General features: G+C 45.4%; 1 protein-coding gene and 1 long non-coding RNA gene across 2 annotated transcripts; both read left to right on the top strand.

Moving 5' to 3' along the window:
• The first annotated feature begins 10,794 nt into the window (after positions 1–10,794).
• On the top strand, positions 10,795–16,867 carry LOC140720539 (uncharacterized). The gene is made up of 3 exons (XR_012097212.1): positions 10,795–10,930; positions 12,303–12,632; positions 16,409–16,867. It is a non-coding gene; the product is annotated as an uncharacterized lncRNA (long non-coding RNA).
• Positions 16,868–53,114: 36,247 nt separating this feature from the next.
• LOC140720514 (uncharacterized) lies at positions 53,115–122,793 on the top strand. Its single transcript, XM_073035357.1, has 6 exons — positions 53,115–53,382; positions 57,264–57,362; positions 70,014–70,144; positions 121,595–121,866; positions 121,949–122,003; positions 122,254–122,793. The coding sequence occupies exons 1-6, from the start codon at positions 53,115–53,117 to the stop codon at positions 122,791–122,793; spliced, it is 1,365 nt and encodes a 454-aa protein (XP_072891458.1).
• The last annotated feature ends 21,386 nt before the right edge of the window (positions 122,794–144,179 follow it).

Raw genomic sequence — 144,179 nt, 5'->3', positions numbered from 1 at the left:
GGACAGTGTGGAATAGGCTGATGAATACAGGACTGAAGGTGTTTTTTTAGATTGGGACAAGAAGGGCGGTGTGGGAGCTAAATTCTGAAGGAAGGCAGTTTTTTTAAAAGCTTTGCGTACAAGAACGGCGAGACCGCGCAGGACAGCGCGGAGAGTTTGAAAAGATGACCACCCTATACAACGGGCAGCGGAGTGGGTGGCAGCAGAGTGTAGGGCTTTGGCTCAACGGGCTCAGGCGGTAATGGGAAGAGGCGAGAGCGAGGCACCGACTCTTTTTCTCCCCTTGGCAAATCGGCCCGGACGGACGGGGGAACAGCAGGGCACATTAGCTGATGGTTTAAAAAGTTTGTGTGCTTGGCGAAGTAAGTGGGTGAGTAGACCTATCTTTCTTTGTTTCATTCCTGTAGAATTAGGTAGCATGTCTGCAGGGTTAGTGCTTTGTTCAGGGTGTCAGATGTGGGAATCCTGGGAGACCTCCAGCCTCCCTGATAGCCACATCTGCACCAGGTGAACCGAGATGCTGCTTCTCGGAGACCGTGTTAGGGATCTGGAGCTGAAGCTTGATGACCTACTGCTTATTAGAGAAAATGAAGAGGTGATAGACAGGAGCTACAGGGAGGTAGTCATCCCTAGGCTACAGGGGTCAGAAAACTGGGTGACTGTCAGGAGAGGGAAGGGAAATGCCCGGATAGTGGAGAGCACCCCTGTGGCTGCCCCCCTCAGCGACAAGTATATCGTTTCGGATGCTGTTGAGGGGGATGACCTGACAGGGGACGGCCACGGTGACCGGGACTCTGGCACTGAGCCTGGCGCTGTTGTGCAGGAGGGAAGGAGGGAGAAGAGGAATGCGGTAGTCATAGGGGATTCCATAGTCAGGGGAACAGACAGGAGATTCTGTGAGCCTGGTAGAGATATCCGCATGGTGTGCTGCCTCCCAGGTGCCAGGGTACGGGATGTCTCGAATCGGGACCAGAATATCCTGAAGGGAGAGGGCGAGCCGCCAGCTGTCTTGGTACATGTTGGTACCAATGACATAGAGAGGAAAAGGGAGGAGGTCCTGAAGAGAGATTTCCAGGAGTTAGGAATGAAGCTGAGAAGCAGGACCTCCAGGGTAATAATCTCAGGATTGCTACCTGTGCCACCTGCTAGCGAGGGCAAGAATAGTAGGATCAGGCTGATGAATGCGTGGCGGAGAGACTGGTGCAGGGGCAGGGCTTCAGATTCTTGGATCATTGGGATCTCTTCTGGGGGAAGTATTACCTGTTCAAAAAGGACGGGTTACACCTGAACCATAGCAGGAATGTTTAATAGAGCTGTTAGGGAGGGTTGAAACTAATTTGGCAGGGGGATGGTAAACCGGAATGATAGAGTGGAGGAGGGGGAAAACAGAAATAAATCTAAGATAGTGAGCAGTAAAGATGTCAGGAAGGACAGGCAGGTGATGGGGCAAATTTTGCAGCCACTGGGATGAGTTGCAGTGCAATCAAAAGAAAAAGTATCAAATACTGGACTTAAGGTGTTATACTTAAATACACACAGCATAAGGAACAAGGTGGATGATCTTGTCGTACAGCTACAGATTGGCAGGTATAATTTTGTGGCCATCACTGAGACGTGGCTAAATGATGCATGTCTCTGAGAGCTGAACGTCCAAGGATACACGGTGTATCGGAAGGATAGGCAGGTAGGCAGAGGGGGTGGCATGGAAATGATATTAAATCTTTAGAAAGCGGTGACATAGGATCGGAAGGTGCAGAATCTTTCTGGTTTGAGCTAAGAAATAGCAGGGGTAAAAGGACCCTGATGGCAGTTATATACAGGCCTCCTAATTACAACAGGAAATAGAAAAGGCTTGCCAGAAGGGCAGTGTTCTGATAATTGTGGGGGATTTTAACATGCGAGTGGATTGGGAAAATCAGGTCGACACTGGATCTCAAGAGAGAGAATTTGTAGAATGTCTACGAGATGGCTTTTCAGAACAGCTTGTTGTTGAGCCCACTAGGGGATCAGAGGTACTGGATTGGATATTGTGTAATGAACCAGAGGTGATTAGAGAGATTGAGGTGAAGGAACCGTTAGGAGGCAGTGATCATAACATGATTGAGTTCACTGTGAATTTTGAGAAAGAGAAGTCGAAATCCGATGTGTCGGTATTGCAGTGGAGTAAAGGAAATTACACTGGCTCGAGAGAGGAACTGGCAAAATTCGACTGGAAAGGGCCACTAGCGGGAAGGACGGCAGAGCAGCAGTGGCTGGAGTTTATGCGAGAAGTGAGGAATGTGCAAGACAGATATATTCCAAAAAAGAAGAAATTTTCGAATGGAAAAAGAATGCGACCGTGGCTAACAAGAGAAGTGAAAGCCAAAGTAAAAGCAAAGGAGAGGGCATTCAAGGAAGCAAAAATTAGTGGAAAGACAGAGGATTGGGAAGTTTTTAAAAGCTTACAAAAGGAAACGAAGAAGGCGATTAAGAGGGAAAAGATGAACTATGAAAGGAAGCTAGCAAATAATATCAAAGAAGATACTAAAAGCTTTTTCAAGTATATAAAGAGTGAAAAAACAGGTGAGAGTGGATATAGGACCGATAGAAAATGATGCTGGAGAAATTGTAATGGGAGATAAGGAGATGGCTGAGGAACTGAACGAGTATTTGCATCAGTCCTCACTGAGGAAGATATCAGCGGTATACCGGACACTCAAGGGTGTCAGGGAAGAGAAGTGTGCGCAGTCACAATTACGACAGAGAAAGTACTCAGGAAGCTGAATAGTCTAAGGGTAGATAAATCTCCCGGACCAGATGGAATGCACCCTTGTATTTTGAAGGAAGTAACTGTGGAGATCGTGGAGGCATTAGCAATGATCGTTCAAAAGTCAATAGATTCTGGCATGGTTCCGGAGGAGTGGAAGATTGTAATTGCCACTCTGGTATTTAAGAAAGGGGCAAGGAAGCAAAAAGTAAATTATAGACCTGTTAGCTTGACATTGGTGGTTGGGAAGTTGTTGGAGTCAATTGTCAAGGATGAGGTTACAGAGTACCTGGAGGCATATGACAAGATAGGCCAAACTCAGCATGGTTTCCTTAAAGGAAAATCCTGTCTGACAAACCCATTGAAATTATTTGAGGAGATTACAAGTAGGCTAGACAAGGGAGATGCAGTGGATGTTGTGTATTTGGATTTTCAGAAGGCCTTTGACAAGGTGCCACACATGAGGCTGCTAAACAAGATAAGAGCCCATGGAATTACTGGAAAGTTACATATGTGGATAGAGCGTTGGCTGATTGGCAGGAAACACAGAGAGGGAATAAAGGATCCCATTCTGGTTGTCTGCCGGTTACCAGTGGTGTTCCACAGGGGTCCGTGTTGGGGCCGCTTCTTTTTACGTTGTATATCAACGATTTGGATTATGGAATAGATGGCTTTGTGGCTAAGTTTGCTGATGATACAAAGATAGGTGGAGGGGACGGTACTGCTGAGGAAACAGGGAGTCTGCAGAAAGACGGCTAGATTAGGAGAATGGTCAAAGAAGTGGCAAATGAAATACAATGTTGAAAAGTGTACGGTCATGTACATTGGTAGAAGAAATAAACGGGCAGACTATTATTTAAATGGAGAGAGAATTCAAAGTTCTGAGATGCAATGGGACTTGGGAGTGCTCGTACAGGATACCCTTAAGGTTAACCTCCAGGTTGAGTCGGTGGTGAAGAAGGCAAATGCAATGTTGGCATTCATTTCTAGAGGAATAGAGTATAGGAACAGGGATGTGATGTTGATGCTCGATAAGGCACTGGTCAGACCTCACTTGGAATACTGTGTGCAGTATTCCAATATTTTGGGCTCGTTATTTAAGAAAGGATGTTCTGACATTGGAGAGGGTTCAGAGAAGATTCACTGGAATTATTCCTGGAATGAGAGGGTTAAGATATGAGGAACATTTGACCGCTTTTGGACTGTACTCCTTGGAGTTTAGAAGAATGAGGGGGAACCTCACAGAAACATTTTGAATGTTGAAAGGCATGGACAGAGTGGATGTGGCAAAGTTGTTTCCCATGGTGGGGGAGTCTAGTACGAGAGGGCATAACTTAAGGATTGAAGGGCGCCCATTCAGAAGGGAGATGCGAAGAAATTTTTTTAGCCAGAGGGTGGTGAATCTGTGAATTTCTTGCGGCAGTGGAGGCCAAGTCATTGGGTGTATTTAAGACAGAGATTGATAGGTGTGTGAGTAGCCAGGGCATCAAAGGTCATGGTGAGAAGGTGGGGGAGTGGGACTAAATGGGAGAATGGATCAGCTCATGATAAAATGGCGGAGCAGATTCGAAGGGCCGAATGGCCGGCTTCTGCTGCTTTGTCTTATGGTCGTATTTGAATGCACCAGTATACGTAATAAGGATCTTGCAGCACAGGTAGAGTTTGGCAGGTACAAACTTAGGCAGGTACGACTTTGGTCGAAGGAATTAAACGCATAGACAATTCTGTAAACAGGGTGAAATTCAATAATCAGAGGTGCAAAGGGACATGTGTGTCCCTGTGCAGGATTCCCTGAAGGTTAACTTGCAGTTTGTGTCAGTGGTAAGATTGGCAAACTCAATGTTTGTTTTCATTTCGAGAGGATTAGACTACAAGAGCAAGGATGTAATTCTGAAGTTTTATAAGGCATTGGTCAGACCACACTTGGAGTATTGTGAGCAGTTTTGGGTCCCTTCTATTGTAAAACATGTACTGGCATTGGACGGGGTCCAAAAGATTCACAAGAATGATTCCGGGAATGAAAGAGTTAACATATGAGGAGTGTTTGATGGTTCTGGGCCTGTATTCATGGGAGTTTAGAAGAATCGCTGATTTATTATCCCCCTCAACCCTATTCTCCCGCCTCCTCCCCGTAACTTTTGAGACTCTGACTAATCAAGAAGTTTACTTATTAACTTCGCTTTAAAAATCAAACAGAAGAAAATGTGCAGATGCTGGTAATCCAAGCTACACAGGTCCTGATGAAGGGTCTCGCCAGATCTCTCTGACACCTGTCTGGTGAGAGTTGATGTTGGGAGGATGTGGGTGGGTGGAGAACGGTAAGCACAGCCTCCGACTACAGGGATGTCCATTTAGGACAGAGATGAGGAGGAATTCCTTTATCCACAGGATAGTGAATCAGCCACAGGCAGCTGTGGAGGCCAAATAATTGAGTATATTTAAAGCAGAGTAACACACACAAACTGTTGGGGGAACAGCAGGCCACGAAGTTTCTAAGGAAAAGAGTAAACAGTCCACGGGTCAGACAGAAACACTTCATCAGGACCTGTTTTGCTTAAGGTTTCCTGCAAATTCATCCCCTGTCCTAATGAGGGGCTGCGGGGGATGGGGTTGTGGGAAAGGAGACAAAGTCATCCTCATCTGCCATCTTTGCCCCCTGTAGCTTCTCATTACGTCTACACACACAGTTCACCCACAGGCTTTCCACCCCTCCCCCTCCTGTTTCAATCTGCCATTCATCTCTCCCTACTGGTTCCCATTATCACCTCCTTTACTGTCTCAAACCATCACACTCCCCCACTTCACACTCACAAATGAATGTGAACATTGTATGAGGGGCCTGTTCCTGTGCTGTACTGCTCTATGTTCTCTGTTCCCTGTTTCGAAGAATGAGAGGAGATCTCATGGAAACACAAAATTCATTCAGGGGTCAACAGGCAGGAGTGAGGGAGGATGTTTCCCCTGTCTGAGGAGTCAAGGGCCAGGGGTCTCTCTGCTCTCCATCCAGCGGAAAACCCTTGGGGAGACATTAGTTGTCCATCCGGTTTGGTCAAGTCACCCAACCGCGCCTGAGGCCCAGCGGCCTTTCCCCCGGTCCCGGGGCCCCACTGCCCGAGTCTCCCCCCGATCCCCGGGGACTCTCTAATTCTCTGCTTCTCCCTCCAGTCTCTGTCAATCTGGATGTGGAAACGGCGCATCCGTATCTCGAGGTGTCTGAGGATCGGAAGAGTGTGAGACGGACCGGGACCCGGAGGAATCTCCCTGACACCGGGAAGAGATTCACATTCTGGGATTGTGTGCTGGGATCGGAGGGATTCACATCGGGGAGACATTACTGGGAGGTGGAGGTGACGGAGAATCGGAGCTGGTGGCTGGGAGTCACCGCAAAGTCTGGGGAGAGGGAGGGATTGTTCAGTCTGAGTCCGGAGACCGGATTCTGGGTCATCAGGCAGGATGATGACGTGTTATATCGGGATTATGACGTGACCCGTGTTCGCCCCTCCCCCGAGTCCCGTCTCCCTGCCTGTCCCATCCCCGGGAGAGTGGGAGTTTATCTCAGTTACGAGTCCGGGACAGTTTCATTTTACAACGCGGAGACCAAGTCCCATCTCCACACCTTCACTGGGAATAAATTCACAGAGAAACTTTATCCTCTCTTCCGGACTGTGGATGTAAACCAGTGGCTGAGAATCTGCTCCGGTTCTGCTCCGGGTCTGTAAACGGGTCGGGTCCCGGGACCGGCATCAGGAGTAAAGTCCCTGTAAATATAAATGTGCGGAGAGTGCAGCTAAATACGTGGCTAAGGAGATGGTGCAGGAGGGAGGGCTTCATGTTTCTGGACAATTGGGCTTTGTTCCCAGGAAGGTGGGGCCTGTTCCGACGGGAGAGTTTGCCCCTGAACTGGAGGGGAACTAACATCCTTGCGGGTAGATTTACTAGTGCTGCATCGGGGGGTTTAAACTAGATTTGCAGAGGGAGGGGAACCAGAGTGTTAGAGCAAATAGTGACGTGATTATACATGATAGAACTAAGTTGATAAATCCCCCGGGCCTGACTTGATATTTTCTCGGACCTTGAGAGAGACTAGTGTAGAAATTGCAGGGGCCCTGACAGAAATATTTAAAATGTCTTCAGCCACGGGTGCAGTACCGGAGGATTGGAGGGTAGCTCATGTTATTCTGTTGTTTAAAAAAGGCTCCAATAGTAAACCAGGTAACTACAGGCCAGTGAGCCTGACATCAGTAGTAGGTAAATTATTGGAAGATGTTCTGGGAGATCCGATATACAAGTATTTGGACAGCCGAGGGCTGATTAAGGATAGTCAGTATGGCTTTGTGCGTGGTAGATCGTGTTTAATGAATCTTGTAGAGTTTTTCGAGGAGGTTACCAAGGAAGCAGATGAAGGAAAGACTGTGGATGTTGTCTACATGAACTTTAGTAAGGCCTTTGACAAGGTGCTTTAGGGTGAAAGGTTTAGGGGGAACATGAGGAGGAACTTTTTCACTCAGAGAGTGGTGGGAGTGTGGAACGAGCTGCCATCTGACCTGGTAAATGCTCTTAAGTTTTAAGAATAAATTGGATAGATAACTGGATGGGAGAGGTTTGGAGGGTTATGGACTGGGTGCATGTTAATGGGACGAGCGGAATAAAGTTTCCGCACAGACTAGAAGCGCCAAAATGGCCTGTTTTCTGTGCTGTAGTGTTCTATGGTTCTATGGAGTGAAATAAACACGAGATGAGAATTATCGATCGATAAATTTTAACTCGTTCACCGCATCCGTCAACCGAACAGAAACACCGGGGATTCAGCAGCAGCTGCGGGCGGCGGGTCCTAAAGTCCACCCGTGATGAGACAGGTTAAATGGGACAAGTGGGGCGGTGCTGACCGGAAAAGACAGTGAAGATTGTTCATTAAGTTCAACTGCCATTTCTTTGTCCCCCATTACTACTTCACCAGCATCATTTTCCAGTGGTCCAGTATTAACTCTCATCTCCCTTTCACTCTTCATGTAACTGAAAACTAAACTTTTAGTATCCTGATTTATATTATTGGCCAGTTTGCCCTCATATTTCGTCTTGACCATTCTTATGGCTTTTTTCGTTGCCTTTTGTTGGATTTTAAGAGCATCCCAATAATCCAACATCCCACTCACCTTTGCTAGCTTATATGCCATTTCCTTAGGTTTAACACAATTATTAAAAGATTGTACTGAAGACTGCATTTGATTTTTCTTCAGCCTTATACGCTTCACATTGAAATAGTATGTGTTTCGACAGTTTCATAATGACAAAATGTACACGACACAGAATGAAGTTTTCCATTTTGATACAAGGCATAACTAAGCATAGTGTGGTCATTTCTATGTCATATCAATATCATTCCTTCCCTTGTTTTAAGCCCTTCTTCTATAAACCCAACAGGTTTATGTATTCTGTAAATGTGTCTGTCCTAATGTCCATTATCCTACATCTTGCCATAAGCCCCTAATTCTTAACACTACCAACCCTTTAGCTACTAATTTGCTAAGTGGAAGGTCTATATCCACAGCTTAACATTTAACAGCTTTTGGTGCTAAACAGTCAACCCCATCATTTCCCTCAACAGTGTGATGTGCAGGTCCCATAATGTGCAGACATATAAATCAAACTTTATATATGAAATACCATTTGAGGAGTTTTCAACAGTCAATCTGACCTACTGCCAGAATGACCTGTTTAAGACTCATCAAAACCGAAATGTATTCTGAGCAAATTATAAGGACCAATTTCCTCCACCCACTGTAAGCCTAAACTGTTGGCAAAGAATTCTGCTTCCTATGCTGATAAATGACATAAGTCATTTCTTTATCATTACCTGCAATTCAGGCACACAAAAACAGCCACACCAACATCCCCAGTTAACTTATCTTTTGATTCATCTGTAAAAATGGTTACTGTATGATAATAACTTTCATTAATATACTGATGAACCAATAGACTCTCAGGCAGATCCGAATCCGATCGTGTAACCTAAAATCAACTGAAGTCATTGGAAAAAACAAGGTGGGGTTACAGAGAAAGCTACAGTGGGACATATTATACCAGCCACCCAAAACTTAAAACACTCTTCTTGTGATGTCCCCAACCGTCCTCCAGCACAGCTTTAACAGGATGATCATTTCTTTAGCCCTGCAAGTTAATCTAGTATGTTGACATCAACTTGAACCTCTGTTACTTTGAGGGCAATTGTCCCATTGCAATCAGTAAAGCCAAAACAGGAGACAACATTACTGCACTAGAAAACAATCTTAAAGTCTGTAATTGTATCACATACAAACATTTTTAATTTGAAGATGAAGCTGATCCATAAGCCACACAGACATAATCAAGAACAGATCAAATTAAACAAATATAATTGGTCAACAAAGATTTTCATGTTGCACTCAAGAATACCCACATAGATGTCTGAGGAGATTTAAAGCTCCTTTACATTTATCAATTATTTTACTGATAGGTGCTTCCATGTCAGCTCATTACCCATCCACATACTGAGAAATCTTACCACTGACACTTCCTCAAGATATTAATCATATAATTTAACATCAAGTGCAAGCCTATTAATGTTGTTTGTAAACCACGTAATGTGTTTTAACGACTGAAAGCTTAACATCCTCATCAATCTGCCCACTGTTTGACCTATTAATTGTAAATTGCAATTAATACCTCTAATCTATAAAGTTACGTCATCTGTATATTCTGATTTACCCAAGGTATCCCATTTTCCCATCTCAGAGAAAATATCATTAATCATAATATTAAATAATGAAGGGCTACAAATACAAATCCCATTGTCTATCTCATAGAAACACAAACATAACATGGACAGTCCATCCAAAAGAAACTCAAAAAAATTGTACAATGTCCCCCTCACTCCTAATTTAATCAAAAGTCCTTTCTTCCATATCATTTCCCTTTTCAGTATCAAGAATTACTGCTATTACAACATCTTTATTTAATTGTGCTTTCCGAATATCATCTTCCAAACCTAAAACTGAATCTAATGTCATTTCACCCTTCCAAAATCCACTCTAATAAAACACTTTATCACCACACTTTCCAAAATATTACTCAAGCGCTTGATTACCATACATTCCATAAGTTTACATAAATGAGACATTCACGATATAGGCCCATAACTAGAAGGATCAAATGGGGATCTGCCAGGTTTCAGAATAGGCACTACTATTTCCATTTTCCATGAGGAAAATAAATGCACAATTCAAACATTTAATATCTTCACAAAAGAGAATTATATACAATTACAATTTCAAATATCACTCTTTCCTGGGGACACCAGACCTGCATTATTAATAGACTTCTTAAATTCATACAAAGAAATCTCTCCATCAGTGATGCTATCATTGCTACAGCTGACTTCCAGCACATCAGGGTATTCACTGAAAAAACATATCCTTACATTGTTTAACTTCTTCACTTAAGTTATCCTGATTATGAATCTCAGCAAATGACCCAGCCAGTAACACAATCTTCCCTGTTTCAGTAACAATCATTTTGCCCTCATTAATCATCACTGGAATATTATGATCCCCACAAATCCCCCCATTTTCTAAATCATATACCAAACAATTCCAAGTTTGATATCCCTTCCAATATTATCTCCATATAACCTCCAGTAAATCACCTCCTTCCTCACCACGGCCTTTGCCCTTTTACTGTTAATAATGTAACTCGGAGACTTATGCACCATCACATAAAAACTCACATTTCTCCCAATTTGCTTCCTGTCCCGTTATAAATCCAAATCCAAACTCATAAAGACAGGAAGGCTGACTGACGTTCACATAAACTAATCACCAACTGCGTTCCCATTTGAGCGACAGGAATGACAGCCAGTGACAGCAGGGGTCATTGTTAAGTTTGAGCTACGATAGGCTGGGGAAAATCGGCCCATGCTCAGCCCCTCCTCTTCCGCTCCATCGCCATGGCGGAGATCAGCAAGTCGCTTCTGTTGGTGTCGCCGGCATCGGCGCCCACAAGGACGGGTGTGATTCTCCTTCGCGCCTCGGTGGGTCTGTTTCGGTGACGTCTGTGGTGGCTGACGAAACAGGCTTTGACAGGGAGCGAGCGAGGACCAATGACTACAACTCCCAGAAGGCCCCACTGATGACATGGTGGTGTTTAGGGGTAAGGTATAAAAGCAAATGGAGGAAAATGTAATGCATTACGTTTTCTGTACTGTGTCGTGCCTTAAATGAAAAAATAAATTAAAAGAGAGATTCCAGCGAGAAATAGATAGAACATAGAACAATACAGCACAGTACAGGCCCTTCGGCCCACAATGTTGTGCCGACCCTTAAACTCTGCCTCCCTAAGCTTAAATTCCTCCAGATACCTGTCTAGTAGTCTCTTAAACTTCACTGATGTATCTGTCCCCACCACTCTCTGAGTATAAAATCTTCCTCTAATATCCCCCTTGAACTTCCCTCCCCTTACCTTAAAACCATGTCCTCTTGTATTGAGCAGTGGTGCCCTGGGGAAGAGGCGCTAGCTGTCCACTCTATCTATTCCCCTTAATATCAACTATACCTCTATCATTTCTCCTCTCATCCTCCTTCTCTCCAGAGAGTAAAGCCCTAGCTCCCTTAATCTCTGATCATAATCCATACTCTCTAAACCAGGCAGCATTCTGGTAAATCTCCTCTGTACCCTTTCCAGTGCTTCCACATCCTTCTTATAGTGAGGTGACCAGAACTGGACAGAGTACTCCGTGTGTGGCCCAACCAGAGTTTTATAGAGCTGCATCATTACATCGCGACTCTTAAACTCTATCCCTCGACTAATGAAAGCTAACACCCCATAAGCTTTCTTAACTACTCTGTCTACCTGTGAGGCCATGTAGCCACAGATCCCTCTGCTCCTCCACACTTCCAAGTATCCTGCCATTTACTTTGTACTCTGCCTTGGAGTTTGTCCTTCCAAAGTGTACCACCTCACACTTCTCCAGGTTGAACTCTATCTGCCACTTCTCAGCCCACTCCTGCGTCCTATCAATGTCTCTCTGCAATCTTTGACAATCCTCTGCACTATCCACAACACCACCAACCTTTGTGTCTTCTGCAAACTTGCCAACCCATCCTTCTACCCCCACATCCAGGTCGTTAATAAAAATCACGAAAAGTAGGGGTCCCAGAACTGATCCTTGTGGGACACCACTAGTCACAACCCTACAATCCTAATGTACTCCCTCCACCACAACTCTCTGCTTTCTGCAGGCAAGCCAATTCTGAATCCACCTGGTCAAACATCCCTGGATCCCATGCCTTCTGACTTCCTGAATAAGCCTACCATGTGGAACCTTATCAAATGCATTACTAAAATCCATGCAGATCACATCCACTGCACGACCCTCATCTATATGCCTGATCACCTCCTAAAATAACTCCATCAGGCTTGTTAGACACGATCTGCCCTTCAGAAAGCCATGCTGACTGTCACTGATCAGACCATGATTCTCTGAATGCCAATAAACCCTATATTTGTGAATCTTTTCCAACAGCTTTCCCACCACAGATGTAAGGCTCAATGGTCTATAATTATCCGGCCTATCCCTACTACCCTTTTTGAACAAGGGGACAACATTCGCCTCCCTACAATCTTCCGATACCATTCCCATGGACAATGAGGACATGATGATCCTAGCCAGAGGCTCAGCAATCTATTTCCTCGCCTCGGATACAGAACTGGGAAGTGGCAGATGGAGTTCAACACAGATGAAGAGATTCATTTCTGCAGGTCAAAAGCTGCCGTGGAGGTTGGCAGTGTTGTTAGGAAGACGTCTGGTGTGATGGCCTTCATCAACCGTGGGATTGAGTTCAAGAGCTGTGAGGTGATGTTGAAGCTATATTTCTCCTAACCTGTACATAAGTAATTGTAATAAGATGATGAGAGGCTTTGACCATGTGGATAACCAGAGGCATTTTCCCAGGCTTGAAGTGACTAACATGAGGGGACGTAGTTTTAAGCTGCTTGGAAGTCAGTACTGAGGGAATGTCAGGGGTAAGTTTCTTACACAGAGAGTGGTGGGTGCATGGAATGCACTGCCTGCAGCGATGGTGGAGGTGGATACAATAGGATATTTTAAGAGACTCTTAGATAGGTTCATGGAGCTTAGAAACATAGAGGGATATACGATCAGGAAATCCTAGGCAGTCTCTAGAGTATGTTACATGGTCGGTACTACATTGTGGGCTGAAGAGCCTGTAATGTGCTGTAGATTTCTGTGTGCTGTGTCAAAGACAGGCAGAGGGATTAGTTTAAATGGACAGGAGGACAGCATGGAAAGGTTGGGCCGAAGGGCCTGTGTCAGAGCCGTAAAGGAGGGGTTCTGTCCCAACCATTGACTCTATTCCTCTCAACAGATGCTGCCTGACTTGACAACGTTCTTGAGAAGTTACATTCAGTTCCACTTAGCATTCTGTACAAAGGATGTTTTGTGCTGGAAGAGTGCAGAGGAGATTCATCATGATAGAGTGGGCGTGTGTTTATAATCCATAAGGCATAGGAACAGAATTAGGCCATTCAGCCCATTGAGTCAGCCACCTTTCCATCATGGCTGATCCCAGATCGCACTCAATTCCAGATATCTGACCTCCTGCCATATCCTTTGATGCCCTGACTGATCAGGAAACGATCAACTTCCGCCTTGAATATACCCACACACTCGGCCTCCACCGCAGTCTATGGCAGAGCATTCCACGGATCCAATACACCTTGGCTAATAAAACTAATAAGTTGCTTACCTCTGTTTGAAAAGGTGGCCCCTCAACTTTGTGGCTGTGCCCCACCACAGGAAATACCTTCTCCACATCCACCTTATCCAGTCCTTTCAACATTCGGTAGGTTTCAATGAGATGCCCCGCATTTTTCTGAGTTCCAGTGAACACAGGGTGAAAGCTGCCAAGTGCTCCTCATATTTTAACCCCTTCATTCCCGAAATCATCTTTCTGAACCTCCTCTGGACTCTCTCCAATGACAACACATACTGTCTGAGATATGGGGCCTAACGCAGCCTGACTCGTGTCTTATAAATCCTCAGGATTATCTCCTTGCTGTTATATTCATGGGGCGAGATTGGACTGTGTTGATTTACAGGGGGATCTTGGAATCCGAGTTTATAACTCCCAGATAGTGGTTCCATTGTCAGGCAGTTATGTTGCAGTTGTATAAATCTCTAGTTTAACCACATCTGGAAAATTGCTTTCGAATACAGGAATAATGCGGAGGTTTTGGACGGTGAGTGGAAGAGGCTTAACAGGATGCTGCCTGGATAAAGTGAGACTGGACAATCTCGGGGAATTTTCTCCAGAGTGGCAGAGGCTGAGGGAGGTCTGACAGACGTTTACAGGAATGTGAGATGCACAGACAGAGTGGACAGCCGGGATTTTTTCTCTGAGGAGGAAATGTCCAATGCCAGTGGGCATGCACTTCAGGAGAAAGGGGGAACACATCCTCATTGGTCCTTTTTGCACTATTTATGTATTTTGAAATTTAGTGTAATTTTGTATCTTTTCTCTGCATAGCTGCTGTTGAAAAAAACAATTAGAAAAGACAATGACGTTAAAAACCAGACTCAGAATGTTTAAAGGAGATTTGCGTTTCAAGTTTTGTTTTTCATTCCCATAGTGGTGGGTGTCTGGAGTGAATATCGGGTGGTGGTGGAGGCAGATGTGAAAGGGGCTATTAGATACCACGTGAATGTGAGGAGAATGGAGGGATGTGTTCCTTGTGTAGGCAGAAGGGATTGGTTTAGTAAGGCATGAAGTGACCAGTTCAATTGGTTCAGAACAACACAGTGAGCAGAAGGGCCAGTTCAAGGACAAGTACAGCAAGCAGTGCAGGTAAACTGGATAAAGAGACCCCACTCAGAGAACAGACTGTGACGTCAGTGGATATATGCCGGCATCACCGTTCTGTCTCCAAAGATACTTCACTGCTGGATAAAATTAAGTTTGTGGTGTTTATAACCGATGTGGTGAATTGTACTGATCAGACAACTCATCCTACTGAGGAAATTAAAATTATTGTGAAAGCTGCAGAAAGGTATCTTGGTGTAACTGGTGTTTTGTGGGAAGCTTTAAATGAAGTTTTGTTGGGTAGGGTATCTGTATCCCAATCTACTTGTGAAGATACATAATCAGATTACAATATTGAATGAAATGCAAGAACTCTGTTTTATAATGGCCAATACTTTAAGAATTTAATTTCTGATTTGTCAGATTCTTCCGATGTTATATCATTCAGGAAACCTGCACATTTTAAGTTTTTATTCCTGTGGAGGATTATATTGTCGTTAGGCTTGACAGGTTAGTTGGTAGAGGGGTGGTGTTGCCAGTTTTATAAGGAAAGGGGCAGGGTATAGAGTTGTGAATGGCAATAAAATGTTTGAGGAAATTGTAGTATAAATTCTTGATTCAACAAGTATGTATGTAATTTTCTTTTGTGAAAATATTAACTTTTTGAATCGTATTTGGAGGTTTGGCCATCCACTTTCCTGATGGAAAATGGTTGTTGTAGTAGTGTCCATTCTAAAACCTGCAGCTCCCCGTCTGATCCTCCTTGTTCTAGGCCAATATCATGAATGTCTCTTTTATGTATACTTCTGGAATGTGTGGTAATCGAGCGTTTGAATTATATTTTCGATAAAAGAGGTGATTTCACATTTTATCAGAGGGGAATTCAGAAGGGTAGAATAACATTGGAATCAGTTTTGTGTTTGGAAGATCATATTAGGAAAGCACAGTTAAATCAAGATGTTGTAATAGCAATATTTTGTGATATTGAAAAGGCAAATGATATTTTTTGCAGGATGGACTTCTGATTAATTTTCGGAAATGCAATTGAGGGGGCTATTGTACATTTTTTCTGATTGTTTTTATTTGGACGCTTTGTAAAGGTATGGATGGGCAAGTATGACATTGAATCCTTTTTTATGTTTGGAAGATGATATTAGGAAAGCAGTTAAATATAGATGTTGTAATAGCAGTTCTTTTACTATTTAAAAGGCAGATGGTGTTTATGGTTGGAAAGACTTTTTATGAAATTGTGGAAATGAGGATGGAGGAGGTGATTATCGAACTTTTTCTCAGTTTTTTTTATTGAACGTCTTGGCTCAGGAACAGGTGGGCAAGTTATATTCAGGTTGGTATAAGATAGAGATTGGGATCCTAACAAAGCAGTATTTATTACTTCACAATATAATTAATGATACTTTTTCTGAAATAGGTTTTGGAATGTGTAAATCACTGTATGCAGATGATGGAGCTTTGTGGATTAGAGGTAGGATTTCACTATACAAGGGGTGATTGATAAGTTTGTGGCCTAAGGTAGAAGGAGTCAATTTTAGACAACCTAGCACATTTATTTTTCAACATAGTCCCCTCCTACATTTACACAGTCCAGCGGTCGTGGAGCATACGGATGCCTTGTTTGTAAAAGTTGGCGTCTCCAGAAAGTGGTCCGCAACAGCAGTGATTCATAAGTTCGTGGCCTAAGGTAGCAGGAGATGAGTTATACAGTTCTCGTTACATGCAAGTGCAGGTCAACTCCTTGAGTGATTATGCAGAAAGTTTGAAGTTTATAATTTTTGTGGTATTTCTGTTTCAGATAATTGAAAATTGCAAGTAAGCACTGTCTGAGAAAATGGACATCGGCCTTTGTGCAGTCATCTGCTACCTCGGTCTCAAGGGCTTATCACCCAAGGAGGTCCACAAGGACGTGGTGGCAACACTAGGAGAGGGTGAAAAATAAATGTGCTAGGTTGTCTAAAATTGACTCCTTCTACCTTAGGCCACCAATTTATCAATCACCCCTTGTATAAAGGATGGACTCGCAATTAATAAGCTCAAACAGTTGGCAAATTAGATGGGATTTAAACTTTTACTAGCTACAAGACAAGTTATGTTATTTACAAACAGGATGAACAGACCTGCACTTGATTGGAAATGATCTGGTCAAACTCCTTAAAAGGTGTCAGTGGTAAGATTTCCAGGCATGTGGACGGATAATAAGCTGACATGGAAGCATCGGATCAGAAAATAATTGACAAATGTAAAGAAACATTAAATATTCTCAGTTATCTCTGTGGGTAGTCTATGGTGTTACATGAAAATATTTGTTGACCAAATTTATTTGTTTAATTGGATCTGTTCTTGATTATGGTTGTGGTTTGTAGATCAGCTCCAGACAACAGGCCCCGATCCTCGGTGGGGAAAGGCCGGGCGCCCTCCGTGCAGCTGAAACATCTCAGGGTCTCTTCACCTCTGCTATCGGAAGGAATCAAACCCCCGGCCGGTGTTGCAGCCTTTACTCAAGATGCAACTCGCAATCTGCCGCCTCTCCCCGGATCCACTCGCTCCCGGTTCCATGTTCGGCAGCTCCGAGCGTTCAGCCCACCTACACTCCTCCACCAATGGGAACATGTGTCTCCCAGCGACCCCCCCACCTAAACTCCCCTGCCAATGAGAACATGCTTCTCCCAGTGCACAGCGTCCCGCCCACCTACACTCCTCCGCCAATGAGAACATGTTTCTCCCAGCGCTCAGCGTCCCACCCACCTACACTCCTCCGCCAATGAGAACATGCTGCTCCCAGCGCTCAGCGTCCCGCCCACCTACACTCCTCCGCCAATGAGAACATGCTGCTCCCAGCGCTCAGCGTCCCACCCACCTACACTCCTCCGCCAATGAGAACATGCTGCTCCCAGCGCTCAGCGTCCCGCCCACCTGCACTCTCCCGCCAATGAGAACATGTCAGTCAGTCAGTCAGCTGGAGTGGGTGGGTCAGAGTAATTGGAAAGTCTCCGGGATTAGCCATTAGCCAGCGCCACGGGCTCTTTGTGGCGCTGTGGAACATGGCCACTGATCTGGGCAGGAATCTTTCTGCATGGACTGAACACTGCACGGCACTTGCAATGAAAGGAAATTCCATCAGTGCCGCACCGACTGCGATCCGCGTGGGAGTGTTTCAGATACTGTAACACCAATGAGAGAATGAAATTGTGGTTCGTCACAGGCTGTCGTTTACGGTTAGTCCAGAGGCTACAAATCCCACAGATTCGCGACTCTCTTGGGAAAGAAATTCCTCCTCATCTCCTCTCTAAAAGGACGTCGCTCTATTCTGAGCCTCTGTCCTCTGGGTCACCACAGGAAACATCCTCTCCACATCGATTCCATAGAGACATTTCAACACCTGATAGGTTTTCAATGAGGTCCGCCTCATTCTTCGGATTTCCAGTGAGAGAGGCCCAGAGTAATCGAATGCTCCTCATATGACAAGACTTTAATTCCCGGAATCATTTTTGTGAGCAACACACACAAAATGCCAGAGGAACTCAGCAGGCCAGTCAGCGTCTATGGAGAGAAAGAACAGTCGACCTTTCGGGTCGAAACCCTTTGGCAGGACTGGAGATTTAAAAGAATCTCAGAGTAGATTTAAAAGATTTGAGGAGCGGGGAGTGAAACAGCGTGATTGGTGAAATCGGGAGGGGGGATGGGGTGTGAAGGTGATTGGTGAAGGCATTAGAAGAAAAAAATAGGGAGTGGAACACCAGATGGGAGGGCAAGGAGATAACATGAGAGAGGAAAAAAGGAATGGGAAATGGTGAATGAGGGACATCACCGGAACTTTGAGAAATCGTTGTTCATGCCACCAGGTCGCAGTCTGTCCAAACGGGATATAAGGCGTTGGTTCTCCAGTGTAAGTGTGGCGTGATTATGACAGTGGGGGAGGCCATGGATTGACATATCAGAATGGGAATGGAAAGTGGAAATCAGGAAATCAGATAATCTTTTACTCGCTTAGCTATTCATAGTAACAGAATTTCTGAGCGGGGTGCCCAAACTTTTGCATGCCGCTGTAGGTAGGGAGAGACTGAACCGTGGGGGATTGGGGATAAGACAGAGTCGGGGTATGCTATGTGTTCATTGGGGAGGAACAAGCTGGAACAATGGGTCTACCTGGACACGGGGTGTTTAGGATTTTGCGGAGGAGGCAGAAACAGGAGCTTCGGGGTCCGGGAAGTATTGTCAAGTCAAGTCAAGTCACTTTTATTGTCATTTCAACCATAACTGCTGTGTACAGTACATAGTAAAAATGAGACGACGTTTTTCAGGACCATGGTGTTACTGTGTCATGTCACAAAAACTGGACTGAACTATGTAAAAAAACAACACAGAGAGAAAAAAGAAACAACTACACTAGACTACAGACCGACCCAGGACTGTATAAAGTGCACAGAAACAGTGCAGGCATTACAATAAATAATAAACAGGACAGTAGGGCAAGGTATCAGTCCAGGCTCTGGCTATTGAGGAGTCTGATAGCTTGGGGGAAGAAACTGTTACATAGTCTGGTCGTGAGAGCCCGAAAGCTTTGGTGCCTTTTCCCAGACAGCAGGAGGGAGAAGAGTTTGTATGAGGGGTGCATACAAGGGGTCCTTCATAATTCTGTTTGCTTTGTGGATGCAGCGTGTAGTGTAAATGTCCGTGATGGCGGGAAGAGAGACCCCGATGATCTTCTCAGCTGTCCTCACTATCCACTGCAGGGTCTTGCGATCTGAGACGGTGCAATTTCCGAACCAGGCAGTGATGCAGCTGCTCAGGATGCTCTCAATACAACCCCTGTAGAATGTGATGAGGATGGGGGGTGGGAGATGGACTTTCCTCAGCCTTCGCAGAAAGTGGAGACGCTGCTGGGCTTTCTTTGCTATGAAGCTGATGTTCAGGGACCAGGTGAGATTCTCCACCAGGTGAACACCAAGAAATTTGGTGCTCTTTACGATCTCTACCAAGGAGCCGTCGATGTTAAGCGGGGAGTGATCGCTCTGTGCCCTCCTGAAGTCAACAACCATCTCTTTTATTTTGTTCACATTAAGAGACAGGTTGTTGGCTCTGCACCAGTCCGTTAGCCGCTGCACCTCCTCTCTGTAAGCTGACTCGTCGTACTTGCTGATGAGACCCACCACGGTCGTTTCATCGGCGAACTTGATGATATGGTTCGAGCTATGTGTTGCAGCACAGTCGTGGGTCAGCAGAGTGAACAGCAGTGGACTGAGCACGCAGCCCTGGGGGACCCCCGTGCTCAGTGTGATGGTGTTGGAGATGCTGCCTCCCGATTCGGACTGACTGAGGTCTCCCAGTCAGGAAATCTTGGATCCAGTTGCAGAGGGAGGTGTTCAGGCCCAGCAGGCTCAGCTACTCTATGAGGTTGGTGGTGGTGTGGGAGATCCCCAGAGTCAAAATGGTTGGTGACGGTGTGGGAGACGATGTCCTGGTGTTCCTTACTGGGGTCCTGTTCGAGGGGTCAGTAAGAGGAGGTGTCCGAGAGTTGGCGATGGGCCTCAGCAAGGTAGGGGTCAGTCCGACAGACAACTACAGCACCTCCCCTATCTGCGGGTTTGATGGTGAGGTTAGGATCAGTGCAGTGGGAGTGCAGAGTCCAACGTTCAGAAGGAGTGACGCTGGAATTGGAGAGAGGACTGTTGAAGTCCAGACGGTGAATGTCCCGTCAACAGACTTAGTGGGATGCTGTTCAAATTCCTGTGGCTCCTTTGAGCCCCTTCCGAGGTCAGCACATCTTTTCTTGGATATGGGGCCGGAAACTGCTCACAATGCTCCAAGTGAGGTCTCTTTGTAAAGCCTCACCAATGCATCCTTGCTTTTCCTCTCGAAGTGAATGTCAACATCACAGAGAACTTCCTCAACAGCGACTCAACCTGCAAATTATCCTTCAGGGAATCCTACACGAGGATTCAGAAGGCCCTTTAATTTTGAATGTTTTCTAATATTTTTTCCAGTTACAAAACAGTCTGCCCTTTTATTTCTTCTACCAAAGTACACGACCATGCCGTCCCCGAAATTCAGTCCTTCATCCATTGATGTCTTCTGTAAATCTTTCTACAGGAAAGAAACAGCAATTTGTGTCCGGGAATTCTCAAATACAACACACCTCTGTCCGGATATTTAAGGAGTGACCAGATGTTTCCATTGAAACACCGATATATCAGTTGTTGATCCTCGGGGATGAAGTAGTGTCTCATCTCAGCCGGAAACGTGACTGAAATATTTTCGATGTCACTCAATGAAATCCACTGGAACCGGGCGCTGAGAACACAAGTAACAGAAGTAAGGCTGTTCACAAGAAGGGGATGAGCGGTCTCCATTTTCTAAGGTAGCCGAGATCCTTGAATGTGTCAGGCAGGATGCTGGAGATGTTTTACCAGTCTGTTGTAGCGACTGCAGTTTTCTTTGCCGCTTTACGTTGGGGGAGCAGCATCGATGCAAAATAAACTCATCAGAAAGGTTGGAACCGTCCTTGGCCACAACCGGGGCTCTTTGGAGTGAGTGGTGGAGAGGAGTGGTGTCACTAAACAAATGGGCACCCATTAGGGACAATCGGGCGCATCCTCTCCATGAGCGACTGCACAGGCAGCGGAGCACCCTTTCGAACAGACTCACTCAGCACCGCTGTCACAAGGACCGTTACAGAAGCTCTTTCCTATCAGCTGTAATAACCACATACAACAGTCCATCTGCTAACCGGCCACCCACAGCTCCAATCTCTTCATTAAATTTGCCGACAGCACCACATTGATTGGCCCAATCTCAAACAATAATGAGGTGGCCTGCAGGGAAGAAGTCATCTCTCTGACACAATGGTGTCGAGAAAACAACCTCTCCTTCAATGTCGAAAAATCAAGGGAGCTGGTTGTGAATTACAGGAATGGAGACGGGCTAACCCCTAGTGACAACAATGGATTTGGGGTTGAGAGGGTAAACAGCTTTAAGTTCCTCGGGATCCTCATCACTGAGGATTTCACCTGGTCTGTACACACAAGCTGTGCGGTGAAAAAGGCACAACAGCACCCCTTCCACCTCAGACGGTTGAGGAAGTTTGGTATGGGCCCCCCAAATCCAAAGATCTTTCTACAGGAGTATAATTGAGAGCAACCAGCTGCATCACTGCCTGGTATGGGAACTTTACCTCCCTTAATCGAAGGATTCTGCAGAGAGTGGTGCGGACAGCCCAGCGCAGTTGTGAACTTCCCATGATTCAGGAAATTTTCAGAGACAGGTGTGTAAAAAGGGTCCGCAGGATCATGGGGCACCGGAGTCACGGTAATCACAATGTATTCCAGCTTCTACCATCGGGGCAACGCTACCGCAGCATAAAAGCCAGGACCAACAGGCTCCGGGACAGCTTCTTCCACCAGGAATCAGACTGCTTAACTCACGCTGATTTGAGTGCATTTCTATGTTACCTTGACTGTTCTGTTTATTATAAATTACTATGAAATACTACGATTGCACATTGCACATTTAGACGGAGGCATAACGTAAACAGTTTTACTCCACATGTATGGGAAGGATGTAAAAAATAAAGTCAATTCAATACATCTTTCTGCGACAGATCATAGTTCAATAGTCTCTGCAATATTGTTTCATACATTATTATTGCACATTGGTACAGTAGTATTGTGTATGTTATTATTCTCTATTTTTAGTAAAGTCTTCACACTGCTAAGTGCGATTTTAAATATTGCTGCTGTAACGAAAGAATTTCCCACTCGGGATCAATAAAGTATTTATTATTATTATTATTATTATTATTATTATTATTATTATTCTCCAGCCCAATATCTCTTTCAGCGACTTCACCGCTCTTGACTTTACGCATCCCCCTTTCCCGTTTACACCTATCACCTCATGTTGCCCCACAATCTGACTCCCTCCCTTCCTTTCCAGTCCTGAAGAAGGGTCTCTGTCTGAAACGCCGACTGTTCACTCCTCTGCATAGTCGCCGCCTGCCCCCCTGAGTTCCTCCAGCATCTTGTCTGTGTTGCTTTGGGTTCCGTATCTGCAGATTCTCGCCTGATAAATCATTGCGCATGCGTGGTCGGCGCCACCAATCCCGAGTATCGCGCATGCGCTGAGTAGCCCGGAGGCCGAAAACGAGCGGACAAAGGTAAGAGCGGGTTCGGGGCGGGTTCTAATTCACCGGCGTCTGAAACGCGACCGAAGGACAATTACTGTGATTTCCAGCAACACTGGTGCTGCACCTCACGGCGGTCCTGGTCCTCTCTCTCTCAGCCCCACGATCCGTACCCGGCCCCAGAGCACGCTTACCGGCGCATGCGCATTCTTGGGCCTTTCGATGCGGCCAGGGAGGTCTCCCTCTCCCTCTCCCTCTCCCCCTCCCTCTCCGTCTTCCCCTCTTCCCCTCCCCCCTCTCTCCCCCTCCCTCTCTTGTTTTACAGCGGTTGGCACCCAGCTTAATGGTGCATTACCGTCACCTTCTGCTCTGGAGTATGCGATGGACTCACATTCTAAATCCCTTCATCCAATCGGACACATACACATAACCTACACTTTATCCTCCCCATCCTAGTACCCTATTTCTGTGTATCCATCATATCCTATAAAAAAAACCCCTGTACCCCTTAAGAAAGCTAAAAATACCCTGACCTGTGTTCTCTCACCCATGCCCAGCAACCCTTTTAATGTGAATTCCTGCACCCTCAGTTCCCTTAGATTAATTCTCATCATCTCTCTCTGTATCCCATACTTCCTGCAACTCAGAACTACATGCTCTACTGACTCCTCTTCCTGACATTCCTCACACAGTCCTGCCTGGTGTTTCCCTATCAATTTCAGTGTTTGGTTTAGTGCACAGTGCCCCAGCCTTAACCTAGTCCACACAATTTCCTCTATTCTGTATCTACTTCCTACCCTAGTACCTGCAACACTTTTTTGTATTTGATATAAATGCCTCCCTTTCCCCTCCCTGTCCCATCTTTCTTGCCACATTTGGTTATTTTTTTTCTCAGATTACACACTTAACCTCTGCTTTACTAATACTAATGTGCATTTCTATATTTTCTTTCTTTATTGCCCTCTTTGCCAACTCATCCACCCTTTCATTGCCCTTCACCCCTACATGAGCTGGAACCCATAGAAATTTAACCTGACCTCCCTGATTTGCAACTCTTGTGACTGACTGAAGGACTTCATGAAGTACATCTTGCCAGCTGTTTGAGTGAGAAGACCTTAAACTTGCTAGTACTGAAGATGAATCTGAGCGTATCAACGCTTTGACTAGTTTAGTTTTCTCCACCCAACGCAACACAACCAACACTGCCATCATCTCCACTGTACACACCGCTAACTTATCAGATGTTCTTCTGCTGATTGCAATTGCTTTTGCTGGTATTGCCACCCCAAACCTTGTCACTCCTGTCTCAGGTTCCTTAGCACCATCTGTATAGACCTGAGTATAATCACTATACATTTCCATCACATAACAGTTAAATGCACTTACCAAATCAGTTTTATACTTTCCTTTCCTTTTTACCTCGAACAAATGCCAGTCTACGTCAGGCCATACCAGCTTCCATGGAGCTACAACCAGATAAACTACTGAAGGACTTATCCTTAGATCAAACACTCCACATGATCTAGCAATATCATTCCCTACCCGACTAAAGTTTTCCCTCTGAAACCTCCCATTTTCCCAGGACTCCTGCAACACTCCTTTAGCAGGGTGAGAATCATTGTGTCCCTGCAAATTAACCCAGTAGTTTGTCATCAATTGCATCCTTCTTAATTCCAAAGGCATTGTTCCCATTTCTACATGCAGGGCTGATACTGGTGATGTTTTAAAAGCCCCACTGCACACTCTCAAAACCTGAGCCTGAATCACATCCAGTTTCCTTATAAGAGACCTAGCTGCTGATCCATATGCTACACTTCTATAATCTAACACAGATCTTACTAAAGCCACATACATTCTCTTTAATGCTGAACAACTTGCTCCCCATTCCCTACCAGTCAAACATCTCATCACGTTTATTACTTTTTTACATTTCTCCTCAACTTTACTGATATGGTCTGCCCATGTTAATCGTGAATCAAATATAACTCCCAGAAATTTAAATGATCCAACCCTTTCTAAATCAATCGCACACATCCTTAACTTCTTCCCTACTTCAATTCTTTTCCTAGTGAAAAATACAGTTTGAGTATTTTCCACTGAAAATCTACATCCCCAATCATAACCCCACTCTACCACTTCATCAATTGCTCCTTGTAGTTTCCTGATTATATGCTCCGTGTTCCTGCCTCTTTTCCACAAGGCCCCAACATCCGCAAACAGTGACCTACCTATATCCACTGGTACCTTTGTGAAGACATCATTGATCATAATGATGAAAAGTAAGGGGCTAATCACACTACCCTGAGGTGTGCCATTTCCCACTATGTACTGTTTTGATAATTCTGATCCAATCCGAACTTGAATTTGTCTACCAAACAAAAAATCTTTAATCCAATTAAAAACTCTCCCTCCAACCCCCATCTTGTGCAGTTTAATTAATAATCCTTCCTTCCACATCATATCATAGGCTTTTTCAATTTTCATAGGCTACTGCTTCTATATTTGCCTGGGCCTTTCTTATTTCAGTCTCTAACCTTATCGCTGAGTCCATGGAATTCCTTCCCTTCCTAAAACCACTCTGATAACTTGCCAGCATTCCTCTCTTCTCAAGATCATATGATAACCTTTCAGTTATCATCCTTTCCATTACCTTACATATATTTGATGTTAGTGCTATTGGCCTGTAGCTAGTGGGTTTTGACGGATCCTTGCCAGGTTTCCTTATTGGAATTACTACTGCTTCTTTCCATGCACTTGGCAATCTTCCCTCCTCCCACACTGTTGTAAAAATGCAGTAACTTCAAGAGCGCTCCTTCTCCTAGATTTTTTAGCATGAAGTAGCATATTAGATCTTTCCCTGGTCTCGATCTCTTTATTGCTCTCACCATTTCTGCCAAAGTAAATGGATCATCAATTATATCATATGTTTCTTCCCTCCTGTTTAACACCCCTGGGTATTGACTCATTGTTCTTTCCCTTCTCCTTCTCCCTTCTTCAGACAAATTTTCTGAACTATATATCTTTACAAATGACTTGGCCACGATCTCAGCCTTTTCCCTGCTGGAGACTGCTGTTTCCTTCTCAGACATCATTACTGGATACTCCCAATCCCTTCTATCTCCCCCCATCCTCTTAATCATTCCCCATACCTCTCCCACAGGCGTTGTTCTTCCTATTTTGTTGCAAAAACTCCTCCAACTTGCCCTTTTAGCTTGACGTATAGTTCTTCTCACCACTGCCTGTGCCTTCTTATATTGAAGCAAATGCTGCATATTATGGGTTCTTTTAACTAGCCTGATTGCTCTATTTCTGGTTTTTACAGCCTGACAACATTCCTCTGACCACCATGGCACTATTTTTCTATTCATCCTATTTTTACTCCTGGGTATAGATCCTTCTGCTGCCATAACAATTGCTGAAGTCACCTGATTGTTTAATTAATCTATATCTCCAGAAATGTCAATCTTTGTCAATGCTTCTTCACTTAACTTCTGGAACTTACCCCAATCTGCTTTTCCAAACACCCACTTTGGGACTCCCGCACCTGGTCTTATTTAAACTCTTTCACCCACTGAAAATAAAACTGGGTAGTGATCACTGCCTACTGTTGAAGCAGTCCAAACTCCCCAGTTACTGATGCCAGCCAAGACATTAGACACTAATGTAATATCTAATACCGACTCAGTTCCTGTTGTTATGTTTATCCTTGTTCCTCTACCATCACTCATACATACCAAATACCTTTCTTCCATCAAATCTTCAATTACCGTTCCATTTGAATCTGTAATCGGATCCCCTCATATTGTGCTGTGAGCATTGAAAACTGAACACCACACTACTTTGTGTCTATTTTGTCCTTGTATCCTTAGTAGGCTGTACAAATCCAACCTTTTACATGGATTGTAGTAGTTAATTATAACCACTCCCTCCCCTCTCTCCCATATTTCCACCACTATGTATTCCTGATCGACTCCTTTTTCCAGTACTCTATACGGTGTACTTTGCTTGATTAACATAGCACAACCTCCTCCTCCCCCTAGATTTCTATCTTTCCTTATCATTGTATACCCATGTACCACAAAGTCTAAAACTGGTTTCAATCAAGTTTCCTGAATACACACTACATCCGGTTTTACAACCATTTCCTTAATAAATTCCTTCAATTCCTGGCCATTGGCCAGTAAACTCCTTGCATTCCATTGCAAAAGAATCACCATAATGAGTACTAACCAACCTATGACACTTCCTGGCTTGACTGATTAGTGAGGTTCTCCCTCACTTCTTCCCATGTCAGTCCTGCTAACCCTAAATGGTTTACTGCTGCTTTGACCACCAGCTGAATTTTGTCACTTTTTGACTTTACCTGCCGTACTAATAATGACTCCTGCAATGAATGTTACTACAGCTTTTTTTTCCACATAAATCCTGTCATTTACTCTTCGCTGCATCTCTTGCATCCCTATTGCTCTCTGATCATTAGGAGTTTTTTTCTGTTCTCTTGACATTCTTACAGCTTCTGCATAACGGATCTTTCTTTTCACTCTTATTTCTTGAATTTTATTCTCCCGTCTCATAACCTCACATTGAGCTCCTCCACAATTACAGCATTTTGGTTGCACTCCTGTTCCGCACTTTCCATATTCATGATCATCCCCACATCTAGCACATCTCCTCTGCCTTTTACAGTTTTTAGCTATGTGTCCAAACCTTTGACAATTATAGACCTCAATGGCTTTGGCACATACACCCTTACTGGGTAAGTCATGAAACCCAGGAAAACTTTCCTTGGCACTCTTTCTTCTTCAAATTCAATCAATACTGTTTCACTTTCCTTTTTCATTCCCTCCTTTGTTGTTTTCAGTCTTAGAACATTAATTACTTTCCCCCCTTTGATATTCCTCTTCAACTCCTCCATGTTTATACTCATTGGTACCCCGTGATCACTCTTTTACAACCGCCATTTCATGCTCCCACCCTCCCTGTATATTCCACCTTGCATTTTCCTATCTCTTTTTAGCTTGAGTGCTTTCTCAAGTTGTTCCTCATTCGCACATCTTACTAATAGATTGCCATCATTAAGAACTTTTGCAAATACTATTTCCCCTATCTTATTTGCCAGAGTTGTTGTTAGCACAAACGGGTTAATTTTCTTCATGTGTCCTTGCGCCTTCTCATTAAACCTAATTATGACAACACCTCCTCTCTGAACTTCTTCATCTTCCTCACTTTCAGAACTCTCTCCACTGTCATTTCTTATTCTTTTATTCCCTTTGTCTCGGTTTTCATTCATCCATCCCCTCACTATCTCCTTATTCCCTTTATTTCTCCCTTCACAATAATCCATTTCTCCCCAGCTGCCTACCTCTGATCCCAAATCCCTGTCCCGCTCCTTCTCCACTCTTTCCCTCAGCCCCTCCTCTCACCTTGTCTGCCATTACCAGACCCAGACAACCCCCTCCCAGCAATCCCCACTCCAAATCCCTATCCCGCTCCTCCTCCACTCTCTTTCCCTCAGCCCCTCCTCTCACCTTGTCTGCCATTACCAGACCCAGGCAACCCCCTCCCAGCAATTCCCGCTCCTTCCCCACTCTCTTTCCCTCAACAAGTTCCAAACCACATTCACACATGCACCACCACCTTTCAAACTCTCAGCCCAGCCCACGACCAGCCCAACAATATCGGGAGGTTTCTCTTCGTGAGGGTTTCTGGGTAAGGAGGCAGCCATGGGTGGTAGTACCGGTGTTGTTCCGTACAGTCGAAGGAAGTGAGAGCGGATGTATCTCCCAAACATTGCCGAGCTCCACTATGTAAATCCGAGCATTATGAATCAGAACGAAAATATAATTCCCAGTTAAGCTCGGTTGAAGAGTTTACCCTCCAGTCAGTGAAAATGTCAATTAGTGCTGTATGGAAATAAAACCTTCCATCAGATTTGGTTCTCTCCGGGTTAATAACGATATGAAACAGCTTTGCCTCGATGACAAGTGACTTCTGGCTTTCACATCAAAAAGGTGCCACACTCCAATGAGAATAACCACTGCCCTCCATTGGCCTTGCCATCGATGGGTTCATCACTGTCAATCAGCAGATGGGGGGCGATCCAAGTAATTGGTAAATCTCCAGGATCATACATGCAGTAACAAGTGATCTTTGTAGTATTGTGGAACATGACCAGAACTTGAAATAATACCAAAGGACAGAGACAGATTGAGCCAAGTCACAGGTTGATTGAAGTCAGAAACAGCCCATTCTCATAAAGACAGGGATATAGTCAGATAATTTGATGGTCAGTCAGAATGTCTGATCCGTGCCTTGTTAGAAGATGAGTGCATATGGAAAAATAGAAATCTACAATATAGTACAGGCCCTTCGGCCCACAGTGTTGTGACGTCCATGTAACCTATTCTAGAAACTGCCTCGTATTTCCCAACTGCATTGCACTCTGTGTATTCTAAGCTCCATGAAATTATTTGAGTCTCTCAAAAGACTGTATGGTATCTGCCTGTACTGTCATCGCTGGCTGTGTATTCCATACACCTGCTGCTCTCTGTGTGAGAAACCTACCTCTGACATCCCCATCGACCCTACTTCCAGGCACCTTAAAACAATGCCCCTTGTGTTTGCCAATTCAGCCCCAGGAAAAAGCCTCTGGCTGTCCACACGATCAATGCCTCTCATCATCTTATACACATCTATCAGGTCACCTCTCATCCTCCGTCACTCTAAAGTTCACTCAACCTATTCTCATAAGGCATGTTCTCCAATCCATGCAACATCCTTGTAAATCTCCTCTGCACTCTTTCTATAGTATCCACATCCTTCCTGTAATGAGGTAATAGAATGCTCTAAGTGGGGTATAAATCAGGTCTTATATAGCTGCAACATTACCTCACCACTCTTGGACTCAGTTCCATGGTTGATGAAGGCCTTCTTAACAACAATGTCAATCAGTGCTGCAGCTTTAAGTGTAAAATTGACATGGACCCCAAGATCTAGCTGATCCTCCACACTGCCAAGAGTCCTAACATAATATTACATTCTGTCTTCAAATCTGATGTACTGAAATAAACCACAGCACACTTATCTGGGTTGAACTCCATCTGCCAGTTCTGCATCCTATCGATGTCCTGCTGTAACCTCTGGAGAACTGTCCAGACTGCTCACAACACCCTAAGCTTTTGTGTCATCAGCAAACTTACTGACCCACCCTTCTACTTCCTCATCAAGATCATTTATAAAGATCACAAAGAGAAGGAGTCTCAGAACACATCCCTGTGGAACACCACTGGTCACCGTCCTCCATGCAGAATACGAACCATCTACAGCCACCTTTTGGCTTCTGTGGGCAAGCCAATTCTGGATCCACAAAGCAAGGTCTACTTGGATCCTTGCCTCATTACTTTCTGAATGAGCCTTGCATGAGGAATCTTATCAAAAGTCTCACTGAAAGCCATGCATACTACATCCAATGCTCTACCTTCATCAGTGTGTTTTGTTACATCCTCAAAGAAATCAATCAGGTTCATAAGGCACGATCTGCCCTAGACAGAGCCACGCTGACTATCCCACATCAGATTATGCTTCTCCAAATGCTCAGAAATGCTGCCTCTCAGGAGCTTCTCCAACAGCGTGCCCTCCTCTGAAGTAAGAACCACTGGTCTGTAATTTCCTGGCTTATCTGGCTTACCTGAAAAGAGAACAATGTCTTCTCATCCTCTGGTACTTTTCCCCTCTCTACTGATGGTGCAAAGATCATCACCAGACATCCAGCATTTTCCTCCCTCACTTCCCACGGTAGCCTGGGGTATATCTCAAGATGAGTACCCCCAACTTGAGTTGAAATTGGTAAAATTGTGATGCCAGAGCTCTCATTCAAAGGAGAACATATCGAAGCGTGTAAAATTATGAAAGGAATAGATAAGATAGAGGTAGGAAAGTTGTTTCCACTGGTGGATGAGGCTAGAACTAGAGGATGTCGCCTCAAGATTTGGGCGAAATTGGGATGGAGATGAGGAGGAACTGTTTTTCCCAGAGGGTGGTGAATCTGTGGATTTCTCTGCTCAATGAAGGAGTGGAGACTACCTCAGTGAATATATTTAAGACCAGGTTGGATAGATTTTGGCATAGTAGGGGAATTAAGGGTTATGGGGGAAAGGCAGGTAGGTGGAGATGTCCATTGCCAGATCAGCCATGTTCTTATTAAATGGCAGAGCAGGCTCGACGAGCCAAGTGGCCGACTCCAGCTCCTATTTCTTATGTTCTTATGTTCTCACCACAGACTATAATCTCTCCTGAAATACTGTCCTTCACCCATTGATGTATTTTGCAAATATTTTTACAGGTTTGAAATGACAGCACACTTGTGCACGGGAATCTCGAACACAACAACACATCAGTTTTGCTGACTCTGGATATTTAAGGAGTGACCAAATATTTTCTTTGCATCACCAACACATCTGTTGTCAATCCATGGAGATGAAGCATTATCTCATACCATCTGGTAATGTGTTTTGTCTCTGAAATCAAGTTTTCTGTTGTAACTCAGTGAAATCCACTGGAACCGGGGTGCTGTGAACACACCAGCATTTGTTCACTGGAGATCAGTTCTTCAACTGCATTCAAAACTTCAAAACTACAAGGGATTCAAAACTTCTGACTTTCTGAATTGCCAGAGAATTGATCGTAGTCAGGTATCATTCTCCTTCTCTCAGTGTGGTAAGGGATTCACTCACAGCCTCCCTGCAAACACGCCAGTGAGTTCACCGTGGGGAGATATCATTCTCCTTCTCTCAGTGTGGGAAGGGATTCACTCACAGCCTACCCACAGACACACCAGTGAGTTCTCCGTGGGGAGAGGCCATTCACCTGCTCTGTGTGAGGGAGGGGAACTACTCAGTCATCCAGCCTGAAGATACATCAGCAAGTTCACACCAGAGTGAGATGCTCCACCTATTCTGACTGTGGGAAGCAATTCGTTCCATTGTCGATGCTGAAGGTATATCCTAAAGTTCACCAGTGAGAGGACATTGACCTGCTTGGATGGTGGGAAGACATTCACACGCTCAAACAGACCACAGTGACACCAATGAGTTCACACCGGGGAGAAGCCATTCCCCTGCTCTGAATAGGGGAACGGGTTCACTCAATCATCTCAACTGGATGAACAGCAGTGAGCTCACACTGAGAAGAGGCCATTCACCTGCTCAGACTGTGGGAAGAGATTCACTCACTCATCCAACCTACATAGACACCAGCAAGTTCACACTGGGGAGAGGCCGTTCACCTGCTCAGACTGTGGGAAGAGATTCACTCACTCATCCAACCTACATAGACACCAGCGAGTTCACATTGGGGAGATGCCATTCACAAGCTCAGACTGTGAGAAGGGATTCACCCAGTCATCTCAACTGAAGTCACATGAGCGACTCCACACTGGGGAGAAGCTGTTCACTTGCTCTGAATGTGGGAAAGGATTCGCTCGGTCATCTGTACTGAAGGTACATCAGCGAGTTCACACTGGGGGGAGGCCGTTCACCTGCTCAGACTGTGGGAAGGGATTTGCTCACTCGTCCAACCTGCACAGACACCGGCGAATTCACACTGGGGAGAAGCCGTTCACTTGCTCTGAATGTGGGAAGGTATTTGCTCAGTCATCTGAACTGAAGTCCCATCAGCGAGTTCACACTAGTGAGAGGCCGTGCACCTGCTCTGAGTGTGGGAAGGGATTCACTCACTTGTCCAACCTACACAGACACCAGCGAGTCCACACTGGGGAGAGGCCGTTCACTTGCTCTGAATGTGGGAAAGGATTTGCTCGGTCATCTCAACTGAAGTCACATCAGCGAGTTCATACTGGGGAGAAGCCATTCACCTGCTCTGAATGTGGGAAAGGATTTGTTCGGTCATCTGAACTGAAGGTACATCAGCGAGTTCACACTGGGGAGAGGCCGTTCACCTGCTCTGAGTGTGGGAAGGGATTTGTTCGGTCATCTGAACTGAAGTCCCATCAGCGAGTTCATACTGGGCAGAAGCCGTTCACCTGCTCTGAATGTGGGAAAGGATTTGTTCGGTCATCTGAACTGAAGGTACATCAGCGAGTTCACACTGGGGAGAGGCCGTTCACCTGCTCTGACTGTGGGAAGGGATTCACTCACTCGTCCAACCTACACAGCCACCAGCGAGTTCACACTGGGGAGAAGCTGTTCACATGCTCTGAATGTGGGAAACGATTCGCCCAGTCAGCTCAACTGAAGGAGCATCAGCGAATCCACACTGGAGAGAAGCCGTTCACATGCTCTGAATGTGGGAAAGGATTCACCCAGTCAGCTCAACTGAAGTTACATCAGAGAGTCCACACCGGGGAGAAGCCGTTCACTTGCTCAGAATGTGGGAAAGGATTCATTCGTTCATCTCAACTCCTGAGACACCAGCAAATTCACACTGGGGAGAAACCATTCACTTGCTCAGAATGTGGGAAAGGATTCATTCGTTCATCTCAACTCCTGAGACACCAGCAAATTCACACTGGGGAGAAACCATTCATCTGCTCAGAATGTGGGAAGGGATTCACTCACTCGTCCAACCTACACAGCCACCAGCGAGTTCACACTGGGGAGAAGCCGTTCACATGCTCTGAATGTGGGAAGGGATTTGCTCAGTCAGCTCAACTGAAGTTACATCAGAGAGTCCACACCGGGGAGAAGCCATTCACTTGCTCAGAATGTGGGAAAGGATTCATTCGTTCATCTCAACTCTTGAGACACCAGCAAATTCACACTGGGGAGAAACCATTCATCTGCTCAGAATGTGGGAAGAGATTCACTGATTCAGTTCATCTGAAAGAACATCAGTTTGTTCACACTGTGGAGAGGCCGTTCACCTGCTCAGACTGTGGGAAAGGATTCACTCGGCGTTTTAGTCTATTATCGCACCAGTTAGATCACAGTGAGGAGAAACCATTCACATGCTCTGAATGTGGGAAGGGATTCGCTCAGTCATCTCAACTGAAGTTACATCAGCGAGTCCACACTGGGGAGAGGCCATTCATCTGCTCTGAATGTGGGAAAGGATTCAGTCATTCTTCTCAGCTCTTGAGACACCAGCGAATTCACACTGGGGAGAAGCCATTCATCTGCCCAGAATGTGGGAAGGGATTCACTGATTCAGCTCAGCTGAAAGAACATCAGCTTGTTCACACTGGGGAGAAATCATTCTGAGGAAATGCGGATATATAAAAAATCATTTTGAACCCAAGTAACCTCTAGCTAAAAGAATAATTGGGACTGAACAGGAATTTTTGAACAAAAGTAAACTCTGTCTTCAGCAGTTAAGAAAGTAAACGGCTTATACTGGTTTCCATTTAATTGTCAGAGGGACATTGAGAATTTGATAATGTATATTGTACCCGTGTTTGAGTAAGCACTCATCGATAAGGACAGCAATGAACATCTGTCTGGAATGAAGTCAGGACCTTGCAAAGGGAATAGCTGATAAGGACTGGACTGTATATCCATCTATATTCAAGCCTTGAGTTAGTGCACTCTGTTATCTAAGACCTTAAGTTTTGCACTAACAGACTTGGTTCTAATAGCAGCTTGCAACAGTGATGTATGGGACTTACTATGTATGAATATACTGCTGTAACCTGACTGAGAGAGTCCACTTGTCAGATGGTTGGCAGCACTGACATGCCTTCCCTTTGATAACTGGGTCTCAAACTCTTGCCAGAAAATCCAATAAACTGTGGTGCCGAGAGGAAACTGGTCTCCCGAGTTTTATTCAGATTCGACTTTAACATTGGGCGTCACGAACAGGATGCCAATACAGAGAGTGCGAAGCAGACAGACTGAGTACGCGGCCGGACCACTCCGGGGACTGCGGAGACCGACCGGGCGCCCAACGGGTATTTCACCTTTTGTCGCTCTCCGTCTGTTCCTTTGGAGGCACGGTTCCTCGCCGAGGGCTGCTTGCATACCTTGACAGGATCGGGAAAGTATCTGTCGGAAGACTTGTAGAAGCTAGGCAAATTTTATTAATTGAGTAGGAGTCGGATCCTGGTAAATATATTAATTGAGCAGAAGAAGGTACCAGGTAAATTTTACTAACTGGGCAGGAGACAGACGTGCTGGGTAAATTTATCAATTGAGCACGTGGTGCCTGCTGGGTGAATTTATCTGATTATTAATTGAGCAGGAGGCTTCGTGCCAGGTAAATTACTTAGAGAGCATGGAGTCGAGTGATACGAGTGGGCCGAGAGCAGCCCTACACAATGTGTGTGAGAGTTTTCCAGACAAGGAAAAAGATTTGTGAATGTTGACTGCAGCGCTGAATAAAAAGATTGGGGGAGGGGAAATGTGGCCACTGAGCGGGAGCCGGCGATATCACCTCTTGAGAACAAGCAGTAAATTTGATATGGAAGAAGAAGTGGAAATTGTTGAAAAGGCAATGGAAGGATAATGCAGATGCAAAGTGGAACAGTACATGATGAGCAAGATGGAGGGATAATGCGTGTGACAAAGGGAGAGAGGTACGTACTGCAGAAGGTTGAGAGACGCTAAAGGCGGAGTGTGAATGGGTGAATGGGTGTCGAAAGCGAGAGCAGGAAAAACAACGTCAGCAAACCAAGGCCGGCCTAGATAGGAGAGAAGGGCAGGAACGTCAGTCTAAAGTTCGAACTGACAGGGAAACAAGGGATCCCGAACCCATGTCTGGGATACCGACCCTGTTTGAGGGCGGTGACCGTGATGAGGAGTGGGCACCCACCGTACTCCCCCCACCTTACCAGGCGCCGAGTGCACCCAGTGCTCCCGAACCCCAATCCTCCCAGTACTCAGATACGGTAACCACTCGGGTAAAACAGCGGCAGCGGGGAAGGGGAGGCTGTCTATATCCTCAGATCCAGAATGGGAATACCGAGGATTATTACGAGACAGGGAGGGAAGAATCCACTAAAAGCCCAGAGTTAATGGCTCCACAGAGACAATTGCCCACCCGAATGCTGCCTAATCCAGGAGCAGCGGAGGAGGGACAGCTCTCAGTGATTCCTGTGTATGCACCCTGGAAGCCTCAAAAGATGACTGGAGAGGCTAAAGGAAAAGAGGGCAGTGCATTACTGGCCGAAGTTCCAGGTTTCCTTCGGTGACAGACAGGTTTGGTGCTTCCCCATACCACCGTTAGGGTTTGCCCTGGGTTCAAGCTAAAGAGCGTGGGTTTCTTGCCTACACCCTGATGAAACAGGCCTCTAGCACCAAGGGAGACTGGCCGGACTTGGCTGCGGGCCAACTCCGATACTGGAAGGAGTCAGAGGTGAAGACGGGACATCTTGTAAGACACTCTTTTAATATTGACCGAACCCAAGACGTTGTACCACGTCTCCGGACAATTTCAGTCCATGAAGTCGGCCGCACCAAGTTCACCCCCCCCACCCCCTGTTTGGATCACCGTGAACGAAGGACAGACTCTCCCACCCCTTCCGCATTACCCCCTCAAGCCGGAGGCAACGTTTTATGAGGATGGAAGGTGTCTGGTAATCCAGCGAGGGGACGATGTTCTGGCTATGTGATAATGACAGACAGTGACGCAAGCCTCTTTCCCAGAAGGCTGAGCTGCTCACTCTGACTCGTGCCTGTATCCTAGCAACAGATTTAAATGAGAACTTTTACACAGACTCCCGTTATGCACAGACTACGGAGCTTTGAGGATTTCCTGACTCGTTTTGACTACCCCATTTTAACCTACCTTTGCAAACAACTTACTCAGCACTCTACAGCTACCTCGAGTTTTGTCTATTATGGAATGTGCAGCCCATACTGGGGAATCTGTTGAGATATCTATTGGTAATGCCAGGGCTGATACAGCAGCTAGACAGACAGCCTCGAATCCCACACTTTTTGACCCCTTGGGAGCTCAGCAAGCTCCTATTAGACAAAATCTACGGACGGGGATGCCAGGCATGGGGGAGATACGTACGTTTCAGGAGGACGACCTTGAAGGAGAGCGCGAACTATTGTCCCACATGGTTTGCCACCTTGAACCTCAGAACAATTTATGGGTGACCTCTGCAGGTCAGGCCTGTGTTCCCTCTGTGTTCTTACCTATTTTGATAGATTATGTACATAATTGTACACGCCTGGGCAAGGAGGGAATGGTTGAATGGTTAATACATTGTTACAATCTTGCTGGCACCCTGATTTCCAGAAAGCAGCTGCAAAGCGTGCACACGCCCAGCTAATCCACAGCCACTTCCAGGACAGCGGCGACACGAGGCGCATGTGGAAGGGCATCCAGGACATCACCAATTACAGGACAACATCACCTGCAGACCAGCTAGCAGATGTTCTCACTGACATCTTCAACATCTCCCTGAGCAGCGCCACCGTTCCAACGTGCTTCAAGGCCGCCACCATCGTCCCCGTGCCGAAGAAGTCTTCAGTGTCCTGCCTGAATGACTACCGTCCCGTTGCACTCACATCCATCATCATGAAGTGTTTCGAGAGGCTCGTCATGAGGCATATCAAGACCCTGCTGCCCCCCTCACCGGACCCCCTGCAGTTTGCGTGCCGTCCCAACCGCTCAACAGATGCTGCCATTGCTACCTCCCTCCACCTGGCCCTAACCCACCTGGACAAAAAAGACACATGCGTTCGGATGCTGTTCATAGACATCAGTTCAGCATTCAACACAATCATCCCTCAGAAACTGATTGGAAAGCTGAGCCTACGGGGCCTGACCACTTCCCTCTGCAACTGGATCCTAGACTTCCTGACTGGAAGACCTCAGTCAGTCCGCATCAGGAACAGCATCTTCAACATCATCACACTGAGCACGGGGGCTCCCCAGGGTTGCGTGCTCAGTCCACTGCTGTTCACTCTGCTGACCCACGACTGTGCTGCAACACACAGCTCAAACCATTTCATCAAGTTCGCCGATGACACCATCGTGGTGGGTCTCATCAGCAAGAACAACGAGTCAGCTTACAGAGAGGAGGTGCAGCAACTAACGGACTGGTGCAGAGCCAACAACCTGTCTCTTAATGTGAACAAAACAAAAGAGATGCTTGTTGACTTCAGGGGGGCACAGAGCGACCACTCCCCGCTGAACATCGACGGCTCCTCGGTAGAGATCGTAAAGAGCATCAAATTTCTTGGTGTTCACCTGACGGAGAATCTCACCGGATCCCTCAACAGCGGCTCCATAGCAAAGAAGCCCGGCAACGTCTCTACTTTCTGCGAAGGCTGAGTAAAGTCCGTCTCCCACCCCCATCCTCATCACATTCTACAGGGGTTGTATTGAGAGCATCCTGAGCAGCTGCATCACTGCCTGGTTCGGAAATTGCACCACCTCGGATCGCAAGACCCTGCAGCGGATAGTGAGATCAGCTGAGAGGATCATCGGGTTCTCTCTTCCCGCCATCACGGATATTCACACTACACGCTGCATCCGCAAAGGAAACAACATTATGAAGGACCCCTCATACAAACTCTTCTCCCTCCTGCCGTCTGGGAAAAGGCTCCGAAGCATTCGGGCTCTCACGACCAGACGATGTAGCAGTTTCTTCCTCCAAGCCATCAGTCTCCTCAATACCCGAAGCCTGGACTGACACCTTGCCCTATTGTCCTGTTTATTATTTATTGTAATGCCTGCACTGTTTTTGTGCACTTTATGCAGTCCTGTGTAGGTCTGTAGTCTAGTGTAGCTTTCCCTGTGTTGTTTTTTACATAGTTCAGTCTAGTTTTTGTACTGTGAGATGTAACACCATGGTCCTGAAAAACGTTGCTCATTTTAACTATGCACTGTACTAGCAGTTATGGTCGAAATGACAATAAAAGTGACTTGACTTGACTTGAAGAGCGAGCCAAAGCATGTTTAATTTCTAAAAGAATGAATGCTGGGAAGAAAGTGCCTTTTGTTTCCGGAACTACCCCCTTGTCTGGCGGGCCTTTTTTCTTGTTTACAGCTTGGTTTTATAGAATTCCTAGAGTATATTGTTATGAGTATTGCTTAGTGACAGTAGATGGATTTAACAGATGAATTGACGCTGTTCCTACAACTAATAATACCACTATGACTGTTGTGAAAATATTTCTAAAATAAATAATTCCTCGCTGTGGACTTCCAGAAATGATAAACTCGGTCAATGGGCCACATTTTGTAGCCAAAATAAATGAGGAAGTCTGTAAAGAACTTGCTATAAAACAGCAGTTCCACTGCACCTGCCTTCCGAAAGCAGCCGGCATAGTGGAACCAGCCAATAGTACCGTGAATGATCAGCTGACCAAACTTACACCAGAAACTGGACTGACCTGGTTGAAGGTTTTACCCTTAGCCCGAGGTTGCCTACATCATGCCCCACAATGTGACGTCATTGATCTATGTTCCCACCTTTGTCTGTTGAAGTTTTGCTGATGAAGCTAGAATTTGTAAGTAAAGCCTGTGATTTAATGTACACTCTTATCTAACTAATTAAGTTTTGCTGTAACTGATTTGGTGGGAATATCCATGGAACCGACTGTTCTTTGTTTCGCCAGTTCTATAAATTGTCATGTTTCTGAGTGTTAGACAGAAAGCTCGTTGCGAGCTGCCGGGGAGAGAGAGAGAGATACTCAGTCTTCCTGATGATCGGCTCCGAGTCCTTTCTCGCCGGCTGAGTTCGAACAAATAAACGGGTGAAAGATTAAATAAAGACTTGTTTGTAGTGTAGTTATTTGTTCTGGTAAATTTCAGTTTACACTCACATCCAAGACTTCCATCCGGACCATCGGGACAAGCCTGGAGGATCGCCTGGAGGCTCCCGCTGAAGGGGCGGGGGGGGGGGGGGGGGTGGTTCGGTACTATCATGGACCCGTCTGGCAATTCCCCATCTTGCTATTACCTCCTTAATTGGGCATTAATCCCCTCGTCTGATTTCCGATCATTCTCAGTTCCACTAATTACAGAACACATGGTTCTCATTAGCGAAAATAGGGTAAAACTCGGGCGTCACGGCCATGCTTTGCCAGTTCGTTGGTCGACTCTAGTGTGAGTAAACCTCGTTTCCTGATTCCTTAGGACTGTCAGTTCTAAGCTCCGCATTATTTCCTGGATACTCTACGTAAACACTGTCTCCGTGTAAAGACTCTGTTGGATACCGGTTTCTCGGTCGCCACGGTGCTAAGGTCTCACAACTCTGCCTCCGCGCCTCTGTCCTGCGCTAGGGTTCATCCTCAGCCTCGTCCTTGCAACCATAGCAGGGAGATAAAAGAAATCAACAACACTGGAAGCGTGGTTCCACAATAACAACCTGTTACACAAGGAGCTGATTATTGGTTTCAGGAGGAAGAAACCAGAGGTTCAGACACCAGACTACATCGGCGGTGAAGAAAGTCAGGAACTTTCTGTGCATCTGGTTTTCGGTGCGGTGTATTTGGTAGAATCAAGAGCTTCGATGAGATCAATCACTTCTCCTACCCCCGAGAATACAACATTATTTAGCGATGCTTGATTGTACAGAGAAGCTTCACTCACCAACTTAATTTCTGATAAGAACTCCACGGAGTCAAACTGCTAAACATGTCCATTTACAGGTGTTATGAGTGCTGAACAGACCTGATGGAAATGGGGTGCAGAGTTGACCATCCCGCCCCCCACCTTTGAGAACTATGAACTATTGCTATTGCTATGCTGCTAATGAGAGAGAGAGTTGAAGCACAGAGGCAGGAACATCTGCTACAGATAAAAGAGAGACACACAGTTGATTTATGTATTATGGCTTCTTCCTGGATTGTAATACCTTTCGCTACAAGGACGTTACTTTGCTTGTTAACATTCCTAAGGAGACAGCAGGAATGGCCTGATTTGATGGACATGGTCATTCTGAGTTGACGGATGGCTGATACCCCGTCAATGGGGATAAAAGACAGGTGTGGGGAGACACCCCTCAGACACACCAGTGGACACTGACCGAGTGTTGTGCACCCACAGGAAGGTGGGGGCTTCGAGGACCGAATCAGGAGATCGGTCAACAAAGCTCACAGTGTGACGGCAGGGCCGGTGGGGACGTGTGTGTGTGTCCACTCATGCCAGAGTGATGAGTCCAGCACAGAAGAACGGTCTGGCCGAGAGCGGAGGGTCATAACCGAATGACCACAACGGTACAACGGAATCAGAATACAACAGAAGGTTTCCTGGCTGCAGCTTCTCTCTCTCTCTCTCTCTCTCTCTCTCTCTCTCTCTCTCTCTCTCTCTCTCTCTCTCTCTCTCTCTCTCTCTCTCGCTCTCTCTCTCTCTCCCCCCCCTCCCTCTCTCTCTCTCTCTCTCTCTCTCTCTCTCTCTCTCTCTCTCTCTCTCTCCAACGATTGCAACACAACCATAACTACCTCTGCACACATGGACTGAACTGAACTTTATATTCTTCTATGACAATTCATTTACTCCTAGACATTGATAGAGCTTGTTTATTATTGTTGATTATTATTCCTACACTTCTATGTTTATTATTGCTAACCTGTTTTATATGTATATTTGCATTTTTGATACTGTATTGTGTCGTTTACTAATAAACACCTTTAGTTTTTTGGTACCACCAGACTCCAACGGATCCTTCTTTTTCTGCTGGTCTGTAAACCCAGGTACGGGGTACGTAACACAGGTCAAATGAGAGTTTCGTTTACCAGACATTTTAAACCAGTTTTCATAAAGAGCCGCGTGCTTCCTAAGCGAAACAACATTACAAATATTACTTTCACCAATAGAATCAAACCAATCGGGAATAAAGCTGTAGTGATAACCATTAAATGTTCTTTATTTGATAAGCCATTCAATCCTGGAACTATTTTAGTAACCGCTTTTGAACCGTCTCCAGTTTCAGCACATCCTTCCAAAGAGAAGCGGCTCTTATCTTAGAATCACCATGGTTCTAGATTGGGTATAAGCACCAAACCTCAGTGGAAGACAAGCCGACTTGCATTTACACGCCGCAGCTGCCTAACACCCCATTGAAGTCAGCTGCTAAGCATGTCCATTTATGGGTCAGACGATAGTATCATTATTAATCTTCCGTTTACGTAAGGGACAACGCTTTTCCAGAACGGAAAGGCATTCGAAAAGCACCAATGCAATGGATGTTACAATCATTCTAGCTCACTTTAACCGTCACGGGCTTTCCATGTTCTCGACATATTGCTCAGGTTCTCAACGAGAAAGTCCACTCGTGTGCCAGAAACCGTTAATCTGTGAATTGTAATGGACCTGTAGCAATGGAAGAAAAATCACACCGGCATCACGTGGGTGGTTGGCATTTTTCAATGCAGTCTCTGCTCACGTGAAGATCTCATTAGCGAGCCTTCATTCGTTGGCACATCTGCCCAAATTAACTGAATTAATTTGCTGAACGAACCGGTAATGACAAGTTATTAATGTTCCCCACCAGGCTACATGAAAATATGGTTAACCTCCCGGAAATCTGAATGATATAGACATTTATTTGAACTCCCTACAAACTTTACAATCGGACATGCGTTTTATCTACAGAGCCGACCACTTAATCTGAGCAGATGTTTGAGTCCATACGTCAATTGCTCCCTGAATTTCCTCTGTGTCAGAGTGTAGATACACGTGTTGGTGCAGGTGGATAGAAACTGCAACATGAACCCAATCTCTTGCAGGATATACGTCGGGGTGTTCAAATATCTGTCAGTGTAAGAGTAATTCTGAACTTGCCAGTTCATAGTATATACAATATAGGGGATCCACAACAATATGAAATTGGCTGACAGAGCGAACAACAAAATCATTGACTTTCTCCGGTTCTCCACCTCTGGATCATTCTTTTTCTCTCTGCTGTTCCTGAGCCCCCGGCGAGTTCTGTTTGCCGCGATAATATGACTGACTGTGAAAGCATTAAAAAGTAGAATCAAACCGATCGGCAATAAAGGTGTATTGATAGTGTTAAACGACTGGAATGCTCTCCACGCTGGTAAAGTTAGGTACTCCGTTGTCGCAATGCATCTCCAGGGTATGTTGTCAATGATAATGTAAGGTTCTACCACAAAGTAGAATGGAACACTTTTCGCACAACTTCCTAAACAGACAATTACAATCACAATAGTCGCTGTCCTCTCGGTGCAGTATCGGTCCCGCAGCTGCAATGCAGCGATCGAAGGTGAAAGCCACCGTGAGCCAAACAGAACAGTCCATGGTTGCGAGCCTCAGGACAAGAGTCACGGCGCAAACCGGTGTAATGAGCAAAGTAAGGGAATACATATAAATATTTTTATATGACCGAGTACAACAGCAATAATAACACACATTAAATCAGCTGCTGCCATTCCCACCAGGTAACGGGAGATGCATTTAGAGAGTCCGCAGTTTCCGAGAGACAGGATCACAATCGCCACTAAATTAACTGCAAGGAAGCAAAGACGAGTTAGGTTCATGCGCAAAATCCCTGAAATTTTTACTTGATATAGGTAAAAAGAAATGTGTTGTATCGGATTGAGTGAGCCTCAGACATCTGATCGTATGCGGGATCAGGCGGCCCTCGATTCCGAGAGTGGAAATATTGTTCGCACAGGCTCCATCACTGTCCTACGATTGGATGATAACGACGCAACCGAATAACAGTTGAACCGCAGCTTTGCAGTTGACAGCAGGTTTTTCAATCGACTGCTTATCGACCCCCTGATCTAGACAGACCCATGACTGTAGCTGAGAATGTTGAAGGGTTTATATATTGCGGCCATAAAATGCGCTCGTGGAAACTGTTTCTTCGGAGATAACATTTTGGAGAGGAGGTACGGCAGAGCTAAATTGATTCTTTGATTTACAGGTGGCAAATAATGTTGAATTTGTACATTGGGACCGAGACGCAATAGAAAAAAATGGCATTCTCACGTTGTGAGATGGATGTAAGAAATAAAATATATCATATTTTATCTAAATTAAAACCCGCCTAAGGAAGAAGGACGCAGAAAAACAGGTATATGGAGGAATTTAAGGTGGAGGCGGGTTATATCGGAAGCAGCGTTTAAGGGCCGGCACAACATTGTTGGCCGAAGGGCCTGTTCTGTGCTGTGCTGTTCTATGTTCTATGTTCTAAAACGGAGAAGTTGTGCACGTTATGGTGGCAATTTCAAAGACAAATAAACAGACAAAAATATACATTTCAGAGAGTTTAAAAAAACCGCGACGCCGAAAAGCCAGGGTCTCGCAGAGAGAGCTGCAACGATGCTTAAGATTTTGTTTTGATGTTAGTAATCGTGGGAGTATCAATATTGATGCAGAATCAGATTCAGAACAATACCTGATGGGGACACTGGAAGTTGGAGTAAGGTAAAATGCTAGAACTGTAGCAATATTAACACTCAATCACTTGTTAATATTGACCAAATGATCGGATACCAGAATAGAGTAACACTTCGAGAGAAAAATGAAAGAATAAATTAAAATATATATTTCAACCCAAATACGTTTCAGACACTCATCAGATGAGGCACCACGCACGTACAGCAGTAACCAAATCCAGTTACTTACCAGGGATACCAGTCGCTGCTAGTACAGGATAGTAAATACTCGCGATGTAGTAAATTGCTGGATATCCCATTTTCTGTTTGAATTGATGATCAGTTGAAAATAGTCCAACTGCCGATGTCTACTGTTGTTTGTTTTGCAAGTTCTTATAGAGGAGAGGAACGGGCACTCTGACAATTAATCATACCACGTGGTCAGTCACATCAGTGACAGTACACTGAACAAACACTTCAGAATTGTTTTCATTTGTATCAATTTCGTCATCGTGCAATTAAAATCGCTCCCTCGGTGGAATCACAAAATAACAACTATGTTTAATTTTGTTTATTCACAACTTCAAACGAGAACGTTGTACATTCTTTCTCCATGACACATAATTGGTGCGTTTCACATAAAATAATCCTTAGTCTCAATACTTTTACAACGTGCACTATCACTCTCAAATAATTATCAGTAGTAAGAATAGGCGAAATGAATTAAGATTCTGAGAGTAAGGGAGGACGTTTAATTTGATTTTTGAATTCAATAAACTTTTCCTGGAAGGGGAGTGTTCACAACTGCTTTCAGATCGGTTTAGTGCAAGAGCAGTGGTCGGTCTGGATGATAAACAACTTCGTAAACGATTACATTAGTTATGTATCTCGAAGGTCATCACGTCTAAACACGGGAAGTGGGGGGTGAGGAGACGAACTGGAAATATAAGGATGTAGTTAAAGGAAAAGTGAGAATAAGAAAAGTTACGAAGGACAACATAATTAAAGGGGCAGAAAGCTCAGGAAGGGATCAGAGAGTATGGCCAAATGGAGTAGGGGTCGGTGTGAGAAGTGAGGGGAGTAATGGATAAAAAGTAATATATATGAATGTACGAAGTGTGAGAAATAAAGTGGATGAGCTTGAGGCTCGGTTGGAAATTGGCAAGTAGGAATAACAGAGACATGGCTGCAAGAGGACCAGGGCTGGGAAATGAATATTCAAGGGTATACGTCCTATCGAAAGGACAGACAGGTGGGCAGAGGTGGTGGGGTGGCTCTGCTGGAGAGCAATGAAATTCAGTCCCTTGAGAGGGGTGATAGAGAATCAGGAGATGTAGAGTCAGTATGGATAGAACTGAGAAATTGTAAGGGCAAAAGGACCCTAATGGCAGTTATCTACAGGCCCCCAAATAGTAGCCTGGATATAGGGTGCAAGTTGAATCAACAGCTAAAAGTAGCATGTCGCAAAGGTAATACTACGGTTCTAATGTCAACTATGGAGCCTTGAGGGAGGAGCTGGCCAAAGTTAACTGGAAGGATACCCTAGCAGGGATGACAATGGAACAACAATGGCAGCTATTTCTGGGAATAATACGGAAGGTGCAGGATCAGTTCATTCCAAAGAGGAAGAAAGATTCTAAGGGGAGTAAGGGGCGAACGTGGCTGACAAGGGATGTCAAGGACAGTAGAAAATTAAAAGAGAATAAGTATAACATAGCAAAGATGAGTGGGAAGCCAGAAAATTGGGAAACTTTTAAAGAGCAACAGACGATAACCAAAAAGGCAATGCAGGTAGCAAAGATGAGGTACGAAGGTAAGCTAGCCAAGAATATAACGAGGATAGTAAAAGCTTCTTTAGGTATATGAAGAGGAAAAAAAATACAAAGTTGGGACCTTGAAGACAGAAATGGGTGAATATATGCTGGGGAACAAGGAAATGGCAGACGGGTTGAACAGGTACTTTGGATCTGTCTTCACTAGGGTAGACACAGACAGTTCTAACAGCGGTCAGATGACCTAGGGTAACGGAGGTACTGAAGGAAATACAGATTGGGCAGAAAATGGTGTTGCGTACACTGATGGGACTGAAGACTGATAAATTCCCAGGGCCTGGTGGTACTTCAGTTCCCAGGGTACTTAAAGAGATGGCTCTGGAAATCGTGGTCGCATGGGTAATCATTTCCCAATGTTCTATAGATTTAGGATCAGTTCCTGAGGATTGGAGGGTAGCTAATTTTATCCTAGTTTTTAAGAAAGGAGAGACAGGGAAAACAAGGAATTATAGACCAGTTAGCCTGACATCTGTGGTGGGGAAGATACAGGAGTCAATTATAAAAGATGAAATAGCGGTACATTTGGATAGCAGTGGCAGGATCGGTCCGAGTTAGCATGGATTTACGAAGGGGAAATCCTGCTTGACTAATCTTTTGGAATTATTTGAGGATGTAATTATGAAAATGGACAAAGGAGAGCCAGTGGATGTAGTGTACCTGGACTTTCAGAAGCCTTTGATGAGGTCCCACATAAGACATTAGTGGGGAAAATTAGAACACATGGTATTGGGGGCAGGGTACTGACATGGATAGAAAATTGGTTGTCAGACAGGAAACAAAGAGTGGGGATTAAAGGGTCCTTTTCAGAATGGCAGGCAGTGATAGTGGGGTACCGCAAGGCTCGGTGCTGGGACTGCAGTCTTATACATTATACATTACAGTGTGCATTAACGATTTAGATGAAGGGATTAAAGGTAACAGTAGTAAATTTGCAGATGATACAAAGCTGGGCGGCAGAGTGAAATATGAGGAGGGTGTCAGTCGGATGCAGGGTGACTTGGACAAGTTGGGTGAGTGGGCAGATGCATGACAGATGCAGTTTAATGTGGATTAATGTGAGGTTATCCACTTTGGTGGCAAGAACAGGAAGGCAGATTACTATCTGAATGGTGTCAAGTTAGGAAAAGGGTAAGTACAAGGAATTCTATGTGTCCTTGCTCATCAGTCACTGACAATAAGCATTCAGGTACAGCAGGCAGTGAAGAAAGCTAACGGCATGTTGACTTTCATAACAAGGGGAGTTGAGTATAATTGCAAAGATTTCCTTCTGCAGTTGTGGAGGGCCCTGTTCAGACCCCACCTGGAGTATTGTGTTCAGTTTTGTTCTCCAAATATGAGGAAGGACGTTCTTGCTATTGAGGGAGTGCAGCGTATGTTCACGAGGTTAATTCCCGGGACGGCACAACTGTCATATGTTGAATGATTGGAGCGACTGGGCTTGTATACACAATTTAGAAGTATGCGAGGGGATCTGATTGACACATATAAGATTATTAAGGGATTGGACACGCTAGAGGCGGGAAACATGTTGCTGATGTTGGGGGAGTCCAAAACCAGAAGCCACAGTTTAAGAATAATGAGTAGGCTATTTAGAACGGAGTTGAGGAAAAACTTTTCACCCAGAGAGTTGTGGATCTGTGGAATGCTGTGCTTCAGAAGACAGTGGAGGCCAATGCTTTCAAGAAAGAGTTAGATAGAGCTCTTAAATATAGCGGAGTCAAGGGATATGGGGAGAAAGCAGGAACAGGGTACTGATTGTGAATGATCAGCCATAATCACAGTGGATGGCGGTGTTGGCTCGAAGGGCCGAATGGCTTACTACTGCACTTATTGTCTAATGTCTAAACCGATATGGGGGTAGCAGTGTCATCTGTGATTAATGTAAGGAGACTGTTTCACAAAACTCTCCGTAAAAGTAGATTTATTCCATACCATTTTTCCTACAGAACTGCACTGTTTAACAAGAAGTACTCGTATTTCTCCCAATAACATATCGATCCACTCCATCTCTCTCCATTAACATCTCTTCCAGGTGTGTTATTTTCATACAATGTTCACTTAATCTTTTTTCTTTCATCATTTTGCAAGTTTTACGAGGCTCAGAGTGTCCAATGTTGGGACGAAAATGACGTCCAACAGCGGTGATTTATCCACAGGTGGTGCATTCTCAATATTTCCGTTAGTGGATTTAACCCAGGCAACCTATTCATATTCTATACCTTCACAGTTTGTTCCGGATCAATTATGACCCGGCCCGAGAATCCCCTCATAACAAGTGTTTGTAGCAAATTTTGAGCCACAAGTCTATTTAGAATGTATAAATCGCCTGTCTGACATTAATAGGTCACTTTAGAAAAAGTAATCAAATGTCGGCTTAAAGTGGCGTTTAGGGTATTGTTACTGCTGTCAAATGTCAAAATGGGTCAAATTTGACCCGATCAGTATGTAAGGGTTAAGACACTTTGCGGTAAAGTGAAATGAGTTGATATCCGCTGGAAATAACAATAACTTATACTCGCGCTTTCCGTGTTTGTGAGAAGACCCCTGCCTTCAATATATCTCTGATAAATCATTTCGCAACTGTTTTTGTTGTCGCCAGTCGCACGTTGTTTTATTGTAGAATCTGTTTCTGATAAATATTTTGTTTGGGAACTCACACGCTTTCCCACGTGAAACACCTGCACGGCCAGTCATGGTGTCCAGTGAAAGAAGGATTACCATATATAGTGTCTATGTCGCAGCTTGTATCTTTAGAAAATAATGGGTCTCTACAGCAACAACAACATGACAGCTCCTTCGGTGAACTTGCCATTTGACTTTGGACAAGAAGGACTTTCCGTCTCATGTCAGCCAGTGAGAAATCTTGTTTGATATCGGTCAGTATTTGTCTTTAATATCAACAATACAGCAAGTCAAACGGTTCAGTTTTCACTCTGCTGGAATAACTTTTCAATTCTTTGTGATTAATTTAACGGCGATTGCGATCCTGTCTCTGGGAATATGTGGAATTTGGAAATCTATCCCCTGTACCAGGTAGAAATGGCAAAAAGAGATCTCATACTAGTTGTCTTCGTTGCGATTGTGTACAGGAATTGCATCTATTATTATGTTAATTTATTGCAGATCACTCATATTTGCGGTCAGGCTCTTGCACCGAATGTTGTAAATAGCGACAGTGTCATTTGACTAACAGTGGGTTTCTCTTTCAATTTCTCTTGTTACATACCCCGTGGGTGACTGTCTTATGATCATGATGTAATTGAGTATCCGGTGAGCATGATGTAACGGTCTTGTGATGATGGGGTGATGTAAGTTCCCGCCAGTGAGAGGTCACATGATGTAATTTTCCCGCCAGTGAGAGGTCATGTGATGGCCTGTTTCAACAGGTATAAAACGGGAAAGCTTTGCTGTGACGCAGGTCAGTTCGTGGTTTAATTCGTCAGTGACTTCGTTATGCTGCGTATGTCTGATGACGCAGTTTTGTTTTAAAGTGGAGTTTTAATTTATGTCTTAAGTCTCAAAGGGTATTGCCGGCAATTTCGCCACAACGCTGCTAGTTTTTGTCCAGTCAGAGAGTGAAGATTTATCGAACTGCGAGAACCCGAAGGATCGAGTAAAGTTGGTGTCGTCGGCAGTTTACTACAGGATCAACCTTATTGAATCCTCGTTCAGAAGGTAGTAACCTGCATCCGAGATAATCCCTGCTGTAAAAGCAGAAAGGGTTGGGTGCAACGTTATTCGCCAAAGAAAAAGATCAGTTCTTTTAAACCGTTTTTATTTCCTTCGTCGTAAATCCTTCGGGCAAGGCATTTTTCGGCGGGGATCAGCAGTGAAATCATTTGGACTTTTGGCATTTACCACTTTTAAGAACTGTGTTCGCATTTATCGCTTTAAGAACTGTACGAGTTGCCATATAGCAGTTAACTTCCGGTTAAGTTAGTCGTTTATTTACTTTTCATTTGTTGTAGAGCTGTGTTTAAATAAATATTTCTTTGTTTATGAAAACCTTGTCTGATTTCTATATTCATTGTTGCCATATCATAACACTATCACAATTTGTTGACAAACTCTGCGGTATGATACTGCACCAAGAGAACAGCCTTTGTAGTTATAATGATTATGTCGTTCGCTCTATCAGGCAAATTCAAAGACCCTAGTTAGTATCTTCTATCGTTTGCCATTTACCAAACAACAGCTTGCTTTACCTTGCAAATGATAAGTTTGTGGGCTAATATAGACGGGGTGCAAAAAACAGCTGAAGAATGTAATGAAGTATATATGTTTATTAAGGGGCTGCTGTGCGGATAAAGAGCGACGCGAGTTGCAGGTTGGCAGAGTATGGGAGCAAATGTTGTGAAGCATTAGTGCATTTGCCAGATCTGCCATTTATCCATTGAATCATAGATTTATGGGATTACAAAGACTGGAATAAGTATTTCGCCCAACTGGTCTTTATAGTCAAGGCCCCTACCTACGCTTATATCATGCCCGCTTGTCAGCCATATCCAGATACACCTAGTCCATCCATGTAACTATCCGAATGTCTGTTAATCATTTCAGTTTTACTTATCTCTACCTGTCTGTCAGTTCGTTTCATAATTTCAACAATGTTTCTTCAAAATCCTTTCTTCGTTAGCATGTTAAATCGTAGTGTTGACATGTTTCCGGGCATCGCTGTAAGCTGAACGCTCCATATTTCCTGTCCCTTTCCATGGTAAACAGATTAATTCATGGAGGCATCTGCTTGATCACTGGATCCACTTACATCCGCCGGAGGTTGCAAATTTAGTTTAGTCTGGATGGGAAATTGGGGCAAACAACTAAGTATTGGTGATATTATTTCTGCGTAGGTAGAAGTTTATTAATGGAAGGATTTGGCAGCTTCAGTGAGGGTGCAGGGGGATACACCAGGATACTGCCTGGACTTAAGGTAATGCCCTTTGAATGTAAGTTAACCGAGCCAAAACTTTACTCTTCGGAGATAAGGAGGATGAGGTGTGATTTGACAGAGGTATACTAGATGATGAGAGGCATTGATAGAATATGTGACTAGATGCTTTTTTTCCCCATCTCCGAAATGGCTAATATAAGAAGGCATTATTTTAAAGTGATTGGAAGTAAGCATAACGGTGGGTCAGAGGACAGCAGTTTATACAGAGTGCTGGGTGCGTGCAACACCCTGCTCGGGGCGGTAATAGAGCTAGATGTGTTAGGAGCATTTATCAAAATCTCCACATGCAAATAGATGATAGCAAAGTGGATGTCTACGCTGGAGTGATCTGTTACTGTGTAATGACTATTCTAAGATTTTCAGTTGTTTGCGAAGTTTCTGAAGGAAGTAAAATAGGAGCATGGACTCTTTTCCGCATTTTAAATCTGTGTTTTCAGTCTCATTCGCCCAGGTGGAATCCATGACAACGTGTTGGAAATGTGAAGGTCTCTCTCCTGGATGTGAGTCTAACAAATTCAGTGAGAATAGAGCATTGGGAAAATTAATGATTCGTTTTCATTTAAGTAACGAATTTACATGTGGTATTTTGGGAGACAGATCGGTATAATTCGGGAGCAATCTGAAAAGTAGCCTTTCTAAACTGCGTTTCTATAGAATGTTAAATTATGTTGCACAAGATTTCTGGTACACTGATTCTGAATTTCGAGTTAATATAGAAAATTGCTTCACGTAAGGACTGTGACTGTATTCTAAAATGCTAATGAGCAGATAAGATTCTTGTCATTCATGTGTTTAAGTATGCTGAATTATTGTACAGACGCATAGTTACAATAAAATAATGGAACTCTTAAAAAGTAATTGCTGACGTCAGTTACGTAAGTCTGTTTAGAGTTTCAGAGACACAGAGATGATAAGATTCCAACCGCAGAATTCGAGCTCTTTTTTACTTTCCACTCTGTTTTTTTAAATTTTATAAATTACTCAAACTTGATTCCACCCTGATCTTAAAAAAAAATCAGAGAGGGAAAAGTCCGATATTGAAATGGTTGTTCGGAATGAGTTGGGACAAATTACGTTTCGGCTGCTGAGAAAAGTGTCCGTGACACCCCACGTTCTGAGGATCGAGGATCTGGGTCTTCTGTTCGGTGGACATGAAGAGAGAAGACGCCGAAATGGAGTCATGATCCGACGAAGGCCGCGGAGATAGAAAGAGAATCAGCGAAGGAGAAACCGTGATCTCCAACCAGTGCACAGTACACTGTTTCATTAAAATGGACCTTTCCGTTTTTTCGCTTTCTCCTCATTAACTCTGTAGTCAAATTAAGAATTATAAAGTTAATTTGTATGCGCTGTATTGTCTGTCATTTCGTGGTACTGATTTGTTACAGGGTAACAAATGACGCAGCGCCAACAAAAAACGGGGGTTTTCGAGGTGGACTCGCACCTCAGTCTCACCCGCTTGGCAGGGCCAGTGATTGTCTTCCCTTGACTTACGAGGCCAACAGGTTACCATTGTGGGGGATTGTGCGGGATTTGGGAAGCTCTGTGATGCTGCATTGAACCAATGCGTTGTGTGTTTAATTCTGTGCTAAACTATGACCAGGTAAACTGATGACGATGCGGGGGTGTGGATGCTGCCGGGGTTGAGCGGTGGTGTGAATCCACGGGGTTACTGGCAATGAATGCGAGCGTATCGAGTGGGATAGATATTCGTACTCCTGGTGAATTGTTATTTCCAGTTTTAAGTACAGTTAAAGCAGGGTAAGTTACGATTGTGGGATGGAGATTTGATAAAATAATGGGCACAGACTTCGTTCTAGTTCAGACCAGCGCTGACATAAAGGCAGTGGAACTGCCTGGTTAAATTGGGGCCCCAGGAGAGGAGGCTGGGGCGTGGACTGGCCGCACTTCCATGAAAAGGAGAGTCTGGAAGAGCGGATCGAATCGCAAGTCCAACTCCCGCAGCCAAGGGCGGGGACTTCAGAGACAAGGTTGTCTTTTTCCTACGAAGCGAAGCAGGGAGCAGTGTGATTTGGGAAGTCTATTTAGCTTCCAAGCGAGGAGTACGTTGCTTGTACGTTGCTCCCTGGTAAGTAAATGGAAAAAATGCCCGTTCAAGGTCGCAGCTGCGATATGCTCCCTCTGTTCTCAGGAACGAAGCCCATCGCTGAAGGGGAAACGGAGTATGAGACTTGGGTGGAACAGCCCACTCAGTTGTTAGATGAGTGGCATTCCTCTGATAATGTAAACCGACAATGATTGGGTGAATGTTTGAGCGGGTGGGCTGCTGACCTATTAAGAGCCGTAAAACTCACAATCCCGCCGTCACTCCGGCAGCCTAAATGCAAGCACTAGAAAAGGCGCTCGTTGCGACGGAAAGCCCAGTGGCGCTCATGATTGGGTTTCGGAACGTGTGTCAGGAGGAGGGGGAGAAGCTTCCTGCCGACTGTTTTTTTTTTCGGCTGACAGGGCAGCTAAATTGCCTGTGGCACAGAGAGGTCATTCAGACGGTTGAATTGAATCAGTTGAGAATGGAGCAGATAGCGAAAGGCGCCCAGTCCCAGAACCTGATCGCTTGCGGACTTCGACTGTGTTCAGCTGATCGGAGAAGTACAAGAGGAAGAGAATGCGTAGGAGGCCCGGGACGCCACCGTCAGCAGGGTACGGTCCTCGCTAGTGGTGCCCTTCGTTGAACTGACCGAAAGGATTGGTAGAGGAGATTGTGGCAGTGTTGAGAACTGAGCTGTCCCGGTGCGGCCCACTGATAGAGTTGATAGGGAGACGGATTCTCTGACGGGAGAGACTATGAATATGGCTGCTAGCAGCCGGGGTCTCGCAAGAAGAGGTGCGGCTGGTATTGTCTGTTGTAACTGTGGAGAAGAGGGACGCTTCAGGGGGGAAGTGTTTTGCGAACGGTTGAAAATGATTCTAGCTCTGGCATAATCTAAAATGAATGTGAGGTGGAAACTGATTTGGGTTTGCACACAGATTTGTTGGTGTGCATAGATTTAGGAATGTATCGGAAAATATGGTTATACAGGGGTTTAGGAGTCCGTGCGGATTGGGGCGTGCACACCAATATTGGGTGGAAGCGGATTTGGGGATGTACGCAGCGTTAGGTGTGTATCGGTGCATACGAAATTGTGGCTGTCGATCGATATGGGTTTTGACGAGCCACAAAGTCGTTTAATTTATCCAGGCTTTAAAATAATTTAATTTCAAACTTTGAACTTTAAACTTAAACTTTGAACTGCACTGTAAAATTGTGAAGACCGATATTTTGTGAAGTGTTTGAATTTATTCTTTCTTTGGCATACTCGGGTGCGAGCAGGTTTTCTGGATTTAAGATCGTGACGAATCTCAAGTTTGTTTCATTTATTAATCAATGCACTTACATTTTTTTTCAAATCTGTTCGTATTGTGTTTTTAAGTTTGACGTTGTTGCTCAAGATTTGCCCACGAACTTTAGGCCTCATTTTTTAACGTCGAGGCAGCTATGTGGAGATACTGGATGTTGATAATATACCCCAACCCCTGATATATTCTTCCCAAATAACCAGGATCCAAAATAACCTTCCATAAAGGGCCGATAGACTTTGATCTCGCTTTGCTGAAATGGGATGGGTACTAATGGTATTACCAGGCAGCCATTTCCTGATCTGTTTCAAATTATTATCTCTCTGGGATAATTTAATGTGTGTGCGGAGCTGACAGCGGGTTTGGAGCTGTGGTAGTATATGACTCTTTGGCTATATATCACTTGTGAATACTCTTAAAATTTAGCTCGGATGACTTGGGATTTAGCCAAGTACTTGCGAGTCTGAGAATTCAGCTCATACTCTTGCTAAAGTCTAAAGAAGAATGTTATGGCACCACATTTACGTCATGCTCCTGTTTGTCGAAATCTAACGCTAAGTTCACAGTCAAGCAATGTTATTGATAAGTGCTTTAAGTAAGCTGTGCCTATTTCATGAAGCGGGTCTGCAAGATAAGCAGAGCCTCTGAAAAACGCTGTTATCAAAAAGGCTCTCCATGATATCATGTATAAGTAAAGTCCTTTAGTGTGAAACAATTCTGTGAGTCGGTCTGATCTATTCTGTCTGCTGCTCCCGAATTTTTTTTTTCTCCCGCAATAAGTGCGCAATTTTTTTTCGGAATTGTGCAGAATTAGCACTGTATCGTCCAGTATGCAATATCCACGTTTTTGATTTCGGGAAGCGCACAGATTTAGTCGTGTGTTCTCGTATATGGAGTGGATACGGATTTGGGATTATACGGATTTGGGATTTGAGCCTGTCAGCGGATTTGGAGTTGCACTCAAATTGGAGTGCGTGCCGATTTATAATGTCGCGGCTGCCATTTTGTGAACTGTTCAGGGTGATTTTTACTCCGGGATATTCTAACGTGCATTTGCAATTGTCAGCGGGTATGGAGTGTGCTTTTATTTGCGGATGTTGGCAGATTTCAGCGTGCACACAGATGTGCTGATGCGGGCAGATTTAAGGGGATGTGGTCGAAAGTGGCGGTGGACACCGATTTGGGGTTATACCCAGATTTGGTCTGTCGGCGGAGTTGGAGTTGCAAACGAATGTTGGAGTGAGTGCGAATGTTTAGTATCAGGACAGACATTGCCCGAACTATTTGAAATTATTCTTTCTGATTTATGATTTGGAATGTTGATAAAGTGTTACCAGTCAGAGAAAAGACTGTGAAATGTGTGGATATATGTCGTCATCCCAGTTTTCTTACTAAATATACTTTACTGGTGGACAAAATGTAGATTGTGATGTTTATAACGGATGCGATGAATTGTACTGATCAGACATCTAGTCGTACAGCGGAAATTAAAATGATTGTGGAGGTTAAAGGAAGGTATCTTGGTGTAAATGGTGTTACGTGGGAAGCTGTAAATGAAGTTATGATGGGTGGGGTATCTCTACCTCGCAGCAGGGCATAACGTTGTGAATATGAATGATGTGTGTGAGGCACTTGTAGAAATATTTGTTTCAATGGGTATTAAAGTGGTTTAATGCTTCATGGGATGAACGTCTGCCATGGATGAGGACGATGTGGATCTTTGTAATGACAGGTTAGGGCACATTATTCAGCAAACTGCTTTGGCAGCGGTTCCCATGAAAACGGGCATTAAAATAGGAGAAAGTATGTACCATGGTCAGCTGAGGAGTTTGCCGAGGCAAACAGTGAGGGAAATAAGACATGTAAGAAATTTCAGAAGTATTGCTCCCCGAGTGACCTTATTAAATATAAAAGGGCAGAGGCCGTGGTGAAGGCCCGACACAGATTACAGAGGAGGAGGCGTTTGCTGACCTGCGGCGAATTGGAGTGGATAATTCGCCAGGGCCTGACAAGGTGTTTTCTCGGATCTTCGGGTGCCCTAATACAGATAGATCGGAGTTCTAAGTAAATTTATTTTCGAAGTACACGTATGTCAGAATATATGTACATTCTTAAACTCAATTTTCCTGTGTGCACTCTCACCAAATCTCCAGAATTGTATCTATAACAGGATCAATCAAATATCAACCAGAGTACAGAAAACAACAAACTGTGCAAATGATTATATACATAAATGGCAATGAATAACGAGACATGGGATAACGAGATAAATATTCCAAAGTGAGACAATTCGTTGTGAGAAAAGTTGTGATAGGACAAGTGAAGTTGAGTGTAGTTATCAATTTTATTCAAGAGCCTGATGCTTGAGGGGTAGGATCTGTTCATCAACCACGTGGTTTTCTGAGGCTCTTGCACCTTCTGCTGATAGCATTAGCATGACCTGCGAGGTGGGGATCTCTGGTGCTGGATGCTGCTTTCCTACGACAACATAGATGTGTTCAACGGTTGGGCTTTACCCGTTATGTATTGGGCCGAATCCGCTATTTTTACACATTTTTCAGATCAAAGGCTTTGATGTTCCCATACTAGACTGTGATGCAGCCAGTCAAAATACTCTCCACTACACATCTGTAGAAGTTCTTGGCATTGCATAAGGAACTGAAGGCTTGTAGGGTGGCTAATGTTATTCCGTTATTGAAGAAAGGCTCTAAAATAAATCATAAAATTATTGGGCGGTGAAACTGATATCAGAAATGGGTAAGATATGGGATGGTATTATACGTTCTAGGATATATAAATATCGGTATAACAGCTTATTTAGGAGAATTCTCAAAGAACAGATTCTTAACGAGAAAATAGCTGGGAGTTCCTTTCTTTATTTGCGACACGATGCCACTTAACTTGGACAGAAAACTGTTACCGAAAAATTTCTAACTAGTCACGTGTACATTTCTAAATACTCACCTGCACTTTCTTGGCCGTTAGAGCATACTGTTTTAAAAGACGTCAGTTACCGATTTGAAAAGAAATGATAGTTGACACCACTTCAGTGATCGGCTACCCTATGGTTAGAAGGTCAGACAGGCGACTCTGTGGACGCAGGAAGGAAACTCAGGTGGTTATTTGTTTCTCAGGTACCAGGGTCCCGGATGTTTCTGATCGCATCCACGGTATCCTGAAGCGGGAAGGAGAACAGCCAGAGGTCACGGTACATATCGGTAGCAACGACATGGGTAGGTAAAGGAAGAAGGTCCTGAAAACAGATTACAGGAAGTTCGGAAGGAAGTTGAGAAGCAGGACCTCAAAGGTAGTAATCTCGGGACTATTGCCTATGCCAATTGACTGTGAGTAAAGGAATAGAGCGAGATGGATGATAAATGCGTGGCTGAGGGATTGAAGCTGTGGGCAGGGATTCAGATTTCTGGATCATTGGGACCTCTCTTGGCGCAGGTGTGACCTGTATAAAAAGGACGGGTTGCACTTGAATCCCAGGGGGACCAATATCCTGACGGGCAGGTTTGCTAATACTCCTGGGGAGAGTTTAATTTAGAAATATTGGGGGTGGGAACCGAACTGAAGATATGGAGGAAGAGGCAGCTTGTAGACAGTTCGAGAAGGAGGGTAGGCAAGTGATAGAGAAGGGAGGCTCTCAGACCGATGGTTTGAGTTGTGTCTATTTTAATGCAAGGAGTACTATGCACAAAGTTGATGAGCTTAGAGCATGGACCTGTTCTTGGAATTATGATGTTGTGTCCATTACAGAGACTTGGATGGCTCAGGGACAAGAATGGTTACTTCGAGTACCAGGTTTTAGATGTGTCGGAAAGGATAGGGAAGGAGGCAATTAGATAGGGGAGTGGCACTGTTGATCAGAGATTGTGTCACGGCTGCAGAAAAGGAGGAACTCATGGAGGGATTGTCTACGAAGTCCCTGTGGGCGGAGGTTAGGAACCGGGGCCAATAAGTCCACTAGATGTTTTTATAGACCACCGAAAGGTAACAGGGACATCGAGGAGCAGATAGGGAGACAGAAAGGAGTCATAATAACAGGGTTGTTGTGGTGGGAGATTTTAATTTCCCAAATATTGATTGGCATCTCCCTAGAGTGAGGGGTTTAGATGGGGTGCGGTTTGTTAGATGTGTTCAGGAAGGTTTCCTGACACAACATGTACACAGATCAGTCTACTAGAGGAGAGGATGTAGTTGATCTGGTATTGGAAAATGAACCTGGTCAAGTGTCAGGTCTCTCAGTGGTAGAGTATTTTGGAGATAGTGATCGCAATTCTATCTCATTTACCACAGCATTGGAGAGAGATAGGAATAGACAAGTTAGGGAAACGTTTAATTGGAGTAAGGGGAACTATGTGGCTATCAGGTAGGAACTTGGAAGCATAAATTCAAATCAGATCTTCTCAGGGAAACGTACCAAAGAAATGCGGCAAATGTTCAGTGAATATTTGGTGGGGTTCTGCGTAGACACGTTCCAATTAGACAGGGAAATGATGGTAGAGTACGGGAACCGTGGTGCACAAAAGCTGCTGTAAATCTCTTCAAGAAGAAAAGAAGAGCTAAGGAAAGGTTCAAAAACTAGGTAATGATATAAATCTAGAAGATTATAAAGCTAGCAGGAAGGAGCTTAAGAATGGTATTAGGAGAGCCAGAAGGGGCCATGAGAAGGCCTTAGAAGATAGGATTAAAAAATAAATTCAAGGGATTTTACAAGTATTTGAAGAGCAAGAGGATAAGACGTGAGAGAATAGGACCAATCAATTGTGACAATGGAAAAATGTTCATGGAACCGGATGAAATGGCGGAGGTATTTAATGAATACTTTGCTTCAGTATTCATTTTGGGAAAGGATCTCGGTGATTGTGGGGTGACCTGCCGTGGACTGAAAAGCTTCCGAATGTAGATATTAAGAAAGAGGATGTGCTGGATCTTTTGGAAAGCATCAAGGTGGATAAGTCACCAGGATCGGACGGGATGTACCCCAGGTTAACGTGGGAAGCGAGGGATCAGATTGCTGAGCCTCTGGCAATGGGCTTGGCATCATCAGTGAGAAAGGGAGAGATTCCAGAGGACTGGCCGCTTGCGGGTGTTGTTCCCTTATTCACGAAAGGGAATAGGGATAGGCCACGGAATTATAGACCAGTGAGTCTCACTTCTGTGGTTGCTGCGTTGATGGAGAAGATCCTGAGAGGCAGGATTCCTGAACATTTAGAGAGACAGAATATGATTCGGACTAGTCAGCATGGCTTTGTCAAAGGCAGGTCGTGCCTTACGACTCTGATTGAATTTTTTTGAGGTTGTGACTAAGCACATTGATGAAGGCAGAGCCACAGATGCAATCTATATGGATTTCAGCAGGATATTTTATCAGGTGCCCCATGCAAGGTTTATTGAGAAAGTAAGGAGGCATGGGATCCAAGGGGACATTACTGTGTGGATCCAGAACTGGCTTGTCCATGGGAGGCAAAGAGTGGTTGTAGACGGACCATATTCTGCATGGAGGCCGGTGAGCAGTGGTGTGCCTCAGGGATCTGTTTTGGGATCCCTACTGTTTGTGATTTTTATAAATGAACTGGATGAGGAAGTGGAGGGATGGTTTAGTAAATTTGCTGATGACACAAATGTGGGGTGTGTTGCGAATAGTGCAGAGAGTTGTCAGAGGTTACAACGGGACATTGATAGGATGCAAACCTGTGCTGAGAGGTGGCAGACGGAGTTCAATCCAGATAAGTGTGAGGTGGTTCATTTAGGTGGGTCAAATATGATGGCAGAATGCAGTATTCATGGTAAAACTCTTGGTATTATAGAGGATGAGAGGGATCTTGGGGTCCGAGTCCATAAGACACTCAAAACTACGACGCAGTTTGACTATGTGGTTAAGAAGGCATGCGGAGCATGGGTCTTTATCAATCGTGGGATTGAGTTTAATAGCCGAGACTGCTATATAGGACCTTGGTCAGACCCCACTTGGAGAACTGTGCTCAGTTCTGGTCGCCGCTCTACGGGAAGAACGTGGAAACCATAGAAATGGTGCAGAGGAGATTTACATGGATGTTGCCTGGATTGGGGAGCATGGCTTATGAAAACAGATTGAATTAACTCGGCCTTTTCTTCATGGACAGACGAAGATGAGTTGTGACTTGATAGCGGTGTGCAAGATGATAAGAGGCATTGATCCTGTGCATAGTCAGAGGGTTATTCCATAGCTGAAATAGCTAGCACGAGAGGGCATAGTTTTAAGGTGCTTGGAAGTAGGTACAGAGGAGATGACAACCGTATTTTCTTTACACAGAGAGAGGTGTGGAATGGGCTGCCGGCGCAGTGATGGAGGCGTATATGGGACGATAGAGGTGTTTTAGGAGAGTCCTGGATGTCAACATGGGTCATAGAAAAATCGAAGACTATGGGTAAAGCCTAAGTAGTTCAAAGGGGCTGTATTGTGCTGTGTATTTTCTATGTTTCTATGTTTCTTTTCCTCTTGAAATGTACGCCAACATTAATTTGCCTTCACCACTGACTCAACTGGAGGTTAACCTTTCGGGTTTCCTGTACAAGGAATCCTAAGTCCCTTTGCATCTCTGCATTTTGAATTCTATCCCCATCTAGATAATAATCTGCTTGTTTATTTATTTCACCAAATTACATGACCATACACATTCCAACATTGTATTTCATTTGCCACTCCTTTGCCCACTTCTCTAACCTATCGAAGCCTCTTAAGGAGTCTTAACAAACAGGAATATGCGGATTTAGATACCAGACTCTGATTTATAGACAAACTTCTGGAGTGTTTCAGGTCTGATTAGTGTTTAGGGATCGGGATGTGACTGGGTTGGAGGTCGTATTATATTTTAGGTTAAGGATGTGGGGAGGTAGAGGTCAGATTGGCGTTTGGGGACGGCTCTGGGCGAGATGTCTGGTTATGTTTTATGGAGAGTGAAGTGGGTCGAGATTCCGTTGAGAGATGTGGGGTGCCGGAGTTTGTTAGATTTCAGATTAAAGTTTAGGGACAGTGTTGAGGGGATTTAGAGTTCAGTTTCTGATTTAAGGAATGGGACGTTTGGAAGCTGATTTTCATATTAGGATAAGTGGCGGGGATGTAGTAGGTTACAGAGCAGATTAGGATCGGGGGTTGGGATAGGATATTATGAATGGACAGATTTAGGTTTGGTGACAGAGGTTTGATATTTAGAAGACAGGTTGGGTATAGGGGCAGGGTTGTGAAGGAGTTAAAGATCAGATTGGGTTTAGTAATAAGCATGTTGGAGAGTTAGATACCAGTATGGGTTTAGGGATAGGAATACATGGAGTGAGAGGTCAGAATGTGGTTTAGGGACAGCTTTGTTGGGGTAGTTATGCGTCACATGAAAGGTTAGACGTCAGATATGGGAAGTTAGAATTCAGATGATGATTTAGCCAGGGATGCTGTGTGTTAAAGGTCAGATTAGGAATGAGGGACAGTGATGTGTTTGTGTAATAATGGGCAGCGAGTGTGGAGATTGAATGCCAGATTAGAGAATGGGGACTGAAGATATGTCTTGGCCCGAAAGGTCGACGACTTACAGTTTTCAATCGATGATGCCTGATCTGCTGAGTTCCTCAAGAATTGTGTGCGTTGCCTATCTTACCACTTGTAATCTTAATCCTTTCCGTTCGATTGCCTCTCATTCTGCGACTGTTGATGACTGGCTAACCTGTCTCAATAACACAGGTCACCTTGTACTGGTAACAACTTCGTAAACCTTTTCTGCACCCTCACTCAATTACACACACACACACACACACACACACACACACACACACACACACACACACACACACACACACACACACTCTCTCTCTCTCTCTCACACACACACACACACACACACACACACACACACACAAACACTCCACTCAGACAATCCCAGACGTCTCTCCCTTACAAGCACTTTCCAATCCCCCTCCATTTTCTCGCGGTCCACAGCACTGCTGCTTCCAATGCCTCTTTCATCAGGACGACCCCGGGAGTAACAGCTTGGAGCCCAGACGGTGGATGAGAAGATCTGGAGACCGGACCGGATACATTGAAGCTGCATCTGGGTTGCGCTCAGGCCGCGACTGTATTAATGAATTGAACCACCGAGGTGATCGGGTATTTCACCGCGCTGATCACCTGCTCTCTGAATTTCGACTGAGTCACCGCGTAAATAAATGTGTTCGTGCACAAGCTGAAATTCCTCATCGAAACGCCGACCCAATGAAATATCCATTCGGAATCATTGAAATTGAAACCAAGAGCTTTGACCTGATAATATATGAAATTTACAACCAGTGTCATCCACAAGAGGATGAAGCTGCCGGAGATGGTGAAGAGTAAAACCACAGACCTCCTCCTGCTCTCCATCTCCGGGTCACTGCGGTTCTCCCCCTTGCTCTGACCCTTCAGCCCCTTACGGACCCGACTGGCCACTAAAATGTGTCGGACTGTCAGAGCGTTGAGCAGCAGGATCCCAGCGAAAGGGAGCAACGGAGTTAAAACAGTCTCCACCCAAGCCTGTGCTACCCACCCGGGGTCAGTTTTAACTTTGTCCCTGAGTCCACAGAACCACGGCACATTGTCGATGATCACTTTGGGTTCCAAGAGGAAGTAACGGGGAATGTTTTTCAGAAAGAACAGTACGCCGGTTGCTGTTAGTACCACAGCCGCAGTTTTCCCGGTGCAATATTTTGTTTTCAGCTTCTGACAGCAAATGGCGACAAACCGATCAAGGGTGAAAGTGACGGTGAACCAGACAGAACAGTCTGTGGTTGCGAACCTCAGTACGTTGATAACCCTGCACACAGGGGTAATGTTCAAAAAACTGTACTTAAAGTAATTGTTTCTTAGCCGGTACAAAATGCCTTCGAAGACAATAGTCAGTAGATCCGCCGCTGCCATGGCCACCAGGTAGCGAGTGGTGCAGGTAGAGAGGCCGCACTTTCCCCGGGACAGGATCACAATCGCCAGTAAATTCACTGCAGAAAGAGGGAGAGAGAAAGAGAGTCAGGGAGGAAGAAAAGGGAAGAGAACAGACACTCGGCATTACTGAACACAATCACCGGGTTTTTGCTAAAGTTCAGAAGTGCGAGAATGTGTAAACAGCTGCTAATCTAACATCTGACAAGCCTCACACTATCTCTGAACTCTCTTCTTCACTGTTCAAATAAGGCGATCTGTGACTAATCTTCGGTGCTAAAAACCAGTTGCATGAACAACAGCGATCGATGCTAATCCTGATTCCATCGCTGATGGGGCCGGTTTCTCTGATTGAGCCGTGACTGAGCAGGCCACGAGGAACTCGGCTTCTGGTGGGGCTGAGGAGGGGCAACGCACACAAAGCACTGGATGGTCACGGCAGCTCGAGAACTTTTACGGAATTGAACAAACACTGACTGTGTCGGGCCCTTTTTCAGGACGAAACGATGCCCCAGTTTACGACGGGTCTCAGAGGGAATGCTGGGTCAACTTAGTAAACCGAGGCTGAATGGCTCCGTTAATGGATTAATTCTACAACGCAGAGCAATTCCATAACACACTTCAGGATGTCCGAGTACATTGATTCAGACCCAATTATTGACCAGCAGACAGTGGGATCCGACTATGACAGACTCAGCAGTGAGACATAAAACACAGGGCCAGGTGTTTAGTCTGATCAATATCTCAGAGACAGTCAACTTCACAATGTAAAACCCTCCCGGTCGCCCAGTCGCATCTTCGGTGCGGGGAAAATGTCTTTATCCAGCATGGGGCATAACTCTGGACGAATGGTCATACACCATGTGTATGAAAACAATAAACTGGTAACGCACGTCTCCTTAAACATTAGAGTTAGGTTTAAAATTGTTCTACTATATATATATTTACAGCACTAATCAGTAAAAAAAATACAAAATTAGGCCAAATTACAAAATAAATAAACAGTTTTATGTTGGACTAATGAGGTAGTCCATTAGTCTCGGACTAATGAGGGAGTTTTCCCCCTTTCACCCTGAACACATGCCCTGTGGTATTTGGCCTTTCATCCTCAAGCTGTCCACTGTGTCTCTGCCCTTGACCTGCTGACACTTCCACATGCTCGATAGATTATCCCAGAGCAAGATTTAGATAGATAGATAGATAGATACTTTATTCATCCTCATGGGGAAATTCAACTTTTTTTCCAATGTCCCATACACTTGTTGTAGCAAAACTAATTACATACAATACTTAACTCAGTAAAAAATATGATATGCATCTAAATCACTATCTCAAAAAGCATTAATAATAGTTTTTAAAAAGTTCTTAAGTCCTGGCGGTTGAATTGTAAAGCCTAATGGCATTGGGGAGTATTGACCTCTTCATCCTGTCTGAGGAGCATTGCATCGATAGTAACCTGTCGCTGAAACTGCTTCTCTGTCTCTGGATGGTGCTATGTAGAGGATGTTCAGAGTTTTCCATAATTGACCGTAGCCTACTCAGCGCCCTTCGCTCAGCTACCGATGTTAAACTCTCCAGTACTTTGCCCACGACGACAAGCAGTTCACAAAATAACTGGCTCACATTTCAATAATAGCAAGAACAATATTCAACGTTCAAAGTGCAATTATTATTAAAGTTTTTATAAAATAAACATCCTTGAGATTTGTCACTCTCGCTCCCCGCGCATAATGCACCGACACCTCGAAATCCGTCTGCACCCGTATTCTCTGATGCGCTGATAAATCTGAGCACATCCACAAACCCTCACTGGCCCAAAATCCTTGTGGAACGCAAATCCGTGTACACCCCTAAATCCACAGACATCCCGACATTCACCTCAGATTATCCCCAATCACACTGCCGCACCCACATGCACATTAGTTGGCCCCTGAACAAAAATCTTTTCAAACATTTCAGAAAATGTCTGCCTCGGTATTAAAAATCCGCACGGAGCCCAAAATTCTTCTGCAAATCTTTATACGCCGAGTCAAGCAAATCTGTGTAAAACCCAAATCCGTGTAGACCCCACGTTCGACAACGCACCCCTGAGACTGTGCACATCACCAACCCTTGCGCCCACCACCATATCTGACAACCCACCGCTGAAGCTCTGCGTATCCCCAAATCAATATCCGTCCCCAGGTGTACGCACATCGACAAATAAGGGAGCGCCCCAAACCCGCTGACAACCCCACATGCACATCAGATTCTCGCAGAGTAAGAATAATTGCAAACAGTTCACAAACTGAACCATAAAAGATTTACGAGCTGAGATCAAAGTTTATAAGTACTATTAATGAGTCTATAAATGAAGGCAATTTGAGATTGGTCACACTCCAAATCTGCAGAGACCCCACATCCGTGAGGACCCCGAATTCCGTGCGCACCTCCAAATCCTTATGCACCCCCATATCTATCCACATCCCGAAATGACTGATACACCCACATGCAAATTCGATTATCCCAAACAAGAATTATTCGAACAAAATCTCTGTCTCCACCTTAAAAATAGCAATAACAAAGTTCGTAAGTGCATCTACTATTAAAGCATCTATAAATGAAGAAACTTTGAGATTCGTCACAACTCCAAAAACGCAGACACCACAAATCCGTCAGAACACCAATATCCGCGTGGAACCCCACCGCAAATCCATCTGTACCCCAAATCCGTGTGGATATTATTAGTTTGACGGTCCTTATCTGTAGGTTCTCACTGATTTTATTGCATTTCTCTACTCCACTGCGTATGTCTGCAAGAACACCAATCTCAATGCAGTATAAGTTGATATATAAATACTTTACTAATAAAGTTAGTTTCATATTTGAACAGAAGCAAAACACATACGGGCACTGGCACAGGAACAGGCATGCGCACAGAGACATGGTATCAGGAGCACCACCATTACCACAGACTCTCCCGCAGGCAGAGACAGACAGAGACGCACGCAGCGGTTCACCCCCACACAGATAAACATTGACACAAATGCTGTAGGTATACACAGACACACAAACACATACGCACACCAATCACAGTCAAGCACGCATAGTACAACAAATTAACAAACAGATCTGCACACTGAAACCCACTCATAAACAGGCACAGAAAACAGACAAATGCAGACACAGAAATCAAAAAGAACAAAGAGACAGGATGAGACATGCAACAGCAACAGATACAGAGATACACAGCAAACAGACACACGGAAACACACACATGCTAATACTAAGGCAGACTAGGCACACATAGTCCTAGACTCGCACACACACGGACTCCTACACATAGTCATAGACGCATGCACATACACACAGACACTGACACTAACACACGAACACACAAAATAAACACGCATGTACGGTGACGTGCAGACACATGAGATACACACTGCTGACGCGCGCACACACACAGACACACAGACACAAGTACTCACATACTTTTACACATCAGCACAGACATACAATCACACAATCTCAGGCACCAGCAGTCATATTCAGACCCACAGATGTGGATACAGACACCGTCACACACACTCACATTCTCCATTGCCTGAAGCATATACACCGACACAAAGTAGCACATAAACACACACACACCCACACACAACCACACACAGACACTCACACATAGAGATTGACGTAGGCACACACACTGAGAAACAAAAAAGCACACACACATACAGACATAAAAATAGTGACACACACACTCCGACACAGACATAGACTGAGACACACACCGAGACGCAAACACGTACACACGCACATACATCTCGACACCGTCACTGACAAAGACCGACAAGGGTACGTACACAGCCAACCCACGAAACCCAAACACAAACAGATGCAGCTACACACATACAGGCAGATAGAAACACACACCCACGAACTTCTCAATCACCGACCTGTGGACACTTTCTGGAGGTCCCAGATCCGTATGCTCCACGACGTTGGACTAAATGTGTTAATGTGGGAGGGGACTATGTTGAAAAATAAATGTGCTAGATTTTCTAAAATTGACTCCTTATACCTTAGGCCACGAACTTATCAATCACCCCTCGTATGGTCAAAGGCATAAACACACAGACAGACGCCCACGGATGTACACACATCGACAACTAAACTATCTTCTCCGATTCTCCAGCTCTCCGTCGTGTTCTGTGGCACTTTCGGGTGTTATTATTAATACATACTCACCCCCAGCTGAGGCTGCTGAGTTTGCGAGCCGTGCAGTCTGGTCCAGAGTGGGTCCTGGTGAGGTTACAGGGTGTTATGATTAAAACATGCTCACCCCCCAGCTGAGACAGCGGAGTGTGCAGGCCAGGGAGTAGGGTTAGTGGTGGGTCCTGGTGAGGTTATAGGGTGTTATGATTAAAACATGCTCACCCCTCAGCTGAGACAGCAGAGTGTGCAGGCCAGGGAGTAGGGTTCATCACCACAAACAAATATTTTCTTGGAGATCCTCTTGGTAGTGTCCCCCAAGCACAAACTGCATAACGAATTCAAGCGCTTGAGGAGAATGGAAACCGTCGATGATTTTATGCAATTTCACAAACTAGAATGCCATAATTTACTTCAATATTTTGTGTCTGACCAATGGTTCATTTGAAGGACATAATTACAGTGGAATCACATGTAATTGATACGACAGCTCAGACGGTTCAGACACCTTTTTGGGGGCAACTAATTAACACAAATGATTAAAGGTATCTATGAATAGAGACCCAAATGCCCACGGTTACTGCTGTGAGGGCTGATATACGGAAAGGCAGAGCATGTAGGGAGACGGATCATGTAGAGGTAGTTACGATCCTTTAAACATGGCGTCATGGTTGGCACAGACACCGTGGGCCGAAGGGTCTGCTCTGTGCTTTACGTTTCTCTGTTCCATGTAGAAGTAACTCAAATGGAAGGCAACAGCGAATCTTTTCTCAGAGCAAACATTTATTTCAATGGTGATGAACGTAGACATGTTTTTCATCCAGGACAAAGTTTGTTATACCCCCGGTAACCGGAGGGGGTTAGTGATAATCAGGAAAGAGGGATCAGGTTACATTCAAAGCAACACCTACAAAGTACTGAGGGAACTCAGCAGGCCAGGTAGCTTCAATCGAATAGAGTATTGTGGACGTTTCGGGCCGAAACCCCTGATCAGGACTTGGAAGAAGAAAGAAAATTTAGAGCAAGAAGGCGCTGAGAGGTGTGAGGAGTGAAGAAGGCGGACAATGTGGTAGGAGATAGGTGAAAGCGGGACTGGGGCTGGGTGAAGTGAGTTTGAGAAAGAGATAAATAGAGAGAGAATAATCTGATAGGAAAGGGTACAAGATCATGGGAAAAAAGGGTAAGGGCGAGAGGAAGGGAGTTGATCGGCAGGTAAGGAGAAAAGGAGAGAGGGAAACAGGAATGGGGGGATGGTGAAGGGGGGTGTGGAATGACGGAAAGTTCGAGTGATCAATATTCACGGCATCCGGTTGGATCCCACCCAAACGGGACATAAAGTGTTGCTCCCCCAACCTGAGTGGCCTCATCGCACAGGAGAGGAGGCCACGGACTGACGTGTCGGAATGGGAATGGGAAGTAGCAGTGAAATGCGAGTGTTGAGTTCATTTCCAGTATATGGAGATTTTCCCGTGTTTAAGGTCGCATTCAGGTGAGGTGCGATCAGACTTGCTGCAGAATCAGAGTGAGAGATAGTTTTATTCCAGAGGATCTTCTATACGATTTCCTCAACTAAAGGTCGAAGGTCACACAGACACAAGCAATAGGGGGTGAGATGGGTCTGATGGTGTTTTGCTGGAAGAATGCTACTCCCAATTTACAGCCCTTCGTACCGTCAAATTATCCATTGTTTGCCGTTTCACAATTAATTCACTAAATTAATCGCGATCTGTCACCGTGGGGATTGCACGTGTCTGACGTAATCGGTTTGGAAATAGATTGAATATCTTTATTTCTAAATCTGTTGAAACCTCTCCCTGTGGATTCGCTAAATGGTATTAAAAACCCCAGGCTTCTGCTGCTTTAACATTTCATTCCGACAAATCGCCGGTAGCACGGGGGAGAATCACTGGACAGAGAAAATGTCTTCAATGTGGGATAGTTACAAGAGTGTGCGGAAAATATTGTACGTGTTCATTGCCGTCATTGGAGTTCCTGGTGAGTGTGCACACTTCATGTTTGGTATTTCTATGTATTAACCTGTTTCCGATCAGTTTACCAGCTTCCAACTTGATGACTGTTACACATATATCCGTCAGAAATATCAATCCTGTCAATTCGACATCTGATTTTTCATATTTAATGACCAATAAAACAAAACTTCTGTCACAACCTCCGCCGGCAGGGATCGACCCGGACGTTTCTCGTCCCTTTCAAGACGCCTTTTCCAGAGTAGTCCCAGTGAAACTCTCCGGGAAGGTGAGATTGGAAGGGTTTTACTGGGAATTCGTCCAGAGTTATGCCCCATGCTGGAGAGAGGCATTTTCCCCGCACCGAAGATGCGACTGGGCGACTGGGAGGGTTTTACATTGTGAAGTTGACTGTCTCTGAGATATTGATCAGACTGAACACCTGGTCCTGTGTTTTATGTCTCCCTGCTGAGTCTGTCATAGTCGGATACCACTGTCTGCTGGTCAATAATTGAGTCTTATCACCTGAATCAGTGTCCTCGGACATACTGAAGTGTGTTATGGAATTGCTCTGCGTTGTAGAATTAATCCATTAACGGAGCCACTCAGCCTCTGTTTACTAAGTTGACCCAACATTCCCTCTGAGACCCGTCGTAAACTGGGGCATCGTTTCGTCCTGAAAAAGGGCCCGAAATGGTCGGTGTTTGTTCAATTCCATAAAAGCTCTCGAGCTGCCGTGACCATCCAGTGCTTTGTGTGCGTTGTCCCCTCCTCAGCCCCACCAGATGCCGAGTTCCTCGTGGCCTGCTCAGTCTCGGCTCAGTCAGAGAAACCGGCCCCCATCAGCGATGGAGTCAGGATTAGCATCGATCGCTGTCGTTCATGCAGCTGGTTTTTAGCACCGAAGGTTAGTCACAGATCGCCTTATTTGCTCTTTCTCTTTCTTTCTCTCTCTCTCCCTCCAGTGAATTTAGTGGCGATTGTGATCCTGTCCCGGGGGAGGTGCGGCCTCTCTACCTGCACCACTCGCTACCTGGTGGCCATGGCAGCGGCGGATCTACTGACTATTGTTTTCGAAGGCATTTTGTACCGGATAAAAAACAATTACTTTAAGCACAGTTTTTTGAACATCACCCCTGTGTGCAGGGTTATCAATGTACTGAGGTTCGCAGCCACAGACTGCTCTGTCTGGTTCACCGTCACTTTCACCTTTGATCGGTTTGTCGCCATTTGTTCCCAGAAGCTGAAAACAAAATATTGCACCGGGAAAACAGCGGCTGTGGTTCTAACGACCACCGGTGTACTGTTCTGTCTGAAAAACATTCCCCGCTACTTCCTCTTAGAACCTAAAATTATCATCGACAATGTGCCGTGGTTCTGTAAACGCATGGACAAAGGTACCACTGACCCCGGGTGGGTAGCACGGGCTTGGGTGGAGACTGTTTTAACTCCGTTGCTCCCTTTCGCTGTGATCCTGCTTCTCAACGCTCTGACAGTCAGGCACATTTTAGTGGCCAGTCGGGTCCGTAAGGTGCTGAAGGGTCAGAGCAAGGGGGAGAACCGCAGTGACCCGGAGATGGAGAGCAGGAGGAGGTCTGTGGTTTTACTCTTCACCCTCTCCGGAAGCTTCATCCTCCTGTGGATGACAACTGTTGTAAATTTCATATATTATCAGGTCAAGGCAATTGGTAACAATTTCAATGATTCCGAATGGATATTTCATGCGGTCGGCGTTTTGATGAGGAATTTGAGCTTGTGCACGAATACATTTATTTACGCGGTGACTCAGTCGAAATTTAGGGAGCAGGTGACCAGCGTGGTGAAATATCCGATCACTGCGGTGGTTCAATTCATTAATAAAGTCGCGGCCTGAGCGCAACCCAGATGCAGCTTCAATGCATCCAGTCCGGGCTCCAGATATTCTCATCCACCGTCTAGTCTCCAAGCTGTTATTCCTGGGTGGACGTCCTGTTGAAAGGGACATTGGAAAGAGCAGTGCTGTGGACTAGAAGAAAATGGAGGGAGATTGGAAAGTGCTTGCAAGAGAGAGAAGTCAGAGATTGGCCGAGTGGAGTGCTTGCATGGGGGCGGGGTAAAGAGAGACTGCGAGATCGTGAAAGATTGTGTGTGTGTGTGTGTGTGTGTGTGTGTGTGTGTGTGTGTGTGTGTGTGTGTGTGTGTGTGTGTGTGTGTGTGTGTGTGTGTGTGTGTGTGTGTGTGTGTATACTTGAGATAGAGTGCAGAAAAGGGGTACGAAGTTGCTGCCAGTACAAGGTGACCTGTGTTAAAGAGACAGGTTGGCTAGGCATGACACTTGAGAGGCAACCGCACGGCAAGTATTCAGATTACAAGTGGTCAGATAGGCAACGCACAAAATTCTTCAGGAACTGAGCAGGTCAGGTATCATCTATTGAAAATTGCAAAAAGTCGACATTTATGGCCAAGAAGCACATTTAGTCCCCATGCTCCAATCTGACATTCAATCTCCACACTCCCCCCGCCATTATAAACACAAATACATCACTGTCCCTAATTCCTAATCAGAATCAGAATCCTTTATTATCGGCAAGTATGAGGAGACACACAGGGAATTTGATGCCGGTTTCGATTATCCCTCACTGTACAGAATTAAAAACAAACAAAGCAATAGTGCAAATATTCATAAACTATATACAATGAGGTCCATCTTGTTGAATGTACAGGTGGACTTGATTTATAATAGACTAAAATTCAATGTTCATAAGACTGATGGTATACGGAAAGAAACGGTTCTTGTACCTATTTGTCCTGGCATACAGTGATCTAAAGCGCCTACCAGAAGGAAGGAGTTGGAACAGGTGATGTCCAGGGTGTGATGGGTCTACAATAATGCTGCTTGCTCGCTTCCTGACTCTTGATGCATATAAGTCCTGGATCGAGGGCTGCTTCACATCAATAATCCTTTCCGCAGCCCTGACGGTTCTTTGGAGTCTATTGAGTATAGTGTGCGGGGAGAGTATTGGGGGGCTCCTCCTGAAGTCCACAGTCTTGAGCGTATTTAGCTCCAGATTGTTCTGACCACACCTGAGGACCAGCCGTTCCACCTCCCGTCTGTATGCAGACTCATCACCGTCTCGGATAAGGTCAATGACAGTTGTGTCGTCTGCAAACTTCAGGAGTTTAACAGATGGATCCTGTGAGGGGCAGTCATTAGTGTAAAGGGAGAAGAGCAGTGGGGAGAGCTCACATCCCTGGGTGGCACCGGTACTGATTGTCCGGGTGCTAGAGATGATGCTCCCCAGCCTCACTTGCTGTACCCTGTCAGTCAGGAAGCTTGTGATCCACTGACAGATGGCGGGGGAGACAGTAAGCTGGGTGAGTTTGGAGTGGAGGATTTCTGGGACAATGGTGTTAAACGACGAGCTGAAGTCAACGAACAGGGCCCTCACAGAATTTCCTGGGTTGTCAGGGTGTTGTAGAATGTAATGCAGTCCCATGTTGACCGCATCATCCACTGACATATTTGCTCGATAAGCAAACTGCAGGGGGTCCAGCAGGGGCCCTATGGTGTCCTTCAAGTGAGCCGACACTAGTCTCTCAAAGGACTTCAGGACCACAGATGTCGAAGCAACAGGCCTGTTGGCATTTAGTCCCTTGATAGTGGGACCACTATCTGACCACTAAAACATCGCGACCCTGCCTAAATCGTCATCTGAATTCTAACTCCCTATATCTGACGTCTAACGCTCCATGTGACCTCGAACTACCTGACATCGCTGTCCCTAAACCACATTGTAAGCTTTTACTCTTCACATTCCTGTCCCTAAACCCAAAATGATATCTACCTCACCCACATGCTTGTCATTAAACCCAATCCGATACTTAAATCCTTCACAAACCTGCCGTATGCCTAACCTGACTTCTAACAGCCCAAAACCCGTCACCAAACCTAAATATGTCCTCTCGTTAATTCCATTCCCAACCCCCGATCCTAATCTGCACTGTAACCTCCTACATCTCCGCCCCTTACCGTAATATGAAAACTAACTTCCAAACATCCCATTCCTTAAATCATAAAGTGAACTCTAAATCCCCTCAACACTGTCCCTAAACCTCAATCTGAACTCTAAAACCCTCCGGCACCCCACATCTCTCAGCCTAAACCCCGAATCTAATCATACCTCCAGCACCACACTTCCCTCTCCATAAAACCTTACCAGACATCCAGACCACCACCACCATTTCCCCAAACGCCAATCTAACCGCTACTTCCCCACATCCCTGACGTTAAACGTAAGTGGCCTATAACCCAGCCACATCCCCGTCCCCAAACGCTAATCAGCCCTGAAGCACTTCACATGTTTGACTATAAATCATCATCTGAAATCTAAATCCGCAGATTCCTGTCCCTTCAGGCCCCCTAAGTCTCAGGCCCTAAGAGACCTCGATAGTTTAGGGGAATGGGCAAAGAAGAGGCAAATGAAATACAATGTTGGAAACTGTACGTCCATGCACTTTGGTGGAAGAAATAAACGGGCAGACCATTAATTAGATGGTGAGAGAATTCAAAATGCAGACGTTCAAAGGGACTTGGGAGTCCTTGTTCAAAATGTTCTAAACGTTATCCTCCAGGTTGAGTCGGTGGTGAAGAAGGCAAATGCAATGTCAGCGTTTATTTCTAGAGGTGTAGAATATTAATACAGGAATGCGATGTTGATGCTCTACAAGGCACTGCTCAGACCACACAGAGTATTGCATGCAGTTTCGGAATCCTTCACTTCTCATTCTTAGGATCTTTTTTGTTGGTACATAATCTTCTACTGCTATACAATGATACAAGATTTCAACAAATTAATATGTATACAATTAATAAAGCTGAAGAAAACAAGCTGATCGTAATATATAAAATTGATATATATATATATATGAAGAAAAGAAGGGAAAAAAAGAACCCCCGTCTGACTAAGAAAAAAATACCCAATGACTACAAAAAAAGGGAAACAAAAACGATTAGGCATCAACCCCCTCGGAGCAATACGTCTTACCCTCATCTATATAAATAAAGAAAAAGAGTCATCAACCGCTAATTCATGTTTATATAGAATAAGATTGGAAGGAAACCTTATAAAATAATTCAAATTAAATGATAACATTTGGCAAAAGAGCCCCATCTTCTCTCAAAATCGAACCGGGGATCAAAAGTTCTACTTCTAATTTTTATTCCAAACTGGGACATAACAAAGCTTGAGAAAAACTTTCGATTAATGTAGAGGCCGGAATCCTTATTTTAGAAATGATATACTGATATCGGAGAGGGTTTAGAGAATATTCACGAGAATGATTCCAGGAATGAACGGGATACCGTATGAGGAACGTCTGGCAGCCCTTGGGCTGTCTTTCCTGCAGTTCAGGAGAATGAAGGGGGATCTCAAAGAAACATTCCAAGTGTTAAAAGGCCAGAACAGATTAGATATGGCAAAGTTATTACGCATGGTAGGGGATTCTGGGATAAGAGGACACGACTTCAGGATTGAAAGACGACCTTTAAGAACGGACATAGGGAGAAATTACTTTAGTCGGAGGGTGGTAAATCTGTGGAATGTGTTGCCACGTGCACCTGTGGAGGCCAAGCAAAAGCTTACCTGACCTCTGACTCTCCATATCCCTCACCTTAAATATAATCTGACCTCATCCCTGTCCCGAAACGCGAATCAGATCTGAAACGCCCCACATGTCTGACCGTAAATCATAAACTGAAATCGAAATTCACAGATCCCTGTCACTAAATCCTAATCTGAACTAACACTGATGTATGGGCCAGGACAACTTGGTGGGGTTGCGTAATACTGCATCTCGAGTGAAGAGATCAAGAAACACAAGGGATGATTTTCCCACTGCCCCCATAATCACAACCGAATCAAACAACGACATGTTCTTCATTTTCCCAGTCAGTGAAAAAGCCAAGATACCAAGAAGGCGATATGGATCCGATTAGTTAAACTGGAACCAGAGAAAACAGGTCGCCCTAAACTCTCAGTGACAGGGTGGAGTGACTCTGAATCTCCAGTAAACCCTGTTGGTATAAACCGGGCGACCCACCACACCCAGATGCAAAATACAGATTACCGTAAACTTAAAGTAGGGAGGTTCCGTCTTACTTTGAGATGAAGCCTCAGACCGAAATTGTTAAAGTAAAATCAACTAAAGAGATCTGAAATACCTTAAACTCGGGATGTCATGGTTTCGATTATCTTTGCCCATGGGAGTGTCACAAGCCTGGCCTGAGCAACCCTGCTGGGTGGCCCTGGTGAGGGCATCGAGTGATTAAAGTCCTGAATTACCCCCAACGAAAACAGTTTACATTACTGATGACGCGTTCCAGTGCAAACCTGGTTAATTAAGCCGTGTTTTTTGGACTAGGTTAATGAAAGGCGTGGGGCAGATAAAAGTTGTTCTGCCAGAGCCCCACATTCCGGTTTACCCTAAACTCCACAAGTCTGTCTCCCCAGCCCAACATGTACATCGCCAGCCTTACCGTTAACCATAATCCTACAACACAAATATCCCGGACTGCACCCCGACTAACTCTGGCCACAGCCCCACGAACAAGCTCACTTAATACCAGCTCTCTTCCACCCCGCTATCTCCCCATGTGGAGACCTGCATCTCCATCTCCCGACCCTACCCAGAAACTAACACCTACTCCCCTCCTACACACCCGTGTAAACCCTAACCCACACCTCGACACTCATTCTCTGCAATCCAACATCATCCCCCACTTCAATCACAAGTAGTAATCCTATCAGCTTAGCATATTCATAACAATAAACCTGAAAATTTGTGTAAGGGGGAGGAAAATCTCATTAAGGCATGGTTAACTGAGTTAACGAAGGCGCGGGCCAGAGCAAAGTGGCAGGGTTGAGTGACACTGAATCCCCAGAGACGAAATCAAGAAGCACAAGAGCGATGATTTCCCCTCTGCCCGCATAAGCACAACATAACTATTACATTGTGGAGAGGAGGTGGGAACAGACAAATGGTTTATGCTTTACTCGACACATGGAACATTGAAGAGTACAGAACAGGAACCGGCCATTCGGCCCACCGTTTTGTGCCGAGCCAGATCCAAAGCAAATCAAGAACACCCGAATACTAATCCCTCCTACCTACACCATGTTCATATCCCTCAACTTCCTGACATCCATGTGCCTATCCCACACGACTCTTCAGAACCTCTCATGTATTTCCTTCTACCACTGTACCAGGCATCCACGAGTCTCTGAATAAAATTATAGGCTTGCACACAAACAGAAGACAGAGTGTAGTGATTGAAGGGACTTATTGGAGCCGGAAGCCTGCAATTAGCGGTGTTCCACAGGGTTCTGTGCTGGGAGCTCTGCTGTCTCTGATGTATATAAATGACCTGGATGAAGATGGAAATGGGTGGGTTGGTAAATTTGCCGATAATTCCAAGATCTGTGGAGCTTTGGATCGTGTAGAAGACTGGCAAAGAATGCAGCACAATATAGATCAGTTGCAGACAATGGCTGAGAAATGGCAGGTGGGGGTTAACTACGATAAATGCAAGGAGATGGTACATTGTAAAGGCAAGATCCTCAACAGTGTTGCTATGCAGAGAGATCTTGGATCCAAAGCAATATCTCGTTGAAACTGGCTATACAGGTCGATGTGGTGTTTTAGAAGGCTTATGGAATTCATGTTTTTATTAGTCGAGAAATTGAGTTCAAAAGTCAGGAGATTATGCTGCACCTCTACAAAACTCTGGTTATGCCACATCTGGAGTATTGGATACAGTTTTGATCACTCCACTATAGGAAGGATGTTGAGGTTTTGGGGATGGTGCTGAGGAGATTTTCCAGGATGCTGCCTGGTTCAGAGAACATGTGCTACCACCAGAGTCCGGATAAACTTGATTTGATTCTTCTGGAGCGTTGGACGCTGAGGAGAGATTCGATGGAGGTTTATATGATTATGAGAGGCAAGGATAGAGTCGACCAAATGTATCCATTTCCCAGGGTTGAAATGACTAACTCCAGGGGACATGCATTGCAGGTGAGTGGGGATACGTTCATCGATAATCTGAAGGGTGAGCGCGTATTTGGAGATGCGCACAGATTCGGGAATGTCAGAAGATCCAGGGCTCTGATGAGTATCAAAATTGTACAATTTATACATACATTGATTATAAGTAATCTTTAAACTTTGAACTTTTCTCTTGTCATGTGCTTGACGATGGAGGAGGCCATTTTGGAAGACTGTACTTGCAGCCCTCCATTTTGAGATCACTTTGAACTGAATCTTGCTCTGGGATAATCTGATGTGGATTTGGGTATCACCTGATAAGGATGTGTGCTCTCTTGCGGATGCTGATAGATTCTGATTGTGGGCGGCTATGGGGTGCGCATGGATAAATAGGTGTCGGCCTGTTTGGGGGGTGTCGGAGGATGAGAGGTTTAGAACAGTAATGAAGCCGCTCCAACTCTCTTGGTTGTTGGCTGAAACCAGTTTCAGTGTGGGTCCTGGCGGTGGTCACAACCTCCATTATCGTGTCAGTAGCTTCCACTCGGTTCACCAGTGAGCTATGCAAGTCCCTGGTGGAGACAGAGGAATACCAGCGCACACGGATGTTGGAGTGTTCTTCATTGCCGTTTCTGTGACTGTTCTGTTTGGCCAGCCCGGGTTGTTAGCCCTGAGCGAAACTCTCAAAAAATATTTAGTTGGAACGCTATTGGAAGTTATTTTAAGGAACCGGATATATACGGACTTGGAGAGCCAGTGCCTGATTAGAGATAGTCAATATAGCGTTGTGCGTGATGCTTCCATGTCTAATCAATCTTACAGAGTCTTCAGAGGTGCTTACTAAGAAATCTGATGGAAGAAAGTCAGTGGATGTGGTTACAGGTAATTTAGCAAGGCCATTGCCGAGGTCCCGTTTCGGACTTGGTTCAGAAGGTTGAGTCACTGGGCATTCGGAATGAGGTAGTGAATTGGAGGAGGCAGAGTGTGGAAACAGTCGGTGGCCTCTCTGACTGGAAGCCTGTGACTAGTGGAGTGGCGCAGGGATGTTGTTGTTTGTCATCCATATCAGCAATCTGAATGTTAATGTGATGAACCGGATCAAATCTGTGGATGTCATCCAGATTGTGTTGTATTGTAGACAATCGGAAAGGCTATCAAAGTTTGCCGGGCAATTTGGACCAGATGGAAAAATGGGCTGAAACATTGCGGAAGAATTTTAATGCAGACCAGTGTGAGATGTTACACTTTGCGTGGACAAATCAGGTGATCAGTCGAGCATCGGGGAATGCGGTAGAAGAGAGGGATCTAGGAATACAGATTCATAATGACTTGAATGTGGCTTCACAGGTAGATAGGTTCGTACATAGAGCTTTTGGCATATCGGCATTCAGAAATGAAAGTATTGCGTACAGAAGACGGTATGGTATGTTGAAACTGTATAAGATGCTGGCGAGGCCGTATTCGTGTAGCTTTTGTTACAAACCTACAGGGAAAATATGAATCTGATTGAAAGAGTGCAGAGAGAATTTACCGGAATGTTGCTGGGAATTGAGCAACTGAGTTGTAGGGAAAGGTTGAATAGGTTAGGAAGTTATTCCCTGGAGTTTAGGAAAATGATGGGAGATTTCAGACAGATGTGCAGTCATTTTTAACTTGTTTGGATGTGTTACACGCACAACCTCTCAAATTGTGTTGTGGTGCCATAAGGTTTCGGATTTACTGGCTGAAATGGGACAATGACGCTTACGGATGCGGTGGTTCAAGTTGATGTGAACATACTGGATTGATTTGAGGGGCAAAGAAATGACCATCCTGTTAAATGTGTGTAAACATCACAGGGAGAGAGGGTTTAGTATTGGGTGGATATGTTCTTCTCTCGCTCGGGATATGTGTTTGCTGGATGATGCAATAAGTTCCACTGTAGCTTTCCCGGTAACGCCGCCCTGTTATTTGTTTCAATGACTTTAGTTGACTTAATAAATTCCAAGGATTCTGTTATGACTGGGAGTCTTTGGGGTCATCAGTATTTTAAAGAAAATTATTATGATAGGATAGAACATTTTTACAGGTGTTTCTAAAAATAATTTTACTGGGAACGTTGGTGTGGCTGTTTTTGTGCCTGAATTGCAGAGAACGATAAAGAAACGACGTACTAGCCATTTTCCAGTTTGTACATCAGAATTAGTTGCCGTCATTTTAGGCTTAAAGTGGGTGGGTGAAACTTGTCCTTGCAAAGTTGTAATTTGATCAGATTCCTTTTCGGTGTTGATGAGTCTTTAAGATGGTCATTCTAGCAGTCGGCAGGGTTTACTGTTGGAAGCTCAGCCAACATAATTGCATATGCGATGTGCTAGATTAACAGATCGGTTTCCTTTGGGTCCCTGCACAGAGACATGTTGCCAGCAATCAATGGGCTGATTGTTCTGCTACAAAAGCTGTGTTTGTCTGTACGCAGATGTGGGGGTGCACGCGGATTAGGGAGCAGCATTGGATTTGCGGGTTGCCCTCCGATTTGGTGGTGAAGGCTGATTTACGGGTGCATACAGATTTGAGGGTGGGCACGGATTTGAGGATGCACATGGATTTGAGGGTGTGCACGGATTTGAGGGTGTGCACGAATTTGAGGGTGGGCACGGATTTGAGGGTGGGCATGGATTTGAGAGTGGGCACGGATTTGAGGGTGGGCACGGATTTGAGGATGCACATGGATTTGAGGGTGTGCACGGATTTGAGGGTGTGCACGAATTTGAGGGTGGGCACGGATTTGAGGGTGGGCATGGATTTGAGACTGGGCACGGATTTGAGGGTGGGCACGGATTTGACGGTTGGCATGGATTTGAGGGTGGGCACGGATTTGAGGCTGTGCACGGATTTTAGGGTGGGCATAGATTTTGAGGTGTCGGCAGATGTGGACGTTCTAAATGAACTCCCTAATGCGTTGGAAGTCAACTGCAGCAATTGTCGAATTTTCTATCTGTAATTTTAAGAAAGCTTTTCTTAATGCAGGTCAGATGTCGGCAGGAAAGAATGATGTGTGTTGCTGTATGATCAGTCACATGCCCTGACAACGCTCTTGTGATAATATTTCAATGTATGTTTTAATCGTATTTGGAAGTTAGGGCATCTTCCTTTCTGATGGAATCTGGCATTCCTAGTGCCGACTCTGAAACCTGGGAGCTCCCCGTCTGAGTCTTCTGGTCAGAGGCTAAATCGTTCATATATCATTGATGTAAGCTCATCGAATTTATGGTGATAGAGCGTTTGGATTATATTCTGGAAGAGAGGTGATACAGCTTTGTATCAGAGTGCATTTCGGAAGTGTAGAAAACATCCGATTCAGTTTTATGTTTGGAAGATGAGAATAGGAAAGTACTGTTAAATAAAGATGTTGTAATAACAGTATGTTTTGATATTGAAAAGGCAGATGATATGTTCTGGAATGAAGGACTTTTGATTAAATTACGGAAATTAGGAGTGAAGGCGAGATTGTATGTTTTTCAGACTTATTTATTTCGGCAGTCGATGCAGTTGAGGGTGGGAAATTCATATTTGAACCCTACATGGCAGTATTGCAGTCCTTTAATATTATGATTAATGATATTCTGTCTGAGATAGGTACTGGGGTGGGTAAATCACAGTATGTAGATGATGCAGCTTTATAGATTAGCGGTAAGAAAATCTATTTTGCTGCATTTAGGTTGTAATTAGCAGTTAATCCGTTGGAACATCAGGTAAATCATTCCGGATTGAAGACGTCAGTAGCTCATACACACATCGGATGAATAGACCTGCACTTGATTTGGATTCTATGCTCAGACTCTTGAAGCCGTGTCTGTGGCAAGATTTCCGGTTTTGGGAAATGAACCTGGTCAGGCGTCAGACCTCTCGGTGGGAGAGGATTTTGGAGGTAGCGACTACAACTCTATCTCCTTCACCATGGCGTCTGGAGCGGGATAGGAGCAGACAATTTGGGAAAACATTTCACTGGGGTAAGGGGAAATACGATGCTATTGGACAGGAACGTGGAAACATAAATTGGGAGCAGATGTTCTCAGGTAAATGCACTGCAGAAATATGGCAATTGTTCCGGGAATATTTGTATGGCATTCTGCATAGGTATGTTCCATTGAAGTGAGGAAAGGGTGGCAGGGTAAAAGAACCATGCTGTACAAAGGATGTAGAAAATCCCATTAAGAAGAAAAGCTAACAAAAGTTTCAAGAAAATAGGTACTGTTGTAGCTCTAGAAAATGACAAGAGCGAGCAGGAGCCATGAGAAGGCCTTGGCGAGCAGGATTAAGGAAAACCACAAGGCTTTCTACAATAATGATGATGAGCCGTGTGAGAATAGGACCAATCGGGTACAATTGTGGAAACATGTGCATGGAGCGGAAGGAGGTAGCGGAGGTATTTAATGAATACTTTGCTTCAGTATTCACCAGTGAATAGGACCTGATTGGACTGAAAGGCTTGAGTGAAAGAGGATGTTCTGGAGCTTTTGAAAGTTAGATAGGTCGCCGGGACCGAATGAAATGCACCCTTGACAACTGAGGGGAGGGAAGGGATTGATGCTGGAGTGGTGATAGGTAGGTCAAATAGAGAGAAGTAGTTGCACCCAAGGTCACGGCACCGAAAACTGAGTGACAGTTAGGAAGGAGAGTGCTGCGCACCCCCGTGGCCATCCCCCTGAACAACAGGTATATCAATTTACACACCGGTGGGCTGGAGGAATGACCTCGCAAAGGAAAGTCACAACAGCGCATCCCTGTGGCCATCCCCTGAACAACAGGTATATCACTTTACACACCGGTGGGCTGGGGGAATGACCTCACAAAGGAAAGTCACAGCTGTTGGGTCTCTGGCGCTTGGTATGGCTCTGAGGCTCAGATGGGAACGGGGTAGAGTAACAAGGTTCTGCAAAGGAAGTTCAGGAAGTGAGGTGCTAATTAAAGAGACAGCTCATCCAGGGCTGTGATCTCAGGACTGCCATCTATGCCATGTGCCAGGAATAGGAAGGATAAACTGTTTAACACGTGGCGAAGGAGTTGGTGCCAGAGGGAGGGCATTAAATATTTGGATCGGTTGAGCCCACAGGGATAGCAGTGTGCACAGAGTGTGAGTGTGTTGGTGGAGAGAGGACATCGTTGATGGAGGGTGAATGAGTACACAAACACATGCATTGCAGTGTGAGGGAGAGGAGTCAGGGTTCCATTACAAAGCCCCAGAGTCACAAAACCACCCTCCTCTGGAATTGGTCCCATTCCCTACCCCTGGATGGGGGTGAGCATTGTGTTGCCTTGCCAACGAGAAAATGAATCTTTCTTCTGCTCCTGGTTAACACACTTCTTTAATACATTTACGTTGATCTTGGACATTGAAACGTACTGTTTGTAAAACATGTACTGATGTGAAATGGTCTCAGTGAAGGTCCGAGAGTGGAAAACGAACCGGTGTACAGCCCCACTGTTCCGTGCCGGACAAGATTCCCCATCGGAGTCTGTCCCATCTCTCTGTGCTTGACACGTCTCACTCTAAAGTTTCCTATTTCTGTCCCTGTCCCAGTGTCTGTTATTTTCCTTCACAACCCCGTTCCCTGTCTTCTCCCCATGACCTTCGACGCCTTTAGGAATCTAGTACTGGTCAGTCTCTGATTATGTAAACACTGAGATCCGGCCTCTGAGCGGTCCATGGCAATGAATTCCACAGCTCCCTCATGTCTCCCTCCCTGGAGTGAAGTTGCTGGAGTTTCAGCAGGTGGGATGACTGAGTAAATCTCTGTGCCCTCTCAGGACAGAAGTGTGGCCTCTACTTATTGTGAACTCGCTGGAGCCTCTCAGGGTGGGTTAACTGAATGAAACTCTCCCCACACTCTGAACAGGTGCACAGCTGCTTCCGTTGCGTGAACTGTCTGACCTTTCAGTTGCTCAGGTAACTGAATGAATCTTTTTCCCACACTAGGAGCAGGAGAACGACTTCTCCCCAGTGTGAACGCACTGGTGTTTCTGCAAATCGGATGTCTGGATGAGTCCTTTTGCAAACAAGGAGCAGGTCAACAGCCTGTGTGAGTCTGCTCTCTGGTATTTTGTCTCACCTTTACAATCTGAGACTGAGTCGGGAAAAGATACCGGTGCTGTGGAAGACTTCCTGCTTGGTTCCTTTGCTCAACAAGGCCACTCCATCTGAACTTAATGACGACAGACTAATTGCCCTCACATCTCATGTGATGATGGTGATGGACAGGCTGGTCCTGACTTACCCTGGACGCTCTGGAGTTTGCCTACCAATCTCATGAGGGTGTGGATACATAATCTATCTGTTGCAGCGAGCTCACTCCCATTGGCATTGTGAGAATTGCTTTTTTTTTTATTTCACTAGCGCCTTCAATACATTCCAGTCACGTCTTCAGTGCAACAACCTGCAAAGGATGGGCGTAGACAAACTCACTGACTCCTGGATTACTGCCTTCCTGACAGACAGACCCCAGTTTGCACTGCCGGTGTTTCTCTGCCGGAAGTGGTGATGAGTGGTACTGGAGACCCACAAAGAACTGTCCTGTCCACGTTTCTGTTCACACTATTATCTCACCTCCCCCCACATTCTTACTACCTCACTTCCTTTCCAGTCCTGAAGAAGGGTCTCGGTCTGAAACGCCGACTGTTCTCCCCTCTCCATAGTTGCTGCCGGCCCCTCTGATTTTCCTCCAGCATTTCCCGTCTGTTGCTTTGGATTTCCGCATTTGAATGCCTTGTGCAGGAAGGCATAGAGTCGACTGTACTTCCTTAGAAGGTTGGCGTCATTCAATGTCTGCAGTGAGATGCTGAAGATGTTCTATAGGTCAGTTGTTGAGAGCGCCCTCTTCTTTGTGGTGGCGTGTTGGGGAGGAAGCATTAAGAAGAAGGACGCCTCACGTCTTAATAAGCTGGTAAGGAAGGCGGGCTCTGTCGTGGGCAAAGTACTGGAGAGTTTAACATCGGTAGCTGAGCGAAGGGCGCTGAGTAGGCTACGGTCAATTATGGAAAACCCTGAACATCCTCTACATAGCACCATCCAGAGACAGAGAAGCAGTTTCAGCGACAGGTTACTATCGATGCAATGCTCCTCAGACAGGATGAAGAGGTCAATACTCCCCAATGCCATTAGGCTTTACAATTCAACTGCCAGGACTTAAGAACTTTTTTTAAAGCTATTATTAATGCTTTTTGAGTTAGTGATTTAGATAGATAGATAGATAGATAGATAGATAGATATTTTATTCATCCCCATGGGGAAATTCAACATTTTTTCCAATGTCCCATACACTTGTAGCAAAAAAACTAATTACATACATACTTCACTCAGTAATAATATGATATGCATCAAAATCACTACTCAAAAAGCATAATAAAAAGTTCTTAATTCCTGGCAGTTGAATTGTAAAGCCTAATGGCATTGGGGAGTATTGACCTCTTCATCCTGTCTGAGGAGCATTGCATCGATAGTAACCTGTCGCTGAAACTGCTTCTCTGTCTCTGGATGGTGCTATGTAGAGGATGTTCAGGGTTTTCCATAATTGACCGTAGCCTACTCAGCGCCCTTCGCTCAGCTACCGATGTTAAACTCTCCAGTACTTTGCCCACTACAGAGCCCGCCTTCTTAACCAGCTTATTAAGACGTGAGGCGTCCTTCTTCTTAATACTTCCTCCCCAACACGCCACCACAAAGAAGAGGGCGCTATCAACAACTGACCTATAGAACATCTTCAGCATCTCACTGCAGACATTGAATGACGCCAACCTTCTAAGGAAGTACAGTCGACTCTGTGCCTTCCTGCACAAGGCATCTGTGTTGGCAGTCCAGTCTAGCTTTTCATCTAACTGTACTCCCAGATACTTGTAGGTCTTAACCTGCTCCACACATTCTCCATTAATGATCACTGGCTCCATATGAGGCCTAGATCTCCTAAAGTCCACCACCATCTCCTTGGTCTTGGTGATATTGAGACGCAGGTAGTTTGAGTTGCACCATATCACAAAGTCCTGTATCAGTTTCCTATACTCCTCCTCCTGTCCATTCCTGACACACCCCACTATGGCCGTGTCATCAGCGAACTTCTGCACATGGCAGGACTCCGAGTTATATTGGAAGTCTGATGTGTACAGGGTGAACAGGACCGGAGAGAGTACGGTTCCCTGTGGCGCTCCCGTGCTACTGACCACCGTGTCAGACCTACAGTCTCCCAACCGCACATACTGAGGTCTCTCTGTCAAGTAGTCCACTATCCAATCCACCATGTGAGAGTCTACTCCCATCTCCGTTAGTTTGTGCTTTAAGATCTTGGGCTTTTAGATGTTAGATGCATATCATATTATTACTGAGTTAAGTATTGTATGTAATTAGTTTTTGCTACAACAAGTGTATGGGACATTGGAAAAAATGTTGAATTTCCCCATGGGGATGAATAAAGTATCTATCTATCTATCTATCTATCTGCAGATTTTCTCCTGTTTGTTCACATGCGCATGCGCGGAGGTCGGAGGACATCCCTAATATCGCGCATGCGTTCAGTTGACGAGGGACTCACAAGGACCGGCCGCAGGTAGGAGGGTCTCTGGGCGGGAATCAATCTCCGGCGTCTGAAACGCGATTGAAGGGTTATTACTGTGAGCTCCTGCCGCACTGGTCCTGCATCCCAGGACAGCCCCGGTCAGTTCCCTCTTTCTCAGCCCCACGATCCATCCCCGCGCCCCGGGGAGTTTTCAGCTCATGAGCGCGCCATTTCTGCGGCGCATGCGCATCGCTGGATCTTTCGGTGGCTGATAAGACAGGTTTCTCGTTCGCGTGGCCTTCTGGGTAAAGGTAGATAGATACTTTATTCATCCCCATGGGGAAATTCAACCTTTTTTTCATGGGTGACTCTGCCAGCGTTGTCCCGGTGCAGTCGGAGGAAATGTGAGCGAATTTATCTCCCAAACACTGCCGAGGTCCAGCCATATAAATGCAAGGATTAGTAACTCGGAACAAAAATATATTTCCGAGTTAATCTTGGATGAAAAGTCTACTTTCCAATCAGTAAAAATGTCAATTAGTGCTGTATGGCAAAAAAATCCTTCCGTCAGATTTAGTTCTCTCTGGGTAAAGAAGGATATAAAAAAGCTTTGTCCTCGATGCCAACTGAGTTATGGCTTTCACATCACAAAAGTGCCACACTCCAATGAGAATAACTACTTTCATGTCATTGCCATTGCCATCAATGTGTTCATCACTGTCCATCAGCTGGGGGGAGGGAATCCAAGGAATCAGAAAATCTCCAGGATCAGACATGTAGTAACAAGTGCTCTTTGCAATGTTGTGGGACATGACCAGAACTGAAATAATACCAAAGAACAAACTGAGCCAAGTCACAGGTTAATTGAAGGCAGAAATAGCCCATTCTCATGCAGACAGGAATACAGTCAGAGAATTCGATGGTCACTCTGGATGCCTAATCCTTGCCTTGTTAGAAGGTGAGGAGTTCATACAGAAACAAAGAAATCTACAGTTCATTACACGCCCTTCGTCCCAGAATGTTGTGCAGATCATGCAATCTAACTGAGAAACTGCCTAGAATTTCCCTACCACATCGCCCTCTGCTCATCCTAGCTCCATGTATCTATCCGAGAGTCTCTTGAAATACCCGACTGTATCCACCTCTCCCACCTTCGCAGTGTATTCCACACACCCACCACTCTGTGTGAAAAACTTACCTCTGACACCCCCCTCATACCGACTTCCAAGCACCTTAAAACTATGCCCCCTCCTGTGAGCCATTACTGGTCAGGGATACTATTACAGCTGCAGAAAGGGTGGGTAATGTAGCAGGATCCTCTTTTGAGTCAGTATGGGTAGAAATCAGGAACAGGAAGGGAGCAGTTACTCTACTGGGGGTATTCTATAGGCCCCCTGGTAGCAGCCGAGATACCGAGGAACAGAATGGGAGGCAGATTTTGGAAAGGTGCAAAAATAACAGGGTTGTTATCATTGGTGACTTTAATTTCCCTAATATTGATTGGTACTTGATTAGTTCCAAGGGTTTAGATGGGGCAGAGTTTGTTAAGTGTGTCCAGGATGGATTCCTGTCACAGTATGTTGACAGGCCGACTAGGGGGAATGCCATACTAGATCTAGTATTAGGTAACGAACCGGGTCAGGTCACAGATCTGTCAGTGGGTGAGCATCTGGGAGACAGTGATCACCGCTCCCTGATCTTTAGCATTATCATGGAAAAAGATAGAATCAGAAAGGACAGGAAAATTTTTAATTGGGGAAGGGCAAATTATGAGGCTATAAGGCTAGAACTTGCTGGTGTGAATTGGGATGATGTTTTTTCAGGGAAATGTACTATGGACATGTGGTCGATGTTTAAGGTTCTCTTGCAGGATGTTAGGGATAAATTTGTCCCGGTGAGGAAGATAAAGAATGGTAGGGTGAAGGAACCATGGGTGACAAGTGAAGTGGAAAATCTAGTCAGGTGGAAGAAGACAGCATACATGAGGTTTAGGAAGCAAGGATCAGATGAGTCTATTGAGGAATATAGGGTAGCAAGAAAGGAGCTTAAGTAGGGGCTGAGAAGAGCAAGAAGGGGGCATGAGAAAGCCTTGGCGAGTAGGGTGAAGGAAAACCCCAAGGCATTCTTCAATTATGTGAAGTACAAACGAATGACAGGAGTGAAGGTAGGACTGATTAGAGATAAAAGTGGGAAGATGTGCCTGGAGGCTGTGGAAGTGAGCGAGGTCCTCAATGAATACTTCTCTTCCGTATTCACACTGAGAGGGAACTTGATGACGGTGAGGACAATATGAGTGAGGTTGATGTTCTGGAGCATGTTGATATTAAGGGAGAGGAGGTGTTGGAGTTGTTAAAATAAATTAGGACGGATAAGTCCCTGGGGCCTGACGGAATATTCCCCAGGCTGCTCCACGAGGCGAGGGGGGAGATTGCTGAACCTCTGGCTATGATTTTTATGTCCTCGTTGTCCACGGGAATGGTACCGGTGGATTGGAGGGAGGCGAATGTTGTCCCCTTGTTCAAAAAAGGTAGTAGGGATAGTCCAGGTAATTACAGACCAGTGAGCCTTACGTCTGTTGTGGGAAAGCTGTTGGAAAAGATTCTTAGAGATAGGCTCTGTGGGCATTTAGAGAATCATGGTCTGATCAGGGACAGTCAGCATGGCTTTGTGAATGGCAGATCGTGTCTAACAAGCCTGATAAGAGTTCTTTGAGGAGGTGACCAGGCATATAGATGAGGGTAGTGCAGTGGATGTGATCTACATGGATTTTAGTAAGGCATTTGACAAGGTTCCACATGGTAGGCTTATTCAGAAAGTCAGAATGCATGGGATTCAGGGAAGTTTGGCCAGGTGGATTGAGAATTGGCTTGCCTGTAGAAGGCAGAGGGTCATGGTGGAGGGAGTACATTCAGATTGGAGGGTTGTGACTAGTGGTGTCCCACAAGGATCTGTGCTGGGACCTGTACTTTTCGTGATTTTTGTTAACGACCTGGATGTAGGGGTAGAAGGGTGGGTTGGCAAGTTTGCAGACGACACAAAGGTTGGTGGTGTTGTAGACAGTGTAGAGGATTGTCAAAGATTGCAGAGAGACATTGATAGGATGCAGAAGTGGGCTGAGAAGTGGCAGAAGGAGTTCAACCTGGAGAAATGTGAGGTGGTACACTTTGGAAGGACAAATTCCAAGGCAGAGTACAAAGTAAATGGCAGGATACTTGGTAGTGTGGAGGAGCAGAGAGATCTGGGGGTACATGTCCACAGATCCCTGAAAGTTGCCTCACAGGTAGATAGGGTAGTTAAGAAAGCTTATGGGGTGTTAGCTTTCATAAGTCGAGGGATAGAGTTTAACAGACGCGATGTAGTGATGCAGCTCTCTTAAACTCTGGTTAGGCCACACTTGGAGTACTGTGTCCAGTTCTGGTTGCCTCAGTATAGGAAGGATGTGGAAGCATTGGAAAGGGTACAGAGGAGATTTACCAGGATGCTGCCTGGTTTAGAGAGTATGGATTATGATCAGAGATTAAGGGAGCTTGGGCTTTACTCTTTGGAGAGGAGGAGGATGAGAGGAGGCATGATAGAGGTGTACAAGATATTAAGAGGAATAGATAGAGTGGACAGCCAGTGCCCCTTCCCCAGGGCACCGCTGCTCAGTACAAGAGGACATGGATTTAAGGTAAGGGGAGGGAAGTTCAAGGGGGATATTAGAGGAAGGTTTTTCGCTCAGAGCGTGGTTGGTGCATGGAATGCACTGCCCGAGTCAGAGGCAGATACACTAGTGAAATTTAAGAGGCTACTAGACAGGTATATGGAGGAATTTAAGGTGGGGCGTTATATAGGAGGCAGGGTTTGAGGGTCAGCACAACATTGTGGGCTGAGGGGCCTGTAATGTGCTGTACTATTCTATGTTCTATTTTCAGTCTTGGGAAAAAGCCTCTATCCCTCATCATCTTATTCACCTTTCTGAATTGACAGAGAATTGATCGCAGTGGGATATCATTCTCCTTCTCTCAGTGTGGGAAGGGATTCACTCACAGCCTACCCACAGACTGGCCAGTGAGTTCACAGTGGGGAGAGGCCATTCACCTGCTCTGTGTGAGGGAGGGGAACTACTCAGTCATCCAGGCTGAAGATACATCAGCAAGTTCACACCACAGTGAGATGCTCCACCTGTTCTGCAAGCGGGAAGCCATTCATTCTGTCGTTGATGTTGACGATACTGTACATGGGGTCCTGGTGAGAGCGGACATGGAACACTGTGCACAGGTCTGATCTCCCTCCCCGAGTCCGCCTTCGGGATGCAGGGAATGAAGAGAAGGTTTCCCACATTGACTGATTGGGTGGGGGTGGCTGTGTCCTCGGAGATATTACACAGGCTGGGACTGTCTCAAAATTAGAGAAATAAGAGGTGGTCTGACTGAGACAGACTCACAGGAATTTCCCCACCCAGAGTGCAGTGAATTTTTGCAATTTTCTCCACAAGGTTTCTAAGTTCAAAAGGCAAATTTAGGGCCACAGTGGTGACGGAAACACTGCGGGAAAGTGGCGCTGAATGAAGGGCAGAGTAGGCACAAGGGGTCGAATGGCCACACCGATCATGTTTATTTCCGAAAGCACAAGTTTACCTGTGCAATATTTCCCTTTGGGCTTCAGCCTGTCAGATTGCACAGAAATGCGGTAAGAGTTCCGGAGATCCTTCGGCAGCCACTGCGGGGCATCTCCCATCTCCCAGCAACGGGGACGGGTCTGGGAGGCAGCTTCGGACAACCGGCTCCGATCCACGGCGGGGAAAGACCAGGCACCCTCCGTGTTGCTGAAACGTCTCACAGAATCTCACCCAGTCTCCTCACCTCCGCCACCTGAAGGAATTAAGACCCGGGCCGGTGTTGCAGACTTTACCCGAAGTGCCGCTCCCGATCTCCGACTTCTCACCGGGTCCAGTCGCTTCCGGTTCCATTCTGAGCGCTCGGCGTCCCGCCCACTGACACGCTCCGCCAATGAGAGCATGTTTGTTCCAGCGCTGTTCTCTGATTGGCTGTGAGTTTGTCTGAGGTCGGGCTGCTGCCGGGAGCCGGAGATGTCAGTCACAGTTTGTTCTCAGAATCAAAGCAAGTTCCCCGAGGCTCAAAGTTCAAAGTAAATTTTATTATCGGAGTACAAATAAATCACCGCATACAGCACCGAGATTCATTTTCCTGCGCACATACTAAAAAGAATTCTGTAGAGTAGTAACTATAACAGCGTCATGACAGATCAGCCAGAGAGCTGAAGGTAACAAACTGTGCAAATGCAAATACGGAGAAACAGGATAAATAACAAGAGCATGAAATAACCGCAGCGGCTGCTGATGGATCTCCGGAGCTCTCACCGCTCCCCTGTGCAATCCGACAGGCTGAAGGCCAAGGGAGAACAAGGCGCAAAGGGAAACTCGTGATTTAGAAAATAAGCAGCAGGCGCTGATGTGGCCATTCGGCCCCTCACTGATTCTGTTATTCACTCAGAATCACTATTTTCCTGCCGAGCCCCCAAATATGACCTCGGGTTTTGAGTCTGTGGCGCTTGGCTACGCACTCCAGCCGGAGGAATCATCATTCCTGGCCCAGCCCTGCGAGACTGTGTCTGTCTCTTATTTCTCTCATTCGGAGACAGGCCCAGTGTGATCATTCGTTGTGGGAGCATCTCAGTGCACCACTGCATCTGTCTCCTCTCTGCACAATATCCTCCACATCCCCACTCGCATGGTATGAACTAATTTAATAATCATTTTAAATATTTACTGAACAATCATGTCACCCCCCAGCCTGACTGTCTTTATACCTGGAGAAAAGTAAAAACGAGCTGCTGGTGTTACACAGCTCGTCAGGCAGCGTGTGTGGAGGGAAATGTAAAATTGACATTTCGGGTTGAGACAGTCCAGATGAAGGATCTCGACCCGGAAAGTCGATTGTACATTTCTCTCCGCAGTTGCTGCCCGACCCACTCAGTTCCTCTGTCATCATGTTTCTTACTTGAGATTCCAGCAGGTGCAGTCTCTTGTGCCTCTTTTTTCAGAACTTGCCCCTTTCAGTCCTGCCTCAGACTGAACCAGGCTTTTCTCTCCGGCTTCTTTTCTGTTATGCTCCTTCTTTAGCCCATCACGCCGATCGGGACACAGGCGGCCACCGGCAGCTCTCCGGGGGTTGATCGGCCCATCACGCCGATCGGGACACAGGCGGCCACCAGCAGCTCTCCGAGGGTTGATCGGCCCATCACGCCGATCGGGACACAGGCGGCCACCGGCAGCTCTCCGGGGGTTGATCGGCCCATCACTCCGATCGGGACACAGGCGGCCACCGGCAGCTCTCCGGGGGTTGATCGGCCCATCACGCCGATCGGGACACAGGCGGCCACCAGCAGCTCTCTGAGGGTTGATCGGCCCATCACGCCGATCGAGACACAGGCGGCCACCGGCAGCTCTCCGAGGGTTGATCGGCCCATCACGCCGATCGGGACACAGGCGGCCACCGGCAGCTCTCCGGGGGTTGATCGGCCCATCACGCCGATCGGGACACAGGCGGCCACCAGCAGCTGTCCGGGGGTTGATCGGCCCATCACGCCGATCGAGACACAGGCGGCCACCGGCAGCTCTCTGAGGGTTGATCGGCCCATCACGCCGATCGGGACACAGGCGGCCACCGGCAGCTCTCCGGGGGTTGACGGCCCATCACGCCGATCGGGACACAGGCGGCCACCAGCAGCTCTCTGGGGGTTGATCGGCCCATCACGCCGATCGGGACACAGGCGGCCACCAGCAGCTGTCCGGGGGTTCATTGGCCCATCACGCCGATCGGGACACAGGCGGCCACCGGCAGCTCTCTGGGGGTTGATCGGCCCATCACGCCGATCGGGACACAGGCGGCCACCAGCAGCTCTCCGGGGGTTGATTGGCCCATCACGCCGATCGGGACACAGGCGGCCACCAGCAGCTCTCCGGGGGTTGATCGGCCCATCACGCCGATCGGGACACAGGCGGCCACCGGCAGCTCTCTGAGGGTTGATCGGCCCATCACGCCGATCGGGACACAGGCGGCCACCGGCAGCTCTCTGAGGGTTGATCAGCCCTGTGGCCTCTGCTTTCACCACACGACTTCAATCGTCTTCCAGGGATGGTCCTTCCGATCCCAGGGATGAGTCCTGTGGAGATTCAGTTCACGTTTCTGTCACACTGGGTTTTTGCACGATGGGTTTGCTAGCCCCATCCCCAACACTCCTCCTTTCGTAGCCGGGCTTAGGCAGTCCATGGTGAAGTTTTCATTCTGTTCTGACCTGCTTAATCTGTTTCTGATCCCTCCCTGATACAGATACCACAATTCCTTCGCACAGACGGCAACGTAATGTTCATTCCCCGAGTCTGCAGCGCGCGTAGTGGACAATCGCGGTACTACAGGGGATCAGCAGCTCCCCAAAAGTGAAAGCGTTCTGAATCAGGAAGTGCCAGGAGTTGACATGGCTTCGAAAGGACAGGCCGAGAGTTGGACCGAGGAGGTAATTTGTCCCGTCTGCCTGGATTTCTTCACCGATCCGGTTATTCTGGAGTGTGGACACAACTTCTGTCGCTCTTGTATCACACGGTGTTGGGAAAGGGAGCAGAGAAACTCCTGCCCGGAATGTAGAGCGGTGTTTGCTGACCGCACCCTCAGGGTGAATCGGGCCTTAGCAAATCTGGCTGAAAAAGCTCGAAATCTAAACCTGAATCCGAAAGGGAAGGCAAGAAAACTTCACTGCGAGGAACATGAGGAAGGACTGAAGCTGTTTTGTGAAACGGACAAGACACTGATCTGTCTGATCTGTAGAGACGCGCAGGAACACAGAGAGCACTGCTTCAAGCCGATTAAAGAAGCTGTTAAAATCTACACGGTAAAACTAACATTAATTTAATACTTAACACATTTCCTTTCTCCTACGTACCATCACACGAGCCTCTATAACTAACACATCATTCTCTGCAACTTCCCCCATCTCCAACGGGATTCTAGCATCTCTCCGTCCCACAGCCCACCTCCGCACCCTGCAACTCTCCACTCTCCATACGGATCACGCTCTATGTACTGTATCGCCCTGATCCACTCGCTCCTCCCCACTGATCTCCCTCCTGGCACCGACACCTGCAAGCGGGACAAGTGCTACACCTGACTCCTAATCTCCTCCCTCGTCACCATTCAGGGCCGCAAACAGCCCAGTTCCTCCCGTTTCTTCCATGGTCGATTGTCCTCTCGTATCCTTCTTTTCCAGCTCTTTACCTCTTCCACCTGTCCCCTCTCAGCCTCTCACTTCATCACCCTCCCCCACGTTCCCCCTCACGTTGTCTCACCCGTCACCTAACAGCTGGTTCTCATCCCCAACCTTTTCATTCTGGCTTCTGTCCCATTCCTTCCCAGTCCTAATGAAGGGTCTCATCCCGAAACACCGACTGTTTATTTCCCCTGAATAGATGCTGCCTGACTCACTGAGTTCCTCCGGCATTTTGTGTGATAATCGGGTTTGATCAACTGTTTCTTTTGATGCATCTTTGTTTCTATTTCCTTCACTCTCTGACTTCCAGGATCAGATAAAATCTTCCTTAGACTCGCTCACAAAAAAGAAATCAGACTTCCAGGAAAAGGAGCAGCAACAGAAAGAGAAGATTTCCGGAGTTCGGGTGAGGCTTCCTGAGCGGAATTTCTGATATTGCTGTCGAGTTTTGCTCCATTTAATGCAGAATGGCAGAGTATCGCAGCTCCCGTGACCTGGATTCGATCCTGACCTCTGCTGCTGTCTGTGTGGAGTTTGCATGCAATTAACCCTGTGAAGGTGGAGGAGAGTGATGTGAATCTGCTGGGAGTTAATGGGTCACTGAGGGAGAATAAGTTTCAGGAAAATGTGGGGGAAAGGTGTTGACGGGAATGTCTCAGAAGTAGTATGGACCCCAATGGACCGAACGGTCACTTTTATGTCATAAGGAAATACAACACAGCACTGCAGTAAACTAATCTTCACCTTTCATTCGACAGAAACAGTCACACAGTGTTCAGACCCACATCACATCCCAGTTTGCTGAACTGCGCCAGATTATCACTGAGAAAGAGCAGAGCTTACTCAGGGATCTCAGGGAAGAGGAGAAGAGGATTCTCAACCCAATGGAGAAAAATCTTCTAAAGATTCAAGAGAATATAAGGATTATTCAGGAGGAAATCACTAAGTTAAAGGAACAGATGGATCAAAAAGACAATGTGATGTTTCTCAAGGTGAGGGATTACATTTCAATTTATTTCTGTGAAATTGAAATAAATGAACAGTGGTATATTTGAAATAAACACAGCACAGCGGCCAATTCTACCAAATCAATTGCCGCTGCTGGTGTCCTCACACAGAGTGTTCTCCTTGCATGAGGAACCTCCAATCACTCCGCTAATGACATTCTAAATATCGGAGATAGGTATTCGATCCTTTATCAGCAACATACAATATTTAAGCGATGAATATCCGGTTTCCATCAGATTACAGAAACTTTCACTGTCTCTACTTTTTCGGATAAGTTTTACATGGGATTGTGTCCCATTCTCCGTCATGAGCAGGCCATTCAGTGCATCTTCTATCAATTTCCCCTCTGCACAATCCTCCTGCCACCTACTCACCGCACCCAGCAACAGTGCCCCGAACTCCCTGGTCCCTCACGTGTTTATCCAGCCTCCCCATTACATTCAATCTCTGCTGTTCCATTTCAACCACTCCTGTGGCACTGAGTTCCACATCCTCTTCACTAAATTTCTTGTGGGATTTATTAAAAACCACCTGGCATTTTATCTTTGACTGAAGGTCTCCCCATAAATAGAAACATAGAAACAAAGAAAACCTACAGCACAATACAATCTCTTTGGCCCACAATGCTGTGTCGAACATCTACTGACTTTAGAAATTACCTCGAGTTAGCCATAGCTCTCTATTTTTCCAAGCTCCATGTACCTGTGTGGGATTCTCTTGAGAGACCCTATCGCATCCAGCTCCACCTTCGTTGCCGGCAGCTCATTCCACCCATTCCAAAACACTTACCCGACATCTCCTCCGTACTACTTCCAAGCACCTATGTCCTCTCGTGTTCGCCATAAATGAGGTACTTTTTCCACCTTCGCGCAATCAAATCCATCACTGATCTTAAATTGTTCCATTTTATCATTCTGACGTCTTATCCAGATATAATGCACAGCCTGTCCTGTCTTTCCCGTAAGTTTCATCCTCTCAGTAATGGTCTAACTTTCAGAAACTTTTCCTGTAATTTTCCCCGCGGTTCTGTATTGCTGGTGTGTGTTTGTGACTGTGGGAGTGGGAATTTTCAACATCTTGTAATGATTTGGATGAAATTCAGGATGTGGACATTTAGTCCAAGTCTAATCAGATTTGTGCTTTTATTTATTTCAGGAGGAAGCTCGTCAGAACAGGAGGTAGGACATGCTCTTTACTGAAACCCTGTATGGATTTGTAAAATACTTCAAAATTCCAGTTTATCACCAGCAGTTTAATATTTACAGAATCAGTGACGATGTCCAGGAATTGTCAGTGACAGATGAGGCCCTACCAGTTGAAAAATTCGATCGCTTCTATTTGTTGAACACAGTGCTGAGAGAAATACTTGATGCCATTAACCGAGGTAAAACTTACAAAGATTCATTTTTCCTTGTTCATGAAACACAATTAATTTATAAGCTGAAGCAAAGATTGGCTGTGATAATGGACTGAAGGGGAACTGAAGTTTATTTCACATCAACCCCACCCACTGGGAGGCATCACTGTCACATGGTCACATGGAGATGTCAGACCCCTGAACTCACCAGCACAGGGTCACAATACAACCAATACACGGGACTGGCAGATGAACCACTGTGTCCTGATCCCAGGCACACTGCACTAACACACCAGGACATGAGTTTGAATTCTTCCTCAAGAGCGGGTAATTTAATACTGACTTGATGATATTGTAAGGGATAAAAGCGGGTATCAGTGTGGTGACTGGGATTGTCAGGAAAATACACAAGTCCTTCGTGCCCTGTGAGTGTAGACTCTGACTGACACAGGTCTTCCCCCTTCTGGATCAGCATCTCTCACTGTTGTTAGAGGCAGAAGAGGGGAGTGGTCGTGATCGGGGACTCAATTGTCAGGAGACAGACAGGAGAATGTATTAACGTGAATTGGACACCCGAATGGTATGTTGCCTCCTAGGTGCCAAGGTCAGGGACGTCTCAGATCGTGTCTGCAGCATTTTGGAGAGGGAGGGTGAAGAGTCAGCCATCTTGTTGCATTTTGGGACCAATTACATAGGAAGTAAAAACAAAGAGGTCCTGAAAAGAATCTGGCTAGCTTGGTAGAAAGATCAGAAGCAGTACCCCCAGGGTTGTAATTTCTGGATTGCTGCCTGTGCCACGTGCTGGTGAGGGTAGAAACAGGATAATTTGACAGATAAACATGGCTGAGAAGATGGTGCTGGGGACAGGGATTCAGGTTCTTGGATCATTGGGATCTGTTCTGGTGGAGGAATGACCTGCTCAAAAGGGATGGAACGCACCTGGACCCGAGGGAGAACAATATTCTCACAGAGAGGTTTGATAGAGTTGTTTGGGAGGGTTTTTACTAATTTGGTGGTGGGGGGTGGTTGGAACTGGAGTGAAGGGACAGGACTGATGGTAAAAATGCAAAGATTGCGTGCAGTCAGACTGCCAGATGGAGCGGACAGATACGAGGAGAAAATTGCAGCCAGCAGGGTGAGTATCAGTGCATTAGTGATGCAGAATTAAAAAGGGTAGCAGATACAGTACACAAAGTGTTATATCTCAATGCATGGAGTATGAGAAATAAGGTGGATGATCTTGTTGCACGATTACCAATTGTCAGGTATGATGTTGTGGCCATCACGGAATCGTGGCTGAAGGACGGTTGTAGTTGGGAGCTGAATGTTCAAGGTTACACAATGTATCGGAGGAAGCAAGGTCGGGTGAGGGGGTGACGTGGATCTGCTGGTAAATCAGCAGCAAGATGTGACATAGGATTGGAAGATGTTGAATCTTGTGGGTTGAGGTAAGGAACTGCAAAAGTAAAAATGACACTGACAGCTGTCATATACAGGCCTCCCAACAGTCAATGGGTTGAGGCCCACAGATTACAGCTGGAAATAGAAAAGGCTGATGTAAAGGACAATGTTATGATCATCATGGGAGATTTCAACATGCAGGGCAATTGGGAAAATCAGTTTGGTAAAGGATCTCAAGAGAGTGAGTTTGTTGAATGCAATGTGATGACTTTCTAGAGCAGTTTGTCATTGAGCCTACTCGGGGAATAGCTCTACTGGATTGGGTGTTATGTATTGAACCAGAGGTGAGTAGTTAAAAGAAACCTTAGGAAGCAGTGCTCACAACGTGACTGAGTTCAACTTGAAATTTGATAAGGAGAAAGTAAAGTCTTGACGTTGTAGTATTTCAGAGGAGTAAAATAAATTCCAGTGGTCTGAGAGAGGAGTTGGCCAAAGAAAATTGGAAGGAGATGCTGGCAGGGATGAGAGCAGAGCAGAAATGGTGTCAGTTTCTGGGGAAATGAGGAAGGTGAAGGATAGATGTATTCCAAAAATAAATAAATACTCAAATGGCAAAATATAAACCGTGGCTGACAAGGGAAGACAAGTTAATGTAAAGGCAAAAGAGAGGGCACACAACAAAACAAAAATTAGTAGGAAGACAGAGGATTGGGAAGCTTTTAAATATCTACAGAGAGGAACTAAAAGAATGATTGGGAGGGGAAAAATAAACAATAAATTGATTTGAATTGAATTGACTTTATTACTTACATCCTTACATGAGGAGTAAAAATCGTTAAGTTATGTCTCCACCTAAAAGTGCAATGTGCAATTTATAGTAATTTATAATGAATAATATGTACAACAGGCTAGTTCATATAACATAGAAATATTGTTGTTTCCACACAAGTTAATCAGTCTGATGGCCTGGTTGAAGAAGCTGTCCCGGAGCCTGTTGCTCCTGGCTTTTATGCTGCGGTACCGTATCCCAGATGGTAGCAACTGGTACAGTTTGTGGTTGGGGTGACTCTGGTCTACAAAGATCCTTCAGGCCCTTTTTACACACCTGTCTTTGTAAAACAAGTTAGCAAACAATATCAAATTGTTTTTCAAGTATTGTAAAAAAATAAAACAGAGATGAGAGTGGATATAGGACCGCTAGAAAATGAGGCCGGATATATAATAACGCGGGATAAAGAGATGGCAGATAAACCAAATATTTTGCATCAGTCTTCACTGCGGAAGACACTGGCACTGTGCCAGATGTTGAAGGGTGTGAGGGAAGAGAAGTGAGTGCAGTTGCTGTTACAAGGGAGAAGGTGCTCAAAAAGCTGAAAGACTTAAAGGTACATAAGTCACCCAGACCAGATGAACTGCACCCTAGTGTTCTGAAAGAGGTTGTGGTAGACATTGTGGAGGCATTTCAAATGATCTTTCAAAAATCATTGGACCCTGGCATGGTGCCAGAGGACTGGAAAATGGCAAATGTCACTTAACTCTTTAAGGAAGGAGGAAGGCTGCAGAAAGGAAATTATAGACAGTTAGCCTCACCTCTGTGGTTGGGAAGAAATTGGAGTCAATTGTTAAGTATAAGGTTATGGAATACTTGGTGACACTGGACAAGATAGGACAAGTCAGCATGGCTCGTTAAGGGAATATCCTGCCTGACAAATCTGTTGGGATTCTTTGAGGAGATTACAAGCAGGATAGATAAAGGAGATGCCGTGGATGTTGTATATTTGGAATCTCGGAAGGCCTTTGACAAGGTGCCACACATGAAGGTGGTAATCAGGTTAAGAGGCCATGTTATTACATAAAAGTTACAGGCATGATTAGAACATTGGCTGATTGGTAGGAAACAGCGAATGAGAGTAAAGGGATCCTTTTCTGGTTGGCTGCCAGTGACTCGTGTTCCGCACGATTTAGCTGATGTAATAGACCATAAGATATAGGAGCAGAAATAGGCCATTCAGCCCATCGAGTCTGCTCCACCATTCAGTCATGAGCAGATCCAATTCTTCTGGTCATCCCCACTCCCCTGCTTTCACCCTATACCCTTTGATGACCTGGCTAATCAAGAACCTATCTATCTCTGCCTTAAATATGACTTGGCCTTAACAGCCGCTTGTGGCAACAAATTCCACAGATTTTCCACACACTGACTAAAGTAATTTCTCCGCATTTCAGTTCTAAAAGGACGTCCTTCAATCCTGAAGTCATGCCCTCTTGTCCTAGAATAGATGGCTTTGTTTCCAAGTTTGCAGATGATACGAAGATTGGTGGAGGTAGTGTTGAGGAAACAGTTAGGCTGGACAAGGACTTGAATGAGGAGAATGGGAAGGGAAGTGGCAAGTGATATACAAAGTTGGAAATGCATGGCCATGCACTGTGGTCGTAGAAATAATGTGCAGATTTTTTTTTTCAAATGGGGAGTAAACCCAAAAAGCTGAGATGAAAATGTACTTAGCAGTCATTCTACAGAACACACTAAAGGTTAACTTGCAGGTAGAGTCAGTGGTGAGGAAGGCAAATCCAACATTAGTATTCAATTCAAGGGGTTTAGATAGCATTCAATCCAAGAGCAGGGATGTGATGCTGAGGCTTTATAAGGCAATGGTGAAGCCTCACCTTGAGTATTGTGTACAATTTTGGGCTCCTATTCTAAGAAAAGGTGTGCTGGCATTGCAGAAGGTTCATTTCATAAGGATGATTCCAGGAATGATAGGGTTATCATATGAGGAACGTTTGATAGCTCTGTGTCTGTACTCGCTGGAATTTAGAAAGATGAGGGGGGATCTCATTGAAACCTTTCGAATGTTGAAAGTCCTAGACAGAGTAGATGTGGAAAGGATGTTTCCCATGGTGGTGGAGTTTAGGACAAGAGGGCACAGCCTCAAGATAGAGGGGGGTCTATTTTAAACAGATGCGAAGAAATATGAGCCAACGGCTGGTGAATTTGTGGAACGTTGTGTGTATTTAAGGCAGAGCTTGCTAGGTTCTAGATTGGACACAGCATCAAAGGTTACGGGGAGAAGGCCAGGGAGTGGGGCTGAGGAGGGAAAAAAGGATCAGCCATGATTGAAAGACGGAGCAGACTCGATAGGCAAATGGCCTAATTCTGCTCCTATGTCTTATGGTGATCAGACCACTACATTGAAGCATTGTGAGAATGAGCTCGGACACACCAACAAGCATTGACATGGGTCAAGATTTCATCTCGGGAGAAGCACACACAGCATAACCGGCCTGGCAAAGCTCCCTCACACACATACACAGGAGGGACTGGCAGATTGTAGTCAGAGCCTCAGCTATGTACGTTGTTATTTCCCTCAGTAACCTGGAAACCAATCTCTTCAGAGACAGTCATTTATTCAAATAAACAACTCAAACACGTGTGACACATTGTCAACACACACCAGACATGTGATGACACACTGTACATACAAATTCTTCAATGTGCACACTCTCCTTCAATGCGTATACACACCACACGGATATTTACCACAATCAACACACACACACACACACACACACACACACACACACACACACACACACACACACACACACACACACACACACACACACACACACACACACACACACACACACACACAATATACTATCAGAGTGCGACACACGTCCACTGAAATAGGCACAAACTCCCATTTAGGATTGAAATCTGCCGTCCTTACCCAGTCTGTCTGTTCTGTGTCACTGAGCTGCCCTCTGACATGACGTCACATCAACACTTCACAGACAGACTCCGGGGTGAGATTCCTCAGGAGGATGATCTGGGAGGGTTTGACGGATGTTGAACCCACGGCCCACTTCATCAATCTGCAAGACTAAGATGTCTTCTTGTGCATGGCCCATTTGTGTGTGTTTGCCCCCCCCCCATCCCTCTAACCATTTCCCATCTGTGTACCTGCCCAAATTTATTTTAACATATTTTATTTTTACCTGTTTCTACAGCGTCTGAGGGCAAATTCCATTTACCAACCTCCCTCTCTATGAGAATGTAATCCAATAGACCACTCAGAAAAATTTCCCGTCTCACTTTCAATCTGAGGCCTCTGGATCTGTACTCTCATTTCTTGGAAAAAGAAACATTATTTAAGCTCCTTATGAATTATTTACCTCGATGAGGGGTCATACCTGAACATCCTACACTACAGCTGAATAGCCCAAGCTTATCCACTCTCTGCTTTTAACCCAAGCCCCCAGTCCTGGTAACATCCTCCTGAAGCCTCCTGTCCAGTGTAATGACATCCTCCCCATATTCGGGAACCGGAAATGCAGACAATGCTCCAAGTGTGGTCTATCATCGACATCAAAGGCCTTGCTGAATTTCATGTGGACAGTGTGGAATAGGCTGATGAATACAGGACTGATGGTGTTTTTTTAGATTGGGACAAGAAGGGCGGCGTGGGAGCTAAATTCTGAAGGAAGACAGTTTTTAAAATAAAACTTTGCGTACAAGAACGGCGAGACTGCGCAGGACAGCGCGGAGAGTTTAAAAAGATGACCACCCTATACAGCGGGCAGCGGAGTGGGTGGCAGCAGAGTGTAGGGCTTTGGCTCAACGGGCTTAGGCGGTAACGGGAAGAGGCGAGAGCGAGGCACCGACTCTTTTTCTCCCCTTGGCAAATTGGCCCGGACGGACAGGGGAACAGCAGGGCACATTAGCTAACGGTTTAAAAAGTTTGTGTGCTTGGTGAAGTAAGTGGGTGAGTAGACCTATCTTTCTTTGTTTCATTCCTGTAGAATTAGGTAGCATGTCTGCAGGGTTAGTGCTTTGTTCAGGGTGTCAGATGTGGGAATCCTGGGAGACCTCCAGCTTCCCTGATAGCCACATCTGCACCAGGTGAACCGAGATTCAGCTCCTCGGAGACCGTGTTAGGGATCTGGAGCTGCAGCTTGATGACCTACCTCTTATTAGAGAAAATGAAGAGGTGATAGACAGGAGCTACAGGGAGGTAGTCATCCCTAGGCTACAGGAGTCAGAAAACTGGGTGACTGTCAGGAGAGGGAAGGGAAATGCCCGGATAGTGGAGAGCACCCCTGTGGCTGCCCCCCTCAGCAACAAGTATATCGTTTCGGATGCTGTTGAGGGGGATGACCTGACAGGGGACGGCCACGTTGACCGGGTCTCTGGCACTGAGCCTGGCGCTGTTGTGCAGGAGGGAGAAGAGGAATGCGGTAGTCATAGGGGATTCCATAGTCAGGGGAACAGACAGGAGATTCTGTGAGCCTGGTAGAGATACCCGCATGGTGTGCTGCCTCCCAGGTGCCAGGATACGGGGTGTCTCGGTTCGGGTCCATGATATCCTGAAGGGAGAGGGCGAGCAGCCAGCTGTCTTGGTACATGTTGGTACCAATGACATAGAGAGGAAAAGGGAGGAGGTCCTGAAGAGAGATTTCCGGGAATTGGGAATGAAGCTGAGAAGCAGGACCTCCAGGGTAGTAATCTCAGGATTGATACCTGTGCCACATGCTAGCGAGGGCAAGAATAGTAGGATCAGGCAGATGAATGCGTGGCTGACAGACTGGTGCAGGGGGCAGGGCTTCAGATTCTTGGATCATTGGGATCTCTTCTGGGGGAAGTATTACCTGTTCAAAAAGGACAGGTTACACCTGAACCCGAAGGGGATCAATATCGTAGTGGGAATGTTTAATAGAGCTGTTAGGGAGGGTTTAAACTAATTTGGCAGGGGGATGGTCAACCGGAATGATAGAGCGGCGGAGGAGGAAAACAAATAAATCTAAGATAGTGAGCAGTAAAGATGTCAGGAAGGACAGGCAGGTGATGTGGCAAATTTGCAGCCACTGGGATGAGTTGCAGTGCAATCAAAACAAAAAGTATCAAATACTGGACTTAATGTGTTATACTTAAATACACTCAGCATAAGGAATAAGGTGGATGATCTTGTTGTACAGCTACAGATTGGCAGGTATAAATTTGTGGCCATCACTGAGACGTGGCTAAAGGATGCATGTCTCTGAGAGCTGAACGTCCAAGGATACACGGTGTATCGGAAGGATAGGCAGGTAGGCAGAGGGGGTGGCATGGCTTTATAGGTAAGAAATTATATTAAATCATTAGAAAGAGGTGACGTAGGATCGGAAGAATCTTTCTGGGCTGAGCTAAGAAATCACAGGGGTAAAAGGACCCTGATGGCAGTTATCTACAGGCCTCCTAACAGCTGCAGTGAGGTGGACTACAAATTACAACAGGAAATAGAAAAGGCTTGCCAGAAGGGCAGTGTTATGATAATTGTGCGGGATTTTAACATGCGAGTGGATTGGGAAAATCAGATCGACACTGGATCTCAAGACTGAGAATTTGTAGAATGTCTACGAGATGGCTTTTCAGAACAGCTTGTTATTGAGCCCACTAGGGGATCAGAGGTACTGGATTGGATATTGTGTAATGAACCAGAGGTGATTAGAGAGATTGAGGTGAAGGAACCGTTAGGAGGCAGTGATCGTAACATGATTGAGTTCGCTGTGAAATTTGAGAAAGAGAGGCCGAAATCCGATGTGTCAGTATTGCAGTGGAGTAAAGGAAATTACAGTGGCGTGCGAGAGTAACTGGCCAAATTTGACTGGAAAGGGACACTAGCGGGAGGACTGTAGAGCAGCAGTGGCTGGAGTTTATGCGAGAAGTGAGGAGTGTGCAAGACAGATATATTCCAAAAAAGAAGAAATTTTCGAATGGAAAAAGGTTGCGACCGTGGCTGACAAGAGAAGTCAAAGCCAAAGTAAAAGCAAGAGGGCATTCAAGGAAGCAAAAAATAGTGGGAAGACAGAGGATTGGGAAGTTTTTAAAAGCTTACAAAAGGAAACTAAGAGGGCCATTAAGAGGGAAAAGTTGAACTATAAAAAGAAGCTGGCAAATAATATCAAAGAAGATACTAAAAGCTTTTTCAAGTATATAAAGAGTATAAAAACAGGTGAGAGTGGATATTAGACCGATAGAAAATGATGCTGGAGAAATTGTAATGGGAGATAAGGAGATGGCTGAGGAACTGAACGAGTATTTGCATCAGTCCTCACTGAGGATGATATCAGCAGTATACCGGACACTCAAGGGTGTCAGGGAAGAGAAGTGTGCGCAGTCACAATTACGACAGAGAAAGTACTCAGGAAGCTGAATAGTCTAAGGGTAGAGAAATATCCAGGACCAGATGGAATGCACCCTTGTGTTTTGAAGGAAGTAGCTGTGGAGATCGCGGAGGCATTAGCAATGATCTTTCAAAAGTCAATAGATTCTGGCATGGTTCTGGAGTAGTGGAAGATTGCAAATGCCACTCTGGTATTTAAGAAGGGGGCAAGGAAGCAAAACGTGAATTATAGACCTGTTAGCTTGACATCGGTGGTTGGGAAGTTTCTGGAGTCAATTGTCAAGGATGAGGTTACCGAGTACCTGGAGGCATATGACAAGATAGGCCAAACTCAGCATGGTTTCCTTAAAGGAAAATCCTGCCTGACAAACCCATTGAAATTTTTTGAGGTAATTACAAGTAGGCTAGACAAGGGAGATGCAGTGGATGTTGTGTACTTGGACTTTCAGAAGGCCTTTGACAAAGTGCCACACATGAGGCTGCTAAACAAGATAAGAGCCCATGGAATTACGGGAAAGTTACATATGTGGATAGAGCGTTGGCTGATTGGCAGGAAACAGAGAGTGGGAATAAAGAATCCCATTCTGGTTGTCTGCCAGTTACCAGTGGTGTTCCACAGTGGTCCGTGTTGGGGCCGCTTCTTTTTACGTTGTATATCAACGATTTGGATTATGGAATAGATAGCTTTGTGGCTAAGTTTGCTGATGATACAAAGATAGGTGGAGGGGCCGGTAGTGCTGAGGAAACAGAGAGTCTGCAGAGAGACTTGGATAGATTGGGAGAATGGTCAAAGAAGTGGCAAATGAAATACAATTTTGAAAAGTGTATGGTCATGCACTTTGGCAGAAGAAATAAATGGGCAGACTATTATTTAAATGGAGAGAGAATTCAACGTTCTGAAATGCAACGGGAATTGGGAGTGCTCGTGCAGGATACCCTTAAGGTTAACCTCCAGGTTGAGTCGGTGGTGAAGAAGGCGAATGCAATGTTGGCATTCATTTCTAGAGGAATAGAGTATAGGAGCAGGGATGTGATCTTGAGGCTCTATAAGGCAATGGTAAGACTTCATTTGGAATACTGTGTGCAGTTTTGGGCTCCTTATTTAAGAAAGGATGTTCGGACATTGGAGACGGTTCAGAGAAGATTCACTAGAATGATTCCGGGAATGCGAGGGTTAACATATGAGGAACATTTGACCGCTCTTGGATTGTACTCCTTGGAGGTTAGAAGAATGAGTGGGAACCTCACAGAAACATGTCGAATGTTTAAAAGCATGGACAGAGTGGATGTGGCAAAGTTGTTTCCCATGGTGGGGGAGTCTAGTACAAGAGAGCATGACTTAAGGATTGAAGGACACCCATTCAGAAGGGAGATGCGAAGAAATTTTTTTAGCCAGAGGGTGGTGAATCTGTGAATTTCTTGCGGCAGTGGAAGCCAAGTCATTGGGTGTATTTAAGACAGAGATTGATAGGTATGTGAGTAGACAGGGCATCAAAGGTCATGGTGAGAAGGTGGGGGAGTGGGACTAAATGGGAGAATGGATCAGCTCATGATCAAATGGCGGAGCAGATTCGAAGGGCCGAATGGCTGGCTTCTGCTGCTTTGTCTTATGGTCTTATTTGAATGCACCAATATACGGAATAAGGATCTTGTAGCACAGGTAGAGTTTGACAGGTACAAACTTAGGCAGGTATGACTTTGGTCGAAGGAATAAAGGCATAGACAATTCTGTAAACAGGGCGAAAATTCAAAAATCAGAGGTGCAAAGGGACATGGGTGTCCTTGTGCAGGATTCCTTGAAGGTTAACTTGCAGTTTGTGTCAGTGGTAAGATTGGCAAACTCAATGTTTGCTTTCACTTCGAGAGGATTAGAGTACAAGAGCAAGGATGTAATGCTGAGGTTTTATAAGGCATTGGTCAGAACACACTTGGAGTATTGCGAGCAGTTTTGGGTCCCTTCTATCGGAAAACATACCGGCATTGGAGAGGGTCCAGAAGATTCACAAGAATGATTCCGGGAATGAAAGAGTTAACATATGAGGAGTGTTTGATGGTTCTGGGCCTGTACTCACGCGAGTTTAGAAGAATGGCTGATTTATTATCCCTCTCAACCCTATTCTCCTGCCTCCTCCCCGTAACTTTTGAGACTCTGACTGATCAAGAAGTTTACTTATTAACTTCTGCTTTAAAAATCAAAGAGGAGAAAATCTGCAGATGCTGGTAATCCAAGCTACACAGGTCCTGATGAAGGGTCTCGCCAGATCTCTCTGACTCATGTCTGGAGAGAGTTGATGTTGGGAGGATGTGGGTGGGTCGAGAACGGTAAGCACAGCCTCCGACTATAGGGATGTCCATTTAGGACAGAGATGAGGAGGAATTCCTTTATCCACAGGATAGTGAATCTGCCACAGGCAGCTGTGGAGGCCAAATAATTGAGTATATTTAAAGCAGAGTAACACACACAAATTGTTGGGGGAACAGCAGGCTGGGAAGTTTCTATGGAAAAGAGTAAACAGTCGATGGTTCAGACTGAAACACTTCATCAAGACCTGTGTTGCTTAAGGGTTACTGCAAATTCATCCCCTGTCCTAATGAGGGGCTGCGGCAGATAGGGTTGTGGGAAAGGGGACAAAGTCATCCTCACCTGCCATCTTTGCCCCCTCTAGCTTCTCATTACGTCTACACACACAGTTCACCCAGGGGCTTTCCACCCCTCCCCCTCCTGGTTCAATCTGCCATTCATCTCTCCCCTACTGGTTCCCATTATCACCTCCTTTACTGTCTCAAACCATCACACTCCCCCACTTCACACTCACAAATGAATGTGAACATTGTATGACGGGCCTGTTCCTGTGCTGTACTGTTCTATGTTCTCTGTTCCCAGTTTCGAAGAATGAGAGGAGATCTCATGGAAATACAAAATTCTTTCAGGGGTCGACAGGCAGGAGTGTGGGAGGATGTTTCCCCTGTCTGAGAAGTCAAGGGCCAGGGGTCTCTCTGCTCTCTGTCCAGCGGAAAACCCCCCGATCCCCGGGGCCGCGCCGCCCGAGTCTCCCCCGCCCCCCCGATCCCCGGGGCCTCGCTGCCCGAGTCTCCCCCTGATCCCCGGGGACTCTCTAATTCTCTGCTTCTCCCCCCAGTCTCTGTCACCCTGGATGTGGAAACGGCGAGTCAATATCTCGAGGTGTCTGGGGATCGGAAGAGTGTGAGACGGTCCGGGACCCGAAGGGATCTCCCTGACACCGGGAAGAGATTCACAAACCGGGCTTGTGTGCTGGGATCGGAGGGATTCACATCGGGGAGACATTACTGGGAGGTGGAGGTGACGGGGATTCAGCTCTGGTGGCTGGGAGTTGCCGCAGAGTCTGTGGAGAGGAAGGGACGGTTCAGACTGAGTCCGGAGACTGGATTCTGTATCATCGGGCGGTATTATGACGTGTTACATCGGGATTGTGACGTGGACCGTGGTCCCCCCTCCCCCGAGTCCCGTCTCCCTGCCGGTCCCATCCCCGGGAGGGTGGGAGTTTATCTCAGTTACGAGTCCGGGACAGTTTCATTTTACAACGCGAAGACCAAGTCCCATCTCCACACCTTCACTGGGAATAAATTCACGGGGAAACTTTATCCTTTCTTCCGGACTGGGAATCGAAACCAGTGGCTGAGAATCTGCTCCGGTTCCACTCCGGGTCTGTAAACGGGTCGGGTCCCGGGACCGGCGTCAGGAGTAAAGTCCCTGTAAATATAAATGTGCGGAGAGTGCAGCTAAATACGTGGCTAAGGAGATGGTGCATGAGGGAGGGCTTCATGTTTCTGGACAATTGGGCTTTGTTCCCGGGAAGGTGGGGCCTGTCCCGACGGGACGGTTTGCCCCTGAACTGCAGGGAACTAACATTCTTGCGGGTAGATTTGCTAGTGCTGCTCCAGGGAACTTAACCTAGATTTGCAGAGGGAGGGGAACCAGAGTGTTAGAGCAGACAGTGAGGTGGAGGAGGACTGCGTGTGTAGACAGAAATAAAAGGTTTATACATGAGGTTGTAAATTAATTTTCAGAACTTTTGAAATTGTAGAAAACAAAGATTTCCAAAAGAAAATAATGAAGAACATGACCAGAACATATGTGAAAAAGTGGCTACTTCAGTTTTACACCTATCGCAATAATTGTTTATGTTAGGAAATATTTTGGATAGTCTCTCCTTTGTTAAATAGTAACAGTGAACAATTTTAAATTGAATTAAACACTCATTGGCACATATCAAAGAAGAACTGACAATCTTCATTAATAAAGATCATATTAAGTTCTCTCTCCCAAACTTGTTTAATCTTTAGTGATTAAGGGGATCTGTTTTTTTGCAGATTTATTTATTTTTATTTTGTGATGGTCGATTGATGACTTTGTAGAGTTAATTAGCAAATATTCTCTCATACACACTTACTGCAATATCTTCAGGTTAGACATTTTTACAAAAAATGTTTATCTAACTTTCCATATATGCAAGAATCTGATTTGTTGGATACTATTTTGAATATGAATCCTTTAGTAAGAGGTTCCATTGGTAGAATTTATAATTTATTTTTAATACATTAATACAAAAAGATAACCTCTCACCTAAGGTTTATACATGATAGAAATATTCGTTGTTTCAGACGTGATAGAGGGGGAGGGATTAAAGGGGGAGGAGTGACATTACTAGTCAGGGAAAATATCACAGCTGTGCATAGACAGGACAGCCCGGAGGGCTTGTCTACAGAGGCCATATCAGTGGAGCTGAGGAACGGAAAAGGTGTGACCACACTAATAGGGGTGTATTATAGACCGCCCAATAGTCAGAGAGAATTGGAGGAGCAAATCTGTATAAAGATAGTAGACCGATGTTATAAACAGGAAGTAGGGGATTTTAACTTGACTGGGACACCCAAACTGTAATAGGGCTCAATGGCTTGGAGTTTGTCAAATGGTTTCAGGAAAGTTTTCTAAATCAATATATAGAGGTACCTACGAGAGAGGATGCAATACATGATCTCCTATTAGGAAACCAGACAGGTCAGGTGACAGAAGTATGTGTAGGCGAACATTTTGGGTCCAGTGACCATAATGTCATCAGTTTCAAGTTAATTATGGATAAGGATAGGCCTGGTCCTCGAGTTGAGGTTCTAAATAGCAGAAGGGCTAATTTTGTGGAAATGACAAAAGATCTAGGAAGAGTGGATTGGGATAAGTTGTTTTTTTTCCTGACAAGGATGTGTTCAGTAAGTGGAAGGCCTCCAAATGTGAAATTTTGAGGGTGCAGAGTTTGCATTTTCCTGCCAGGATTAAAGACAAAGTTAACAGGCATAGGGAAGCTTGGTTTTCAACGGATATTGGCGATCTGGTTAAGAAAAAGAGAGAAGTGTATAGCAGGTAGAGGCAACAAAGAGCAAATGAGTTACTTGAAGTGTATAGAAAATGTAAGAAAATTCTAAAGAAGGAAATCAGGAAGAAAAAAACAGACATGAGGGGGCTTTGGCAGATAATGTGAAGGAAAACCTGAAGGGTTTCTACAAGTATATTAAGAGTAAAAGGATAGTAAGGGACAAAATTGGTCCCCTAGAAGATCAGAGTGGTCGTCTATGTGTGGAGCCTCACGAGATGGGGGAGATCTTAAACAGTTTTTTTGCATCAGTATTTACTCAGGAAACTGGCATAGTGTATATGGAAGGAAGGGAAACAAGCAGTAGTGTCATGGAACATTTATAGATTAAAGAGGAGGAGGTGCTTGTTGCCTTACAGCGCATAAAGGTAGATAAATTCCCCGGGCCTGACTTGATATTTCCTCGGAACTTGAGAGAGACTAGTGTAGAAATTGCAGGGGCCCTGACAGAAATATTTAAAATGTCCTCAGCCACGGGTGCAGTGCCGGAGGATTGGAGGGTAGCTCATGTTATTCCGTTGTTTAAAAAAGGCTCCAGTAGTAAACCAGGTAATTATAGGCCAGTGAGCCTGACATCAGTAGTATGTAAATTATTGTAAGACGTTCAGAGAGATCGGATTTACAAATATTTGGACAGCCAAGGGCTGATTAAGGATAGTCAGTATGGCTTTGTGCATGGTAGATCGTGTTTAATGAATGTTGTAGAGTTTTTCGAGGAGGTGACCAAGAAAGTAGATGAAGGAAAGGCTGTGGATGTTGTCTACATGAACTTTAGTAAGGCCTTTGACAAGGTCCCACATGGGAGGTTAGTTCAGAAAGTTCAGACATGAGGTATCCATGGAGAGGTTGGAGAGATTGAAAGAGTGCAGAGATTTACTAGGATGTTACCAGGTCTTCAGGAGTCGAGTTACAGGGAAAGATTGAACAGGTTAGGACTTTATTCCTTGAAGCGTAGAAGAATGAGGGGAGATTTGATAGAGGTTTACAAAATTATGAGGGGTAAAGACAGTAAATGCGAGTAGGTTCTTTCCATTTAGATTAGGAACGATAAATACGAGAGGACATGGTTTTAGGGTGAAAGGGGTAAGCTTTAGGGGGAACATTAGGAGGAACTTCTTCACTCAGAGAGTGGTGGGAGTGTGGAACGAGCTGCCATCTGACGTGCTAAATGCGGGATCACTCTTAAGTTCTAAGATTAAATTGGATAGGTACAAGGATGGGACACGGACTGGGTTCAGGTCAATGGGACGAGCGGAATAAAGTTTCCGCACAGACTAAAAGCGCCAAATGGCCTGTTTTCTGTGTTGTAGTGTTCTATGGAGTGAAATAAACACGACATGAGAATTGTCGATCGATTAATTTTAACTCGTTCACCGCATCCGTCAACTGAACAGAAACACCGGGGATTCAGCAGCAGCTGCGGGCGGCGGGTCCTGAGCTCCCCCGGGTCCTAAAGTCTACCCGTAATGAGACAGGTTAAGTGGGACAAGGTGCTGACTGGAAAAGACAGTGAAGATTGTTCATTAAGTTCATCTGCCATTTCTTTGTCCCCCATTACTACTTCACCAGCATCATTTTCCAGTGGTCCAGTATCAACTCTCATCTCCCTTTCACTCTTCATGTAACTGAAAACTAAACTTTTAGTATCCTGATTTATATTACTGGCCAGTTTGCCCTCATATTTCGTCTTGACCATTCTTATGCCTTTTTTCGTTGCCTTTTGTTGGATTTTAAGAGCATCCCAATAATCCAACATCCCACTCACCTTTGCTACCCTATATGTCATTTCCTTAGGTTTAACACAATTATTACATGCCTTTTCCAGCTCAAACTGTGAATTGATTTAAAGTCAGTCCCATAATATAATAGTTTTTATCTGAAAACTATCTACCCTCGCAAAGATTGTACTGAAGACTGCATTTGATTTTTCTTCAGCCTTGTATGCTTCACATTGAAATAGTATGTGTTTCGACAGTTTCATAATGATAAAATGCACACGACACAGAATGAAGTTTTCCGATTAGTTACAAGGCATAATTAAGCATAGTGTGGACATTTCTAAGTCATGTGAATATCATTCCTTCCCTTGTTTTAAGCCCTTCTTCTATAAACCCAACAGGTTTATGTATTCTGTAAAGGTGTCTGTCCTTATGTCCATTATCCTACGTCTTGCCATAAGCCCCTAATTCTTAACACTACCAACCCTTTAGCTTCTAATTTGCTAATTGTAATGTCTATATCCACAGCTTAACATGTAACAGCTTTTGTTGCTAAACAGTCAACATCATCATTTCCCTCAACAGTGTGATGTTCAGGGCCCATAATGTGCAGACATATAAATCAAACTTTATATATGAAATACCGTTTGACAAGTTTCCAACAGTCAATCTGACCTACTGCCAGAATGACCTGTTTAAGAATCATCAAAACCGAAATGTATTCTGAGCATATTATAAGGACCAATTTCCTCCACCCACTGTAAGCCTATACTGTTGGGAAAGAATTCTGCTTTTTATGCTGATAAATGACTATAAGTCATTTCTTTATCATTACCTACAATTCAGGCACACAAAAACAGCCACACCAACATCCCCAGTTAACTTATCTTTTGATTCCTCTGTGAAAATGGTTACTGTATGATAATAACTTTCATTAATATACCGATGAACCAACAGACTCTCAGGCAGAACCGAATCCGATCGTGTAACCTAAAATCAACTGAAGTCATTGGAAAAAACAAGGTGGGGTTACAGAGAAAGCTACAGTGGGACATATTGTATCATCAAATACACCCATATTCCCAGCGTGATAACCCAGCCACCCAAAACAAAAAACACTCTTCTTGTGATGTCCCCAACCATCCTCCAGCACACCTTTAACAGGATGATCATTTCCTTGCCCCCGCAAATTAATCCAGTATGTTGACATCAACTTGAACCTCTGTTACTTTGAGGGCATTTGTCCCATTGCAATCAGTAAAGCCAAAACAGGAGACAACATTACCGCACCAGAACACTATCTTAAAGTCTGTAATTGTATCACATACAAACATTTTTAATTTGAAGATGAAGCTGATCCATAAGCCACACAGACATAATCAAGAACAGATCAAATTAAACAAATATAATTGGTCAACAAAGATTTTCATGTTGCACCCAAGAATACCCACATAGATGTCTGAGGAGATTTCAAGCTCCTTTACATATATCAATTATTTTACTGATAGGTGCTTCCACGTCAGCTTATTATCCATCCACATACTGAGAAATCTTACCACTGACACTTCCTCAAGACATTGATCATATAATTTAAAATCAACTGCAAGTCTATTAATGCTGTTTGTAAACCACGTAATGTGTTTTAACGACTGAAAGCTTAAAATCCTCATCAATCTGCCCACTGTTTGACCTATTAATTGTAAATTACTATCAATACCTCTAATCTATGAAGCTACATCATCTGTATATTGTGATTTATCCAGGGTATCCCATTTTCCCATCTCAGAGAAAATATCATTAATCATAATATTAAATAATGAAGGGCTACAAATACTGCCTTGTGGGATCCCATTCTCTATCTCATAGAAACACAAACATAACATGCCGACCGGTACTTGGACAGTCCGTCCAGATAAAAAACTCAGAAAAATTATACAATGTCCCCCTCACTCCTAATTTAATCAAAAGTCCTTTCTTCCACATCATTTCCCTTTTCAGTATCAAGAAATACTGCTATTACAACATCTTTATTTAATTGTGCTTTCCGAATATCATCTTCCAAACCTAAAACTGAATCTAATGTCATTTCGCCCTTCCAAAATCCACTCAATAAAACACTTTATCACCACTCTTTCCAAAATATAACTCAAGCACTTGAGTTATATATATTCCATAAGTTTACATAAATGAGACATTCACGATATAGGCCCTTAACTAGAAGGATCAAATAGGGATCTGCCAGGTTTTAGAATAGGCACTACTATTTCCATATTCCATGAGGGAAGTAGATGCACAATTCAAACATTTAATATTTTCATAAAAGAGAATCATAAACAAATACAATTTCAAATATCACTCTTTCCTGGGGACACCTGACCTGCATTATTAATAGACATCTTAAATTCATAAAAAGAAATCTCTCCATCATTGATACTATCATTGCTACAGCTGAAAACCAGCACATCAGGGTATTCACCGGAAAATATATCCCTACATTGTTTAATTTCTTCACTTAAATTGTCCTGATTGTGAATCTCAGCAAATGACCCAGCCAGTAACACAACCTTCCCTGTTTTAGTAGCAATCTTGCCGTCATTAATCAACACTGGAAATATTATGATCCCTACAAATCCCCCCCCCCCCCCATTTTCTAAATCATATCCCAAACAATTCCAAGTTTGATATCCGTTCCAATACTATCTCCATATAGCCTCCAGTAATTCGCCTCCTTCCTCACCACGGCCTTTTCCCTTTTACTGTTAATAATGTCACTCGGAGACTGATGCACCATCACATAAAAACTCACATTTCTCCCAATTTGCTTCCTGTCCCGTTAGAAATCCAAATCCAAACTCATAAAGACAGGAAGGCTGACTGACGTTCACATAAACTAATCACCCTCTGAGTTCCCATTTGATCGACATGCACTGCAGCCAGTGACAGCAGGGGTCAGTGTTAAGTCTGTGCTACGATAGGCTGGAGAAAATCGGCCGATGATCAGCCCCTCTTCCGCTCCATCGCCATGGCGGAGATCAGCGATTCGCTTCTGTCGCTGTCGCCGGCCTCGGCGCCCACAAGGACGGGTGTGATTCCCCTTCGCGCCTCGGTGGGTCTGTTTCGGTGACGTCTGTGGTGGCTGACGAAACATGCTTTGACAGGGAGCGAGCGAGGAGAATGACTACAACTCCCAGAAGGCCTCACTGATGACGTAGTGGTGTTGTTTAGGGGTAAGGTATAAAAGCAAAATGGAGGAAAATGTAATGCATTACGTTTTCTGTACTGTGTCGTGCCTTCAATAAAAAAATAAATTAAAAGAGAGATTCCAGCAAGAAATAGATAGAACATAGAACAATACAGCTCAGTTCAGACCCTTCGGCCCCAAATGTTGAGCCGGCCCTTAAACTCTGCCTCCCTAAGCTTAAATTCCTCCATATATCTGTCTAGTTGTCACAACCCTCCAATCCGAATGTACTCCGTCCACCAGAACTCTCTGCTTTCTGCAGGCAAGCCAATTCTGAATTCACCTGGTCAAACATCCCTGGATCCCATGCCTTCTGACTTTCTGAATAAGCCTACAGTGTGGAACCTTATCAAATGCATTACTAAAATGCATGTAGATCACATCCACTGCACTACCCTCATGTATATACCTGGTCACCTCCTCAAAGAACTCCATCAGGTTTGTTAGACACGATCTGCCCTTCAGAAAGCCATGCTGACTGTCACTGATCAGACCATGATTCTCTAAATGCCAATATATCCTATCTTTGTGAATCTTTTCCAACAGCTTTCCCACCAATGGTCTATAATTATCCGGACAATCCCTACTACCTTTTTTGAACAAGAGGACAACTTTCGCCTCCCTCCAGTCCTCTGGTACCATTCCCGTGGACAATGAGGACATAATGATCCTAGCCAGAGGCTCAGCAATCTATTTCTGAGCAGATGCTCTCGGATGCAGAATTGGGAAGTGGCAGATGGAGTTCAACACAGAAGAAGAGATTCATTTCTGCAGATCAAATTTGAACACTGTGTGGAAGTTGGTAGTATTGTTAGGAAGGTGTCTGGTGTGATGACCTTCATCAACCGTGGGATTGAGTTCAAGAGCTGTGAGGAAATGTTGGAGCTATATTTCTCCTAACCTGTACATAAGTAATTGTACCCCAACACGGCAGGGCTGTGGGCTTAGTTGGACCCCACTTGGGAGTCCTGTGTTCAGTTCTGGTGGCCTCACTACAGGAAGGATGTGGATACTATAGAGAGTGTAGAGTAGATTTACAAGGATGTTGCTCTTGGATTGGAGAGCATGTCTTATGAGAATAGATTGAGTGAACTTGGCCTTTCCTTCTTGGAGTGACGGAGGATGAGAGGTGACCTGATAGAGGTGTATAAGATGATGAGAGGCTTTGACCATGTGGATAGCCAGAGGCATTTTCCCAGGCTTGAAGTGACTAACACGAGGGGACGTAGTTTTAAGCTGCTTGGAAGTCGGTACAGAGGGAATGTCAGGGGTAAGTTTCTTACACAGAGAGTGGTGGGTGCATGGAATGCACTGCCTGCAGCGATGGTGGAGGTGGATACAATAGGATATTTTAAGAGATTCTTAGATAGGTTCATGGAGCTTAGAAACATAGAGGGATATACGATCAGGAAATCCTAGGCAGTCTCTAGAGTAGGTTACATGGTCGGTACCACATTGTGGGCTGAAGAGCCTGTAATGTGCTGTAGATTTCTGTGTTCTGTGTCAAAGACAGGCAGAGAGATTAGTTTAAATGGACAGGAGGACAGCATGGAAAGGTTGGGCCGAAGGGCCTGTGTTAGTGCCGTAAGGGAGGGGTTCTGTCCCAACCATCGACTCTATTCCCCTCAACAGATGCTGCCTGACTTGACAACGTTCTTGAAAAGTTACATTCAGTTCCGCTTAGCATTCTGTACAAAGGATGTTTTGTGCTGGAAGAGTGCAGAGCAGATTCATCATGATTGAGGGGGCTTCTGTTCATAAGCCCATAAGGCATAGGAACAGAATGAGGCCATTCAGCCCATTGAGTCAGCAACCTTTTCATCATGGCTGATCCCAGATCACACTCAATTCCAGATATCTGACCTCCCGCCATATCGTTTGATGCCCTGACTGATCAGGAAACGATCAACTTCCGCCTTGAATATACCCACACACTCGGCCTCCACCGCAGTCTGTGGCAGAGCATTCCACAGATCCAATACACCTTGGCTAATAAAGAAAATAAGCTGCTTACCTCTGTTTGAAAAGGTGGCCCCTCGACTTTGTGGCTGTGCCCCACCACAGGAAATACCTTCTCCACATCCACCTTATCCAGTCCTTTCAACATTCGGTAGGTTTCAATGAGATACCCCCGCATTTTTCTGAGTTCCAGTGAGCACAGGGTCAAAGCTGCCAAGTGCTCCTCATATTTTAACCCCTTCATTCCCAAAATCGTCTTTCTGAACCTCCTCTGGACTCTCTCCAATGACAACACATCCTGTCTGAGATGTGGGGCCCAGCACTGTTGGCAATACTCCAAGTGCGGCCTGACTCGTGTCTTATAAAGCCTCAGCATTATCTCTTTGCTGTTACATTCATGGGGCGAGATTGGACTGTGTTGATCTACAGGGGGATCTTGGAATCCGAGTTCATAACTCCCAGATAGTGGTTCCATTGTCAGGCAGTTATGTTGCAGTTGTATAAATCTCTACTTTAACCACATCTGGAGAATTGTATTCGAATACAGGAATAACGCGGAGGTTTCGGATGGTGAGTGGAAGAGGATTAACATGATGCTGCCTGGATAAAGTGAGACTGGACAATCTCGGGTAATTTTCTCCGGAGTGGCAGAGGCTGAGGGAGGTCTGACAGACGTTTACAGGAATGTGAGAGACACAGACAGAGTGAACAGCTGGGATTTTTTCTCTAAGGAGGAAATGTCCAATGCCAGTGGGCATGAACTTCAGGAGAAAGGGGGAACACATCCTCATTGGTCCTTTTTGCACTGTTGAAGTATTTTGTAATTTAGTGCATTTTGTATCTTTTCTCTGCACAGCTGCTGTTGAAAAACAAAACAACTAGAAAAGACAATGACGTTAAAAACCTGACTCAGGATGTTTAAAGGAGATTTGCGATTCAAGTTTTGTTTTTCATTCCCATAGTGGTGGGTGTGTGGAGTGAATATCGGGTGGTGGTGGAGGCAGATGTGATAGAGGCTATTAGATACCACGTGAATGTGAGGAGGATGGAGGGATGTGTTCCTTGTGTAGGCAGAAGGGATTGGTTTAGTAAGGCATGAAGTGACCAGTTCAATTGGTTCAGAACAACACAGTGAGCAGAAGGGCCAGTTCAAGGACAAGTACAGCAAGCAGAGCAGGTAAACTGGATAAAGTGATCCCAGTCAGAGAGCAGACTGTGACGTCAGTGGATATATACCGGCATCACAGTTCTCTCACCAAAGATACTTCACTGCTGGATAAAATGAAGTTTGTGATGTTTATAACCAATGTGGTGAATTGTACTGATCAGACATCTCATCCTGCTGAGGAAATTAAAATTATTGTGAAAACTGCAGAAAGGTATCTTGGTGTAACTAGTGTTATGTGGGAAGCTGTGAATGAAGCTCTGATTTGTGGGAGTTTCTGCATCCCAGTCTACTTGTGAAGATATGTAATGGGATTGAAATATTGAAGTGAAATGCAAGAAGCCTGATTTTACATGGTCAACACTTTAAGCAGTTTATGTCTGATTTGTCAGATCTTTCCGATGTTATATCCGTTCAGGAAACCTGCACATTTTAATATTTTATTCCTATGCAGGATTATATTGTCGTTTGGCTTGACAGGTTAGTTGGTAGAGGGGTGGTGTTGTCAGTTTTATAAGGAAAGGGGCAGAGTATAGTGTTGTGAATGGGAATAAAATGTTTCATGAACTTGTAGAAATTCTTGATTCAACAGGGATGTGTGTAATTTTCTTTTGTGAAAATATTAATTTTCTGAATCGTATTTGGAGGTTTGGCCATCTACTTTTCTCATGGAAAATGGTTGTACTAGTTCCCATTGTAAAACCTGGATCTCCCCGTCTGATCCTCCTTCTTGTAGACCAATATCATTAAAGTCTAATTTATGCAAACTTGTGGAATGTATGGTAATCGAGTGTTTGAATTATATTTTCGATAAAAGAGGTAATTTCACTTTTTATCAGAGGGGAATTTGGAACGGTAGAATAAGAGCAGAAGACAAAGGAGCAGAAGTCGGTCATTCGGCCCATCGAGTCTGCTCTGCCATTTTATCATGAGCTGATCCATTCTCCAATTCAGTCCCAACCCCCCGCCTTCTCACCATGACCTTTGATACCCTGGCTACTCAGATACCTAGCAATCCCTGCCTTAAATAACACTGGAATCAGTTTGGGTTTGGAAGATTATATTAGGAAAGTACAGTTAAATAAAGATGTTTTAATAGCAATATTTTTCATATTGAAAAGGCAAATATTTATCGAAGGATGGACTTTTGAGTAATTTTTGGAAATGCAATTGAGAGGGCTATTGTACATTTTTTTCTGATTGTTTCTACCTGTACGTCTTGTAAAGGCAAGTATGACATTGAATTCACTCAGGTCCAGAGTCGATGGATCACTCAGGCACCACTGAACACTGAGGAGCTGACCTTCCATTCAATGAAAATGTCAATGTTTACTGTATCAAAAGAAGGGATACATCAGTTTTATTCCTTGTGGAAATCACCTTTGTTCCATCTTGATCTGGACCTTTCTACCTGTGAGAACATGTTTAGAACCATTCGCTTTGAGTACATAATGATACCAATTACCTTTGGCCTGGGTAACAAGTGACCTGTAGCGTTCTCATCACAAATATGCCACACTCCATTGTGAACGAGGACTGCCCTCCCCATCATGTTCATTGGCATTGCCTCTGATGGGCTCTCCACCGTCAATCACCTTTGTGGAGGGGCAGAGTAATTTGAAACTCTCCAGGGTTTGCCGTGTAACATCACATGCTCTTTGTAGTGCTGTCGTACATGACCAGAACTTGAAATAATACCACAAACAAAATACCAGCTGTGCAGCAACAAAGGCTCTCTGTGTGGGAGCATTTCAGTTACTGCGCAGCTGAGAATAATATGGGACAGAGAATAATACTAATGGAAGGAATCAGACTGGGCCAAGTCACAGATTGAATGTCCCATTCTCACACAGAAAGGAAGACTGTTGGGGAATTAGATGGACAGACCAGTTGCCGGCACCATGAACAGTTAGAAGGTGAGTTCTTCCCCCAACTTGGGTTGATCCTCGCTGTAACAGTGTGCTGTCAGAGCTCAGAAAGGAGACTAAAATTATCTCATAATATATTGGCTCTGAACATTCATCAGATACAGGAGCAGGATGAGGTCGTTTGGCCCATCGAGTCTGCTCCACCATTTCATTACAGCTGATCCATTTCCCTCTCAGCCCCACTCGCCTACCTTCTCCCCATATCCCTTCATTACTGACTAATCAAGAATCCATCACCCTCTTCCCTAAAATATACCCAATTACTTGGCCTCCAGAGCAACTCATAGCAACAAATCCCACAGATTCACCACACTCCAGTTAAAGAAATTCCTCCTCATCTCCATTCTGAAAGAACAAAGCTCGATTTTGAGGCTGTGTCCTCTGGTCTCAGACTCCCCCACTCAAGTAAACATACTCTCCACATCCACTCTATCGAGACTTTTCAATGTTCGATAATTTCAATGAGGGCCCCTTCATTATTCTGAACTCCTGTGAGTAGAGGCCCCGAGCCATCAAATGTTCTTCATCTGGCAAACCTTATAATTACAGAAATATTTTTGTAAACTTCCTTTGAACGCTCTGCAATGTAAGCACATCTGTTCTACTTAAGGGGCCTGAATCTGCTCTCAACAGTCCAAGTGAGGCCACACTTTATAAATACTCAACAACACATCCTTGCTTTTATATTCTCATACTCTTCAACATTATTTCCTCTCCATTGAGAAAATAGTCTGCACTCTCATTGCTTCTAACAAAGTGGATGACCAAAACTTCTCTGAATGATGACTTTCATTCATTGATGTCTTTTGTAAATCTTTTTTACAGGTTAGAAATGGCAAAAATTGTGTACGGGAATTTTAAACGGAACAACATGTCAGTTTGCTGTTTCTGCCCAGATATTTAAGGAGTTACTAGATATTTAACAATCTATCACTGTTGATCCTTGGAGATGAAGAATTATGTCATCACAGCTGGAAAAGTGCTTTGTGTCTGAAATGAAGTTTTCTGTTGTAACTCACTGAAATCCACTGGAACCGGGGAGCTGAGAACACGCCAGCATTTGTTCACTGGAGATCAGTTCTTCAACTACATTGATTGTGCAAGGGGTTTACTACATCTGACATTTGACTTATGACTTGACAAAGAACTGTGGGAAGGGATTCACTCTTCACTCACTCATCTGACCTGCATGCTCACCAGCGAGTTCACACTGATAAGATGTCATTCACCTGTGCTGATTGTGGGATGGGATTCACTCGGTCATTCAGCCTACTGACACACCAGCGAGTTCACACTGGTGAGAAGCCATTCACCTGCTCAGACTGTGGGAAGGGATTCACTCAGTCATCGCAACTGCAGAGACACCAGTCAGTTCACACTGGGGAGAAGCCATTCACCTGCTCAGACTGTGGGAAAGGGTTTATTCGGTCATCTCAACTGAAGGATCATCAGCGAATTCACACTGGGGAGAGGCCGTTCACCTGCTCAGTCTGGGACAGGATTCACTCATTCATCTGTGCTGAAGGTACATCAGATAATTCACACTGGGGAGAGGCCGTTCACCTGCTCAGTCTGTGGGAAAGGATTCACTCAGTCTTCTGTACTGAAGGTACATCAGCGAGTTCACACTGGGGAGAGGCCGTTCACCTGCTAAGACTATGGGAAGAAATTCACTGACTCATCCAGGCTACAGGCCCACCGGCGAGTTCATACTGGGGAGAGGCCGTTCACCTGCTCAGACTGTGGGAAGAAATTCACTGACTCATCCAGGCTACAGGCCCACCGGCGAGTTCATACTGGGGAGAGGCCGTTCACCTGCTCAGACTGGGAAGAAATTCACTGACTCATCCAGGCTACAGGCCCACCGACGAGTTCATACTGGAGAGAGGCCGTTCACCTGTTCAGACTGTGGGAAGGCATTTACGCGGTCATCTCAAGTGATGGTACATCAGCGAATTCACACTGGGGAGAGGCCATTTTCCTGTTCTGAATGTGGGAAGAGATTCATTCATTTATCTGACCTACAGGTGCACCAGCGAGTCCACACTGGAGAGAGGCCGTTCACCTGCTCAGACTGTGGGAAGTCCTTTACTCGGTCAGTTGAACTGAAGACACATCAGCGAAGTCACACTGGAGAGAGGCCGTTCACCTGCTCAGACTGTGGGAAAGGGTTTATTCGGTCATATCAACTGAAGGTGCTTCAACGAGTTCACACTGGGGACAGACTGTTCGCCTGTTCTGAATGTGGAAAGAGATTCAGTCAGTCATCTGACTTACAGACACACCGACGAGTCCACACTGGGGAAAGGCCATTCTCCTGCTCCCAATGTGGGAAGAGATTCTCTCAGTCATCCCACCTTGTGACGTACTACCGAGTTCACTCTGGGGAAACTGTTTAAACAGGCGACAGGCTACAGGCTGGATATTTCACCATCACAGTTACTGAATCAAGTTCAAAAGTGACTGTTGGTGCCGAACTCGGCAATCATTGCTGCTGTTTATCAAACCCAGTTCTGCACTCTGGTCACTGGACATGGGAGGTATTCCTCAGCTAATGTTCACGTTTAATGGGACTGGAGTTTAACGGTTTGGATCTGTGACGCAGATGTCAGTTCTAATTTAAATCCTGTCCACATCAAATGAATCTCCTATCTCTCCCCTAACTATCATCTCCGATAACTGCCACAAGGCCTAAAGTAACACTTCCCTGTTAAGCGTCAGAGTGGACAGTGTTGCCGGCCTTTCTGTTGCCTCCATGCCCCAATGGGTCAACTCCCCACCCACCCAGAACTATCCAACAAGGTGTTCTGCTGAGGAGAACGCCCACAGGACAGCCCTGCACTGTCTTCCTAATGACCCTTACCTCTGCTGGTGGTCACGCTTCTCCTATCCGAAGCTTGTACTCTGGGTGTGGCCATCTCTTCAGATGTTTCATTGATAGTATCTTTAGGCTCCCGAATGATCCTGAGTACATCCAACTCCCTGAACCAGTCAGTCAGGCGCTGTGATTGGGTGCACTCCCTGCAAATAGTCATTGGAAAACTGTCAGATTTCCAGAGTTCCCACATCTGAACATCCCATCCTGACTGCTCTGCACCAAAATACACCACTGTGGGACAGGAATTAATTAACGAATGCAAGAAAATATCGAACTTGAATGGGTCAATGACAGTGGAAGTAGAGTGTTCAATTGTCTGCGTTTTTGCCATGAGGTCGAAGGAATAGAGGTTGCCATTTTGTGAAGCTGCTTTGTAACCCCAATTTTGTGAACTGATTGCTATGGGATATCCTAATCAGATCAACGGAACACAAGAAGTTACTGGGATTCCCATTGTAAGCCTGAAATCACTCTCACATAAACTGTGTATTATGTACACTGTCAGGTTTGCAAAAGGAATCTCGTTATCTCTGAACCTGAAGTCACTCTGAGATAAGGTGTGTATTATGTACACTGTCAGGTCTGCAGAAGGAATCACGTTATCTCTGAACCTGAAGTCACTCTGACATAAGGTGTGTAGTATGTACAGTGGCAGGTCTGCAGAAGGAATCTCGTTATCTCTGAACCTGAAGTCACTCTGAGATAAGGTGTGTATTATGTACCGTGGCAGGTCTGCAGAAGGAATCTCGATATTTCTGCTGAGAGTCTGAGCGACACAATTTGTCTGTTTGGAACCATTGTAGAGGAGAACAAAAGAAATTACCTTTTGCATGAAGTTGTGTAGCCCTTGGACTGCATCCAATGGAAATCTGTTAGTCATCAGCCTGATGGACTTCAGCCAACAAGAATGAGATGCGTCCTCTGAACTGATAAGAGTTGTTTCAAATGTTTCAACCAAGACTTGCTTCAAAACAAGTAAAGAGTTTCAAATGCAAAGGTGTGATAACTCCTGAGACTAACCCTCACAAGGAAGAACCCCCATGGAAGGGACTGAGAGAAGAAATGATCGATCATTTGGATACAGTGGGATCCCCTGTTTCAGTGTTGTGAATTTGAGAAGTGGTCAGGGTGTGTATTAGTACAGAGGGAGCAGTGGAATTCATGTTTTAAGTTGTTAGCCTGGGGTCAACATAGTTACTTTGTTGTTTGTGCAGGAAAAATAAAGTGCGAGCTGTGATTAATTACGAGTTGCCTGGTGAGTTTCCAAACTGATCTCAGTTGATGAATGGTGAACATATTTTAGTGCCCTGCGGTGCACTCGAAAAGAAAGAAAAGTGGTCTGGGACCCTGGTGTCGAGTTGAACCACACAGTAGGTGTGAAAGGGAAAGGACAGGAAGAACCCAGGAAATCCGAGGATTTCAGAGATTACTTTCATGGTTAATTATTAAGGAAATGGTCAGATTATGATACGTGGTTAGGAAAGTTTGACAGCCAAGGGTCCGGGACTGTGGAGGAAGAATTGTGAAAAATAGTCAGTGAAAATAAATTAAAGAAATTATAAGGGATTAAAAATGTTGTAATGTGATGTTTGTTGGATGATCTAATTGAAGTGAAGAGAGAAAAAACTGAAACTGACAGGAATTGTGTAAGTGTAGGGAAGAGTTAGAAATTCTGAGGGAGCAGGTTCAGGTGAATTTGATCCACATGAGTCAGCTTCCGGCTCAGTGTGAAGCGTTAACAAGAGAAAATGAGAAAACTGAAGAGGAGTATAAACAGGCGAATGCAGAATTAGAGAAAGGAAAAGTCAGGGTCGGGATTTACGGCTGTTGTGAATGTCATGAAGAAACCGGCAGCTGAGAGGAAAGGCTGCGCTGATCGCAAGTGTTTAAAACAGATGGAAAATCTGCAAAGTGAACTCTCAGATCGGAGAGGAGTGATATGTGCGAGGACGGACGATGATGGTGATGCAGATTGGGGAGATTTAGCGTATGAAGAGACGCTTGTATCACACACCGGGTTGCTCTCTTCAGTCACCTGATGAGGTAATCGTAGCCTTTGTCCAGGGGCAGATATGGTCAGGTAATGCCCAACCTTCATAGAGTGTTTCAACCCTTAACCACTACACTGTCCAGCTGGTGGATCTGAAGTGAGGGCCAAGTCACTGCCCATCTGTTCGTGACCTCCAGCTCAACCCCTCTGTCCAGCTCAACCCCTCTCTCCAGCTCCATACCCAGTCAGGGGCTCTTTCTGCTTCCTCCCCCATCCTGCCAGCTGCTTGCTTCTTGCTCTTTTCATCAAAGCCCAGCACAGACAGCAACCTCCATGCTGGCCGTGCCGGGAACCCACTACAGTCGATCTCCATGAGGAACAACCACGTCTGCCATCCTTTGTCCCTGCACTTCGGGACTAACAGTACAAATACCAGGATTATTGGGGAAGTGGCCCGCCTCCCAGCAGGTTTTTCCGAGAGTGGGTGGAACCTTCAACACTCAGTGCCCCAATGGCGCCTGTAGTAATGGAGGGACTGCAGGAGACACCAGAGCCGGGGGTGTGGGGCGGGTGTGACACGGTATTCTGTCCCTTTGACGTGGCCCAATTGAGTGCTGGAGTGGTGAATGAGAGATGATTCTCGGAAACTTTCCCGGTGCATTCAGCAGACAGGATTACTCACGGTTTATATGAAACGGAGGAAGGGAAGCTAACCCTTCTCTGTCTAACTTCAGTTTTCCCTTCAGCCCTGCCGGAGGAACAGGCACCCACCCAGGGGACACGGGGTGATGTACAGAAGGCACCATTAGAAGCTGCTGGACTAATAGAGGTGACAGTGGAGGTTTTGCATGACTGCAGACAGTGGAAAGGAAGGAACCTTCTATATCTGTGACGAGGTTGTGGCCGGTTTTCTCGAGTGTTTTGGGTCCTACTTTGGATACGCAGAATTTGACTCCGTGACAGGGTAGGAACTGGCCGAGGAACTTGGTATCGCACAGTACCGAGGAGAGCAGAAGGGTGTGTGAAATGATTGATCCATTCACATCCCTCACATGCTGAAGCATGGGCTCTCTGAAGGATGATGTGAACAAGGGAAAAGGGAGTGAGGGAGAAAGGTACTGAGGAGGGTAAGGGGAAAAGGGGTTCTAAAACGACCCTATCACAGAACAAGGTTTGCAGTGGCAGAATGAAGGGAGACGGGGTGCTGATCAGGATGAGCTGCCACCGAGTTCAACAGCGCCGCCTAATGGCAGGGTAGTCAAACACGTGGTTGAAACACTTAGGTTCCCACTGTTATGAGCACTGGATCCCCAAAGAAATTATGCAATTCTGGACAGAAAGTTTATTTTGCCGTTGAACGCTCACAGTCCAGGTGGGTTGGGATTTGTCAGGATGTAACAATGGCCCATTGCCCCTGGAGGGACAACTGTGTTACGTACAATGCGTTGCCCATGATGCTGATGAAAAGCCACGACTTGTATCCAGAGTTACCTATGGGGAGTCCAAGTTGAATGTGTGTTCACCACGTGGTTGGATGGTGCAGCTGGACCGCTTGTAGAAACTAAAGTAGGAATCCGCCCCATAAACTTTATTTGGAATGCCGGAGACTCTTGAACCACCCTAAACATGGCCACGTTCAATGCAACACTTTGGGAAAGAGAAGATACGGGACTGAACTGAGGGGATAAATTGAACTCGAGGTCTATGGATTCGTGTATATTCAGGCAGGGTCAGGCAGAGATAATGGGTTGATCCACACAGAGACACAGAAACACGCTACAGATTTTCTTATCCGCCTCTCCAGCTCTCCGCCGTGTTCTTTAACACATACGTGGTGATATGATTGAAACATACTCATCCCCTACTAGACTTTAGATAGATAGATAGATAGATAGATAGATAGATAGATAGATAGATAGATAGATAGATAGATAGATAGATAGATAGATAGATAGATAGATAGATAGATAGATACTTTATTCATCCTCATGGGGAAATTCAACTTTTTTTTCCAATGTCCCATACACTTGTTGTAGCAAAACTAATTACATACAATACTTAACTCAGTAAAAAATATGATATGCATCTAAATCACTATCTCAAAAAGCATTAATAATAGCTTTTAAAAAGTTCTTACGTCCTGGCGGTAGAATTGTAAAGCCTAATGGCATTGGGGAGTATTGACCTCTTCATCCTGTCTGAGGAGCATTGCATCGATAGTAACCTGTCGCTGAAACTGCTTCTCTGTCTCTGGATGGTGCTATGTAGAGGATGTTCAGAGTTATCCATAATTGACCGTAGCCTACTCAGCGCCCTTCGCTCAGCTACCGATGTTAAACCCTCCAGTACTTTGCCCACGACAGAGCCCGCCTTCCTTACCAGCTTATTAAGACGTGAGGCGTCCCTCTTCTTAATGCTTCCTCCCCAACACGCCACCACAAAGAAGAGGGCGCTCTCCACAACTGACCTATAGAACATCTTCAGCATCTCACTACAGACATTGAATGACGCCAACCTTCTTAGGAAGTACAGTCGACTCTGTGCCTTCCTGCACAAGGCATCTGTGTTGGCAGTCCAGTCTAGCTTCTCGTCTAACTGTACTCCCCGATACTTGTAGGTCTTAACCTGCTCCACACATTCTCCATTAATGATCACTGGCTCCATATGAGGCCTAGATCTCCTAAAGTCCACCACCATCTCCTTGGTCATCTCCTTGGTCTTGGTGATATTGAGACGCAGGTAGTTTGAGTTGCACCATATCACAAAGTCCTGTATCAGTTTCCTATACTCCTCCTCCTGTCCATTCCTGACACACCCCACTATGGCCGTGTCATCAGCGAACTTCTGCACATGGCAGGACTCCGAGTTATATTGGAAGTCCGATGTGTACAGGGTGAACAGGACCGGAGAGAGTACGGTTCCCTGCGGCGCCCCTGTGCTGCTGACCACCGTGTCAGACCTACAGTGGCCATGTATTAGGGTTAAGGGTGGGTCCCGGACGAGCACCGAAATGTTCTGACTGTGACTATGTCAGTGAAGATGTTGTCGGGTTTCCTGGATATGAAAGTGTTTATTCACCATCACAAGCAGATCTTTTCTTGGCGACCCCCTCGTTAGAGTCCCCCAAACACAAACTAATCCAAGAGTTTATACTCTCGAGGAGAATGGTAACAGTAGGTGATTCAATACAATTTTACAAGCTACGATGACATAATTTACTTCAACATTCTGTGTGTCTCAATTGGCTCCATTGAAGTACATATTTACAGTGGGAGCACATTGAATTGATAAGAAACCACTAAAGGTTCAGTCACCTTTGTTGGGACAAACTAATTCACACAAACATTCCAAACATTGTACTGGTTAATTATTTAATCGCAATGTGTCACCACGGGGTTTGCATCTGCCTGACGTAATTGGTTTGTAAATAATTTTAAAACAGTTATTTTTAAATCTGTTAAAATGTGTCTCTGTGGAGTGGCTAAATGGTATTTAAAACCGCAGGCATGTGCTGCCTTAACATTGCATTCCGAGAGATCGCCTGTAGCACAGTGGGGACAGTTCACTGGGCAGAGAAAATGCCTGCATTGTTGGATAGGTACAGAAGTGTGGAGAAAATATTGTACATGTTCATCGCCGTCATTGGAGTTCCTGGTGAGTGAGCAGAGCAATTCATGTTTGGTATTTCTGTGTGTTAACCGGTGTGAATCTGTTTATGATCATTTGACGAGCTTCTAACTTGATCATTGTAGAAATATCCGTCAGAGATATTGATCCTGTCAGTTCAACACTCTGATTTTTCATATTTAATGACAAGCGGAGCTAAACACCTGTCTCTCATCTAACTCACGGGATCGACCCGAACGTTGTTCTTGCCTTCAATGACACCTTGTCCGGAGTTGTCCCAGTGTGCGGACAGGCAGCTCTCCCGCAAGCTGTGACTGGGAAGGGTTTACACTGTAACGTTCACTGTGTCTGAGTTATTGACCAGAGCGAAACCCTGGTCCTGTGTTTCATGTCTCCCTGTGGAGTCTGTCACAGTCGGATCTCACTGCCTGTCGGTCAATAACTGGGTCTGTAAACACAAAGTACACAGCTGGGGTCAACGCAACACGTACAGCAAGCTGGATGAACTCAGCAGGTCGGACAGCATCCGTGGAAACGAGCAGTCAACGTTTCGGGCCGAGACGCGTTTCCACGGATGCTGTCCGACCTGCTGAGCTCCTCCAGCTTGTTGTACGCGTTAATAATTGGATCTGATCATCTGAACCAGTGTCCGGGGATCTGCTGACGAGTGTTATCGAATTGAACTGCGCTGTGGAATTAATCCATTAACGGAGCCGCTCAGCCTCAGGTTACTCAGTTGTTCCTGCTTTCCCTCTGAGACGCGTCGGAAATTGCACCGCTTCGGCCTGTGGAAAAGTCTCGGCCCAAAACCGAAGTTTGTCCAATTCCATGGATGCTGCCTGAGCTGCTGAGTCCCTCCAGTACTTTTTGTGTGTTGCTTCCCTCCGTATCATTTCTCGGCCCCATCAGATGCTGAGTTTCCAGGGGCCTGGTCAGTCACGGTTAAATCAGTGAAACCGGCTCCATCAGCGACTGGAATCTGGATCAGCACCGATCGTTATTGTTCATGAAGATCGCTTTTATCGCCGACGATTGTCCACACATTGTCCAATCTCCACACTGAAGAAGGCAAGTTGGAGACAGTGACCCATTAAATTAGCAGCCGTTCATAGACTGTAGTGCTCCAGACCTTTAGCTGAAACCCGATCCCTTGAGGAATTGTTTCAGTAATGCCCTCTGTCTGTTATCTCTCTCTCTCCCTCACTCTCTTCCCCCGTCCCCCTCCCCATCACCCTCTCCCTCCCCCGATCCCCGCCTCCCTCCCCTCCCCCTCCTCTTCTCCCCCCTCCCCCACACGCAGTGAATGTAGTGGCGATCGTGATCCTGTCCCGGGGAAAGTGCGGCCTCTCTACCTGCACCACTCGCTACCTGGTGGCCATGGCAGCGGCGGATCTACTGACCATTGTCACCGAGGTAATTTTGACTCGGTTCATTAGGTCTTATTTCCCGTGGAGTTTTCTGAGCATCACCCCTGTGTGCCGTGTTCTCAATGCACTGATGACCGCAGCTGCACGCTGTTCTGTCTGGTTCACCGTCACTTTCACCGTTGATCGGTTTGTCGCCATTTCCTGCCCCAAGCTGAAAACTAAATATTGCACCGGGAAAACTGCGGCTATGGTTCTAACAGCAACCGGCGTACTGTTTTGTCTGAAAAACTTTATCCGCTACTTCATGTACCAACCCGCAGTGATCATCAACAATATACCGTGGTTCTGTATTACCAAGGACAATGTTTTCACTGACCCCGGGTGGGTAGTATATGACTGGCTTGATACAGTTTTAACTCCGTTCCTGCCTTACACTGGGATCCTGCTGCTCAACGCTCTGACAGTCAGACACATTTTAGTGGCCAGTCGGGTCCGTAAGGGGCTGAAGGGTCAGAGCAAGGGGGAGAACCGCAGTGACCCAGAGATGGAGAGCAGGAGGAAGTCTGTGGTTTTACTCTTCACCGTCTCCGGCAGCTTTATCCTCCTGTGGCTGACGGTGGTTGTAAATTTCATATATTATCAGGTCTCAGGAAAAGGATTCGATTTCAATGATTCTGAATTGATCTTTCACTACGTCGGGTATTTCCTGATGAATTTCAGCTGCTGCACGAACACATTTATTTACGCGGTGACTCAGTCGAAATTCAGGGAGCAGGCGATCAGCGCGGTGAAATATCCCGTCACTTCGATGCTTCAGTTGATTAATGGCGCCGCATCCTGAGTAGTCGCCAGAGGCGGCGGCAGAGTCTCCAGTCCGGGCTCCAGCTCCTCAGATTCACCGCCTGATCTCCCAGGTGTTATTCCCGAGCGGATTGTCCCATCGACCTGCAGTCCGGGACGTTAAGATAGTGTGTGTGCGGTGAGGGGCAAAGCACCGTCCAAGAGAGTCAGAACCTCATTCTTCCCCCCAGATGCCAGACAAATAACTACTCCGGAATGCCGCCCGCACATTCGTCTGCGGATATGTCCATTTATTCCCATTCCGCTCACCAACTTCACGGTCAGACATTCCCACAAGACGGCGCGGGTCGAGTCAGATGCTCATTTACTAACCCAATGTGAATCACACCAGTCTCCGCCATCTCGTTTAATGATTTGCAAAATTAAGGCACTCCAACTTAATGGCGCATTCCCGTTATCAAATGGACTGGACTGTGGAGTAGAGAATTGGGAAATAAAATCCTCACTGCTTCTGTCTTCTAATGAAAGCTAGATTACCCGCAACAAATCCTATCGATTATACGTAATGAAACACAACACTGCGAATAAAATAAAGTCACACCCATGCCTTAAGAAAGCGGTTAAATTAAACCAATCAAGCCCCCCAAAATTGCAATGAAGCCTGTATGATTTCCTTCCTGATATGTTTCACACTGAAATAGCATCTGTTCAACCGTTTCATAATGAAAAAACCTACACGATCCGGAAAAATGTTTTGCAATTGGACAAAAGGAATAATTAAGCTTAGTAAGACATCGCGAAATAATTCCTTCCCTTCTTGTTTCTCCCATAAACCCAGAACTTTCATGTTCCACCTCTAGTTCATGTCAATACAATTCCGTCCGTTCTTGTTTGACCCCTTTCTCCCCATACACCCAACACGTTTATGTATTCTGTGAAGGTGTACCCATTTTCCCATCAGTCTTTCCATAAGCTCCTAATTCTCAACATACATAACTCTGAACTTCTGATTTGTTAAGTGAAGCGTCTTTATCCACAGTTCAATTTTTGTAACCTAGAATCAACCCACTCATTCCCCTCAATACCTCTGTGTTCAGAGACCTATAAGAAGAAAATATATAAACAAGTACTTGAATATGAATGAATGCCTGGCGAGTTTCCAACAGTAAATCTGACCGACTGCTAGCATAACGTGTTTAAGAGTCATCAAAACCGAAAAGTAATCTGAACAAATATAACGTTACGTGGGAAAAAATTTCTTCACCCACCTTAAGCCTAAAATGATGGCAACCAGTTGAGCTGTATATACTGATAAATGGTTACAAAGTAATTTTATATCGTTTTCTGTACTTTAGGCAAAAAGAATGGGCTACTCCAGCAGTCCCAGTCAAATTATCTTTCGTTCCATCTGTAAAAATGCTTACAAACTTGGCACGATTCGTAACGATTGATGGTTAAAATATCATAATAATTTTCCTTAACATACTGTTGAGACAACAGATTCTCCGGCAGAACAGAATATTTACATTGTATTAAACTGTTCAATCTAAAATCGCCTAATGTGATTGGGAAAAGAAAACAAAGTAGAGTTACTGAGAACGCGACACTGGGACATATTGCATAATCCAACAAGCCCATACTCCAAGCGTGATAAGAGCCCAGATATCCAAAACTAAAAACTCTCTTCCTGAGTGTTCCCACCCGTCCTCTAACACACTTTCAACAGCATGATAATGTCTCTGCCCCCTGAAATTAATCGGGTATGTTAATATCAAGTTCAGCTGCCGCAATTGTGGGGGTAATTATCCCATTTCACCCAGTAAAACCGAAACATGGGACGACTTTACTGAATAACAACACAATCTTAAAGTCTATGCTTGCATCACATCCAAGCATTTTAAAGCTGAAGATGAAGCTGATCCATAAGCCACACAGACAGCATCCAGACCAGATTTCATTAAACAATTCTAAATGGTTAACAAAGATTTCCGTCGAGCACCCAAGAATATCCACATAGACAGCAGAGAATATTTAATGCTCCTTTTTATTTATCAGTTATTATACCGATGTCGTGCTTCCATGTCAGCTTATAGTCCACCCACATGCCTGAAAATCTTTTTACTGGCACGTCTTCAAGAGTTTGATTGTAGATAGATAGATAGATAGATAGATAGATAGATAGATAGATAGATAGATAGATAGATAGATAGATAGATAGATAGATAGATAGATAGATAGATACTTTATTCATCCCCATGGGGAAATTCAACTTTTTTTCCAATGTCCCATACACTTGTTGTAGCAAAACTAATTACATACAATACTTAACTCAGTAAAAATATGATATGCATCTAAATCACTCTCTCAAAAAACATTAATAATAGCTTTTAAAAAGTTCTTAAGTAGTTTACTTAAATACATTAAATACAATCAAACCCGGCACTTTAACATACCTTACTCCTGGCGGTTGAATTGTAAAGCCTAATGGCATTGGGGAGTATTGACCTCTTCATCCTGTCTGAGGAGCATTGCATCGATAGCAACCTGTCGCTGAAACTGCTTCTCTGTCTCTGGATGGTGCTATGTAGAGGATGTTCAGGGTTTTCCATAATTGACCGTAGCCTACTCAGCGCCCTTCGCTCAGCTACCGATGTTATACTCTCCAGTACTTTGCCCACGACAGAGCCCGCCTTCCTTACCAGCTTATTAAGACGTGAGGCGTCCCTCTTCTTAATGCTGCCTCCCCAACACGCCACCACAAAGAAGAGGGCACTCTCCACAACTGACCTATAGAACATCTTCAGCATCTCATTACAGACATTGAATGACGCCAACCTTCTAAGGAAGTACAGTCGACTCTGTGCCTTCCTGCACAAGGCATCTGTGTTGGCAGTCCAGTCTAGCTTCTCGTCTAACTGTACTACCAGATAGTTGTAGGTCTTAACCTGCTCCACACATTCTCCATTAATGATCACTGGCTCCATATGAGGCCTAGATCTCCTAAAGTCCACCACCATCTCCTTGGTCTTGGTGATATTGAGACGCAGGTAGTTTGAGTTGCACCATATCACAAAGTCCTGTATCAGTTTCCTATACTCCTCCTCCTGTATATTCCTGACACACCCCACTATGGCCGTGTCGTCAGCGAACTTCTGCACATGGCAGGACTCCGAGTTATATTGGAAGTCTGATGTGTACGTTTTAAAGAAAGATTGGATAATTCAAAGATGGCGATTGTGTTCCCTTTTGTGCAAGTATTTCAATCACGATGAGTCTGAAGCCTGAAGTTTGAATGATTTATAATGGCTTGAGTGTCCCGCGGTGTAAATACTGATAAGACGAAGATCTGGTGGTCACAGAAAGTGTTTTTGCTGAAAATTCATTTTTATTTCTGTAAAAGACTGGTTAGGTTCTCCCAACTCATGCCGGGAGACCGCTCCTCATAAGGAATTCGATGCTGACTGGGAAGTGTAAGTTGGCTGACTGCAGGGCCTGTGTTGTGGAGAGTCAGATGTCAAACGTACCAGTTTTCCGGGTGAAACCAGAGGATGAGAACGGGCCTGTCAAAATTTCCATCGGACCCACCTTCTGCCTCTGGGACAAGAGTTGCGGGTTGACCCAGAGGCTAAAACTAGTGAGAGGGTTCTGTGGCGACACGGAGCGACAGAAGGAGAGATTATACCGGCCCCCGCCCCTGAAACGGACACTATTTCGGAGAATGAGGAAATGGGGGTGTGGTATATGGTGCCTTTTGCTAACTCCCCGCTGATTTATGAAGAGATTCCTAACCCTTCTCACGGTGAGTGGTGAGTTAGATGAAGTCGGAGGAGTGGGGGGATGTCTATCTGTGGACAGACTGGATTTCAGCGGGACGCCGGGAAGGGATGAAGTGGGGCTCAGCCAAGTGGCAGAGGGGTTCGAGTTTCAGGAGGGCACGAGTGACAGACCGGGGGCGGCTTCGGCACGTGGACCAGAGTTTCTGAACCTGAAGAGGTAGATGATGGGGTAAGGAGGTCTCAAATAACAGGAGACTTCGAGATAGGCTGGCCTGTGGAGCACCAGGGGAACAGACTGTGGCACCTATCGCCTTGGTGAGCTGTGTCACTGCCATTTACACCTGGGTTAGTCTGTGTGCTTTGCATGAAGGGGTGGCAAATCATTCCAATGTCACAGCAACATGATTAATTTTGGTGGCGGACAGTGCAGCACCCTGTTTCACTGCTAACACAATGTTCTTTCTATAGAAGGAGTGTTTGCGTTATGGCTAAAGATAAGGGGTGCATTAGAATGTGAGCTGTTCAATGAAGGGAGTGCGTTTCACGCCACCTGCCTGACACCAGGGTGATCTGGGTGTTTGTCCGGTGGGACATGAAGGGAGTGCCTTTCACGCCACCTGCCTGACACCAGGGTGATCTGGGTGTTTGTCCGGTGGGACATGAAGGGAGTGCGTTTCACGCCACCTGCCTGACGCCAGGGTGATCTGGGTATTTGTCCGGTGGGAGATGAAGGGAGTGCGTTTCACGCCACCTAACTGACACCAGGGTGATCCGGATGTTTGTTCGGTGGGAGATGAAGGGAGTGCGTTTCACGCCACCTGCCTGACACCAGCATGATCCGGGTGTGTGTTCGGTGCGAGATGAAGGGAGTGCGTTTCACGCCACCTGCCTGACACCAGGGTGATCTGGGTGTTTGTTCGGTGGGAGATGAAGGGAGTGCGTTTCACGCCACCTGCCTGACACCAGGGTGATCTGGGTGTTTGTCCGGTGGGAGATGAAGGGTGTGCGTTTCACGCCACCTGCCTGACACCAGGGTGATCCGGGTGTGTGTTCGGTGGGAGATGAAGGGAGTGCGTTTCACGCCACCTGCCTGACACCAGGGTGATCCGGGTGTGTGTTCGGTGGGAGATGAAGGGTGTGCGTTTCACGCCACCTGCCTGACACCAGGGTGATCCGGGTGTGTGTTCGGTGGGAGATGAAGGGAGTGCGTTTCACGCCACCTGCCTGACACCAGGGTAATCTGGGTGTTTGTCCGGTGGGCGATGAAGGGAGTGCGTTTCACGCCACCTGCCTGACACTAGGGCGATCTGGGTGTTTTTTCGGTGGGAGATGAAGGGAGTGCGTTTCACGCCACCTGCCTGACACCAGGGTGATCCGGGTGTTTGTTCGGTGGGAGATGAAGGCAGTGCGTTTCACGCCATCTGCCTGACACCAGGGTGATCCGGGTTTTTTTTCAGTGGGAGATGAATGGAGTGCGTTTCACGCCACCTGCCTGACACCAGGGTGATCCGGGTGTGTGTTCGGTGGGAGATGAAGGGAATGCGTTTCACGCCACCTGCCTGACACCAGGGTGATCTGGGTGTTTGTTCGGTGGGAGATGAAGGGAGTGCGTTTCACGCCACCTGCCTGACACCAGGGTGATCTGGATGTTTGTCCGGTGGGAGATGGAGGGCGTTTCACGCCACCTGCCTGACACCAGGGTGATCTGGGTGTTTGTCCGGTGGGAGATGAAGGGAGGGCGTTTCACGCCACCTGCCTGACACCAGGGTGATCTGGGTGTTTGTCCGGTGGGGGATGAAGGGAGAAGATGCCGGAGTGGAGAGGGTATAGTACTCCACCTGGAGCGGTGCCATGATCCGACGAAGGCCGGGGAGATCGAAGGAGGGGAAACATGAGCTCCAACTTGTGCACATCGGACCGGGTCGGTAAAATGGACCCTTTTCTCTTTTTGTTTGCTTTCTCTTTACTAACCCTTCAGTCATAATAAGATTTATAAAGCTAAATCGTTTAATTTTGTATGGTGTACTGTCTGTTGTTTCTTTCTACTGATTTGTAACAGGGTAAAAAAATCACGCAACTTCCACCCAAACAGGGGGTCTCGGGTGAGCTCACACATCAATCTCACGTGCTTGGCGGGGCCAGAGATGGTTTTCCCCAGACTTACACAGCCAACAGAGCCCGAGTGTTTTACCGACATCTCCCCGTTGCAGCGTACATCATCCCACCGGGATGCCATTGTGGGAAGCATGTTTCTTTATTTCTCTTCTGCTTTCAATACAATTCAGCCACGTCTTCTCAGCAAGAAGCGGCAAAGGATGGGTGTAGACAAATCCACTCTCTCCTGGATCACTGCCTTCCTGACAGACAGACCCCAGTTTGTACCGCTGGGTGGTTCTCTGCCTGAGGTGGAGGTGAGTGTCACTGGAGCCCCACCAGGGACTGTCCTGTCTCCGTTTCTGTTCACACTGTACACCTCAGACTTTCAGTACAACTCTGAGTCTGGCTACTTGCAAAAGTTCTCTGATGACTCTGCGGTAGTTGGGTGCATCAGAGATGGGCAGGAGTCGGAGTACAGAGAACAGGTGGATCGTTACAGAAAATATTTCCTAACAAATGCAATTAGCATACACAGCAGTTCATCTTTATCAGACAGGAGAACACACGTCATAGTCTAATAGTCTCTGCGTTATTACTTCATACATTATTATTGCACATTGGTATATTATTGTTGTGTATATTATTATTCTCTATTTTAGTAAAGTTTGCACACTGCTAAGTGTGTTTTGAAATGTTGCTGCCGTAACGAAAGAATTCCCCGCCCGGAATCAATACAATATTTATTATTATTATTATCATCATCATCATTATTCTCCGGTCCTTTATCTCTTTCACCAATCTACTTTCCAGCTCTTTAAATCACGCTCCCCATCTCCCGGTTTCACCTATCACCTCCCCTGCGCGCACTTTCTGAATTCCTCCCTTCCTTTCCAGTCGTGAAGAAGGGTCTCGGTCTGAAACGTCGACTGTTCACTCCTCTCCATAGCTGCTCCCTATACCCCCCCCCCACCCCCCGCGAGTTCCAACTTCATTTTGCGTGTATTGCTGTGGATTTCCGCATCTGCCGCTGTTCGCCTGTTTGCTCAATGCGCACGCGCAGAGGTCGGAGGTAACCCTCTACTATCGCGCATGCGCTGAGTAGACGACAGGCTCACAAGAGTCGGACGCAGGTAGGATCGGGGTCTCCGTCCCGTATTTTAGTCACCGGCGTCAAAACCGCGATTGAAGGAAAATTACTGTGAGCTCCGGGCACACTGATCCTGCACCCCAGGACAGTCCCGGTCCCTTCCATCTCTCTCCGCCCCACGATCCGTACCCGAACCGCCGGGAGCTTTCGGTCGATGAGCGCTGGCGGCGTCTCCGCATGCGCATTGCTGGTTCCTCGGATGGCAGATTGATAGGTTTCTCGTTCGTGGTGCCTTCTGGGTGAAGAGGAAGCCATGGCTGGCAGTATCAGCGTTGTTCCCGTACGGTGAAAAGAAATGTGAGGGGATGTGTCTCCCAAACGTTGCCGAGCTCCAACTATGTAAATTGGAGCATTAGGAACTCGGAACAAAAATATAGTTCCTAGTTAATCTCATTCAATGAAAATGTCAATTAGTGCTGTATGGCCAAACAAAAATCCTACCGTCAACTTTAGTTCACTCTGGGTAAATAACGATATGAAACACTTTTGTCCTGAATGACAAGTCACTTGTGGCTTTCACATCACACAGACACACCAATGAGTTCACCGTGGGGAGAGGCCATTCACCTGCTCTGTGTGAGGGAGGGGAACTACTCATTCATCCAGCCTGAAGATACATCAGCAAGTTGACACCACAGTGAGATGCTCCACCTTTTCTGCAAGCGGGATTCATTCTGTCATCGATGCCGAAGATATATCCAAAAGTTTCTCAGAGTGTGGGAAGGCACTGACACAATCAACCACACTACAGAGACACCAGCAAGTTCACACGGTGTTTGGCCTTTCCCCACCTCTGAATGGCGAAACGGATTCATTTAGTCATCTCAACTGAACAAACGTCACTGAGTTCACACTGAGAAGATGCCGTTCACCTGCTCAGACTGTGGGAAGGAGTTCACTTCGTCATCTCAACTGAAGGTACACGGGCGAGTTCACACTGGGGAGAGGCCGTTCACCTGCTCTGAATGTGGGAAGGGATTCACTCAGCCATCCAAACTACAGACACACTGGCTGGCACACACTGGGGAAAGGCCGTTCACCTGCTCAGACTGTGGGAAGGAGTTCACTCGGTCCTTTAACCTACTGAGACACCAGCTGGTTCACACTGGGGAGATACCATTCATCTGTTCTGACTGTGGGAAGGTATTTATTCGGTCATCTCAACTAAAGAAACGTCAGCAAATTCACATTGGGGAGAAACTGTTTACGTGTTCTGAATGTGGAAAGGGATTCAATCGGTCAAACCAACTAAAGGCACATCAGCAAGTTCACATTGGAGCGAGTCCACCTGCTTTGAATGTGGGAAAGGATTCACATATTCATACAAACTACAGAGACACCAGCTGGTTCACACTGGGGAGAAGTCGTTCACCTGCTCTGAATGTGGGAAGGGATTCACTCAGTCATCCAAACTACAGACACACTGGCTAGCACACACTGGGGAGAAACTGTTCACCTTCTCACTATGTGAGAAGGGATTCACTTGGTCATCTCAACTGAAGGAACATCAGCGAATTCACACCTGGGGAAACCGTTCACTTGCTCAGACTGTGGGAAGGAATTCACATATTCATACAAACTGCAGAGACACCAGCTGGTTCACACTGGGGAGAAACCGTTCAGCTGCTCTGAATGTGGTAAGGGATTCACTCGGTCATCTAACATAAAAATACATCAGCGAGTTCACACTGGGGAGAGGCCGTTCATCTGCTCAGACAGTGGGAAGGAGTTTGATGGGTCATCAGACTTGAAAATGCATCTGCGTGTTCAGATTGGGGAGAGGCTGTTCACCTGCTCTGTGTGTGGGAAGAAATTCACTCATTCATCCACCCTACGGAGACACCAGCTGGTTCACACTGGGGAGAGGCCATTCACCTGCTCCGAATGTCGGAAGGGATTCACTCACTCATCCAAACTACAGAGACAGCAGTTTGTTCACACTGAGGAGAAATCATTCATCTTCTTAGATTGTGGGAAGGGATTCACTTAGTCATTTGACTGGAAGCTGCATCAGACAGGTCACACCGGGGACAGACCGTTAGAACATAAGACCATAAGATATAGGAGCAGAAGTAGGCCATTCAGCCCATCGAATCTGCTCCACCATTTCATCATGAGCTAATCCAATTCTTCCAGTCGTCTTCACTCCCCTGCCTCCTCCCCATACCCTTTGATGCCCCGGCTAATCAATAACCTATCTCTCTCTGCCTTAAATGGACCCAGTGATTTGGGCTCCACGGCTGCCTGTGGCAAAGAATTGTGCAGATTCAGCACTCTCTGTCTGTTCTCTGTCATCTCCGTTCTAAAAGGACACCCCTCTATTCTGATGCTCCGTTCCCTGGTCGTAGACTCTTCCACCACAGGAAGCATCCTTTCCACATCCACTCTATCAAGCCCTTCCACAGTTTGATAAGTTTCAATGAGATCAGCCCTAATTCCTCTGCTGATACAGGCTCAGGCCCATTAAACACTCTACATATGACAATCCATTCAATCCTGGAATCTTTTTTGTGAACCTACAGTGAACCTTCTCCAGTTTCAGCACATCCTTTCCAAGATAAGCGGCCCAAACCTGTACTCCAAGTGAGGCCTCACCAGTGATTACCAACTTCCCAAATTACATCCTTGCTTATATATTGTAGATCTCTGGAAATGAATGCTGACTTTGCATTTGCCTTCCACACCACAGATTCAACCTGCAAATTAGCTGTTAGGGAATCCTGAACATGGACTCCCCGTGTCCCTTTGCACCTCAGTTGTTTGGTATTTTCTGTCCATTTGGAACAAAAAGTCAACTTCTTCTGTCAAAGTTCATGAACATACACTTCACAGCACTGTATTCCATCTGCTACTTCTTTACCCATTCTCCAGTCTGTCTAAGCCTCCCAACCTGAAACTACCAGCCCCTCTTCATGTCTTCATGCCCTCTCCAAAGTTTGTCACAAAGCCAACAATTGCATCTTCCAAATTATTGGAATATAATGTAAAAAGCACCAGTCCAAGCACAGACCCTGAGTGACACCAAACTGAAATGGCTCCCATTATCCCCACACTTTACCTCCTACCAATCAGCCAGGGTTCAATCCGTGCTGGAGTCTCCCCTGTAATAACACGGGCTGTTGTGATGGAAAATAACTGGTTCTTTGAATCTCAACAGTAGAGGCCTGAACTCACAATTGTTTTAATAATAAGGAATTTATTTACAAGGGGAAGTCGGGTCAACACAAGCAACTACAATACACAGGGAGCGGTGTGGGGACAGGGTACGGTTACACAAACAAAGAACAAGGGGAAAGCACTACAACAGCTATCCCCCTTGACCTTGGATAGCTGCGGCTCCCTTACCAGGACAAACGATAGACCTTCCCAAACATAAATCAATGCACTTACCTCCAATGTGGTGGTCTGTAAGAGAGGACGAGCCAAGGGCAAGTCTCACCTTTTAAAGCATGGGGCTGGGTGAGATAATCCAATTAAGGTGACCGATAATTTAGGTGTGCATTGATTAGTTGGGAGGGACCAAATGTTGATTGGCATGTTGTGTGTCCTCCAACTAGCCAGGTGACAGTGCATCTGTCACGTGGCCGGTATCTCTGGATACAGGGCACACAGCTTGTTAAGCAGCCTCACGTGCAGCACCTTGTCAAAGGCCTTCTGAAAATCCAAGTGTACAACATAAACCGATTTTTATTTATCTGTCCTTCGGGTTGCATTTTCAATGAATTCCACCAAGAGTTTCAGTTGTGGAAACAATTCTCCTTTGCCTATCCTGCTTGTTACTTCTTCAAAGAATGCCAACAGATTTGTCAGGCAAGATTGTCCCTTGTGGAAACATTGCTGACTTTGGCCTGCGGTTAGTGGTCGAAGATTAAAGTCAAGTCAAATCGCTTTTTATTGTCATTTTGACCATAAACTGCTGGTACAGTACACAGTAAAAAAGAAACAATGTTCTTCCAGGACCATGGTGCTACATGAAACAACACAAAACTACACGAGACTATGTGAGACAACTCAAGGCTACACTGGACTATGTAAAACAACACAAAAGCTACACTAGACTACAGACCTACACAGGACTGCATAAAGTGCACAAAACAGTGCAGGGCTGTACAATAATTAATTAAAAATAATTATTGATAAACAAGACAATAGGCACAGTAGAGGACAAATTTCAAGATAATAATAATTATGTAAATGTCAGTTTAGACGCTGGGTATTAAGGAGTCTGATGACTTGGGGAAGAAACTGTTGCACAGTCTGGATGTGAGAGCCCGAATGCTTTGGTACCTTTTGCCAGATGGCAGGAGGGCGAAGGGTTTGTATGAGGGGTGCGTGGGATCCTTCACAATGCTGTTAGCTTTGCGGCTGCAGTGTGTGGTGTAAATGTCTGTAATGACGGGAAGAGAGACCCCGATGATCTTCTCAGCTGGCCTCACTATCCGCTGCAGAGTCTTACGATCCGAGACGGTGCAATTCCCGAACCAGGCAGTAATGTAGCTGCTCAGGGTGCTCTCGATATATCCTCTGTAAAATGTGGTGAGGATAGGGGGTTGGAGATAGACTTTTCTCCAGCCTTTGTTGGAAGTAGAGACGCTGCTGGGCTTTCTTTGCTATGGAACTGGTGTTGAGGGACCAGGTGAGATTCTCCACCAGGCGAACACCAGGAAATTTGGGAGTCTTAACGATCTCAACAGAGGAGCCGTCGATGTTCAGCGGAGTGTGGTCACTCCGTGCTCTCCTGAAGTCAACAACCATCTCTTTTAAAGGAAGCAGCTTGCTGCATTTTTTTGTTGGAGCTTTGAGCTGTGGCCAATCAGCATTTGTATTTAATCAGAAAGAAGAACTTAAAGTTGGGCAGGAGCAAGTGGAGCGGTCAGTGTCAGAGTGAATAGAGTCGGAGTGGAGATTTTGAAGCTTTAGATGTCAGTGATGATGGCCTTCAGTCATAGCAGGTATAATTAAGCTGAAGGTAAATTTTCCTCAGTGAGAACAGTAGGGATTACAGGTGGTGTAGTGGAAAACCCCTCTTGAGGGATGTAGGGAGGCAGGGACACCCAACACGCCACCACAAAGAAGAGGGCGCTCTCCACAACTGACCTATAGAACATCTTCAGCATCTCACTACAGACATTGAATGACGCCAACCTTCTAAGGAAGTACAGTCGACTCTGTGCCTTCCTGCACAAGGCATCTGTGTTGGCAGTCCAGTCTAGCTTCTGGTCTAACGACAGGTTGCTATCGATGCAATGCTCCTCAGACAGGATGAAGAGATCAATACTCCCCAATGCCATTCGGCTTTACAATTCAACCGCCAGGAGTAAGATAGGTTAAAGTGCCGGGGTTAGGACTCAATGTATTTAAGTAAACTACTTAAGAACTTTTTAAAAGCTATTATTAATGCTTTTTGAGAGGGTGATTTTAGATGCATATCATATTTTTACTGAGTTAAGTATTGTATGTAATTAGTTTTGCTACAATAAGTGTATGGGACATTGGAAAAATGTTGAATTTCCCCATGGGGATGAATAAAGTATCTATCTATCTATCTATCTATCTATCTATCTATCTATCTATCTATCTATCTATCTATCTATCTATCTATCTACCTTCAAGAAGTGGATCCGGCTACAGCTTCTAACAATCTGCATTAAAGAGTCTGGAACTGGATGAATACCAGATCATTCTGTAGGCTTCAGGGGTGATGGATGGGATGTTTAGAGAGGTAGTTGCACCCGAAGTGCAGGACACAGCCAGGGTAAGGTAAGGGGTTAAACAGCCACTCAGAGTACCACTGTGGTCATCCCCTGAACAACTGGGGTGTCATTCTGGATACTGTTGTAGGCGGAGTGGGGAGGGACCCAGCAGAGGAAAGTCACAGCCGTTGGGTCTCTCACTCTGTAACTCAGAAGGGAAGAGGGGAGAAGAGTCGAGCTGTGTGATAGACGATTCAGTAGTTAAGGAAACAGACTGGATTCTGTGGGTGAGAACAAGATTTCAGGATGGTATGTTGCCTCCTGTGTGCCAGGGTCCGGGACATCTCTGGTCGAGTGTTCAGCATTCTTAAGGAAGGTGAACAGTGAACGTTGTGGTCCATGTGGGTAC

The sequence above is a fragment of the Hemitrygon akajei genome, unplaced genomic scaffold (genome assembly GCF_048418815.1).
Source record: "Hemitrygon akajei unplaced genomic scaffold, sHemAka1.3 Scf000044, whole genome shotgun sequence".
In the NCBI taxonomy this organism is placed as follows: domain Eukaryota; kingdom Metazoa; phylum Chordata; class Chondrichthyes; order Myliobatiformes; family Dasyatidae; genus Hemitrygon; species Hemitrygon akajei.
The sequence above is the reverse complement of the archived record's forward strand: the minus strand, read 5'-3'. Positions and strand labels throughout refer to the sequence as shown.

Excerpts from the sequence above, each read along its gene's own strand:
- LOC140720514 (XM_073035357.1), top strand. The coding sequence starts at position 53,115 with ATGCAAGCACTAGAAAAGGCGCTCGTTGCGACGGAAAGCCCAGTGGCG. Across the intron at positions 70,145-121,594 it reads GCTGGTTTTTAGCACCGAAG|CGAGTTCACACTGATAAGAT; the intron begins GTTAGTCACAGA and ends CATGCTCACCAG. Across the intron at positions 121,867-121,948 it reads CGAATTCACACTGGGGAGAG|GCCGTTCACCTGCTCAGTCT; the intron begins GCCGTTCACCTG and ends CACTGGGGAGAG.